This window comes from Ruditapes philippinarum, unplaced genomic scaffold, assembly GCF_026571515.1.
Source record: "Ruditapes philippinarum isolate M1 unplaced genomic scaffold, ASM2657151v2 ctg640_1_1_1_1, whole genome shotgun sequence".
NCBI classification, from domain to species: domain Eukaryota; kingdom Metazoa; phylum Mollusca; class Bivalvia; order Venerida; family Veneridae; genus Ruditapes; species Ruditapes philippinarum.
The window spans coordinates 9,621-118,270 of NW_026864289.1; the positions used below are offsets into that span (position 1 = coordinate 9,621).

The 108,650-nt window shown below is 32.7% G+C and overlaps 3 protein-coding genes across 12 annotated transcripts; 2 read left to right on the forward strand and 1 right to left on the reverse strand.

The window, feature by feature from the left end:
- Positions 1 to 8,275: 8,275 nt before the first annotated feature.
- On the forward strand, positions 8,276 to 56,808 carry LOC132725076 (protein MTSS 2-like). Of its 5 annotated transcripts, XM_060710068.1 has the most exons (15): positions 8,276 to 8,401; positions 10,516 to 10,607; positions 11,889 to 11,963; positions 18,304 to 18,351; positions 21,233 to 21,390; positions 24,046 to 24,201; positions 24,889 to 24,927; positions 28,103 to 28,231; positions 31,442 to 31,570; positions 32,849 to 33,281; positions 35,579 to 35,724; positions 36,810 to 36,905; positions 44,501 to 44,681; positions 46,761 to 46,883; positions 49,273 to 56,808. In XM_060710068.1, exons 1-15 carry the CDS (start codon positions 8,358 to 8,360, stop codon positions 50,133 to 50,135), a joined length of 2,712 nt encoding a protein of 903 aa, XP_060566051.1. In that variant the 5' UTR covers positions 8,276 to 8,357; the 3' UTR covers positions 50,136 to 56,808. The 5 variants fall into 5 exon arrangements, with proteins under 5 accessions (XP_060566051.1, XP_060566054.1, XP_060566053.1 ...); XM_060710071.1 differs by lacking the exon at positions 46,761 to 46,883; XM_060710070.1 differs by lacking the exon at positions 36,810 to 36,905.
- Positions 56,809 to 61,621: 4,813 nt separating this feature from the next.
- Positions 61,622 to 86,003, reverse strand: LOC132725077 (E3 ubiquitin-protein ligase TRAF7-like). Of its 6 annotated transcripts, none has more exons than XM_060710073.1 (16): positions 85,644 to 86,003; positions 84,541 to 84,653; positions 83,963 to 84,106; positions 82,813 to 82,919; positions 82,414 to 82,535; positions 81,598 to 81,731; positions 80,502 to 80,522; positions 76,949 to 77,045; positions 73,091 to 73,232; positions 72,426 to 72,530; positions 70,498 to 70,575; positions 68,163 to 68,249; positions 65,352 to 65,487; positions 63,616 to 63,764; positions 62,445 to 62,564; positions 61,622 to 61,769 (listed from the first exon to the last, which is right to left on the reverse strand). In XM_060710073.1, exons 1-16 carry the CDS (start codon positions 85,847 to 85,849, stop codon positions 61,722 to 61,724), a joined length of 1,809 nt encoding a protein of 602 aa, XP_060566056.1. In that variant the 5' UTR covers positions 85,850 to 86,003; the 3' UTR covers positions 61,622 to 61,721. The 6 variants fall into 6 exon arrangements, 4 of the variants coding, with proteins under 4 accessions (XP_060566056.1, XP_060566057.1, XP_060566058.1 ...); XM_060710074.1 differs by lacking the exon at positions 63,616 to 63,764 and adding an exon at positions 64,541 to 64,689; XM_060710075.1 differs by lacking the exon at positions 80,502 to 80,522 and adding an exon at positions 80,918 to 80,938.
- A 48-nt stretch (positions 86,004 to 86,051) lies between these two features.
- On the forward strand, positions 86,052 to 93,089 carry LOC132725068 (small nuclear ribonucleoprotein Sm D1-like). Its single transcript, XM_060710061.1, has 4 exons — positions 86,052 to 86,201; positions 90,387 to 90,463; positions 91,427 to 91,633; positions 92,998 to 93,089. The coding sequence occupies exons 1-4, from the start codon at positions 86,188 to 86,190 to the stop codon at positions 93,087 to 93,089; spliced, it is 390 nt and encodes a 129-aa protein (XP_060566044.1). The 5' UTR covers positions 86,052 to 86,187.
- Positions 93,090 to 108,650: the final 15,561 nt, after the last annotated feature.

Genomic DNA, 108,650 nt, shown 5'->3' on the forward strand with positions numbered 1-108,650 from the left:
ATGAGGAGGTCTTGGGTGATCCTTAAACCAGTGTAGCAGTCAGTGTTGGCATCAGTCTTGTATGAACGATTTCACAGACTGCAAGTTTTCTTATGATTCTCCTTGTTGTTAAATCACCGACACTGCAGCATTGTAATATATATTTTTTGAATGCTTTCTGCAGGCTGGGAAAAATCTTATAAATCATAATTGTGCAGTATAAAAGCTTTATTTCTTATCTTTATGAATTATTTATTGCATGTATTTTGAAATGCAATGGAACTTAACCATGGGAAGTGCTGAAGTTTTCTGTATGTTTTTATTTTCTGTATACTGAGATTGGAAAACATGGTGAAAATATAAAGAAAAGAAAGGCTGTGATAGCTTGGTAAAAATTAAGTTTATTTTATAGTAGGATTGATAAAATGTCACTTTCATCCTTTAAAACAATTATGCAGGCAAAATTTGTTTTCTTTTAGTGTCTCTACACTGATTGATTTCATAATAAATTGACAATAACATGATGTTATCTCAAGAATGACAATGACGGGGATGATGTGACAATTTATCTCAGATATTACATTGACAATGACGGTGATGATGTGACAATTTATCTCAGATATTACATTGACAATGACGGTGATGATGTGACAATTTATCTCAGATATTACATTGACAATGCCGGTGATGATGTGACAATTTATCTCAGATATTACATTGACAATGCCGGTGATGATGTGACAATTTATCTCAGATATTACATTGACAATGCCGGTGATGATGTGACAATGTAATATCTGAGATAAATTGTCTCAGATATTACATTGACAATGCCGGTGATGATGTGACAATTTATCTCAGATATTACATTGACAATGCCGGTGATGATGTGACCATTTATCTCATATATTACATTGACAATGCCAGTGACGATGTGACATTTTCCTAGGCATGGCAATGCAGGTCTCGACATCTTATCTTAGGAAATCCATTGATGATGCTAATAATGAGGTGACATTACCCATGAAATAACATTGGAAATGCCAGTGATGATGTGATATTAACCAAGAAATTTAATTGACGATACCTGTGATAATGTGACATAATGCCAGAAATGACAATGCCAGGAAATAGTGGTTATGGCATTCTGCTTTGTTACAAGTGCTGGTCATGTCAGTTATATGTAAAACTATGAAGCTGGCAATGACAACTTTTGAAGTATTACAAGACAGCTGGCCATGATGCATTAGCTTACTAAATATAGTTATATATAAGCTTGTTAGATTTGCATAGGTCATGAAACAAATCTGACCTTATATTATAGTTATGATTGAAGTCTTTTTTCATAGTGACATTTCACATATAATATAAATATTATTAGGTTTGTTCCTGGACGTATTTATCATTTCTATATGACGGACCCATAATAGGGTAGTTTTCTCCATTCTGTATGCATAAATACAGCCATAAAAGGTTTTATTGCTGGCTGATGTAGCTGTCTTAATTGTGTATATGATTTAGCACAGAAGATATGTAGCAAACCTTTATATTTTTATCATTTGACTCATTTGATTTGTTAATTTGTTCTCTGATCCTGCTAAATTAAGTAAGGAAATGAAAACTTACTATCACAGGCACAGTCAATTACAAGAACCTCTTTAGTCTTAAAATAAACTAAGGTGGCGACATGGCCGAGTGGTTAACGCAACAGACTAGTTTTCTGATGATCACTTTCCACATGGGTACAAACCGCGTCAGGGGCAAGTGGTTGCTTCCTCAAGCAAAAAACTAAGTATTTACACTCATTGCTCATAACTGGTTGGTTCCAAGAACTGATTCAAAAGTTTGTCTATAAACTTATAGCCTTCCTTATACACAATTGAACTTATATAAATTCTGTGTAAACCAGAATAAACTTAAGAAATGAATTTGTATATTGAAAAAGGGACTTAAAAGTAATATTAAAACAAACTGTAGATTATTTGTATACCTCTGCATGTTGAAATACTGTATTCTAACTGTCAAACTTTCTTTGGTATATATAAACATCTAAACTGAATCGGACCATTGAATCAAATTTAATGAAAGTTCTGTTGAAGACATTTTATTTAAAGTAGATTGATATTTTCTGTATATGTAATGCACTTAGATTGTCTATATTTGAATGAGGATGCATGTTTAATACATATAATAACATAATATTGATTATAGATTAAGCTGGTAGATTGGATGGTGGACAGGGAAATCAGATTATAATGTGCATGTCTTTTCTATAGTCTAGGTGGATCAAGAGATCTCACTGATATCCATACTATAACTGAATTATTGACCTCACTGGTAGGGTCATATGCTGATTTATACCGCTATAGAGGTTCAGCCAGTGCAAATCAGTTTAGTGTGTTGATCAGGCAGTGTTGAAGTATGGACATGGCATTAATGGTCTGAATTACAAAGTCTGGTATTGACAAGAATGTTTGATATTTGTTTCATGTTTCTGAGAAAGATATTGCATCCTACAGGTTGTTGTATAAGATGATTTTGTAATACATGTTTAATCACTTAAAAAAGTTGTGAGTGGCTGAAAATTGGTAAGGAGCATAATTGAGCTGTGTCACGACAAAACCAACATAATGCGTTTGCGACCAGCATCAGCACAGTCTGATCAGGATCCATGCTGTTCGCTCTCAAACCCTATTACAAGTCAAGAGACTCAGGTAGCGAACAGCATGGATCCTGATCAGACTTGCGCGGATGCGCAGGCTGGTCTGGATCCATGCTGGTTGCAAACGCATTATGTTGGTTTTGTTGTGACGCGGCTCATATGCTTTCATCTTTGTTGGCAGTTCAAATCTATCACTGGTCTAATGTCTGCTTCCATATCTGAAAACCACAGAAATTTGGAAAAATCAAAAGGATAACTGATATATCTAGATACATGCATATACCTAAAATAATGAATCAAATTTATTTAGGGTAACTCTTCTGCCTCGAGTAGTAGTACATTGACCATGCACATGTGCGTGCCAATGTGACTTAATCAGAAATCCATGAAATATATGTTATAGTAAAATGTTTCAGTGAATTTATATGTTATATTATAATATTGCAAATAAATTTCTGGAATTTTGATTGGTTAACACCTCACGCTATATTTATCTCAATGCCGTAACTTGTATAACTAATAACATAAAGGAGTGAGTTGTCCTTTACACTTTATAGCTGGACGATATAAGGAAAAAAGTGCAGGTCTTTGCCGACACTCCTATCCTGTTGTAATACATCATTTCTAGGTAACATTTCTACATAACTTGACATTCAGGATGTTTATTTTCAATATTTCTCCTCATAATATACACACATCAATCATTATTATGCATTTAGCCGATTATTTGTCACAAAGTTGGCAGTTTCCTGTTGAGGTACTAAATTCAGTGCCTGAAATATCATTAAGACTGATTGAAGTCTTATCTGTTATGGAATTGAGTATTTTTTTTGGAGGACGGAGTCTGTCAGCTGTGCTGCATTTCATTGGTTGTTTTGGAGCATGATATTCAAATTTGACCAATGAGGCGAACACATTATTTTACCCCACTCAGACAGAACGCATTAGTGACAATTTGTTTATATTAAAGACCAGTTGTCAACATAGTAATTGTTTAAAAGTTGTCCTAATCAACTGTTTCAGCTGCATCATTTAGTGTGCTTTCAGGGCATTTGACAAAAGAAAGTAAAATTGCTCACCTATGATGAAAACATCTATAGATGATTTATTGCTATTTGTAATCTTAAGATCCATCAATTTTGCCACAAACTGAGTAGGTACGTACCTTATTATAAATGATAAACAATATATGATATTTTTTTTTTGAAAAGCTATGTAAAAACTATATACTTAACTACTAGTATGCCATATTAAAGATGTCTAATGTTTAAACCAGATGTGATTGCACGTGCCTTCTCTTGGTTAAAGTCAGTGTGCTCTGAAAGAAAAACAAAATTACAAAAACATGAAAAGCGAGCAACGAAAGCAGGTCCGAAAAAGAAAGGAGGGTTACCTATGCAGGTCCAGAAATGAAGGAGGTAAGTCCTTAGCAGGTCCAGAAATGAAGGAGGTAACCTTTTCATGTCCAGAAATGAAGGAGGTAACCTTTTCATGTCCAGAAATTAAGGAGGTAACCTTAGCAGGTCCAGAAATGAAGGAGGTAACCTTGGCAGGTCAAGATATGAAGGAGGTAACCTTAGCAGGTCCAAAAATGAAGGGAGTAGACATAGCTGGTCCAGAAATGAAAAAGAGAGTAACCTAAGCAGGTTCCCAGGACCCCAGTAGCCAAACTTATTCTACATGCGTTTCTAAGCTAAAGCATGAGACCAATTGTCAATTTGAAGGGTTTATAACTTACAAGTTGTGTCTGTCTCATTATTATGCCCAGTGTGACCATTTTGATATTGTATTTAGGACACATGAAGCAAGACAGTTTGACAATAGATGTTGACATTTTGTGTCTAGTTATACCTGTAATCCGATACTGACATACATATAGATCTATTTGATAACAAAATAAACAGAAGCTTACATGATTTAAACCTTTACCATGCTAAATATATATAATGGACTTGACTGTCTATGATTTTGGAATGGTTTATTGGTAGTTAAGGATTTTCTTTGGTCAGTTCTTGAATCAAAAAACCAACAGCTTCATAGAGAGGCACGTTAGTCATTTTCATTGCTTGTGAAAGAAATATCTGGCAGACTGTCCTAGATGGTCATTTTCATTGCTTGTTTCTTCTTAGTGCGTGCACCACATGACAAAGTTGTTCACAGTGCAGTCTGCAAGATTTATTATACGGTATATATGTAGTACGTATATATATCATATGACTACTTATGTTATATATATACCATTGAACAAGTACTTGAGAAAAAAAAATCAGATCAAAGCATGCAAAGTTTTAAGAATGCCCTACTTCACATGCAGTATCTGCATGAGAAGTAAATGAGGGGGAAAATATTGTAGGAATTGATTATTATGATCCTCAGATAAGTGAGAAAAGAAATTTCTTAATGTAGTTTTCAGGATTCAAGTAGCATTCCCACATACCCCTGTATTGTGATACTTTATCACCAAATTTGCCTTCATTCAGGATTAAAGTTATAATATAATTCATTATTTGACCAAGATGGTGAAAAATTTTAAGAAAAACTACCCCCTAGTTAAAATTTTTTATTTGGACCCTTTTCAGTTCTCCCAGATTTGAAGTCATAATCTATTGTCTGGGACTGTTAAAAATTCAAGTAAAAATGTTTCTTTACTGCCTGGGTTGTATAATTATACTAGTGGTCTCATTGGCGGGAAGCTAAGTGCGGCAGCTCTCAGAAAACAGAAACATTTTAGGTCACTGTTACTTTATTTAACCTAACACATGATCATGGGCTGCATTTTCCTCTAACATGAAAATCCACTTGAATCAAGTACACCAGGGGGAACTTATACATGAACTGTAAAGAATGTGTAATTATTCTACTAATTTTCACAAAAGGTCATACAGTGAGAATCAAATCAAATTACATAATTATTTTCATGTTCAATATATATATATATATATACACTATAGTAATTGCAAAATGATTTCCTTTTTAGCTCGACTTTTCTATGAAAAGGGGAGCTATCCTACTCGCCCCGGCGTCGGCGTCGGCGTTGGCGTCACACCTTGGTTAAGTTTTTCGTACCACCCCACTTTATTTCAGAAGTATTACAAGTATGGCTTTGAAACTTACCATACTTGTTCACCATCATAACCTCCATCTACAGACAAGAGTACATAACTCTGTCAAGGTTTTTGACAGAATTATGGCCCTTTTTTGACTTAGAAAGTGTATTGAGCTTGGTTAAGTTTTTTGTACCACCTCACTTTATTTCAAAACCATTGGAGGTATTGCTTTGAAACTGACCATACTTGTTTACCATCACGACCTTCATCAACAGACAAGAGGACATAACTCTGTCAAGGTTTTTGACAGAATTATGCCCCTTTTTGACTTAGAAAATACATTGAATATGGGTAAAATCCACTTATTGCCTTAACCCTTTGAGATATTGCTTTGAAACTTTTAATGCTATTTCACATCATTACCCCCATCTGTACGCAAGAGAAGGTAACTCTGTCAAGGATTTGTTTTAAAAATTAAGGCCTTTTATCGACTTAGAATCTTGGTTAAGTTTTTAGTACCAGTCCACTTTTTGACTGAACTGTTTGAGATATTAATTTGAAAGTTGGAATACTTGTTTACAATCATGATTCCCAAACATGTCCAGGAGAAGGTAATTCTGTCAAAGATTTTATTTGAATTATGGCCCTTAACTGTCAATGTTTTGTATTATAGGCAAGCACTAAAAAACTTAAAAAATCTAAAAAAATTCATTCCTATCCACTTGTTCACTTTACCATAAATTATGTCATATAAACATTGCTGTAATATTCAAGGGTATCAAACAACTAGTTCACTTTAAAAATACAGAGATTCTTGTATTGCCTTTTACTGCAAAAACTTTTTTTATTGGCAAGCAATAAAAAAGTCGAGCGCGCTGTCTTACGGACAGCTCTTGTTTTATCTGATGTAGGTATACATTGTATATCAATTTTGTAGTAATTATTTCTTGTACAAAACTTTTTACAATTATTTTGTCAATTTTAAGTGCCACGAACTTAATGAAGGCCACTGGAATACATTGAACTGTATGCTTGTTTCGAACAGAGATCAAAATCTTACATTGATCTCATGAAAAAAAGTATTATCTTGAAGATTTTATCAATGAAATAGGGTGGTTTATTTTGGGTTTAAATGTCTGTACTTAAGACTTTGTTCTTGGTATGTTAAGTTTATAATACAATATGTTAAAGACCAATCTCGATGTACTTTATTGTGTGAATTTTCAATGGAAATTGTTAAAAGTAAAACAGACCACAAGTTAATTTTACCCCCTCCCCCAGTAAAGGAAGAGTTTGTTAATCTAAGTCCTCAGGTTGCTTTGATACAGTTTCTTGTTTCTACAAGACAGTTTGGCTGAAGATAATTGATAAATTTTCTCATAATTTACTGATTTGAATGATTCATTAAACATGTATATGGAGAAGTTTGAAGGTAGTCTTGAAAGTTAGTAGCACTGTCTTAGTCATGATTTAACCATTAAAACTGAAGGAACTGAAAGTGATTAGTTTTTGCCATAAGTATAGAGCCACACCAGCCTGCACATCCATGCAGTCTCAGAGCAGCCTATATATTGATGGTTGCTCAATTGTTTTGCAAAATTCATATTGAAATTCCTTAGACTTTGAACTGCATGACTTCAGGGCAAGTCTAGTATATAAATTAAGGGTCATTAGGAGTCTGCCATTCAATTTACTGGTTGCAAGTTCAAGCCCTATACTAGGAGTGCATGCTTATTGAGTCTAATTAAAATATGTATGATAATTTTAATAAGTATGATCAGTCGAAACCTGCAAAAAATCAGTAAAAGCTGTACACTTGTTTTAGTATATGTGTCTTACACTTGTTTTAGTACATGTTTTTATCTTACACTTGTTTAAGTACATGTATCTTAAACTTGTTTTAGTACATGTATCTGGTATATTTCATACAACTGAAATACTAAAGCCCACACTGAAGAAGATATGTTTTATAGACAGTTGTAGGTCTTTAAACGTTGACATGTTTGTGAATTGTTATCAGTAGAAGTGCAAGGGTGTTTGGCACCTTGTCTGTGTATTTTTATATCAATTTATCATATATTTTAAGGCTATTAAAAGATTGTATTTGAATTTGTCACTGTATGTTTAACAGCCTAAGGAAATCAAGTAGACATTGTGAAAATAGGATTTAGATTTATCTTGGCACCTTTTACCCAATATTTCACATTTCAGTTGATATAAGTTAAAAATTCCTTCTCTAATATGTTTATGGGTATTGCTGATTATGATTTAATCAATGTTAATAGTTTTACTGTAAAGGCTTAGAACGAGTCTTGTATCTATATATAGTAGCTTGCAAAACCCTTAATCATTTAGCTAAAACCCATAACTATTAACATTCAAAGAGTGATTTGAGTCAACATGTACTTCATCATTGTATATTGTTAATGAATACTTCATTCACAGCACATTCATGCACATTAACCTGACTTCCAGTCCTTACTTAATAAAGACTACAATACTATATATTTGTACATGAAATGTTCCTATTTTATAATAATCATTAATGTTACTTTCATCGAACTGACAAACTTCAGTTATATAACATTATACTTTGAGTCTATATTTTGTTATCCTATATATTTTCAGGGGCAACAAAAGAACTGGGAACCGCCCTGACCAGACTCTGTATGAGACACAAATCTATTGAATCCAAGCTGAAAAAATTCACAGGGTAAGTGATTTACAAGGAAACTGTTGCTGTAACTGTGATGTCTGTTTTGCAGGACTTTGCATTATGACTGGTCAAGTTGAACTGAAGTTTTACTGATGGAAAAACCCTTAAAAAATTCTCCAATCTATGTTCAGCATACAGGGAGTAGATCGTTACCCACCCTTCATGATAGTAAATCAACCATTTGTTCACATTGGGTCACTATATAAAGGTCAAGGTCACATGGGCCTTAAATGTCTCATTATCTTGAAATCTGTTTATCACATAGTCTTCATTATTTTTTATTTTTTTCCATAATTGAACACTTCCATTTACCCATTTATGGCAAGTTTCTATTAATGTGAGTCAAGGGCATATGTGTTGTTCGACATTTCTTGTTCTAAAGGTGTTTAGTTCGTGAAGTGACAACAAGAAGCTCCTCATTGGTGCTCAATCACAATATTATAATTTCCGACAAAATTTATTTGCCGATTTTCTATATGAACATGTTCATGACTTGAATTGTTTATGTTTGTGAAGTTCTACAGTGTTTCCTTCTTAAATATAAGGTCATTTTCAATTCCCCTATGCAAAAAGGAATGATTTTTCACAATTAAATAACTTTAAAATATAATGCTTACATAAGCTTTTTTTCTCCCTATCGGTGACATTTTGTGGCTAATTAGCATTTAATGAAATTGAGCTCCATGTAAGAAGATGCTGAATGGTTATATTTGAATAAAGTCAGAAATTTAATGATTGTTAAACTTACATATTAACTTCTCATTACGAACTTTAATGCATTAATTTCTTGTATGAAACGGGCAGGTATTGGGCAGGTATTGGCTTAAGTTACATGATTAGTAAGTTTAAATGGTATAATGAATGTTGAAGGGGATTTAGATTAAAGATGTATAACAAAGAAATAGGTCATTTTTGAAAAAGAATAGGCCATTTTAACATGGTTTGAGGACATTATTTTTTTGTAATTTTTAGCATATAGTAATGAGCATTATGATTATTTCATAGATGTATAATTATTAGAAAGCAATATATGCCGTAATGCCTACGATACATTTTCTCTAAACCTGCTAAATTTGTGTAATGGATTGTCCTCCTTTGAATTGGGAACAGTCCATTACAAGTGAAAGGGATTTCAAAATCTTAATAAAAAACTTGAGCTTAATACAAAACTTGAGCTACCAACTGTATAGAGCCTGGAAAAGTATAGGAAAAGCATTACAAGGACAGGGTAAAATCAAGAAGTAAATGACTCCCAAACTTTCAATAATGGAAGCCCTGGTGATCCCAGATGCAGACATAATTTAAATTAAGCTGTTCACTCAGTACCTATGAACATACAGGAGTTGACATGATACATGTTTTATTATGTCTCACTACTAAAGGCGTTGATAGGTGCATATTATAGATTTGCCTTTGTCTGTCGTGCTGTCCGTCCACACAACCGAATAGTGATAGGGGGCCAGCTTGCTGTAAACAGAATAACAGAGTTCATTCTGTTACAATTGAGGAATTAGCCAATGGCCCTCTATTAAACAAAACTGCTGATTCAGTTGATTTCTGAATGAGCAAATGTCAAAGAAAAAGGTGCAGGAAACAGGTCTGTGCACATTAAGGATTATTTTTAACGTTACTGCCGGTACATGACTGAAATACTGTTGAAAAAAAATCCAAATAAAGTTTACTTATTCTTGATATGAAATCTTGATTATTATTATTAGATTATTATAATAGAACATCATTTATATGTTTATTATGTATCATCATTTGCTAGTTAACGTTCAAACACCAGTTAGCATATTGACCTCGGTTATTATATAAACTTTTCTATGTAACAACACACCTGGAATTATCACAATCATGTTCCGAATTATAATGTAACACACATGTACTAATGTAACACACATGTACAACAGCAGCTGGAATTTGAATGAAGCGAAATTTTAATTTTAAAAAAATTGATCGCAAAAGTGAAGAGGAAAGAATGACTCGTCACTTTTGATTGCAGCACAAAAAGGGTCAAGACAAACAAAAATATTAAATATATCTTTTGAATTGTGATATTCTATGAGAAATGGTTAAATGGTTACACTTTTGTCTTGTTTTTATTTCAGATCAATTTTAGATAATCTAGTCAACCCATTACAAGAATGTATGGAAGATTGGAAGAAAACCGTGGTACAGTTAGACAAGGAACATGCAAAAGGTATATCACATTAGCCTCATGATGGCAAAATTTTTACCCTCGCGACAAGTACAAACCATGATGGTCACTGCACTGTTTGCTATTCAGTCAGTACTGACTATTAAATTTCCCCCCAAAAAATAATGTGTGTTTTGTTCAGGTTGAAAAATGGACTTCACAAGTTCATTTAAGATATTTAGTTAGGTTAGGGTTAATATAAATAATATAAATATGTGACACACATTTTGTATATTTAATTTGTTGGTAAAATTATGTTTTAATTTACACCAACCATTATAATTTTTACAAGAATCACTTGTTTTTGGGTTTTTTTACAATGTTTGGCTATACATTGCATGTTAAATAGATGACAATATCCATTTCAACCACCCCCTATCTGTCTTGTAACTTTTCACATGTCTATATTTGGAAACTGTATTCTGTACGAAGTTGAATTATTTGGAAATCTCAAGCGAATGAATGATTTGATGTGCGGTAGACTGGTTTCAATTGCCAATTTCCACGCGTTCACATTGCCTGGCTGACTACATTCAGTCATTAATTGATATCCCATGTTCAAAAGAGTAATCCTGTTTATTTCCTATATATCCCATGTGTAAACAATTGATGGAAAACCTGCTATTTTCAACATACCAACAAAACCAGTGTGTTTTGCATTTTCTCTTTGTGGTAGATCTGTTTAATTACCTCTTGTTATTTACAATCTCTTTTTTTTTTCTGAACTGCCTGACCTACAAATACACTGCTATAGTTAGTTTTTAAGAAATTTTACATGTAATTTTACAATAAATCTATTGAAAAAACAAATTAAATGATTATTAATTATAATGATGATAATATTGATGATGGTGATGATGACAACAATGTTAGTGTTGGTATAGATGCTGATTTTGCTGCTGCTGATGATGATGATGATGATGATGTTGATTATTATGATGATGATGTTGATAATGATGATGATGATGATAGATGATCAGTGATTTTCCCCCTATTAAAAGCCTCATTCCAATTGAAATTTTCTTTAAAATCCCAAAAATTTGAAATTTCTCTAGCTTTTTTACTTCCCAAATTAGCAATTGTAGCGATAATTTTCCCCAAAACCAAGATGCTAAGGCCTTTTCCCAATTTAGTGAGTAAAAAAAATCACCGGATGATGATGATGGTGATGATGATGATGATGATGATGATTTCTTCTTTTAACTCAGAATATTCATATTGAAGGCTAATAAAATACTGTATTACTATAAAGGCAATATTCTTGACCATGTTAATTGTTTTTAGATTACAAACGAGCCAAACAGGATATCAAGAAGTGTGCTGCAGATACTGTCCGTCTTCAAAAGAAGGTCAAGAAAGGTAAGCATTGTCCATAAAATATATTACATTTATTTTATGGTTTATAATACCCAGACTAGGAGTTTATGAATCATCCACTCCAGGAAAAGATGCAATTTAGTGCTTTAAAAATGAAAGATGCTTTAACCTAGAAAAAAAGAATGTTTTTCCCATGTTGGCAACCTGTTAGATATTATAGAATTTAGAATATTTGATTAGAATATAGAAAAGTTAGACCCTTTTATGTATTTAGTCAGTGAGAAGCTATTCTTTAAGTTGATTAAATTTGATTTCAAAGATAAACTCTGTTTTATTCAGTTGTATCTTTAGTACAATTCATTGAGATTTATTTTGCCATTTGATTTGATTTATTATTATATTAGTTTTAAAATGATAGAAAAATGGCCAGAAATAATGTTACATTAGAATTTGAGTTTTTATTTGCTGCTATCATTTTGATAAGTTTGCTTTATATGTTTTTCAATGTGGAAGCTTTTTTGTTATCAGTGAAAGGCTCAGAGGCATCCTTCCAGATATTGTCTGATTTTTCCCCTATCATGTATATTATGTTTTCATGTCATTGTATTTTATCTTTTGTTTTCTTTCAGTCTTTCAATTTAAGCCCATTTTTATCTCTTTTCTGTCAGTTTGGGTCCATCTTTTAACTTAACTATTCACAATAAAAGGAGTGCTGTTATAGTTATACTCGCCAAGGGGTCAGCATTACTGTCACACTTTTGTTAAGTTTTTGCTTACAATTTTGGGATCTACAATGGGAAAACTTTAGCACCTTAATTTCCCTGATTTTAAACAAGGGCAAGGGACCTAACTCTAAAATTATTTTTTAAGGGGGTTAGCCCCTTTCTTACTGCAAACCCCGAGAATAGTTTATGCATTGCCTATTGAACAGCTCTTGTAATTTTTCCAAACCAGCCACTTAGATAATTTTTGTTTGAAGTTAAATTGAAAATCCTTCTTCTTTTCAGTTTCTACCTTAATGATATAAATGGTACAAAAATGTGTAAATTTAACACAACATTGAAGTAATATTTTCTATGTACATTGAATGTTAAATTATTAACTATTTAGAAAAATGTTAACCAGTCAAGTATTACGTAGTAATTTAATGTCTGGCTAAACATGAGAAATGAATTTTACGAAATAACACATCATTATGAGACTATGTATGTATGAACTAATATTATGTGGTGAAATCAATAAATAAAATCAGTTCATGATGAGCCCACACGATTTTGACACAAAGTACATTTTGGAGTGTTCAGTATTAATATACATAATCATTATTTACTTTATAAGTTTAGAATGTTGGGTGGGAAGTACTTTCACCGCAAAATATCTTCAGCAATTTTTTTCTTAACAAGAAAAAGGAAGAAAGAAAACAAACAAACAGGCAAACAAAAAACACTTTTATACCAACAAGTATTTGATACTGGGGTTAAAAAATAAATCTTTTGCTTTAACTACTTTACTTCTCTGTAACAAAATTTAAATCTAAGTGGTATTAAAGACATGTTTATGGCTGGAAATGGAGGGATACTTAAGATTTTCATGGTTGTGGATGGCGGCAATATACTGTAGAAGAATACATTTTAAAAAGTTTCTAAAGGAAACCCATGTTATTTTAGATCCTTGGATTTTCAGTCATACCATCACTTGAATATCTCCATCGTAACTTTTTTGAGGAAGAATGCAGTTGCCCCTCTGTATTTCAGACATGTCTAAGCACCAAAATATACCACCTTTCTGTTAGTTGCAAGAGAATAGAAAATATATCAATGAATTATAGACGCGAGTAAGGCAGTTAGGAATCATATTCCTCCATTATTTTAAGAAACTGAGAAGAAACATTGTACAGGTGTTTATATTGTAAATATTATGTAACCAGCTCAATATTTTCAATTTTTAATACCCCAGCTTTCTCTGTGCATTAAAAACCTTTCATCACATGTGAAAAGAATCAGTTTTTGTTGGTATGGTATTTAGTTGGGGGTATTTATTGAATGTTACACAACATAAAGTATAAATATTGATGTAATACAGGAGATAGAAATTACCAGTGAGACACGATTACTGGGCATGTTCTCATATCTTGTATTCTTGTGGGGAAAATGAATATTAAATTGAATATCATTAATTTCTTGAAATGAAGTGGGTTTGAGTAGTTCATGTTACAGATACATTGCATGAAAAAAAATGTGCATTTTTAGCACTGACTGAACCCCATGAAGATTGTTTTTCATCCACAGTTTTTTTTCTTTTTTAGAAATAAGTGATGTAGAAATTATTTCTGACTTTATGGGATGCCTGTGTGCATAAAATGATACACGCAAGGACGTCTTTTAGTCTTAAGTGAGACGGTTGAGGGGTTGCCTTTAAGGGTTACGGCATCAAAATTGCCACCCCTATTTATCCCTGCGTGATCATAAGAGTTGTAGGAGGCAACTAAATAGGTTTGAATTACAGGAGTCTATCCAGCAGGTGAGGTGGTTTTGACCCCTGGTGTTGCTTTGAAGTTAGTAACACCGGAGGTTAAGCAAAGTCATCTTTCCTGTTTTGGTGCACACAACCTATATTGTGTTGGTAAAATCAAACGAATGACCTTTTTATAAATAGTGTGGACTGGATATGACAATAAATAAGAAATTGAAATGCACACTCATGATTAGGTTAATACTAGGAAATAATATCAGAATTTTTTTTTTAACAAGGCTGTCCTGGATTATGAAGTTGAAACAAGATTGATGAACACACTATCTGATATACTGGAATATTAAATGATAGACTGTATCTATGTAGGTCATTATATTCTGGCAAATTGTGGGCTAGTTATGTACTCTGAAGTGTAACATAACAGATCAAAACATGTTACATTAAAAAAATGAAATTTGTTATCCTTAAAAAAGTGCCGATGCTAGGCAATAAAATGTTGATTAATAACATTCCTGTCTGCAATAACGTCATGAACGCACTTTGTTTTTTATTTAATTACTTAATTTAAGTAGTAATATAGTCTAGAAAATGCCTGGATGCAGTATGTTTATATGTACCAGAAGCTCATTTAACTGCAGTAAACTGTACCTTGACACAAAACCTTGCTCCTGTTAAAATATAAACAAGACAGACAATATGTAACTGTAAGCAGAACATTCTATTCTAGTTACCATAACCACCATAGGGATGTCTGTTCTGGAATGTATGTAAATTAATTTTACGATGCTACCCCATAGGTCCGGTCCCGTTCTTGATCTCCAGAAAAGTGATTTTTCTGGTTCCTTTAATGTTTGTCTATACTGGGAGATAGATGGTCTGTCAAACAAGAATTCTGAACTCCTGCCAGGAATCAATCTTACAGCTTATAGGTGGAATAAATCAGCTTTTTATGGATGGAAATGATGAGATATTACAGAATATTGATGATCGTTGAAAAAAAAAAAAGAAAATCAGAAAACATCTGCTTAAAAATGTTTTACCCATCTTATAATTATGAGGTTTGTCCGGTTGTAGGTTTTATAGATTCTTTTGAATCAACACAATTCCAATGTAATGTGGGGAAAAAAAAGAAGGAAAATCAGTTTCATTAGTTCTGTATCCAAGTGATTTCACTTTTCCAGAATGTATTCATTGCAATATTATGATTTATTCAAAATTCAACTTTTTTTTAATCTATGGTATTAACTTGTACAGACAGTCATCTTCAGCTGAGGGGAAGATTTATAATTCTAATAGTTGCACAGAATATTGCCTTACATTTTTCTCTTGCCCTGTCTGTCCTTTTAATATTTTAGGTGGGAAAATCATATTTAAGAAAGTTTGTTTAGCTTTTATTTACAAACCTTTTAGTGCAAAAAAAAACCAACAATACAAAACAGCACAACATAGTTTATCTTTGATAAATTTTTTCACGAAGAATCAATCATATGATATTGATTGGTAATTCCTAACATGGTCTGTAATGAAATCAGGTCTTGGAGCAAATAAATTGCTGATGATAAGTGGAACATTAATGATAGCCGGCTGAAGTTGTATATTACTTCCTGAGAAAATTTATATCCTTTTAAACATGGTGTTTAACACATCCAGACTTCTTGCTGAATTCTGCTGATACTTCCTCCTAAAACATTGATGATTCTGGGAGAAGTTAAAGTGATAATTCCTCATACTTGATAGTACACAAATGATGCTTCATAAAATGTGAGAGGAACTTCTTGATTTACGAATGATATTTATTGATCCACAAATGATACTTATTAATATACAAATGATACTTATTGATCCACAAATGATACTTCTTGGTCCGCAAATGATACTTATTAATATACAAATGATACTTATTAATATACAAATGATACTTCTTGGTCTGCAAATGATACTTATTGATACACAAAAACTTATTAATATACAAATGATACTTCTTGGTCCACAAATGATACTTATTGATACACAAAGACTTATTAATATACAAATGATACTTCTTGGTCCGCAAATGATACTTATTGATACACAAAAACTTATTAATATACAAATGATACTTCTTGGTACGCAAATGATACTTATTGATACACAAAATGATACTTCTTGATAAACAAATAATATTGATGATACTTTTTGATAAACAAATGATACTTCTTTAAGTACGGGATAAATTTTTGATTTTTAAACAACACATTTTGCTTTATCAATGATTCTTGCAATTATTGATTAACAAACTAATGTAATTCTTTATCTATAAACACAAATGATACATGTTCAAGCAATGTTTTAACTTGACGATAAACAAATGATACATCTTTGAATTAATGTATGATTTATATGCTGTGTCGATGCACAAATGATACTCTTTCAACACAAATGATATGTCTTTGAATAAATGTATGATTAATATTCTGTGATGCAGAAATTTCAACACATATGATAACATCTTTGAATAATGTACTATTTAAATGCTGCGATGCTCAAATGATACTTAAATGTAAATCACAAATGGTGCATCTTCAATTTAAGATTAAAATTTCATGATTAAAATTTCATGATACACATGGGATCATTCTCTGTTTCTTAAGTGCATGAAAGTTTTTCTTTTAACTGCTTATACAAGTACCAGCAATACTTACTAGAAGAATATTGATGCTACATAAACAAGAATCGCATTTCATGAAATAAAAATGTTAATTCTCTATGGAAACGAAAATTCTGTGTACACAAATGATATTTCTTGGAAGGAAAAAATGTCTCGAGATTACAGGGAGTGGGTGTAATTATATGATGCTGGCCGTCACATTTCAGGCTTCATTAGTCTTATCAATAAATAGTCTATGTTTTATAGATAATTAACAGTTGTAAAAGCTCATTTGCCTGCAAATGAAATACGTGCAGTCTAATAAAACTTGATAAAGCTTGTTAGTGAAACTGCAACTTATTTTTAACATTAACTTAGATTGATGCTTACCAGATCATGAAAGTACTAATCATTTTCTACTGGTTGACATTTAAATACCTAGTGAAGTATATTCTCAGATTAGGCAAGGGAAAGAGGCCTTGATCAATTTCACTGATGTTGTTCCCCCTTAATTTCCTGTCACTTTTGCCATTTCAGTCTAATTTTATAGGAATTATCATTTTAGCTTAAATAATAATTCTAAGAATAGGGACAGCTTTTTTACTCACCCCAGTTTTGGAATCTGCATCACATTTTGGTTAAGTTTATTTGTGCAAGTTGGTATCTCCAAAATTACTGAAGAGTTCACACACTAATAGTCACTTGTTCTCTGTGATTATCTAACATGATGGGCACAGGTCACATAACTCTGAGTAACATTTTTACAGAGTTATGCTTTTCTTACTATCAAGCACTGATTAAAGTCTTTTTAATGACAGCATTAAAAAAAATAAATATGTATAGATCAGAGTACAGCCCGAAATATAATGTACTTTTGCAGAGTGATGGCCCTTGTACTTGAAACATATACAATCAATCAACATCTGTTCAAATAGTGTAAAGTGTATAGAAATACATCTTTTCATTATGTTTCAATGTGTTAAACCTTTAAAATTGATATAGTTAACTCTTTCTTTATTACAGATTTTTGATTTAGCAACACCATTCTTATAGATAGATAATGTTTTTATTTTGTTGTCATGTTTTCCAGCACTCCTGACACTGGCACTGTCGCAGCTTATCAATATTCTATTCCCGTCTTTTTCTGATCATCAGGTTTATTGTCTGCAGTACTGGCAGAATCTTGCAAAAACTGCAAAATGAAATGATAGAAATTTCCTTTCTTTATTTTAAAACACTTTGAGTACGAATAATTTTGAGTATGAACTGTATTTTTTTCTACAGCTGCAGCGAATGGATCAGTTCCCACTTCACCACTCTGGTTTGACGAAGGCATGTTGTTACTTTGTACAATGTTTCAACATTAATATGATTAAATTGTACACCAGTTTTCTTGTAATGTTGTTTAATGTCCACTGCTTGAAGGCAACAATGAAAATGTTACTTGAGGGGATAATCGATACATTTAGATATTTTAAAGTATAGGCCGGGACAGTTTATGAATGTTTGATATAGGATATTCAGATTTATACATGTATATGCCAAGATACATCAAACGGGTCATTTTAATATGGCGCAAAATTTGCTAGACTTGAAATAAAACAAGTGTTTTAGGTCAAAACAACAAAAGCCAAAAAGGATTCTTACAGAATGGAGATAAACAGACCTATAATGGGTTAGTTAAGATATATGGGCTGTTAATTTTTTCTGAAGATTTGGACAAAGTTCTTTACTAATCATCTGATTAAAAGTGATCAAAAGATCAAAACAAATCCAAATTTGTTATCAAAGTGGTAACATTATTATTTAACGGTGAATTACATGCGTATTATTGTTAAAATAGAGATTAAGAAATGACCTTAAATAAGGACATATATCTTTGCCTTCAAGTGTGGACAAAACGTTGGTTTTTTTATTTGAAACAAGAAAAAAGACAAATAAATTTCTTCATGCTAACCAAGAGAAAACACTGCATGATTTTAACAAAGACTGCACCTTTATTTTAATATGTGTTGAAAGAGAAATTTGAGGTCAATAAAATAATGGTGAGACAAAGTAGATACTAAATCATTTAAGCAAGGAACATTTATTTGCGGGACAAATAGTATAACGTTTGTTTTATATATAAGTTATAGGTAAATTATTTAATTATTAGATAGAGCGTTTATTTTGGAGATGGGCAGTTTTAGGGAAGGGTTTACTGGTTTTTTTTATAGAAAATGTTTTCCTCATTGTTTTGCATGATGGAAAGTGTTGTATCGTTGACCTTGTATATATTCCACTCTTGCTCTTTCTGTGGTATGCCTATCTGTCTCTTGCTTACAGTTTAAATGGCTGTTTATCCCTATACCTGCTGTATTTATTTAATGGATTTGCCCAACTTTATGAAGTTGAAACAGTCCATTCAAAGTTGGAGGGGTTTCAATATCATAGTACAAAGAATGTGCTACCAACAGTATAGAGCCTGGCCAGACTGACTGAATGGATGTGCAGGCTGGCCTGGCTCTATACTGGTGGCAAAGGCTTATCACTTTTGGTTCCAGCAGAATAAAGGGTCAAGAATTGTATTATATTGTGAAAGGCTGGTCAGCATATTGCTTTTTTTTTGTTCCCTGCATTACAAACCCAGGGGTTTTATCATAACACTGAAAAATAACAGTGATGTGGAAAAAACCGGTGATCAATATTTGCTTAGTTTATTTTTTATGTTTGAAATAGATGTTTGCTTCATATCTGTTTTTGCAAATCATATTTCTCATGTATTTTATTATAATACAAAAATAACTTTATGAGCAGAGACAATTTTAATTTATTTAATCTTCTTTCTGTGTAAAGTCCGGCAATATTGCCTTCAATATGGCCAAGGGGATGAAACACCTTAGAATGAGGGTGTATTGTTACGCCCTTTTCTTTTTTTGTCCAGCTACAACCCCCACCTCACCCTCCTGCCGCCAGCCCACCCAGTTGATTTTTTAGCCAAATTTCTATTTTAGTCTTGTTGTAATGTTTAAAAAAAAAATTTCTGTGTGTATTTAGGTTTTTTTTAGGATTCTTTTTTAAAGAAATTGAAATCTTGGTATTAGGTTGGTGACGGACAGTTTGGAATTAACAATCTCTTCAGAACGCAACTCATTCTACAGGGTTTTCAACCACGCCCATGGAATGATTGTCATCTAGTGTCCTGGTGCATATTGTTTGAATTTTATGATTTGTCAATTTTTGGCAGAGTTATTGCCCTTTGTATTTTTTTCATGCGTTAATGTCCGCAGAAAATCTGGATTTGGGACACTTTCCTTTGACTTGATAAATAAATAAATAAACAAACAGGGAATGCTGTTATTTAAAATGACTTGCCCATGTCACATTGATATGATAACCTTGGGGTTTTTGTTTATTTTGAATGGGGGGAATGAGTTGTAACAATTTTCCTCCCAAGTTATTCATGTATGAAAGTTGTCATCATTGAGCTGTTACATTTAAAAATATTACTTTGCATGGCAAGTTATTGTGATATTTGTAATGGAAAATGTAACCAGGAAAATATGAATGTTGAATTTAATATCACATATTCATATATATTCTTACATAAGCACCATTTAATGAATGATTTTAATATGTTTCTATATTAAATTTTCACCATGTTTGTGCATAACCCATAATGTACAATTCCGATATTTTGTTATTGCTATGCTTTGTTGTAGTTGAGAAATTGCAAAAATAGTTCAAATTCAGTTTTGTTCATTTTAGTTGAGTTTTGTAGAACTTTCTTTTATAGTTTGTTCTTTTATGTTTACTTAATATAATGTATATATTTATGTTGTAGATAATTTATACTTTCCTGTATTTAATTTTCTCTTCCTTACATATTGAAAGAACCTTTTAATAACTGTTATTGGCAGATAATTTACATTGGCAAAGTGCTTGTAATGCTTATGCATCACATATAAAGTTACACATTCTCTAGCACATGTTAAATACATCACTAATTAGTTTATTAATTAAAAAGCAAAAATGGCTGACAAATTCCCCGACATCTGGAATAATGCAAGTCCATTCTTGCTGAAGGAAAACAACAAACATTTAAATCATCTTTTCTCTAAGCACTTTTTTGTTTCCAGAGATATGTAAGAATATTTTCTGGATTTTAGTGTGTTTTTTGTTTTTGTAAATGTCAAGGTCACAAGACTGACAAGGTCATTGTTTCTATTTATAGGCAAGCAGGATATGCAGAGTAGATTGGACAATGCGATGCAGGAAGTGAATGAGAAATACATCCTCCTAGAGGATCAAGAGAAGAAGTCGGTCCGTACAGCCCTCGTGGAGGAGAGGGGAAGATTCTGCCATTTTGTTGCCTGCCTGAAGCCATTTGTAGTATGTATTTTAAAAAAAAAAATCGCAACAGCAACAAAAAAGCAGCCAAAAAACCCAGATTTTATGTGTATTTACAATCATAGAATAACTTATTATACAAATAGAATATAAAATTTTAAATAGTTTAAACATGAATTATCTAATTTTGATTATGAAAAATGCTTGTAGCTTATTTGAGCAACTTTTTAAAGCCTCAGTCTCACTTACTCCCGGCAGAGCCCAGGATCATCCCGGTAAGTTACCGGGACGATCCGGGGTGAAATTATTGTTGCGGTCACACTTACCCCGGCAGCACTACGGTAGTTCTCAACTAACCACCCAGGATGCGCTCCGGATCATCCAGGCAGAGCCCAGGTGCAGCTACTGTTCATGCCGGTGCTTCCGCGGTCGTTCCCGAATGACGCCGGAAGAGCCCCGGTTGACCAAGGCAGAGCCCCGGTCGATCCAGGCAGAGCCCCGGCAGAGCCCAGGACGATCCAGGCAGAGCCCCGGTAGAACCCCGGTGGATTGAAAACGCCCGAAAATGATAACATTGATACATAATTTTTATTTAATATAATATCTATTGTTCCAGAATAGTTATTCATGATGATTTTCTGAAAAATCCTGATGCCATACTGGATAGAAGGGAAATGAGAGGGGTTTAAATACAAGCAAGTGCAATCATCGCAAATTGTCGTTATTCTTTTGAAATGATCCGGGCTTTGCCGGGGCTCTACCGGGATCAACCGTAGCTCTACCTTTATCATCTGGGGCTCTGCCTGTAGTTGCCGGGGCTCTGCCGGCATTTTCCGGGGCTCTACCGTAGCTCTACCGGCTATATCATACCCCGGATCATCCCCGGTTTGTGCCGGCAGAGCTACGGTGCTTCCCCGGTATAACCCCGGTCGTTCCCGGCAGAGCTAAGGATGAAGCCGGCAAAGCTATACCTTCCCGGATCATCCCGGACCACCCCGGTGATATTAAATATTTTATTCCATCCGGGATCGAATGCCGGATGTTCCCGGATCATCCCGGATTATCCCGGATCATCCAGGACGTTGCCGGCAGAGTTACGGATGTACTCCGGTTGTTCCCGGTCGTACCCCGGTCGTTCCCGGATCACCCCGGACGTCTGCCGGGGCTCTGCCGGGATGCAAGTGAGACTGTAGCTTAAGTCTGCTTCCTAGCAGTGTCATATGAGGAAACATGGATGTGGCCCCTCAGTAGGGCTTCAAACCCATAATCTTGATAAGCAGATACCTTAACCACTAGGCCATTGCTCACTTTTTTTATGTGATTATTTTTATGTCCAGTTTCGACCACTGACAATATGATGTTTCTTTATAAATCATCAATCTCTCTTTAACAGTACAGTAATTTTCTTGAAAAGATTCAAGGCCTAATGCTATGTAGTAGATAGTTTTATCTAATCTTTACTATGGCTTAATGAAATAATTTAATCAGGAATATAGTTATCTATCTGCATGACCTTGGCCGGTTATAGAGGTAGCTTTTTAAAAACATTTATCCAAGTAATAGAAATATGTGAAATGAGATTAAATACTTTGAGGACGTTTTTGAAGAATTTTTTTTGAAAGCTGAATGTCTAGTAATATGTTTATATGAAATTACATGTATATGAATACTGGTCGGAGACCATCAACCGGACACTTTTGGAACATTTTTCCGTACAGATTTCATAATTTTTAACCTAGAGACCAAAAAATTTGACACAGTTCAGCTAGGTTCTTCTCCTAACTAACAAACTAGTTTGTTTATTTCTGATTGTATTGACACTTATATTTGAGGCTCGACAAGGAGGGTTTCAAAGTTACCTAAATTGTCTTCACTACAGTACCATGTGTCTGGACATATATGTACATGATGTGATTTAATTCAGATAAAAGCTTTGGTGTTTTGATTTTTGATTTGTAACATGATATACAATATGTCAACAACAAATGCTGAAGTTTTGGATATTCTATTATTCACTCTGCATATGATTATAGCTGGTATATGAGGTCAGGCATTGCTTTCTTGACCCCCCGATTTTCAACGTCAACATTCTTGAAATACACATTAAAATATTACCATTTACGGAGGTTGAAATAAATTTATTTATTTAATTTTAAAAGAAACATGGAATTATTGTTTATAAAAAAGTGACTGACAACCATCGAAGAAAGAAAATACCAAATTAAGCATTTTCGGGGCCGTCCGGGTTTGGTGGTTGTCCGGTTTTGGTGGTCCCCAACCAGTACTGTTTAAAGGCACATTATGCCTCAGAAACAAATAAATTTTTCCTTCTTTGGAAAGGGCAAACAATAGTTTAATAATGTTAAAATAATGGTTTAAGAGAATTTCAGATGCTTATAACCTGAAGATAGAAGTGTTGAATATGAAATTATTGGCCATAAAAGAAGCAAAATGTAAACAAAGTAGTATTTTGACTTCAATACAAAATTATTAGTCACTGTAGAAGTATTTATTGCCAGAAACCAATAGAAGCAGACGATGGTTCAGGTAATTGGCCAATGAGAATTTTTTGGAAAAGATAGCATGATATCAAAAATAAAAATGAGAAATGAAAATAAGCTTTTGAGGAATAATGGGCCTTTAATGTCAGAAGATCATTAAACCTTGTACATGTGTTGAATATTTTTCCTCAAACAGGATGAAGAAGTAGGTTTATTAACAGAGGTGACCCATTTACAAGAGATTATGGACATTCTATGTCTGCAGGCGGACAGTCCTCAAACATTACCAGCATCTAGTGAACAGGTGATTCTAGATCTCAAAGGGGAGGATGCTGGCTCTTTTAAATTCCAGGTATATATAGTCCTTGACCTTTAAAGTCTTTTCTAGTTATTTTAAAGGTCATAATGACTTAATTAAATTTTTTACTATTTTTTAGGTCAAAGGTCAAGGTCTTGTGATGTCAAATGTTTTGTTGACATTGACCTTGATGCATTGTTTGTGTACATAACTTGTTTGTAGTGTCAGGAGGCAATGACCAACTCAAGTTGGCAATGACCTTTGTATTTCAAGGTCAAGTTAATGGAACCCTTTATTTGTTGTTTTTCTTCCTTTTTTTCTATTTAAGAAGATATCTTTTTTTTTATAAAACATATCTGATCAGAATTCAGAAATCGTATTTTTAATTCTTTTGTTCAGTTAAATAAGTTTTCAAATGTTTTATGTTCAGGAAAATATATTACAGTCTTGGCTTTGTTTTTGTTTCATGTTTACTATACAAATGTATTCGTACCAGGAAGGTGACAGTATGATGTAATTACACCTATAGTTTCATTATGTTTTTTTTTCTTTTTTAAGATTTGAATTTATTTTTAAAACTGACCAATACTGTGCCTTAAATTGTGGACGGTGTCAACATTGGTTTTTTGAGTCGTCTAAATAAAAGCAAATTGTTAATGAAGATATCAGCCACTGACCGTTAGCTAATTGAAACTGGTTTTGGTTTTAATGCTTTAACTCATACCATTACCTGTTTTACAGAAATATTTGTCCATTCCAAAGATACGTGTTTGGTCTAAGGTATTTTCATTATGTTTATACAATATGCTTGCAAAGTGATGAGAGCTGGTTATTGCAACATGTGAATACACCATTAAATATTTATTTTGATATGCTGTCAAAAAAGGGAGATTATTTTCTTGACATTGTCTGACATTTTATGAATAAATTTTAATTTCTGAAAAGAGAATTTTATATCGATGCACACGGTGCATAAATTAAGTTTTTGTTGAAATTCATCGAGAGTTTTATTTTCATTGGATGCTGTTTGTGTATTCATGTCTGCCGCGGCGCAGCAGCGTCTTTATATGTCATTCTGCAAGCAAATTTGTCCCATGTATTTGGATATCATCCAATGCACCCAGTTAAACTTATAAAACATTTTTATTTGTTGTAGTTTGCTAAGATCTTTATTACAGTTACAGCAATAAGAAAATGTTTACATGTTATGTTTTGGTATGCAAAAGACATTAAGAAAACTTGTGAAAAGTAGAAATCTTTTCATCACACTTTTGTACATTTTTTTATCTTTAGCTTCATAAAACAACCTTGAGCATGATTTCTTTATAAATTGATTATTCTATTTGTAGCCTAGGGTGTTGTTGTGAAAATATATATAAATTACAATCTGTACTCTGTTAAAATATACCAATTTAAAAATGTGTGAAGAATCTTGACTAGATTTCACAATAGTTATGAGCTTATGACGATCATTAGTTATGTTTGAAATTCTTTTCCTTAATTTGAATATACATAAACAGAGTTTTCCTCTTGTATAACTAATATGTGAAAACTGCACCATTCCCAATAAAAAAGAGCAAATTATCCATTATATGACTTGTAAATTCCCAATATTACACTGAAAATTCCCAATTTAGGTCAAAACTATGCAATTTCTGCAATTTGTTTGGTGCTGACACCATTTGCGAAGTAGGGGAAAATGCTGATAAATAAGTTTCTGAAACACTTTTTATACAGTGTTGAATATTGGTTCTGGTGCAACAATGCTAAAGTTTAAAAACTAAAATTATGAGTTACTTTGACCTTGAACTTTAATTTAACACAGATTGTTTTGAGGATAAAAACAAAAACACTTAACACACATGCTTAGAAAGAAAATTATCTGGGGATTTTGAAGTTCCTGGGGTTTTATTTAAGGAAAGTACTTGTCTTACTTGTGAAATGTATGTCGGTAACTGCCTCTACCTGAGGGACGTCTGCCTTCATGTACACCTAGAAATTAAAACAGCAAGTTATGATAAAATAAATGAACACAAACATTGATTGCATAGGATAAAAACATGTGTCCACTTGGCCGAGTGGTTAAGGTCGTTGACTTCAAACCACATGCCCCTCACCACTGTGGGTTCGAATCCCGACAGGGACTTTGGATTCTTTCATGTGAGGAAGCTATCCAGCTAGCTTACAGAACGTCGGTGGTTCTACTCAGGTGCCCGTTCGTGCCTGAAATAATGCACGGAAGGGCACCTGAGGTCTTCCTCGACCAGTAAAGCTGGAACGTCGCCAAAATAATGACCTATACTGTGTCCATGTGACGTAAAACCCAATCAAACAAACAAAACAAAACTTCAACTTCATTTTCTTATTGTACATGTATTTGATCAGATTTTTTATGATACTGTTGTAATAATGTTAATCGAAACAATAATATTATTGTTAGGTAAAGCAACTTCGAAATTTTAAATTAAATCACAAATTGTGATCTCAGCTGTGAAATATTGCTATTTTATGACTGGTATTGAAGCATCTAGAAATTTAAAATGCACATTTCAAAATATAATTTTATTTTAATGCAGTTGAGTAAGATAATTTTTTGATATAAATTTTTATGAAGTGTCAAATTTAGAACTGCTATCAAATTGTAAAATTACCATTAAAATATGTGCATAGTTAATTTTATATCATAGTGTAGTAGATAATCTTTGGATTCTTACAAGTGTGGAGCTATCAAGTTAGCTTACAGAACGTTGGTGGTTCTACCCAGGTGCCCTGTCCATGCCTAAAATAATCCATAGAGGGGCATTTAAGGCATTTGAAAATCAATGTTACAAACATGCAGTATATACATATATTTACAACACTAAATTGAATATTTTAATAGCAAGAAGGGAGACTGCGCGGACATCGTGAAGAAAAATATAATGAAATTTCCCTTGTATAACATATATATATATATATACACACAGATCTGACATGTATTACCTCAACCAAATAAATTTGTGGTAGAAAAATCATCAATAATATGAGAATTTGGATAAATTGTTTTTTAAACGTTTCACCCTATGCCTTTATCAGGATAAATATTATGTAATTTATATATACTTGTTTTTTTTTTCTCTCAATCAGATAATTAATAAAGACTTCAGAATAACAATATCTCTCTTTTCACATTAATACAAGCTTTTAGGGCACACATATCCTGACTTACACACAGTACAATTTTTTTTTTTACTCCCGTGCTTTGCATGTATTTATGCAAGGAATGAAATTATTGTTATGAACGCAGAAACTTTGAACTGCACTTCATTTTTGTATGACACAATTAAATAAACCATGATACTAAAAATAAATTAGTATTCAAACTGTATCTTTTTCATATTTTTTGACGTGGTTTCGTTTGGTTTTTTAATTATTCATATTTCTATAACACTAACAAAATTTTAACTTAAAATTGTAGCGAACAAAATCAAACGACAAACTATTACAGATGTAAACGAGATAAAAAGCTTCAAAGGATTTTTTTAAGTCGTCGTGTGAATGTGTTTAAATGATTGGTCTTTGTTTTTACAAATTGTGCGCATTGTTTAAGGTAATCGGGAATTTAAAGAATTTGAAAACATGTTAACTCTAGATGGAACAAGAATATGTTAAGTTGATTGTGACCAGTTATAAATAGAGACAGCTTTGTGGGGAATGATTCTTTGGGGGGTAGATGAATTGATAGCTATTTGTTTATTACAACTAAATATGTTGCGAACATGCACTATGATTAAAGTTGATTGAAGATATGTTTAAAGAAGTTTGTAGCCACTGTCAAATGATTGATGGTGTAAACCTCATTAGTTTAAAATTCAAATATTTTTTTTTTTAATTTTTGAAATATTTTCTTAATTTTTGCTTTAAGCAAATGATTGTTTGGCACCTGTTTTTAGACGATTGTTGATGTATATTTCAGACACCACCTAGTTCACCAAGCTCCCTTGGTTCCAGAAAGTCGAGCATGTGCAGTATCAATAGTATTGCGAGTTCGAGCAGCGGATCAGCACAGTCCCACAGTCCATGCCATAATAAAACTATACAACAGGTTAGTAATAACTATAACATCAGCTCATGCCATAATAAAACTATACAACAGGTTAGTTATAACTGAAACATCAGTCCATGCCATAATAAAACTATACAACAGGTTAGTTATAACTATAACATCAGTCCATGCCATAATAAAACTATACAACAGGTTAGTTATAACTGAAACATCAGTCCATGCCATAATAAAACTATACAACAGGTTAGTTATAACTGAAACATCAGTTCATGCCATAATAAAACTATACAACAGGTTAGTAATAACTATATCAGCAGTTCATGCCGTAATAAAACTATACAACAGGTTAGTTATAACTGAAACATCAGTCTATGCCATAATAAAACTATACAACAGTTTAGTTATAACTATAACACCAGTCCATGCCATAATAAAACTATACAACAGGTTAGTTATAACTAAAACATCAGTCCATGCCAGAATAAAACTATACAAGAGGTTAGTAATAACTGAAGCATCACGTCATGCCATAATAAAAAAGCATCACTTCATGCCATAATAAAACTATACAACAGGTTAGTAATAATTAAAACATCAGTCCATGCCATAATAAAACTATATAACAATTAAGTTATAACTGAAAAGTCTGGCCAATCGGATATAAAATCACTCTTATCAGAAAAAAATCAAAATTGCAGATAAAATTATCATTACATTGGGCATGACTTGTTACGCTATATTCTGCTTATTGTTCTATAACATCATTACTAAAGAAATAACTCCTGAGACAGATAGTTAACAAGATGAATGTTAGGTGTTTGCACTGGGATTCAGTGCAGCAGAGTTAAGATACTAGTTTGCTGATGGCAGAAATTATGTTAAAGCTTACTGTTTACTGATTCTATACCAAAAATATTTAGTCTAGACAAATATTGATTCTCGGTCTAGGTGTCTGATATATGCATGGGTCCTGATATGTACAAATATTTACCTTTTAAACAGATTTTTGAATGAAATCAAGTAATTTTGTTTAGAAAGAAAATATTTACTATTAATTTACTTTGATGTTTACTGTTATTAGTTATCTGAAATACTGTTAAGGGGAATACATGATCAGTCATTAAATATTTATTATTTGTTTTTACCAAATTTATATAAAAAGTACAAGGAGATGGAGAAAAAAATCAATTTCTTTACAAAAGCTTTTGAAATATCAGAAGATGAATTATTCAGCTTGGGAAGCATTCAGAGAATAGGTTTTGTGAGATATAAAGAATATAATGTAGATAAAGTACTATTATTGTACAATCTGTAAAATTTTACTATCTGTAGAATTAATATTGCAGAATTTTGGCAGTTAATGATAATCGTGCTGTTGTAGATCAGATAGGGCTGCCATAACAGATCTCATATATTGCATGTTTTATATCTGTAGACATACAGTCAAACCTGTGTTAAAAGACCACTTCTGAATAAAGACCACCCTGTTAATAAAGGCCACTCTCTGGCAATTCTGCATTGATTAAAAAGAAAAGTAACCTCTAAATAAAGACCACTTGTCTATAAAGGCCATGCTTGATCTCTCCTTGGATGTCCTTTGTTCACAGGTTTAACAGTAATTACATTAGGACCAAACTATACTAAAAACTTTAAACTGTATAAATATACATATTAAACAGATGTTTCACTTTTTATAGATCATAAGGTATAATTTCCCATGCCAAACTGATGTAAAAATTGATATTTCACTTGGAAACATCTGAAATAAGTATTAATCAGAGCTAAACTGAGACAAAAATTGTTTTGAGATGCATAATTTATATTTCTTTTTTTAAGACCAGAAACAGTGATTCTTCAGTGCCTACTGCCTATCAACAACAATAAACAATCTTGTTTTTAACGTACCTAAAAAAAAACATTTTTTTTAATGTTTTGTGCACATCAATTTATCAGCTTCTTTTGATTTAACAGAGCTTCTACAGTCTATTGTTTATTAACTGATACATTTGATAATACCTCTCCTTACAATTGATATGTTTCTGCAAATAGAAGACAGCAGTGTTTCCTGCTGTTTTCTATCATACAAGTTACCTTGTAGCGATCTCTGCTGCAAAAAATTCTCCCCGACATTTCTGTATAACAGAATAGCTTTCAAACATTACCACATCATCTTGTTTGTTTTTTCCATCCGCCTACTTTTGTTGATTGTTTCTAGGTTCTATATTTGAATCTCCCTTCTTCAATGATTCCAGAAAACATCTCTTATCGCAAAATTTCAGGCTTGTGCGTAATAGTATCAATGCTAAATTTAATATCAAAACAATTTTTTTTTTCATGTTTTTTTTTTTTTCGCTGATAAAAGTTGGAGGGATGGTTTGGGGGTGGGGTTAAACGTCACTTTTTTGTGATATCAGTTATAATTGTAAATATATATTAAAATTGGAAATAATTTGTTTCTTGGCCATATTTCAAGGTAATATAAAAATTTTAGTAAATAAATCCAGATACTTCATTATTCCAAATATTCAATAAAATTTTTCATTGTTGCTGTTTTTAATAAAATCTTGATATAATTAATCTCTGTAATTTATGATTTTATTATTGTATTGTGATATATCCAAGAAGAAAGAATTTATAATTTATCCATACTTTCATTAGAATGATACATGAACTTATCCATGACATATCAGCTCAGCAGTAATAGTTTCATAGCTTATTCTTACCTTCTGAACTGATGGAGAAATAAACCATGCTTGGCTTTATTATGTTAAGCAGTTCAGTCATGAAATATTAGATATATACTACAGTCAAATCTGTGAATAAAGGCCATTCAAAGAAGAGACCAAACATGGCCATTATAGACAAGTGATTTTTATTTGGAGGTTAATATGTTCTTTTTAATAAATGAAGCTTTGTTAAAGAGTGGCCTTTGTTAACAGGGTTGTCTTTTTTGGAGATGGTCTTTAATTCAGGTTTGACTGTATTTAATTCTATACAATTCCAGCCAGCTTGTGTTATAATATATCAAACAATAAGGCATGTTTAGCTCCATCATGCAGTATATGAAACCTTAACATTATGCCATACATAAGAGTATATAGCATTTAGTTTGGCCTAACATTCTGTTATATATCGGACAGTACGTCATGTTTAGTGTTGCTATGTTACATCTACTATTTTGTGATATATATCAGACTCAGACTGTAATTTGTCATGTAAATCCTAACATTCTGTGATATATTTGTACAGCAACAAGCTCAGTTGTTGGGATCAGGCGTACGCTTGACTAGCGTATCATCACAGGACTCAGGATTTACATCACAAGATACCTTGTTCCTGCGGCCGACCACACCCTCCTCCCTCAGCTTACAAACCCAGGTAAATGTCATTTGAGAATAGTAGTACAATGCCATGCTTTTATTAAAGATAAATATTGGTAATCATAGCATTATTATGATAACTGATACTTGTTTTAACAGTACATGTATTTGTATTTCATGTACATTTTTCACAGTTGTAGCATAACATTCATTTTTGGCAATTGTTGCATAACCTTTACATTTTTGGCAATTGTTGCATAGCATAAAGTTTTTTGGCAATTGTTGCATAACATTTTACATTTTTGGCAATTGTTGCATAACCTTTACATTTTTGGCAATCATAGCATAACCTTTACATTTTTGGCAATTGTTGCATTGCATAAAGTTTTTTTGGCAACTGTTGCATAACCTTACATTTTTTGGCAATTGTTGCATAACCTTTACATTTTTGGCAATCATAGCATAACCTTTACATTTTTGGCAATCATAGCATAACCTTTACATTTTTTGGCAATTGTTGCATAACCTTTACATTTTTTGCAATCATAGCATAACCTTTACATCTTTGGCAATTGTTTATTTGTTGCATAATCTTTACATTTTTGGCAATTGTTGCATAACTTATTGCAACATATGTGATACAGTGGTTGACTTTTATAGTATACAAGCTTTACTTACTTAGATATGACATAAAGTGCATGATGGTTATGCTTCCTTTCCAACTGTTAACAAGTAGTTGAAGAGAATTTACTGAGCATGTTAGTTTCAACCGCATAGTTAAACAATGTGATACAAGAAAAATTGATGAAAAATTTATGAGTATAGGTAATATAGGTACAGAAAATTTACGAGTATACGTAATAAGGTACAGAAAGTATTGTTAGGTTTTCTAATTCATTAATTGGTATATTTCTTCCAATACAGTTTATGTTTATTTTAAAGGATTAAAAAAGAACAAATACAAACATTTCAATTTTAGTTTTTATACCACTAGTTATTCACGTAGTAGTGTTCTTTGGGATTGGATGGGAAATTAAAGATTATATTAAATGAACTTTCCTTTGGGTGGGGTGGGAAATTGAAATTTATAATGATTTCAAGGTAGTGAAATAAATAGAAGTTATTTGGAAGCATTTTATTGGCTGTTTTCTTTTACAAATAATAAAGAAATATAGGAAGGGTTGATTTTACTTCTAGATTGTTTAATTATAGACTATTTTATTTATTAATCGTGCTTCCTGGTCTGCAATAAAAATTTAGAATGAAGTACTGAGTTGTTTGTTTCTGTCATGAGTTTGGTTCTGTGGTATTTGTGTAACAATGATTTTCTGTACAGACTGCTGACAATAACAGTCAAGATGCCGACACGCCAGAAGTCGAGTCGACGCCTTCCACTCCGTCAGAAAGCTACCCAAATACACCATCAGCCACTTCAACATGGACTAACTGGCCAAATCCACCAAACATAGGTGGCAAGTCTGAGCCAGGTCGCCCACACACGATATCTTCAGCGTACGAGAAGTCCCATTCGAGACCGGCTTTGTCGGCACAGTTGTTCGAGCCTCCACAACAGGGTTCTTTAGAGAGTACAAGACCGGAAGATCAACATGACGCTACTGTGATTAAACGGGAACGACCTCATAGCACGATGTCTGTGCCATATTCTAGACAGTCTGCTTCCATCAACAAAATGCAGCCGGTGTTACCACCTCTTGGTCCCAAGCCCAAATCTCGGGCAGTTGCACCACCTAAAGTACCACCATCTATAGGTAACTAATAATTTACTTTCTCAGTAATAGGATATTTTAGTAATGATAACTTATTTATTTTCAATCCATCTTGAGAAAGAAGCATTTGCAATATTAATTGCTTGTAATGCAATTGAAATTTTTTTTTATATTTTACTGTAAATTTTCCAACCTTGATCTTTTCAATTCAACTCTTTGCCTATGAGGGCCAACTGATTGTGCTCATGCCACCAGTGCAGACCAAGGTCAGCAGGCACATCATTCTGTGTTGTCTGATTTTGGTCTGCATTTTTAGCTCGACTATTCGAAGAATATGAGAGCTATTGTAGTCGCCCCGGCGTCGGCGTCGGCGTCAGCGTCCGCGTCGGCGTCTGCGTTGGTTAAAGTTTTTTGTAAAGTCAAATATCTCAATTATTACTTGAGATATTCAATTGAAACTTACAATACTTATTTATAGTAACAAGGTACATCAGATTCACAAGTTGGATAACTCTGCCTACAATATTGACAGAATTATGCCCCTTTTTTACTTAGAAATTTTGGTTAAAGTTTTTTATAAAGTCAAATATCTCAATTATTGCTTGAGATATTTAATTGAAACTTACAATACTTATTAATAGTAACAAGATACTTCATATTGACAAGTTGGATAACTCTGCCTACAATATTGACAGAATTATGCCCCTTTTTAACTTAGAAATTTTGGTTAAAGTTTTTTGTAAAGTCAAATATCTCGATTATTGCTTGAGATATTCAATTGAAACTTACAATACTTATTTATAGTAACAAGTTTCATCAGATTGACAAGTTGGATAACTCTGCCTACAATATTGAAAGAATTATGCCCCTTTGGAACTTAGAAATTTTGGTTAAAGTTTTTTTGTAAAGTCAAATATCTCAATTATTGCTTGAGATATTCAATTGAAATTTAAAATACTTTTTTATAGTAACAATGTACATCAGTTTGCAAAATTGCATAACTCTGCCTGCAATATTTGTAGAATTATTTGCCCCTTTGAAACTTAGAAATTTTGGTTAAAGGTTACAGGTCTTCAAAAATATTTACTTCAAACTTTACACATGCACTTAGGGTCATAATTGGAGGGTCATAATTGTATGTCACTAACCAAGTTCCATAACTCTATCTTGCATTAAGGCTGGTTCATATCCCCTTTTCTACTTAGTCTCTTGGTTAATGTTCACATGCAAGTTTTACATATCTCAATAACTATTAAAGATATTTATTTATAATTTCACATATGCATTTAGGGTCATAATTGTAGGTCACTGACAAAGATCCATTATTCTATCTTGCATTTAGGCTGATTTTTCTTCCCTTTTTCAACTTAGAAATTCATGGTAAAGTTTTGCTTGTAAGCTGTTATCTCAATAACTACTGAAGGGTTTGTGCCTTTTTTGGGACAATTTTATGCATTCATAATAATAAAGCAGTGATTTACTTGATAAAAAATCTTAATAACAAGACTTTGACTTTTTCTGTCAAATTTATGTATTCATAGGTAATTAGTATTATTTTACTCAATAAAACACCCTTGTGACATTACCTTCCGAATAGTCAAGCCAATACTGTATAATTAGACTCTCTCTAAGGCCAGTATTACATGAATTTATAAAAAAAAATTAGCCCTTTTGTGAACTTAAAAAATTTAACATTATCAAGGCTCTTTTACTATCAAGCACTTAGAATAGTCGAGCGTGCTGTCCTACTGACAGCTCTTGTTTACTTATCAGTCATTAAAATTATATTTTGAAATTTTCCCTAAAAATGTTAAATGTTTTTGACCAGATTAAAATATATTAAGCATTGGTTAGGGTAAATAGACCATTCTAGATTGTGATGCCTCTAATTGTAACCTTTGGAGCACTAGTAGCAATAAAATGAGTTAAGCTAGGCAAGTCTGAAAATCTGTGCAGTCAGATTAGACTTCATATAATATACTGATTGCTGTTCAGTTTTAAAATTTTGATATTGAAATCCCTGTACAATACTAAGGGACTGATAAAAATTGAAAGCAGGACAATGCCATGACACAAAATATTAAGCAGTGTTAGGATTAATATACAAATCTAGGATTCATTGCAGTACATGTGTTACTTCCTTCTTAAATTGCATTATTGAGTTAATCTAGTGCTTCAATTAACTTTATTGGCATTTAAAAAAAAACAACAAAAAAAAACCTATTGGCATTCTGACATGACATTAGCAACTGTGCATGTTTGTTTACTTATCTGTGAATGTAAGAATGGTTATAATATTTTATTATAACATATATATTTCTATTTTGTTGTGAATGTAGGTGAGCAGCCAGTATATGCAAATTTGAACGAGTTGAATGTACAGATACAGAGTCAGGGCGGGGACAGTGATACAGATAAAACCCCGACCACCAGGGACCCGCCCTTCGAGCCAAACACGCCCAGTCCCAAGGTAGAAAGACCACAGGTAAATGAATGCTGTATATACAAATCATTTAGTGAACCGTGGTTCGTTTAGGATAAATCAGAGCCCTGAAATTAGGATAAATCAGAGATCTGAAATTAAAACAGGAGCAAAATGGGCACCAATAGATTTTATAGATAGCAATTAACTTTAGAGATAAAGTATGTATATAGTTAGATAATACAATTTAATTACATGACATCATCTATTTTTTTGCACAAACTATTTATATATTTAACTTTTAAAAGCTTTATAATACCTCACAGATCATCACTGTTATATATCTAATCTGTTAGAACTAATGACTTATTTTGTCTTTATATTTACTGACCTAGATTTCATTGATTACTATGCTTGATGGCATGAATTTATAATATAAAAAAAAAACAACCTTTTTTGTGTGCTCTGCATTTAGTCTTTATTGTGTATGTAATGCTTAGTAATCTGCTAGTCACAGCTGATATGTATTTTAGCCATTTTCTGCAACATATTGAAGGGAAAGGGGTAGGGGGTTGGGGACGTGGAGATCATTGAAAGAAAGGGCATAAAAGAGAAATTTAAAAGTCTGTCCGTAACAGTTTTACCAGAAATTATGTAGGATAAAGACTTAACAAAGCAAAAAATTATGTCCGAAGTATCCAAATGGAATTGAAGCACTACTTGACTGGGGGTGATCTCCTTTTCTAGAGTGACTAAAATGCCTGTAAGAACTATTAGTTGAAGCAAAACCTTTCTTTATATTTATCAAAAGCTTGCTTCATATATACACTGCTTTTATTTTACTTTTTTTTTATTTTTAAAAGTTTAATAAATTTTCCAGATATTTTTCCTATGAAAGAGACCTATGAATATAACTTGAAAGATCTTTGATAAAATTTATCAAAATATCAAAATTTATTAACAGATTTGCATTAATAATTTTGGCCATTAAAGTTAATCAGCTGTGAATGGTAGCTATTTTGAATTTGATCATTTTTGCATGCCAGCCTCTGTTTTATTACCAAAAACAGTCATATCTGACCTACTGTTACATCAAAACTCATGTCTGACCTTTTGTTGTTTGCTTTTTCACCCTTGAACCCATACAGTTGGATGGAATGGACTTAACGGAGGCTATACGCGACCTTGATAATTACACAGCTGCTCTGCACGGCGATTTCACTCCTGGCGATCGGAAATCTAAGGCAAGAGACATGCTTTCTAATAAAAGTATCAGCACAAAATACACTCTCTAACTTACATATTATTACAATAAAATATATATTGTAAATGATCTTGTACTGGGTAATTATGTAGGTGGAATATACGTAAGTAGATAAATGGATATTTGGAAGAAAAATACGCTATGTACGATGGTTCTCCCAATATTCTGTGACGATAATGTTTAAAGATTCATTTAGATAGGCACAAAGTCAAAATTTTGATATGTTGTTGACACATATAAATGATACATTTTTATGTCAAATTTAAATACTAGAAAAATATCAACAATTTATTGAATTAACAAAATGGTTACATAAATACTGTGACAAATACAACTTCTGTATGGCAAATTTCTTGCTTCTATCTCTTCCATTTGTAAACAAGTGCTTTTGATATGCTGCTTGACTGTTCTTTTTGAAGTATTGGTCATTTTAGTTTTAACAGGTGTCATTCTTTGGTCGGCACAAAAGTGGATAAATGTCAGTTGTGCTGAACGTTCTTTAGATGTGGCCTTTATAAATATCCTATTTGCTATCAGATGTTTCCATTTACTGTTTCTCATTTGTAATCAGGTTAAAATATGTTATTATGCCACCGCAGCATCTGCGATGCGGTGGCATATAGCGATTCACCTGTGTGTATGTGTGTGTGTGTGTGTGTTTGTTTGTTTGTTTGTGTGTGTGTGTGTTATAGAGATTATATAGTGAACTTAAAAAATCTTCTTGTGAAAAACCACTTGTCCAATTTCAACCAAACTTGGCAGGATTGATCCTTGGGTGAAGGGCTTCCAAAGTTGTTCAAAGAATTTCATTCCATGCAGAAATCTGGTTGCCATGGCAACCAAAAGGAATTAAATGAATAAATTTAAAAAATCTTCTTGTAAAGACCCAAAAGGCCTAGAGCTTAGATATTTTGCATAAGGCATTGTCTGGTAGACCTCTACCAAGATTGTTCAAATTATAGCCCTGGGATCAAAATCGGCCCTGCCCCGGGGGTTATTGATTTTCACTATATGTACATATAGTAAAAACTTAAAATACCTTCTTGTAAAGACTGAAAAGGTCTAGAGCTTAGATATTTTGCATAAGGCATTGTCTGGTAGACCTCTACCAAGATTGTTCAAATTATAGCCCTGGGGTCAAAATTGGCCCGGCCCCGGGGGTCATTGATTTTCACTATATGTACATATAGTAAAAACTTAAAATACCTTCTTGTAAAGACCCAAAAGGCCTAGAGCTTAGATATTTTGCATAAGGCATTGTCTGGTAGACCTCTACCAAGATTGTTCAAATTATAGCCCTAGGGTCAAAATTGCCCCTGCCCCGGGGGTCATTGATTTTCACTATATGTACATATAGTAAAAACTTAAAATACCTTCTTGTAAAGACCCAAAAGGCCTAGAGCTTAGATATTTTGCATAGGGCATTGTCTCGTAGACCTTTACCAAGATTGTTCAAATTATAGCCCTGGGGTCAAAATCGGCCCCACCCCGAGTGTCATTCTCACTATGTACATATAATAAAAACTTAAAATACCTTCTTGTAAAGACCCAAAAGGCCTAGAGCTTAGATATTTTGCATGAGGCATTGTCTGGTAGACCCTTACCAATATTGTTCAAATTATAGCCCTGGGGTCAAAATCGGCCCCGCCCTGGGGGTCATTGGTTTTCCTTATATGTATATAGTTAAAACTTATAGTAAAAACTTTAAAAAATTTCTTCTAGCAATTGACAAATGCTAGAGGTTAAATATTTTGCATGAAACATTGTGAAGTGAACTTCTAGCAAGATTGTTGTTGAATTATAGCCCTGGTGTCAAAATTGCCCCCGCCCCAGGGGTCATTGATTTTAAATATATATATAGTAAAAAATCTTATTGTCTGAAGGTACAAGGCTTAGAGCTTTAATATTTGTTAAATGATATCATCTATAGGAACTCTACCAAAGTTGTTCAAATTTTGCCTCTAGTGTCAAAATTAGCCCTGCCCCGGGGGCCATAGAATTTCAGTGTTGTTATATTTTTCTGGTCCTTTGGGATCATTGATGCCAGCACTATTAAGTGTTGAGAATTGAATACCGCTCAAGCCGGTGCTAGGGGGCGTGAGGGATGTTGCACGAATCCATTGTCCCTCATGTACAGACTCAATCAAACCGAGTCTGCGATTCTCTTGTAATTTTGTTGTGATTAATGCTTCCGAGGGATCACTTTGTTTCCGGATTTTTATACATCACAACAGCGGGTGTCAAGTGCTGTGTGGCAGCTGTAGAGGGTTGCCCTGTGCTTCACTTCAGTGTTGTTATATTTTTCTGGTCCTTCGGGATCATTGATGCCAGCACTATTAAGTGTTGAGAATTGAGTACCGCTCAAGCCGGTGCTAGGGGGCGTGAGGGATGTTGCACGAATCCATTGTCCCTCATGTACAGACTCAATCAAACCGAGTCTGCGATTCTCTTGTAATTTTGTTGTGATTAATGCTTCCGAGGGATCACTTTGTTTCCGGATTTTTTTTCCTTATATGTATAAAGTAAAAACTTAAAAAATCATCTTCTTTAAATTTACAAAGACTAGAGTTAAGATATTTTGCATGAAACATTATGTAGTGAACCTCTAGCAAGATTGTACAAATTATAGCCCTGGGGTCAAAATTGGCCCCACCCCCAGGGGTCATTGATTTTCACTATGTACACATAGTAAAAAAATAAAAAAATATTTTTGTCTGAAGAAACAAGGGATAGAGGTTTGATGTTTGCTATATAATATCATCTATAGGTCCTCTACTAAATTTGTTCAATTTTTTCCCCTGGTGTCAAAATTGGCCCTGCCCGGGGTCAGTGATTCTCATTATGTACACATAGTAAAAATAGAAAATAAAACAAATGTTTTCTGAATGGGAGAAAGCTACAGCTTAGATATTTGACTTGAAATGTTGTTTGGTGGACCTGTATCAAGATTGTTTTGAATTAAACCCTTGGGTCCAAAATTTTGCCTTGCCCAAGGGGACAGTGACCTACTTTCTTGTCCTTTGATGTACAGCAATGAAATTTTGACCATGTGCACAGTTTTAGTTGTAAAATTGAACTTTGATATCAGGTGACCTAGATTTTGTTGATGTGACCTACTTTCTTGTCCTTTGATGTACAGCTATAAAATTTGAACCCTGTGCACAGATTAAGATGTAAAGTGAACTTTGATTTCAGCTGACCTAGATTTTGACAAAGTGTCTTACTGTGTTGTCCTTTTGATGTAGTCATGAAATTAAGGCTGTGTGAAATATGACCTTCACCACCAAAGTCACTAGACTCGAGTGCATTGATATATTCCTACTCTGATCTTTTATTGAGTAAACATTAGATTTAACCACTTATCTGATAATAAGAATAAGATAGGCCAGGGATCCATGCTTTATGACAATCTTCAAAATTGTAAAGAAACAAAAAAAATCTGTTCCTACACTACTATTTAGTGTTGTATTAATGCGGTGGCATAGCATTTTTCTCAAATGCAATCTTGTTTTTGTAATAACATTAAGATACGTTATTTTTGTAATAACGTTAAAATATGTTAATGAACGAGATGATGTCATATCAACAGAGATAATCAACATGGTATATTGAAGGCGCAACATTTGATATTTGAAATATACATACATCATCATTAATCAATTCTATACATAACAAAGTGCAGATAATTTGACATATGTCGGAAATTCAGACTTGTGTCTTTTATTAAAAGATTTCAAAAGTAATTATAGAAAATATTATATCATATAACATTTGTCACAGAATTTTGGTACAACCCTCGTAACTGCACATTGACAGATAAAAGGTATTGTCTATACAATCCTACACAATTTCAATTTGGGCATAAGACATGAAAAGATAATGAAATATAAAGTTTTAAGCAAATTTCTGTTACACCTACAGAATTACCCTATACTGGTCGGGGACCATCAACCGGACACTTTTTGAACATTTTTCCGTACAGATTTCATAATTTTTAACCTAGAGACCTTAAAATTTGACACAGTTCAGCTAGGTTTTTCTCCTAACTAACAAACTAGTTTTATTATTTCTGATTGTATTGACACTTATATCAGAGGCTCGACAAGGAGGGTATCAAAATTACCTCAATTGTCTACACTACAGTACCATGTGTCCGGACAGATATGTACATCAAGTGATTTAATTCAGATAAAAGCTTGGGTGTTTTGATTTTAGATTTTTAACATGATATACAATATTTCAGCAACAAATGCTGAAGTTTTGGATATTCTATTGTTTACTCTGCAAATGATTATAGCTGGTATATGAGGTCAGGCAATTCTTTCTTGACCCCCCAAATGACAACGTCAACATTGTAGAAAAAGGCTTTAAAATATTACCATTTACGGAGGTTGAAAAAACTTAAATTTAAATACTTAATTTTAGAAGAAACATGCATTTATTGTTGATGAAAAAGTGACTGAAAACCACTGAACAAAGAAAATACTAAATTAAGCATTTTCGGGGCCGTCTGGGTTTGGTGGTTGTCCGGTTTTGGTGGTCCCCAACCAGTAGTGGCCATACAAAATCTGGTGTCAAGATACTCATTCTGTCTAATGCCTTTTAGTGATATATTTTAACTAGTGTCCCGTCATGTAGATAACGGTACTCGTGTAATTCTTTGTTGTTTAGTTTCCCCAGTGAAAATGTTGTAGAAGTGCCGTGAAAAATGTCATGTTAAAAAAATGATTTGTATTCTTACCTTAGTATAGTTACGTAACTACGGTGACCTGTTTATTGTGAATATTTATTTAGAGGTGTGTTTGATTTTACAAATGTTAAAATCAACTTTCCGGACAGGTTAAAGACTAAATATTATTAATTTAATATAAAAAAAATGTTTATAAATATTATTTTTATGAATTCTTTTTGAAACAAGTAATGAATAATAATTGAGTTTATATAATAAACCTGCATTTTCCGTATTTTTTTTTTTTAATTTAATATGTTAAGAGTTCTTTTGCTTCTTCAATGAATATATAAATTTATTCACAAGTGACAACATGACAACCTACATGACAACCTATATGACTACTTAATTTAATTGAAAATTGATTTATTTACTTTAATGATTGGAATTTCTTGATTATCTAATTGATTGATATGATTCCCAATTATTTATTTATTAAATATTTTATTAAAGAAAATTGAATATTTTTATTGGCAGTAAGTTAATTAAAGACATGTATATATGAAAACAGAAGTAAAATAATTAAATAAAAAGATTAATTGGCAAAGTCTTGATAAGGCTAAGTAGAGTAAGTAATTTAATTGGCAAGTACTTAATATGCATCTTAGATTGGTGACATTGATTTATAACATAAAATGAAACTCTAACAACAGGACTGGTGCAGCATCCAAATATTATAGATTATATATAAGCATGATAATACTGCAAGTATATTGATGATATTGCCCTATAGTTGACATAATGCTTTAGTTTATTCTATATCAATTATTTACATCCAATCATTGCTTTGAATTTGTATCATATGACCATCAAATATTTTCCCATATTGGACACTGTAATAACCTTTATTGGACAGTTTTGTTGCCTGTTCTTTTCCATGCAACGTAAATGATAATAGCCATTAACAACAAAAGTATCTGAATGGATTCTACTAAGAGCGTCACAAGCGTCTTGCAATGTCAAACCTTTAAGATATTAGGTTGCATCTCCTTAGAGTTTTTCTTGGATATAGGTTAAACAGGTTACCATTACAGGGATATATTTGGACTCGTACACAGCTTTAGAAATTATATTAGATTTTCCTGGCAAGTCATCCAATATGGTTTCTCCTGCTATGTACTCGTCCAAATATATTCCCGTATTGTACAGTTAAATGTTTAATAACCTATAAATATCGATAATATAACCTTATCTTTGACACAATGCGTCAGTATATTGATAATATTGCCTTATCTTTGACACAATGTGATAGTTTATTGATAATATTGCCTTATCTTTGACACAATGCGTCAGTACATTGATAATATTGCCTTATCTTTGACACAATGCGTCAGTATATTGATAATATTGCCTTATCTTTGACACAATGCGTCAGTACATTGATAATATTGCCTTATCTTTGACACAATGCGTCAGTATATTGATAATATTACCTATTAGTTGACACAATACGTTTGTTTTGTTCACAGAAGTCGTTGCGGGGATATACAGTAGTGAGCATGCGTGTTGTAATACTGTAGTCAACAATTGTCATTCATTGTAACACATACATTATATCTGCTTGTATCACATTGAAAACTCTCCATTCATTGATTTACTGTCACCATAAAGTATGCTTTAACAATAAAAAAATACAACTGTATTGCCAGAAATAAACATTTGATAAGTTTTTGGTAGATAAATCTGTTTAATTTGGATTAAGATATTTAATAAGATACAAAAATGTTATTGTAACAGCCTACTTTAATATACATGTACTTTGTATATAACTACTGTAAGGTACTTAGATTGACAGTTGTCTTTTAAATTTATTTAGAAAGTAGGTAACATTTGACAATATATCAAAATTGCTTTTGTAAGAATTAAAACTGATCTGAATAATGGTCAGAGTTACTTCCCTTAATATATTAATGTTTTGAGATGGTATGTCTCTAGAAAAATCATAGTTTGGTCTGTTCATTTAGCATAAAAAAGCGGCCTTGACCTAGAAATTTTTTTGTTATATATATAAGTTTTTTGATAAGATGTTGTTATTATTGTTGTTATAAAAACACCTGATTTTTTTCTAGGATTTATTTTTTGTTTCATATTCCCTTGTATATTACAGGGAAATTTTAATTTTTTTATTTCATTAATATGAAAGCATGTTGGCTGTTTATTTCTTTATTACACTTGTGATTAAGGCCACCAATATTTCTATCTTACATTTAGGGTAATTGTTAATATTAAGAAAATGACTTTAGTGGATAAATATTTAACTTTGATTGCTTTGTAAGCTATACAATACTTGAATGCCGTGTATATGAAATTTGTAAAACTTAATATTTTATATCATTTATAAAGTAAGTAAAATAATATCCACGTGTAATAAGATGCTAAGATTGCTGCAGCATGGAATATGATTGACTTTATCCCACAATTTTTTTCAGTCACCAATAGAGCAGGTTTTAATGTTATTTGCCATGAAATTAATACAATAGGATAGTTACTAGTTACTTAAGTTGTCTTAAAAGTGGTAACAAAATAACATCATTACAAAAAGTTGATAAACTTTGAAATTTGAAGTCATTTGTAGGAGTGTTGACTGTATGCCTTATTAAATCCATGATGTTTGGGATACATAAGGCTGAACAGTAAAACCTGTTAAAATGATCACCTCTTAATAAAAGAAAATACTTATAAAAGCTGTCACTAAATGTAGTAATGTCATTGAGTTACTAGTATTAGTTTGAGAGAAATCTGTTAACGTAGATCACTTTTTCCAGTTCACCGAGCCTGGCTTGAATCAGCAGTTGTAACTGTAAAATTGACGCGAGGCTTTATTTGTTATATTTACGTTATTTCAGATACAACAGAATTCTTTAGAGCTTGCTGCAGCTATTAAAGAATTAGAAGCGAGCACGGCTGCTCTAGAAAGTTCGTACACAGACAATACCCAAGCCAGCCAATCGTCTCTGAACAGTTCTAGTGGTTACGGAACGATGAACAGTACACCGGCAATATCAGAGGACACCATAGCTAGTGGTGGTACGTACACATTGTGATCAAAATCTAAATATAGCCCTTAATCTGCTGAATTTGTGCAATGGACTTGTCGAGCTTTAAATTTGGAATAGTCCAAACATAGTTTTAAGGTAGATTGATATAAAAGTATAACCAACGGTATAGAGCCAGGTCAGACTGCATGGATGTACAGGCTGGCCTGGCTCGATACTGGTGGCAAAGGCTAAATACTTTCAGTGCCAGCAGGTTAAGGGTTATGGTATGTAGTTATCAATGGCACTCTATGCTTTGTAGGTCTTGAAGTTTCTCAGAGAAATAAAAATTGTAGTTAATGAGAGTACTTACATTAAGAATGAATATTTAGATTTTGTTCAGATCTATGCCTTTACATTTGTTTTTTTAACTTTAAATTATAAACATTTTAGTAAAAAAGAAAAACAATTGTCGTTTTTTAGCTCAACCATTGTAAGAATAGGGAGAGCTATTGTACCATCACACTTTGGTTAAGTTTTTGGGTGCAAGTTGGTATCTCAAAAACCACTGAATACGAATGGAATTGAAACTTCACGCACTTATTTAAGAGCATAAGGTCACTATCCAAGGCTCATAACTTGAACCTAGATTTTGACAGAATTATTTGCCCTTTTAGAACTTAAAGAAATTATTCACTATTAAAGCACTGAGAATAGTCGAGCACTGTCCTACAGACAACTCTTGTTTTGAAAATATTCATCTGCAAGTTATTTATTTTCAAATAAGCAGTATGCATTGTGCAATATGTATTATTAGAGCACTTTTCAAATCAAGCTGTACCATTTTTTCTATGAAACTGTTTTTAAAGTTTTTTGAGTTTAACTTGATTGCAAATGCGTGTGTGTGTCGTGTATTTAGAAATTGCATGCACCTAGTTTTGAATGAGGTGAAGACGAGACTGACCTGTCTACTCCCCTGGAACTCTAGTAGATAGTGTAGTTAAGCTTTCACCTTCTTGTGTTTTGCTAGCATGCCTGTGCTTGATACTCCAGTTCACTGAAATGAGCCGCGCCATGACCAAACTAACGTAATGCATTTGCGCCCAGCATGGATCCAGACCAGCCTGCGCCTCCGCGTAGTCTGATCAGGATCCATGCTGTTCACTATCAGTTTCTCTACTTGTTATAGAGTTTATAAGGGAACAGCATGGATCCTGATCAGACTGCGCGGAGGCCCAGGCTGGTCTGGATCCATGCTGGTCGCAAACCCATTATGTTGGTTTTGTCATGGCGCGGCTCAAATATACTTTATCTTGTCTGTGCATTATTTTAAAGAAAAAGCCAGTCAATATGATATATTATTAGTTATAAAGATTTTTTTTGACAGGTTATTTGACCGTATATATATAAATGATTGTAATAATAGTTTATATATGGCCATATAACCTGTCAAGAATCTTTATAACAAATTTATAATACAGCAAACCTTTTTAGATTACTTCAAAAATTGACAGTGGCGTTTATATAAAAATCTGGACAAAAAGTGGTCCCTCAGAAGTATATATCACAACAAAATTACATGAAAATTGCAGACTCGGTTTGATTGAGTCTGTGCATGAGGGATAATGAAAAAGTGCACCTTCCCTCAAGCCTGTAGCACCAGCTTGAGCAGTTCTCAATTTTCAACACTTCAAAGTGCTGGAATCAATGATCCCGATGGACCAGAAAAACACTGAAAACTTTATAATACTGCACCTTTGTAACATCGCTTTTCATTGGATAATAGTGACTAATAACTAATAATATAAACACCATTATTATCCAATGAAATGTGATGTTACAAACGTGTCGTATTATAAATCGCATTATGACTGGTAGATAAGCCTAGGGAAAAAATATATTTGAAATGAAGGAAAGGTAGAAGGCAGCCTTGTCAATTATTATGAACATTGCGATTATATATACAAACAACATTGGTAACGAATATCAAAAAAAAAAAAAATTCTGAGATTATTTTTTTGGTCAATTTTGTCGAGTGTTTTATAGATGTTAGTGTACTGGTGTATGTATTATATAACCTAAATCACCGTTACTATTGTTTAGTTTATGTTGTGACTATATTTGCTTACAGATTACTTTGACACAGGTCAGTCTGACTATGGTAGACAAGAAAAAGAGAAATATTTCACAATCCCGCGAAATAGCCCTGTCATAAAGGCTGCTTTCCAGTTTAAACGTCCGGCATCCACTGCAGGCATGTGTTTGAGTTGATTTCTTTTTGTTTTTGTAGTGTAGTTACTCACATATATCTTGTGTGCATGGTAGAATTATTATATTTCCTACCTTAAGTACTTTAATCTTTACCCTGCTGGAAGCAACAAGTGACCAGTATAGAATTACTTTATACCAATTTATTTCAGTTTGAATATGTCGGAAGCTATAAGCTCATTGAAACACTCTTGAATCTGTTCTTGAAACCAATCAGTACATGTTCTAGGCAACCAAGGTAAAGTTTCTTACTCAAGGAAACAATGCTCGTGATGGGGTTTGAACCCATGCGGTCAGCAATCCTTAGATTACTAGCCTGACTCTTAACCAGTCGGCCACACCGCCACTCAGAATAGAATTAAGTTAGCCTGCACATCAGTGAAGCATGAACAGACTCTATACTGTGGGATAACTTAAAAATTCCATATTGATTTCCCTAAAATTAATATTGGGCAGCTCCAAAAATGGAAGTTGGACAAGTCCATTTAAGAAATTCAGCAGGTTAAGGGTTAAAGAATAAAGAAGATATTTTATGTGAATGATATCTTGTGATATTTTTAAAGCACTCACTGATCTCTTGTCCCACAGTAATAACTTATTTACTGTTTGAACCTAGAATAAAATATATAGAGATAATTCATTAGCATGAATTGAATATGGACTTAAGCCAACATTGATTACAGATTTTCAGCTTACTGATCAATACTTCACTTTAGTGCAGTAATGGGTTAAGTCCTTCTAAATTTTATAGGAGTTAACTACAAATTTAGTTATTGCACTAAGGTAATGAATAATGAATTGTTAAATATTTTCATTTTGCATTAAATACAATTTTTTTCCAAATAAGATGTTTTCAATATTCATGGCATTTTCTTTCTAATGGAGAATGAAAATTACATTGAGTGACATCACATGGTTATTTCATTTAAAAGTATAAAGAGAATCGAGTTTTATACCAAATATGAATGTAAATGATTAGAATTATGTATATACTAAAATAATGCAAAACTTAACAAACTTAACAAACAAACATTGTTGTTTATTGTTGTGAAGATATTGTTGTGAAGACAATAATATTTTTGACTTAAAGGCACTTGACACTTGAAAGGTTTTTTTGACATAAACAAATTTTTTTTGGAAATAACCTTTTTACTGTTTTTCTGTAATTTTAGGCTGAATTATGTAAGAATTAATTTTATAAGGTACCGGGATATGATCTAAGAAATACTGGTTACATTTATATTTTTAACATTGACTTGCTACATTGATCTGAAGCTATCCAGCTAGCTGACAGAACATTGGTAGTTTTACTTAGGTGCCCGTTTTTGCCTGAAATAATGCTTGGAAGGGCACCTGAGGTCTTCCTCCACCAGTAAAGCTGGAATGTCGCCATATGAATTAATGGGTTGGTGTGACGTAAAACTCAATTAAACAAACAAACAAACAAACATTGATTCTGAAGGAAACTCATTCTGCTCTTACGTAAAGATTAAATAATTCAAGAACGAAGATCTTTAATTCTTGTTATATCATTGCAGACCTTTATCATTTAAATTTCTAGTGTGCATTTTTTTTTTTTTTGCACTTTGCAGAAATCTTGCAAAACAGCTCATTATATTAGATCTATAAAAAAAAATCAATTAGCTTTTTTACCTGAGAAATTATGATAACATATTTTATCAGAAAGGGTGGGAAGTATAGGATTAGTAATCTAGAAAAGTTTTAATCAATGTTTTTCTTGTTTTTGTTTTGTCACCAACCAAGAATTCTTTATATAATAACCTCAGTTAGAAAGATGAATAACACCACAACAAGCCTAACATTCCATTATCTGTTTGGTTTATTTAATCTTATATTTGAAATAAACCAACTGCAGACCTTGTTTTCAACATTATTAATGAGCCGCGCCATGACAAAACCAACGTAATGCGTTTGCGACCAGCATGGATCCAGACCAGCCTGCGCATCCACGCAGTCTGATCAGGATCCATGCTGTTCGCTATCAGTTTCTCTACTTGTTATAGGGTTTGTAAGTGAACAGCATGGATCCTGATTAGACTGGGCGGATATGAAGGCTGGTCTGGATCCATGCTGGTAGCAAACGCATTACCTTTTCAAGAAAACTTTGTTATGTAACTTTGAAACTTTGTTGTGCTGTAATCTGTAGTAACCAGTCAGTCCCTAGCATGCTTGTGTGTAAATAGTGTACTCATGCTTTGATTTTGGAAATAATTTGTCTGTAATGTTAACCTGCATTAACTTTGAAGAGTAGTTGTACTTGATATATATTTCACCAACTAATTTTTTTCTTCAAATATTGGTGATTTTTTTAAAATACACTTGAAATATAATTAATGTTTTATTACTGATTACAGGTATTCCTGTATCTGCCCAAGGGGGACAACTTACACGTCGGAGTTCACTCAACGCACCTAAACCTCCGCCTCCCGTCAGACGTTCCTCGTCTATCACCAGTGCCCCTAATTCAACAGTATTACAGAAATTCCGGAACTCTCCTCCACGGCAACTGAATACACAGACTGGTACCAATGCTCAACACCCGCCACAAGTTAGTGCTAAACCGGTTAATCCGCAAAATTCGGCGAACCATCGGAGAAGCAGAAGTGCGAGTGGATCGTCTAATCCTGAGCATGCTTATGCTGAGCTTTCAGAAATACAACAGAGCATTCAGGCTCGGCATCAACAAGAATTGAATAGACAAAATCAGGGGGGACAATACAGTTACGGTCCTGGTGCAGTTTCAGCCCCTGTAACTCCACAGTATGCTCAGCCTGTGACAACACCGAACTATCCAATAGGCAATAGTAATGTCGTAAATAGTTTAAATGCCAAATTTGTTTCAATGAATAGTCAGCAATCTTCACATAGTCAGCCTGTGACTCAATATAGTACGAAAAGTCAGTCAAACTGTATGAACGTTACTCAGCAAGGAGCGGGTCAAAATAGCGCTGGTGCGGGAGATTTCCCGGATCTTCCCCCTCCACCCTCGGAGGCTGAACTCATGGAGATGGAGAAAGTTTACAGTGTGCCAAACCAAAATATACAACAGACACAAGCTTACAATGTGCAGACTTCACATAATGTACAAATGAGAAATCAGACTCAGAATGTGAATCCAATGGCGGGAATTGACATGCGGCAGTCATTAATTTCTGAAATGAAATCGGGAAATAAATTTCGTAAAATGTCATCTAGTGAGAGTGACTCCCAGTGCTGATAATGTGTAGTTTTGAAGTTTGAATAGTTAGTTAAGAAAGTGAATTTTAGGTTACCTGTAATATATAAAGTTTTAGATGTTTATTTATAGTAACAGACTTGAATTCAAATTTTTTCCGGAGCAAGTACTCAATGAAATGAAAATCAATGAAACAAAGTTCATTTTGATTATGTAAATTTCCTTGATGGTTTAGGGTATTAATTTTTTTAGATCTAAATGAAAATTAAAAAAAAAAAATTATTCCTGTAAGATGTGTGGCATAAATTTACGTTCTTTGCTATGTACCATCTATAACTCTATATATTACAATAACTGCATTTGCTTTCTTATTAGAGAAGTTAAGAGATTGCTTATGTGTTAAGATAATATTGCTGGAACATTTAATGATATTGCTCGCTTATTACATACAGTACGGTACCGTAAAAATATGTTTTCAGTATCATCTGAACGTTTAATAACACCATTACGGTAAAGGTGTTATTGGTGATAAATTTGTACATGTTTTTAATTTTGTTTATTATTTGATTGTAAATATATGCTTTTAAAACACACCAGTGGTAGAAATAACGAATGTTTAACATTTTGTTTAGTGAGCTTTTATGTTTTTAGACACCGATATTTTATGGCTCAGTAAGTAAGAATGGTTTGTTTGTTTTTAGTACCAAATATTATTTATTATTTTTATTGCTTTATTTATCATATCTAATCACTGAAATCCAGCTGTTTTAAATTCTGTTACAACACGCATGACATCTTGTGTCTTACAATTTTTTGTTTCTAAATTTTACGACTAGTGAACGACTAATGAAATTTCTATTTTGAAATATTTTATCTAGTAAAGAAATTTTCACAGAGTTGTTTCAACAGATTTTTTTTATGTCTGTTTAAATTTGTTTTGAAATGTTATATTAAGAAGCAGGAAGAAAACAAAAGTGCCATTTTACAGGCAGTTCTGTTGTTCTAAATACATTATGAGTGGTTTAAAAAAAAGATGTTGTCTTAAAATGCTTTAACTTTGGCTCCAGTCACTCTTTTGTTCCTATAAGAGATGTTATAAATATGATTAAATAGTCTATACGTGCATCTAATAATAAAAACTGTGAATTGAATTAAAACTGTAGGCAACTGGTAGTACAGCTATGAATGGTCATAATGCTAATGTATAAAGGTCATAGTCAACTGAAATGTATCCGTCGATTTTCAAATCAGAAAAAAAAAAGAACTGTAAGGCACAAGATATCAGATTATAGTTGTAATATTTGAAATTTTAGTGGATTAGATTAACATGCTGTTTTGCGATGTTGCTATAGAGACGGTTAAAGTCATGTGGTGTTACTGTAAACATAATGTTTTAATGATCCTCAGAAATTTTTAAACGGAATCTCAACTTGTATTATTCAAGCATTTCATCATGGTATACAGGATTTTCATTATTTTCATCAGATTTTTAACTTGTTGAAGGTTCTGCCTGTTTGTATTTATCTGGAAGTTCTAGAAAGTCTTTCTATGATCGGAACAATATGCTTCTTATACTTCGGTGATTTTTTTGGATTTAACTCAATACAGGATTGGAGCAGTACCTCTAGACGCTTGCAGAAATCATCACAAAATAGACAAATATCGTTTTTTTTTTCCGCCGATTTTTATATTTTTCATTCATTATCATACATAAATCGGTGTGAAAAGATGAATTAGACCTATTTAAGTTCATTCTGTTGGGTAAAAAGCCAAGATTTTAGCATTTTATGATTCAAGCGCCTTGTCTGGTAAATACGGGAATACGGTTTTTAGTGTGGTGCTCCAATCCTTTTTTAGTCTCACTCGATTTTTTTTCAATGAAATATATACCAGTTGCCAGTTTGTCATTCTGTCGCACACACATAAGTTTTTTCTCTCTGAGCACCATTGTTCATTGACTGATGTCTTAGACATTTGGTGAGTAAGTACCTGTCTTGGAGCTTTATCCTTAGGCAAGCTTTCAGTTGAATAGGTTCAGGTCAAGGACATTGAGGTTAAAAATAGATTTTCCTTCCTATCGTGATTGTACGGTTATGTATTTAGCATTTTCAAAGGAATAATAAGGAGCATAAATTGTCTTGCTTTCCTCAGAAATTGAAACACAACATTGGTGAATTTGATGGTATAGAATAAACAATAGAATGAATATTTAAAATAAGCATCCTAAACGTACATTAAAATGTCGGTGATTATTATGTATTTCAATCATTGTGCCATAACTGCTGATAGCATGTTGAAATAACAGTCTTTATTTTGATCAGCTGTAACCCCTTGCCATTGATTGTAGTCTTCAAATTCTTAAGATAAAACATGTAGAACAATATACATGTACTTCTACCTTCTATTTGTTATTTTCTGTTTCCAGAAATTTTACACTGACAAAATTCTCTTTATAGTAATATTATGTTCTTGTCTTCAATTTAGGTCAAGTTTTAGTCTGTAACAGTAGGTACATGAAATTTGAGAGCATATTTGTATCAAATTTTATCTTTGTGACATTTTTGTGTTAAACTAAACTAATTAGACTGAAGCAGTACGCCATGGTGAACTTTTTAGGGGAATATTTCCAAAACTAGTTTTTTATTGACCTATTTTCATTACAGCTTGACAAGAAGGTTTCATGAGAGCTTTGGTCATTTGAAAATATGATATTATTTTGTTTGAAAATATTAAATAAATTCATCGAATTCTGTATGTCAGAGTGGTTTGGCTTGCAATCTATAAATAAAGCCTGAAATTAACCAAAAAAAGAGGAAAATGCTGCAAGATTTCTGAGAAGCTAAAGTAGGCTATGTTTAAATGTGCTAAATTTCCATACTGCATTCTACTCCACAAACTCCTCAGTGATTACCTCCCTTGGCAGATCTAATAAGGGGAGATCACTGTGTAGGATATTGTCTTCTCCAGTCTTTTAAGTTATAACTGTTAGGTCACATCTTGATGAGCCTATTATAAACTCATTATTCATAGATTGAAGATTAATTTTACAACATTAAGTAGTACATCAGTTCTGGACCAAACAAATTTACAGTTTTATTTATTTTTCTAGGCGTTTGTTTCCCTTTTACTTTAATTTTGAATTACATGCATATCTTTCAAAACAAATGAGCCACGTCACAACAAAACCAACATAGTGCGTTTGGGACCAGCCTACCATTATAACAAGTAGAGAAACTGATAGCGAACAGCATGGATCCTGATCAGACTGCGCGGATTACAAAAGCACTATGTTGGTTTTGTCGTGACGCGGCTCAAAAAAACAATGTTCTCTCTTATATTCCAGAATGATCATTTTTGATGTCACTTTTATTTTGTACTGTGTGTTATTTTCTAGTCATTTTACTGCACTTGCTAAATCAATAATATCAAACATCATATATGTCATTGAATTATAAATTTGACCTTTTACCTATCAACTTGTGACCGATTCCTGTGCTTTTTTTACATGCTTGCATTTTTTAAACAATTTTTTAAAGGCATATTTTAATTTTGATCTTGTTTGGTAAATATAAAAGTCGTGTGTTTTGCATGTTTTCAAAATAATGAATTTGCCTTATTTTGAGTTTATATATTTTTACTTAAATTACAGAAATAATTTTTGAAAGTAAAATATTGTAAATCAGTAAAAGCTGTTTTTTTTCTTTTAACAAAATTTTAGAACATGTGTACTATTTATAGAATTCTTTTCTATTTTTAGAACACTGCTCTATTTATAGAATCATGATTATAATTTTTGTTTCATTTATTTAATTCATTTAATCTTACATCACTACAGGCATAGTGTCATTTTTCATTTCTTGTGTGTATGCAAAGTAATGCTTGTTAAAGAAGATGGTGCAACTCTAGCTTGTGCAATTCTTGTATATTGTAATCATTTCATGTATTTGTTCTGTTTAAAATATGATTTACTTACCTATATTGATTGGTTTTTTGTTCACTTTTAGGTAAAAGTTTAGAAATCTGTCAAGATTTGGATAGAACCTTCTTTTGAATGGTTGATTACTATTATTTTATGAATATTTTGTGGTAAAAACCAAAGATTTTATTTCTTGAAATTATGGTAGTATAGTTAAACTTTAGGCTAACATAATGCCTATTACTTTTTAAGAAAATTGTTTTTATATTTTATACATGTTTCCACAAACTATGATATATAACATACACAGGCATAGGCTAAACCCAAAATGGCAATTGATTTAGAGTACCTAAAATTGAATAAATGCATTGATACCTCATGTGTATTTATCATAAGTAAGCCATTTCAGTGTGATAACACATCTCATAATCTTATGTCATTTATGCTTTGATTACACATTAAATATGTCCTATGTAGTGACTGTTTTACCAATTACCTGCTGGAACTAGAAGTGATAAGTCTTTGCCAGCAGTATAAAGCCAGGCCAGCCTGTACTGCGCATTCTGACCAGGCTCTATACTGTTGGCTGACTTACTTTGAATTTTAATCCTGATTTCACTAAAATTGACAATGGATACTTCTAAAAATGGAAGACGGACAAGTCCATTAAAAAATTCAGCAGTTTAAGGGTTTAGGTCATAGCTTTATATCATACTGTGGTGGTATATGGGACATTTCTCAAAGCTTGGCTAGATTCTTTACAGCAAAGACAAGGAAAATAATACACAATAGTGATTTCAAAGAGAAATCTTATTTTCTATTCCTTGTTACATAGGTCATTATTATTCCTTTTAATACATGTACACAGTCCTTGTAAGTAAATATTCTCTATTGAGAGAAAATTTTGATAAGAAAACAAGGAGCACAGTAAGAACCTGTGAGTAAGAATATAAGGAAATGGTGTGTTAGGGCTTTGGTACATTTATATTTCGGAACTACTTTTTTTCGCTCAAGAAACCACAAAGTGTAACAAGGCCTGTTTGTAACACAGTACATGTTTGTATGTTACATATTACATGACAAATACATGTTTAAATATACAATGTGATACAATATACAAGGCTGAATGGTTTTGAAAGTACCTTTAAACATTTGAAAATTTGCATTAATGTTACATACATACTGATATTACAAATTGTAGAAATTGCACATTATTAGTATTGAATGCGTAATAAGTATGTGGAAAATTGAGCTCCACTTTATTTAAGGGTAAGTTGAAATTATAGTTGCACCATAATTTAGCCTCAGCATGAGGAATATACGTGTTATGCACAGCTATTTAAGCTTAAAAATGTTTCATTTCTATCAATATTTAGACAAAATATCTTGCCTTCAGTATCTCTGGTCTCATTTATGTATCTGCCGTAAATTATAGTCGATGCTTGAACATTTAATGTATCAAGTTATATCATAGAATAACTGTTGAATGCAAGATTACAATGATATATGTTTTGCCCTCATTTTATGATACTTTTGAATTAATAGTTTGCCTTTGTTTTGAGTTTTAAATCATTATCATCAGTAGATTGGAAAAAGAGATGAAATAGTATCAGTGTATTAGAAAATAAATAAGTGATATTATGCATAGTATTTAAAATATTATGACTAAAATGCACAAAAATGCTTTCTTGTAGTTTTTATGCAGTGGAGGCATTGTATTAAAGAAAAGATGTCCAGTCTAAATCAATCTCATGATAGAGACTGGTTTTGAAAGTTGACATTTATCCAAATTTATCCCTAAATTTAAGATGGCGACCAGTCTGGTTATTCACTATTTTGATTGGCTTATTTAAACATAAAATTTTACACATCCAATCAAATTGCAGGAGTTTTAGACTGGTTTACTGTATCAAATCTTGATGAATTTTTGTTTTATTGATAAAAAGAAAAAGAATAATGTCAGATTGTACCGGTAAGTAAAATATGTTTATTTAAGCTACAAGTATTCCCATTAAGCACATAGTGTAAGCTTTATTAGAAAATAGTAATATAGAAAGTTAAATGGACATATTATTTAGTTATAAACTGTGTACTGTAATTATCTGTTGTCAAAACTTGTTCTGGTATATTATAGTCAGAAATGAGTTTTATAACCAGTAAAATTGTGAAGGAGTTTTAACACCATCCTTGACATTCTGTACTAGAAAAAGAACAAGAATTCTTGTATGAACATCTTTTCCATGTCGCTTGTAAGGGCAAGCTTCATGAATATGATAGATAAAAAACAATTTGATCTTTTTCCAATGATTGACTAAAGTCTTTGTCATAAATATATTTTTGCCGCCTTTTTTCACTTTTTATAAAATACGATGAATCAGGTCATTGTGTTAAAACATGTTTTTTATTGTAGGACTCCACCATTGGTGATTTTCAAATATTTGAATTAAATTGACCAATCAGGTGCTAGAGCTTTTTTTGACTGATTTCCGATAAGTTATAAAACTTCGAACCGTGTACATGGAAACATAAAACTTCGAACCGTGTACATGGAAACAAATTTTGACAACAGTTCTATGAAAGTGATGATGTATCTATACATACATCCAGTACTACAGCAGCAATGTATGTTTGTCCGTCTGTCTGTATGTGATTCAATGTCTCTCTAAAAGACTATATATAGTATCTAGGACTGAAGATATTTGATATTTTTCTGTATTTATAACACTAATAATAACATCAGCATATTCCTGAACCCTACATGTAGGGAGTGATCATTGTAAATAAAATTGAAAATTCTCATTCTTTGTTTTTCTTTACTTTATACACAGAACTACTACCTGTATATCTTCACACCATTGTTATAGCCAAAGAACATGATGATATCCAATCAATATATAAATCTAAAGATCCTGTATGTTGTGATCAAAGTGGTAAACCACACTAAGTGAAATTGTATATATGTACATAATTATGCAAATAAAACAATTTTCAGACACCGAAGAATATGTAAAATATGTACTGCAAATATTTGTGCATATTATATGTAATAATTAGAATATATGCATTCATTTCTTATTGTAAAATTTGATTTAGACTTTTAGAAAATAAATTTTTTATTACCTCCCTTTATTTACATGAAATGTTAAATTCGGTAATATCTTTATAAATAATGCTTTTTGGAACATACAATATTGATAAATCTTAATTTTAGCATCATATTTATGATTCAAAACCATAAAAATTGTGTTACAGGATCTTTAAGATATCCCTCCCATGTTTATTGTAAGTAAGGCTTTGTTACCAGTACCATGAGGTTATCGCTCCAGTGACATGACTTCACTTTCTTGACTGTCGGCACTAGTTTTATACAAGACATGACGATGTCCAAAACTGGGCTCAATGGATGTCCAAAGCTTGGCTCAAAACTAGGAAGTTCAACTTGGTTCATTTACAGCAAATTGGGCTAGCAAGGAAGGTACTTGACCATTAGACCAAACTTCCATATTCAAAGTTCACCAGAGCAAAAATTACTGGAGGTGAGCTTTTGTGATTGCCTGCTGTTTTACATATGTTATCAACATTTTTTTTTTCACAACTTGAAAACCATAGATGGTTGATAAATTCCACAGAAACAATCCCATAAATCCTTCGTTGGCGTTCCACAAAATATCTAATAGATTAGTAGGTCACAAGAGCTAAGAATAAATTTTGAAATCTTTAAAGATCTGGTCAGAAACTATAAAGCCCAGAGTTTGCCTAGTGGTCCTCAAGATGAGCAAGTAAATAGTGGTTTAAATATTTACCCACTATTTTCTTAGGCGTTACAAGGAAATAATACACAACACCAGAGTCCAGGCCATCACAGCACATTATGCTCATTTCTATCTAGTGGGCTGAAACAATTTGACACTACTGTTAAGAGTTTACTGGCCTCCTTTCTAAAAGAGATCTGAAATAGCTGAGTGGCAATATGTATCTGTCTAAAAACTTAAAAACAAAAATATCAAAACAAGATAGCTGGCAAATATTTATTTTTTTTGTAAAATTATTTACATTTCCTGGACATTTAATTTTACTAAAAAAAAAAGACATCTATTTATCACATGATACTGTAAAGTAACTATAAAATACATTATAACATACTTCACACAAATTACAGCAATCATTGGTATACATGTTAATGATTGTAACTTCCATGTTTCAGGCAATGGACTCTTTCCATGACACAAAAATTTGAAACACAAACTATCCTGCATAAATTCAAACTCGCAGCATGATCTACAAAACTAATAAAAATTCATTATATTAAAAAAATATTCAATATAGTTTCACCTTTAACAAAGAACAAATGATTCAATTCACTAAGATGAAATTCACATGCTTACTTACATTTAGATAGAAACCTATGCTCTTTTCCCTCAGTAAAATATTTATACATAGTTCTAAAGATAACTATCACTGTGGTTTAGGGGAACAATAATCTTGAAAAATTGGGGAATACCAGAATGGGAAAAACAAGCCATCAAAAAACTTAGAAAAAGAATATCTGTGTAACCAATTTTAGGGGCCACTTAATACTAGTTTAGGCCTTGAAAAATATTTAAAACAATTTTTCTTTAGATTAAATATATTTATAAACTTATTTTTTCTCTGCTGAAACACATTTGGCATTTAGAATGTATATGAAGGCAGACATTTGTGAATTTACTTATATAAATTTGATAATACACAAACTTTTTATGAGTAAAATAACACAAAAACAATAAACTGTTAGATGGACAGCTCAACTGACTAAATCTTTGATGGTAATGCAGAGTTTTTGCAAAGGGGAGTAATTCAGTTTTTGCAAAGGGGAGTAATTCAGGAATTTTGCAAAGGGGAGTAATTCAGGAGATTTGCAAAGGGGAATAATTCAAATTTTTGCAAAGGGGAGTAATTCAGGAGTTTTTGCAATGGGTAGTAATTCAGGAGTTTTTGAAAGGGTAGTAATTCAGGAGTTTTGCAAAGGGGAGTAATTCAGTTTTGCAAAGGGGAGTAATTCAGGAATTTTGCAAAGGGGAGTAATTCAGGAGATTTGCAAAGGGGATTAATTCAAATTTTGCAAAGGGGAGTAATTCAGGAGTTTTGCGATGGGTAGTAATTCAGGAGTTTTTTGAAAGGGTAGTAATTCAGGAGTTTTGCAAAGGGAGTAATTCAGTGAAAATCCATGATAGAGTTATAGGCCTTAGTGAAAGATCTACAATTATGAATTGAAAAGGCATGAATGATAAATGAGATACAAGACTGAAACTAAACTTTAACCAATTGTTTTGTCGACTTTGCTGCTTGGATTAGCTAGATATTCTCCCCATAGTCTCTTCTCTAAATATTGTAGCTCAGGAAAAAAAATGTAAAACAGATGTAAGCCAAATATGTACTGGTTATGAGATGTGCAATGCAATAAACTTTCACTTTGAAGGAAGGTAAAAATTTCAGATAAAACTCAAATTTATTCAATTCAAAATCCAAGGACAGATTTTAGAAATATTATTGGTGTATGCTATCAAACTTCAAATAATTCATTTTGCAACCCAGCTATCAATGATATTCACTAATTAAACCATGTAAGGGTTCACCAAGATGTAACAATATACATGAACTTAATATCATTCTCACAAGTTTTCATCCTAAAAAAAATTAATTCCCCTTTTGAAGGCAAGAAGCAATAATCATACACTGCCTTTAAGTTTAATTTCAGTATTTTGAAATTTTTGATACAAAAATTTTGTAATACAACTATGGACTGTCCTTAAGTCAAGGCAAAGCCCGTTTTACCATAACACAAATTCTGAAAAGTAAAACCTAAAATATTTTCAGAGTGGAAAGGAAACATTCACTCACCATGTCCCTGGCAGCTTAATTTCAGTACTTTGATCATGAAATTTGGAAATACAACTAGATCTACAGACAGTTCTAAAGACATTACAATATTTAATACTTTCAGAGTTGAAAGAAAACATTCACTCTACATGTCCCTATACTCTGCATTCTACCCTGAACACTATCAACTTATAAGACATACTATAAATACATGTAGCAATTTGGTCTCAAGATTTCAATGTTACAACATTAACTACTACATTGCACAATGTATATGAGCCGCGTCACGACAAAACCATCATAGTGCATTTGCCACCAGTATGGATCCAGACCAGCTTGCGTATCCGCGCAGTCTGATCAGGGTCCATGCTGTTCCCTTACCAACTGCGAGGATGCGCAGGCTGGTCTGGATCCATGCTGGTCGCAAACGCACTATGTTGGTTTTGTTGTGACACGGCTCAATTATAGATTTCATAGAACATTAATGAGCTAGACTGTAGATTGAGGAATGTATATGATCAACAGTAATTTTTATAACAAAACAATTAATAAATGTACTTGAAGTCAATAAAATATGAACAATTACACACATAATGTGACTGTACATATGGATGAAAAAAAATCTATAAAAATACAAACATGAGTCATCGGACATTGTGCTTGACTATTCTTAATGCTTGATAGTATAACAAGGGACTGGACAATGTAAAAAATTTTAAGTTTAAAAAAGGGCCATAATTCTGTCAAAATAATGTCAGAGTTATGGATCTTGGAAAATGACCTCTTATTATGATCTCAAAATGTGTGAATGTTTACATATTTCCTACAGTACTTTTTGAGATATCAACTTGCATGCAAAAACTTAACCAAAGTGCAACACAGACTCCAGGGTGAGTACAACAGCTCTCCCTATTCTCCGAATGGTCAAGCTAAAAATTACATGCAAGTGTATATATGTGTACATACATACTATATAAGTAAAAGAATCAATTTAATACAAAAACACACAAGTGTGGACTCAGATGAAAAAAAAAATCTATAAAATGCAATCATTTACATGTACATGCAAATATAATATACAGGAAGTAAAGAATCTATCAAATACAAAATTACACACAAGTGTACATATGGATAAGTATAAAAAATCAACAAAACACAAATTATTCAATAAATATACAGACTTATAAAACATAACACACCATCAAAACATGCCCTAAAATAAATACAATGTACATCTTATTAAACGCTCGTATAATAAAGGCAACAAATAATGCTGTATCATGTAATTGAAATGTATGATAATTCCAGCAGCACAAACTTTTGTTGTCATTCAATTAGTATTTTGGTTCTTACTCACAAGCAAACCCATTGTAGTAAACATGATTTTTTTTTCAGGAAAAAAATGTATACACATTTCTTTTTTTCCCCCAAGTTTATAAGTTAAACTCAACTTAAGGTAAATTTCCAGCATCTATATGGTAATGGCAGACACTCAGAGTCTCTATTGTGAATAGTTTCAAGTAAGATCACACATCTGCATAAACCTTCAACTACCACCAGGTAAAATTTGAACACATAACAAAATAATAATACTTATAATAATGTAACAAATAATTACATATTTTGAAAATACATGTTCATAGATGGAACTGCCAATATTGGACTTTTATATTTCACATGCATACTAGGCAAATCCAAGTTGGGGTGGGTGGTAGTTGTAACCTACCTACCCCTCCCCCCCCCAAAAATGATTTTATAATGATTATGCTTCAGGATATATATAGCATATTTATCAATGCTGAATCACAACTTGGCATGGTATAAACTATTGGTCATCTTTGAAATGGTCCCTGTTAGGTATTCACTGAAAAACCCATCTGCATTTGGAAATACATAAACACCTGCAAAAAAAAACAACCCAATAAATAATTGATTTACTATGATTCAACTCTTTTTATTGAATGTCAGGATTTGTCCCTTTTTCATCATATCTAGAATATTAATAATAAATTGGATATAAAAAGTCGTGATTTATCTTGTGGTTTTTACTATTTTTTCCTCTGTTTTGGTAGTTGAAAAAAAAAGAGAAAAAATTGACACTACAAAATGTCATGTTATGTAAAATTACTGTTACTATATTAATATTTGTTTTGCCTATATAACAAGCTCTTTTCACTTGATTAATAGGGAAACTACATAAAAAGGAAAACAGACTATTTTGGCTGTGAAAATATCTCCATTTTCCAAGGGGAAAAAAGGCTTACATGGTGAGTAACTTCTAGATATTTGGTTTATACAGAATTCATTTTAGTTTGATATTGTGGGAAGTTATAAGCTTATAGACACACTTTCGAATCCGTACCTGGAACAAACCAACCAGTACTGAGCAATGAGTGTGAAGTTTCTTGCTCAAGGAAACAACGACTTGCGCCGCACAGTGCTTGAACCCATTCGAGTATCGATCATTAGATTACTAGCCCCATGGTTAACCACTAACTAGCCATGCCGCCACTTCTAGATAACCACTCAACCATGCTGCCACTTCTAGATATTTGTATTACTTCACTTGTACATACCTTGATTTCTTTATCCTCTGAACCTGAGAAGAGAAAATCACCATGAACAACAAGAGTGTTGACACTTCCTTCATGTCTCTGTAATGTCTGAATAGGTAACATATTCTCTAAATTCCAGATCTGAAATACATGTACAGCAATAGGTAACATATTCTCTAAATTCCAGATCTGGAATAAATGTACAACAATGGGTAACATATTCTCTAAATTCCAGATCTGAAATACATGTACAACAATAGGTAACATATTCTCTAAATTCCAGATCTGAAATACATGTACAACAATAGGTAACATATTCTCTAAATTCCAGATCTGAAATACATGTACAACAATAGGTAACATATTCTCTAAATTCCAGATCTGAAGTACAATACAATGTACATCAAAATTCATTTTAAAACACCATTATAATTAATTCATAGTTGCAACTGGGAGCCTACATGAGCAACTTAATCCAAAACATTGTTCATCACCTTATTTTTCATAGAAAAATTTCAAAGTGTTCAGAGATTATGTAGTCTATTAGTAACAATAGGTTTTTACAAGTATACAGATGTAAAGCACCAGTAAACAAGACTTTGGCCTAACACAGCTAGAACCATGAGTGCTAGTCAGTTACCACCAGTATAGAGCCAGGCTAGCCCACACGTCTGTGCAGTCTGGCTTTAAATTTTCATCTTGATTCCCCCAAAAAATGATAACTGACAGTTCCAAAGTGGAAGATGGACAAGTCCATTTGAGAAATATAGCAGGTTAAAAAGGTTAAGGTTTCATCAGAAAGACTATTATTAGTTATAGTAGGGTGTAACAGTGGCTAAAGCTGGTATAACAGAGGCTCAAACTATCAACTCCTGAATTTGACAATATAACTACATGCCTGTTCTTTTCTTGGAATCATATGAATAAACCTTCTACATCTATTAGTTTTTAGCACATGTACACTATATTAACAAAACATTATTTGGTTTTATCTGAAAAATTAGTTGGTCTAAAAATTCTTATTTCAAGTGTAAAAGAGTAACATGTAAACATTATATAGATAAGTTTCATACACAAAGAAAGCATGCTAACACCATGTATTAAAGAGAATTCATTTAGAGAAAGATTTATTTTTTAAAATAATGAATGAATGAATGAACGAATGAATGAATATATATGAAAAAAATATCACCTGAATTGATTTATCAATAGATGCGGAGAAAAGAAAACGTCCCGAGACTGAAGGCACTATGCTATGAACTACCCCTATATGACCCATCAACTCTAAAAGATGCTTCGTGTTTTTGACATCAAACAATTGTAGATTGTGATTGTAAGTCCCTACAAACAAAATAATAACTTTCAGTGCTTGAAAAAAATGCCTAGCTCCGAGCCAAATATTACTATGTGATATGCTTCGAGCCTCTTATAAAAATGGATGCGTCAGACACAAATTTTATCTTTTCTGCGAATACCTTCACAGTTTTGGAAGCAACAAACACTCAATTAAATCCAAGTTAATTGTGCTACATAGTGTTTATCATAAATTCAACCAAATATTTATGAAACACTAAGTGCCTGTATTTCAAATCCTCTTAAATTACAATGTAATAATAAGATTAATTGAATTTTGAAAATTTGACCTTATAAGGTGAAGGTCATATAGGGGTCAAGGTCGAATTTCAATATATCACAATGAGTCTCATCCAGATGTATATTGTGTCTTAGTATGAAGACTCTAATTTAGAGACTGAAAATGAAATGGCAAATTAAAAGTGTCAACAATCGGACAAACCAGGCAAAAAAACAAACCCTAAAAACATAAAAACAAATGCCATCAATCAATCAATTTGGGTTTAAAGAAACAAGATATCTCTAGGGTATTTCTTTTTGTAAAATTGTATCTGCATTTGCTTATATAGTCCTTGCAATAAGCCATTTAAGACCATGATTCTAAGTTTTGTTAGTTAAGGCTTGTAAAATGGCACTTGACATTTTGTGATAGAAGTACCTAACCTTAACATTCAGAAAAGCTTATCTATAATAAAGATTCCCTTTAAAATCTTAAAACTGATGTTAACATGCTTCCTTTGAGTTTATTTCCTGTATATAATAACCTTGATTGTTCTATCCGAGGAGCAGGAAAAACAAAATCCTTCACATGGTGATGTTACTATATTTAGCACAACCCCTATATGACCTTTTAGAGCATTCATGTACTCATATGTGGTTGCATTGAAAACATGTATATTCCTGTTATATGTTCCTGTAAATAATTAAAATATCAGTTTATGTAATTAAGATTGAGAATGTATTATGAATGAAAAATGATTTCAGTGACGACTACTGAGATATTGTCAAACAGTGGCTTTTCAGTTTGACTTGTTAAAGAAAACACAGTATGTACATCTCCATAAATAATTCAAGGTACTTGAGTAGAACCATCAATCCTCAAGATTTAGCAAGTTAGGTTTTTTTACATACTCACAGGTGTAAGAAGCAAGTGGTTTAGAAGTCATAATTATTTAAGATCAAACAAGACAGATATGGTTTAAAATGTATATCATATATAAATACAGTCAAATTTGTGTTAAAGACCAAATAAAGTCCACCCTGGAAATAAAGACCAATCTTTAACAAACCTTCAATGATAAAAATAAATCAGAGTAAACTCCAAATAAAGACCACTTGTCTACAAAGGAAATGTATGGTCTCTCCTTTGGGAGGCCTTTTTCCACAGGTTTCACTGTATATTCATTTCACAGCTCACATTCTCATCACTGTAACTCTGGTCATTATACTAACATGCTTGTTTAGAGTTAACAACTTTATCAATACCCGTGAATGTTAAAAATCAAACTCAAATTTTATTTATTATTTTTAGACACTGCATTTGTATCAATTTTCATCCTTAGACAATGGTGTTACCTGCTATAATGTATTTTGATGTAACTGCAAGGGAATAAATGGAGCCAAACTGGTGGTCAACCTTTCCTTTCAGTGCAAATGGTTCAGTTACACTCCAAATATCTATAGTGTTGTGAGAACCACTGTATAACTTGTCCTGAAAATTGATTTTGGTACATGTATTCTTATTTTCACACCAAGTTTACAGATACAAAATGAAAAGTATATATACAAATTAAAAATATTCATTAACCTTTTACCACATGAGCATATTGTGAAAAGTGGCCGTTTTCATTGAAAACCCTCCTGTTACAAGTTCAAACTGCTATGAAACTATGAAAAATGCTTCAATACTGATAAAACTTGGCACAAATGTTAACTGGACCATAGCCTCTGTAACAGCATGCTCAATCTTAAATTTCCAGTTACCATGGCAACAGGGGGACGTCTCAAAATTGCCAAAAATCACTATTCTCCATTGGAAAGAAAACGGTTTGAGTTTTAAACAAGTAATTTAAAAACAAGAGGGCCATGATGGCCCTGAGGTCGCTCACCTGTATATAGCCCCCCCCCCCCAATGTTGCAGGGCCAATTTAACTCAAGGGCTTTTATTTGCACAAACTTGGTAGACACCCATAAGAAGATGTTTCATGCTAAACATCTAAGCTCTAGCTCATTGGGCTTTTTAAAAGAAGATTTTTTTAAAGTTTTTACTATACACATATAGTTAAAAACAATGACACCCCTGGGGCCGGGCCAGTTTTGACCCCAGGGCTTTTATTTGAACAAACTTTGTAGACACTTACTAGAAGATGTTTCATGCTTAATATCTAAACTCTAGCTATTTGAGTTTTTTCAAAGAAGATTTTAAGTTTTTGCTATACACATATAAAGAAAATCAATGACCCCCGGGGCGGGGCCAATTTTGACCCCAGGTCTTTTATTTAAACAAACTTTGTAGACACTCACTAAAAGATGTTTCATGCTTAATATCTTAACTCTAGCTATTTGGGTTTTTTCAAAGAAGATTTTTTAAGTTTTTGCTATACACATATAAGGAAAATCAATGACCCCCTGGGGCGGTACCAATTTTGACCCCAGGGCTTTTATTTGAACAAACTTGGTAGACACCTATTAGAACATGTTTGATGCTAAATATCTTAGCCATAGCTCTTTGAGTTCTTTAAAAGAAGATTTTTTAAGTTTTTACTATATGCATATAGGGAAAATCAATGACCCCCGGGGCGGGGCCAATTTTGACCCCAGGGCTTTTATTTGAACAAACTTGGTAGACACTTATTATAACATGTTTCATGCTAAATATCTTAGCTCTAACTCTTTTGGTTCTTTAAAAGAAGATTTTTTAAGTTTTTACTATATGCATATAGGGAAAATCAATGACCCCCTGGGGCGGTGCCAATTTTGGCCTCAGGGCTTTTATTTGAACAAACTTGGTAATAACCCATTAGAACATGTTTGATGCTCAATATCTTAGCCATAGCTCTTTGAGTTCTTTAAAAGAAGATTTTTTAAGTTTTTACTATATGCATATAGGGAAAATCAATGACCCCCCGGGGCGGGGCCAATTTTGACCCCAGGGCTTTTATTTGAACAAACTTGGTAGACACCCATTAGAACATGTTTCATGCTAAATATCTTAGCTCTAGCTTTTTGGGTTCTTTAAAAGAAGATTTTTTAAGTTTTTACTATATGCATATAGGGAAAATCAATGACCCCCCGGGGCGGGGCCAATTTTGACCCCAGGGCTTTTATTTGAACAAACTTGGTAGACACTCACTAGAAGATGTTTCATGCCAAATATCTAAGCTCTAGCTCTTATGGTTTTTTAAAAGAAGATATTTAAAGTTTTTTCTTTCGGTTGCCATGGCAACCAGAGTTCTGCATGGAATTAAATTCTTTGAACAATTTTTAAAGGTGACCACCAAAGGAACATTCCTGTGAAGTTTGGATGAAATTGGCTTAGTGGTTTATGAGGAGATGTCATTTAAAGAAAAAGTTTACGGACGACGGACGGACGACGGACGGACGGACGGACGAACGGACGCCGGACGAAAAGTGATCACAAAAGCTCACCCTGTCACTTTGTGACAGGTGAGCTAATTATAGAATTTTCAGTGCAGACACAAAATGTTCAAATTTTGACCTTCAAGGGTGCCCTTGACATTGAAGCAGCATAGGTTCTGCACACTGAATAGTTGAGGTGAACGTTTGAGCCACAATTGAAGAAAATCAATCAAGGGATATAAGATATATAGAAAAGACATGAAATTGACACTTAACCACCAAGGGTGACCTTAAATCTTGAGCTGGCAAGACTGTGGTATAGGTTCTGCAAATTGCCTTGTTAAGGTAAACATCTGAGCCTCCTTCACGATATTGTCTGATATTTGACATTTGACCTTCAAGGATGACCTTGACATTGAGCCTGCACAGCAGTGGCTTAAGTTCTGCTCATCACCTTATAAAGATGAACATTTGAGCAAAAATGTTTGAAAAAATATTTCAATGGGTATAGGATTTATAGAGCGGACATAATGGAGATGGATGGACATGTATCTGGAATTGGATAAGGGAAATTTCTAGTGTTATTTTCTTATGATAAATAAGAGAGCCATTGGCCTTTACTCTATTGTTATGATTCTCTTTTGTTCCATTTCATAGTTAGATGGCCCCGATCTTTTTCCGGTAGTGCAGACAGACAGACAGACTGACCAAGCAATGCGACAAAGTGTTTCAATATAGCCCCCTCCACATTATGTGGTGCGTTATAATACATGTAGGTGCAAAACAAAATACCAATATTTTCTTTACCTTTTCTGGATTTAATGCGAGAGCTCTAACCCAGTGATGTAGGCCAGGTATTGTGTGTTTCAATATCAAAGATTTGGATTCCCATACCTGTATTGATCAAAAATATACTTTATTATACATTACATAAAAAATCATCTATAAATTACAATTTGTCATTTCAATAGAAATTATCCATGTGTGATTCTCTTTCACCTACCGTAACATAGAGTTAAATAGTAAATAAGTCAAAAATAAGTGCCATTTTTAGATTCTCCTTGACTGTGTTTTTTTTTCAATGTTATGCATGAAAATAAAATGTAATTCAGTACTTATTTAACTCCTAAAGGAACAATAAGTAATGCTTTCATTTTTTATTATTAACAAGCCAGTCCAGCCTGTATATAATTTTTAGCAGTCCCTTACTGCTGACTACTTTATTCAGCAATATGACATTAAATATCCCTTAAATTAACAAGCAATTATCATAGTATTGCAAGCAATCCATAAGTCCCCTACCGGTAAGAGCCCAAGCAACATTCTGAAGGGCCATTGGCCATTCACTTAGGTTCCTATTTTAAGTAAATTTGTTGAAAAAGTTCTTTTAAAGTGATCACAGGAAACAGTTTTTATGTACAGACAGACGGACTGAAGGACACTCTAAAGTAATTTTTTAAACATCCCTGTTATCAAAATATAACATTTTTAAAATCCTATCATGATTGAAGAAGTTGGAGTAAAAATTACCAATTTCTCAAAAAAAAGTCTAAGTTCAAAAGGGGCATAATTCTGGAAATAGTTTTGGTAGAGTATTGAACACTCACAAATGTTGAGTGACAATAAGAAACATTTATATGAAGTTTGAAGTAGATACATTCAGAAAAAGAAGTTATTAAAAAAAACAATGTTTTTTTTTCATGAAAATTTTAAGTTCAAGGGAGCTAATTCTGATAAATTTTGTGCTAGAGTTGTAAACCTTGTCACATATGATGTGGTTGATGACAAGCAACTTATATTTAAAGTTTGAAGAAAAATACCTTAAGAAATAAAGAACTTATAGTGAAAAACTTAAAAACTTGAATCAGAAATCTTGAAATTCAGTCTATTTGTTGCCATAGCAACCAGAATTTTCAACATAGGAAGATAAAAAAGGATGTGCATAATTTCCATACTGCCATCTACCCATATGTCAAGTTTCATAATCATATTTTTCAGTACTTTTTGTGTTATCACTGGATCCAGGTTATGTGTAAAATTTGCCCATATTTTCTGTCTATTTGTTGCCATAGCAACCAGAATTTTCAAACATAGGAAGAAAAGAAAAAGACGTGCATAATCTCCATACTGCCATCTATCCATATATCAAGTTTCATAAAAATATTTTCAGTACTTTTTGAGTTATCGCGGGATCCAGGTTATGTGTAAAATTTGCCATATTTTCAGTCTATTTGTTGCCATAGCAACCAGAATTTTCAACATAGGAAGAAAAGAAAAAGACGTGCATAATCTCCATACTGCCATCTATCCATATATCAAGTTTCATTAAAATATTTTCAGTACTTTTTGCGTTATCGCGGGATCCAGTTTTGTGGACGGACGGACTGACGGACGGACAGACGGACGGACTGACGGACGGACGGACAGACGGACGGAGGGTAAACCTAAAGTCCCCTCCGGTAAACCGGTAGGGGACTAACAATGTAGAGGTCCATATCAATAGAGAGCAAGTCCATTTTGACAAATTCAGTAGAATAAAACTTTGAAATACTGTTCCAAAGGTTATAAAACTTTTTTTCTGAGTTCAATCCGAAATCTCTGGATTTTCATTGGCCAGTGTACATTCTGAGCTGGTTTCTGACCAATCAAATAGTGGAGATCTGAGTTTGAGCTTAGAAAATTTCTTTATAACCTTGAACCCTGGTTGGTTAGACTCAAAAGTGATTTACCAGTATATAAATTGCAAGAACGTGTTTTGCAATCAAGCTTAAATAAATTTGTTAAAACCACCTAATAAATCTTTGAAAACAGACAGTTAGATAGTTATTTCTTGCATATAAGACAGGATTATGTACTGTTTACACCAGTGCTAGAAAAAACCAGTCTTACAACCCCCCCCCCCCCCCCCCCGACCAACCATGCAAGACAGACAAGTCGTGGATTTTAAATGACATTCCCACCACCATTTTTGAATGAATTGCTTTCTTAGGATGACATCATTTTGCCGTTATGAATGAAGTTGTTAATTCATACGCTACTATAAGAAATAAGTGCTTAATGAAAATATTAGTTTTCATAATTTATTTCCGAAATACAATTAATGTAATATGCAAGAAAAAGAATTTTGCGAGATAGTTTTTACCTTGATTAATGAGAACGATGAGGTAAACAAGAAATCTCCAATCACAGCCATAGCACATATAATATTGTCATGAGCATTCTGAAATAACAAGATACTCTGTTATGGAAGCACATGGAAAACAATGTGATAATAATTTACAGGGTTATTCTGAAATTACAAGAAAATGAGTATAAAGGACATTCTTATATAATAAAGACAACAGATTCTGAAATTTAACAAAAATCAACTATAAGGGGTATTCAGTAATATAAAAGAAACAATGGGTTAAAGGACCCTATAAAACAACAAGACTATGAGTTAAGGGGGGATGCTGAAATGAAAAAAAAATCAGCAACAAAAAAAACACTAACAAAATCCAAAAACAGGCAAACCATGAAGTTAACCCTTTACCACATATATACGCGAAACAACGCACTTTCGACCCCCCCCCCTTTTTAAGGCCTCAAATAGTGAAAAAATGTCCTATTTGGACCCCAAACATAAGTTTTCGTTTGAGAAATGTTGCTTAAAAAATTGAGCACTTTTTCGGCGCCGCCCCCCATCCAAAAGATACATCGCCAAGAAAATTTTGGACTTGTGAGAGGGTAAAAATGACCCCAGGTCGATCATAATGTAACGTTTAACCAACGCTGAAAAGCCTTTGACTCTATCTCAATCCCTTGAACAGTTGCAGCACTTTGAAATAAATTTTGATGGAAAAAATCGCGGCAAAATAGTGATTTTTGGCAATTTTGAGATGTCCCCTCGTTGCCATGGTAACATGAAATTAAAGACTGAGCATGTAGTTACAAAGGCAATGGTCCAGTCAACATTTGTGCCAAGTTTGATTAGTATTGAAGCATTTTTCATAGTTTCATAGCAGTTTGAACTTGTAACAGGAGGCTTTTCAGTGAAAACGGCCATTTTTCACAATATGCTCATGGGGGAAAGGGTTAACTAAAAAATTATAAATGTTACAAAACATCAATTTTTCACCAAAATTAGGTGAAATACGACATGTTAACATGGAAAAACTAGTTTTTAGGTGATTCCAAAGTTTTTCATCATTTTTTGTTAACTAAAAAATTATAAATGTTACAAAACATCAATTTTTCACCAAAATTAGGTGAAATACGACATGTTAACATGGAAAAACTAGTTTTTAGGTGATTCCAAAGTTTTTCATCATTTTTTGTTAAGATAATGAAATGATAGGGTTTACCATGAATGTTCTATAACAGAAAAATATTAACACAGGACATTTAAATAACAAATTAATGATTAATTATTAAATCTCTTATCACAGTTATTGCAAACAGGTTAGGTCACATCATAACTGTTCAGGCAAAATAGAGAGACTTTTTTCATCTATAATTACTGGCAGAAAACACCAGGTGTCAGCCTCCTTGCTGGAATTTAGGTCACACCACAACTGTTTAGGGAATACAGTGACTTTTTACCAATAATTAATGGTAGGAAATACTAGGTGTTGTCAGCCTCCTTGCAATATTTAGACACAGATAGGCACCTTGACTTTTAGGCATCATCCTCCAACCTTACTATCTGACGAGCTTCCTACCTTAAAAGAATTTGGCAATACCAGCAAGACTTGCACTAACATTGGTCAAATTAAAAATAATTCCAAGTCGGCAACTATTTTCAATTCTACGAAAATTGCCCTCTGGACATTTACACCCCCATGTCATGGTGGCCATTTACTCCCTTATCAATCTATTCAAGAGACCAGAAGATTGTCTTCCCAACCATATGGAAGTTAAAGAAATTGTGTACATAATGTATATATGGAGGTAAAATGGACAGGACAGTAAACAGCAAATAATGTTGTACCACATTTACAGCTATTATATTTAACTGTAAATTATGACAACATTTAATAATTATAATACTATCATAAACTTGAAAAAATGAACATGTCATATTAAACTTACCTCAATCATATTTACCAGATTATAATCATCTAGACTCCAGCAGTATACACTATTATCATGTCCTCCTGTATACAAGAAATTACCACCTATACACATACACTGTATCTGTAAATAAATTATCATACATTAATAATCTTCTGTGACAACTTATTCATTGTTTTAAAGCCCATGTCATGTTTTTTTGTTGTTTTTTTTGTTGTTTTTTTTAAATACAAAGACCATTGATTGCAATGTTCTTGCATATTTTGGCACTCCTTAAAACACATCTGTCTCAAAATAAGAAAATAATCTCCTGAAAAAACAGGAATAGAGAAGCAAAACAAAAAAACATTGTCTATGTTACCAAATCTGAGTAGCCTTATTCAATCTGAGTGTTCCAATAAATTTTGTCTGTAACAGACTAAATTTTCTAATTATTCAAGAACAGTCATAAAGGCTTTCTCTGTAAGAAAGTTATTCTTATTTCTTTTGCATGAGTATTTAAATCTGACACAAAATAGATGTGAATTTCAAAAATGCTAGAAAATAAATATTTCTTTTATACATTTGTCACATGTAAGGCTGATAGGAGGATGCTCCTCAACCCCTTTCATGCCAATGATGAGGAAAATAAATGGGCTTACACCCTACTGGGCGTCTGGAAAAAAGCCTTTTTTTTCACTTACAGACTTAGTATGTCCCTGTATAGTTTTTATACAGCCTCTTTGTAAATTTTCCAAGTCCCACACCTTAATACAACAATCTGACCCCGCTGTAAACAACTTCTTGTTTTTTGATGCCATACACCAAACAACATTCTGGTGCCCCCTAAAAATAACAACACAAATATGTATACCATTGCACCATAAAAAAATATTGTTTAAATAATCTTGTGGTCAATTCATGTAGAATGTCTAAATTATCTAACCATAATAATATCTGTCATATGTTGTGGTAAAATTGGAATATCAGTCCCTCAGGAACCCCTGGGTGGGTTACTGAGGGACGAATATTCCTATCCAAAATGCAAACATATGTCGGATATTTGTTCTTGCATATTCTACCATATTCCATCATATTTCTAAATACTTTTCCTTAATAAAACAATTCAAAATTTACTCGTAACTAAATCCAATACATTTAAACTGGAAAGGCATGTTCCATCTTTAAACTACCCTCAGTGTTCCAATACATTTAATTAAACTGGAATGGCATGTTCCATTTCTAAACTTACCTCAGTGTTCCAATACATTTAAACTGGAAAGGCATGTTCCATCTCTAAACCTACCTCAGTTTTCCAATACATTTAAACTAGAATAGCATGTTCTATCTGTCAACTTACCTTAGTGTTCCAATACATTTAAACTGGAATGGCATGTTCCATCTCTAAACTTACCTAAGTGTTCCAATACATTTAATTAAACTGGAATGGCATGTTCCATTTCTAAACTTATCTCAGTGTTCCAATACATTTAAACTAAAACGGCATGTTCCACCTCTAAACTTACCTCAGTGTTTCAATACATTTTAACTAGAATGGCATGTTCTATCTCTAAACTTACCTCAGTGTTCCAATACATCTAAACTAGAATGGCATGTTCCATCTGTTAACTTACCTCAGTGTTCCAATACATTTAAACTTGAATGGCATGTTCCATCTTTCAACTTACCTCAGTGTTCCAATACATTTAAACTGGAATGGCATATTCCATCTGTTTACTTACCTCAGTGTTCTAAAACATTTAAACTGGAATGGCATGTTCAATCTGTCAACTTACCTCAGTGTTCCAATACATTAAAACTGGAAGGGCATGTTCCATCTCTAAAGTTACCTCAGTGTTCCAATACATCTAAACTAGAATGGCATGTTCCATCTGTTAACTTACCTCAGTGTTCCAATACATTTAAACTAGATAGCATGGTACATCTCTAAACTTACCTCAGTGTTCCAATACATTTAACTGGAATGGTATGTTCCATCTGCCAACTTACCTCAGTGTTCCAATACATTAAACTGGAATGGTATGTTCCATCTGTCAACTTACCTCAGTGTTCCAATACATTTAACTGGAATGGCATGTACTATCTCTAAAGTTACCTCAGTATTCCAATACATTTAAACTGGAATAGCATGTTACATCTCTAAAGTTACCTCAGTATTCCAATACATATAAACTGGAATGGCATGTTCCATATGTCAACTAACCTCAGTGTTCCAATACATTTAACTGGAATGGTATGTTCCATCTGTCAACTTACGTCAGTGTTCCAATACAATTAAACTGGAATGGCATGTCCCATCTCTAAACTTACCTCAGTGTTCCAATACATTTAAACTAGAATGGCATGTTCCATCTCTTAACTAACCTCAGTTTCCCAATGCATTTAAACTGGAATGGCATGTTCCATCTCTAAACTTACCTCAGTGTTCCAATACATTTAAACTAGAATGGCATGTTCCATCCCTTATCTTACCTCAGTGTTTCAATACAATTAAACTGGAATGGCATGTTCCATCTCTAAACTAACCTCAGTTTCCCAATACATTTAAACTGGAATGGCATGTTCAATCTGTTAACTTACCTCAGTGTTCCAATACATTTAAATTAGAATGGCATGTTCCATCTCTCAACTTACCTCAGTGTTCCAATACATTTAAACTAGAATGGCATGTTCCATCTCTAAACTAACCTCAGTGTTCCAATACATTTAAACTAGAATGGCATGTTCCATCTCTAAACTAACCTCAGTGTTCCAATACATTTAAACTAGAATGGCATGTTCCATCTCTAAACTAACCTCAGTGTTCCAATACATTTAAACTAGAATGGCATGTTCCATCTCTAAACTAACCTCAGTTTTCCAATACATTTTAACTAGAATGGCATGTTCTATCTCTAAACTTACCTCAGTGTTCCAATACATCTAAACTAGAATGGCATGTTCCATCTGTTAACTAACCTCAGTGTTCCAATACATTTAAACTGGAATGGCATGTTCCATCTGTAAACTTACCTCAGTGTTCCAATACATTTAAACTGGAATGGAATGTTCCATCTGTCAACTAATCTCAGTGTTTCAATACATTTAAACTGGAATGGCACGTTCCATTTCTAAACTTACCTCAGTGTTCCAATACATTTAACTGGAATGGCATGTTCCATCTCTAAACTAGCTGCAGTGTTCCAATACATTTAAAGTCAAATAGCAAGTTCCATCTGTCAACTTTCCTTAGTGTTTCAATACATTTAAATTGAATTGGCATGTTCCATCGGTCAACTAACCTTAGTGTTCCAATACATTTAAACTGGAATGGCATTTTCCATTTCTAAACTTACCTCAGTGTTCCAATACATTTAACTGGAATGGCATGTTCCATCTCTAAACTAGCTGCAGTGTTCCAATACATTTAAAGTCAAATAGCAAGTTCCATCTGTCAACTTTCCTTAGTGTTCCAATACATTTAAATTGAAATGGCATGTTCCATCGGTCAACTAACCTTAGTGTTCCAATACATTTAAATTGAAATGGCATGTTCCATCTCTAAACTAACCTCAGTGTTCCAATACATTTAAAGTGGAATGGCAAGTTCCATCTGTCAACTTTCCTTAGTGTTCCAATACATTTAAATTGAAATGGCATGTTCCATCGGTCAACTAACCTTTGTGTTCCAATACATTTAAACTGGCTGGCATATTCCATCTCTAAACTTACCTCAGTGTTCCAATACATTTAAACTAGAATGGCATGTTCCATCTCTAAACTAACCTCAGTGTTCCAATACATTTAAAGTGGAATGGCAAGTTCCATCTGCCAACTTTCCTTAGTGTTCCAATACATTTAAACTGGAATGGCATGTTCCATCTCTAAACTAACCTCAGTGTTCCAATACATTTAAAGTGGAATGGCAAGTTCCATCTGTCAACTTTCCTTAGTGTTCCAATACATTTAAATTGAAATGGCATGTTCCATCAGTCAACTCGGTCAACTTTCCTTAGTGTTCCAATACATTTAAATTGAAATGGCATGTTCCATCGGTCAACTAACCTTAGTGTTCCAATACATTTAAACTGAAATGGCATGTTCCATCTCTAAACTAACCTCAGTGTTCCAATACATTTAAAGTGGAATGGCAAGTTCCATCTGTCAACTTTCCTTAGTGTTCCAATACATTTAAATTGAAATGGCATGTTCCATCGGTCAACTCGGTCAAACTAACCTTAGTGTTCCAATACATTTAAATTGAATATGGCATGTTCCATCGGTCAACTAACCTTAGTGTTCCAATACATTTAAACTGAAATGGCATGTTCCATCGGTCAACTAACCTTAGTGTTCCAATACATTTAAACTGAAATGGCATGTTCCATCGGTCAACTAACCTTAGTGTTCCAATACATTTAAATTGAAATGGCATGTTCCATCTGTCAACTAACCTTAGTGTTCCAATACATTTAAATTGAAATGGCATGTTCCATCGGTCAACTAACCTTAGTGTTCCAATACATTTAAATTGAAATGGCATATTCCATCGGTCAACTAACCTTAGTGTTCCAATACATTTAAACTGAAATGGCATATTCCATCTTTCGTATTTTTCAATTAGAGGAGGACTTCCTGATAATGACTTCCTAAATGAACCTGTCAATAAATATAAGTCAGTTCAGTAACAAAGAAATCCCATATGTCAACAAGTTTAAATACTAATGGGTTAATACTAACAATATGATCAATTAAACAGTAGATTACATAACACTAACATATACAGATTGTACCCCTATGTTTACATACAAGTCTAAAGAAATATAGTACAATTTTGCATACATGTGAACACTATCATTTTTAGTGGGAGACCACTTTTTGCAACCATGTTTTCACAAATTTTTCTTAAAATAAGGGGTATTTGCACAAATTAAAGAAATCTCCCTCTTTTTGGTGTTAGAACTTTCTTCTTTGTTTATTGCAAATTCTAAAAACTCCCTCTTTTTGAAGAAAAATCTCCCACTTTATCATCAAAAAAAGTTCACATGTATGATTTTGGTTGAAATATGAGTCTGTAACTCTCAATCCAGATATTGTGAAACTCCTAGTTACACAACGAAAAAACACTTCCTCAACCAAAAAAAGCAAAAAAAACAAACAAAAAACGACAACAACAACAAAACCCAAAAACACTACAAGCATTACAAACAATAGATTTTAGATATTTCCCACATTTATTTTCCTAGTAAAATTCAACTTTATTGTTGAAGACCAATCAAATATGAACAAGATATGTTTCCATGCTAACTAATGAAAGTAAGAAGATGAAGTATTAAGGCATGCAAACAGTTTGACAGTTTTTATAACATGTACATTTGTATATCTGAGTAAACTTAAGGTTTGAACAGCTGACAAAAAACAAAATGCTTGCACACCAAAAAAGTTTTAATAATGACGAAAAAATGAATAGAATAAATTTAATGTCTAAATTACTACAAGTAATAAGTCTTTGACAAGATATTTAATTTATATATGATGATGAATATCACTTATTCTAAGTTCTGTATTTCTGTTTTGGAAAGCACATTTACATGCTTTGTTCAAATGATATTTTGTGGAATATTCTTTTCAAAAGAACCCCCCCCCCTCCCCTTATCACAAATATCCCAATATTTTATTTTTATGCCCTAAAAATAAACAAGAGGGCCATGATAGCCCTAGATCGCTCACCTGACTTATCAAATTCATCCAAACAATTACCTAGACAAGCATTCTGACCAAGTCTCATGACAGGTGAGTCAAAAATGTGACCACTACAGTGTTAACAAGGATTATCCATATTTGAGCAGTGCGACCTAGTTTTTTACCCAGGTGACACATATTCAAACTTGACCTAGAAATCATCAAAACAAACTTTCAGACCAATTTCCAGGATACTTGGATCAAAACAGTAGCAACTAGAGTGTTAACAAGATTTTTCTATTTTTTGGTCCGGTGACCTAGTTTCACAAGCGATTTCGAACTCATCCAAGCAATTACCTAGACAAGCATCCTGACCAAGTTTGATGATAATTGAGTCGAAAAATGTGACCACTAGAATGTTAACAAGGTTTTTCCATATTTGGGCGGTGTGACCTAGTTTTTCATCCAAGATGACCCATGTTCGATCTTGACTTAGAAATCATCAAAACAAACTTCAGACCAATTAAACAGAATATTTGGATCACAACAGTAGCCACTAGAGTGTTAACATGATTTTTCTATTTTTTGCTCCTGTGACCTAGTTTTTCATCCGAGATGACCCATGTTCGATTTATTCCCAGCAATGACATAGACAAGTTTCCTGACCAAGTTTGATGACAATTGAGTCAAAATTGTGACCACTAGAGTGTTAAGAAGGTTTTTCTATTTTTAGCTCCTGTGACCTAGTTTTTCATCCGAGATGACCCATGTTCGTACTCATCCGAGCTATCACCTAGACAAGCATCTTGATCAAGTTTGATGATGATTGATGCAAAAATGTGACCGCTAGAGTGTTAACAAGGTTTTTCTATTTTTAGCTCCGGTGACCTACTTTTTCATTCGAGATGACCCATGTTCAAACTCATCCGAGCTATCATCTAGACAAACATCCTGACCAAGTTTGATGATGATTGAGGCAAAATTGTGACCTCTAGAGTGTTAACATGGTTTTCTATTTTTAGCTCCGGTGACCTACTTTTTCATCTGAGATGACCCATGTTCAAACTCATCCGAGCTTTCACCTAGACAAGCATCTTGACCAAGTTTGATGATGACTGATGCAAAAAAATGTGACCTCTAGAGTGTTAACAAGGTTTTTCTATTTTTTAGCTCCGGTGACCTACTTTTTCATCCGAGATGACCCATGTTCGAACTCATCCGAGCTTTCACCTAGACAAGCATCTTGACCAAGTTTGATGATGACTGATGCAAAAATGTGACCTCTAGAGTGTTAACAAGGTTTTTCTATTTTTAGCTCCGGTGACCTACTTTTTCATCCGAGATGACCCATGTTCGAACTCATCCGAGCTATCACCTAGACAAGCATCTTGACCAAGTTTGATGATGATTGATGCAAAAATGTGTCCGCTAGAGTGTTAACAAGGTTTTTCTATTTTTAGCTCCGGTGACCTACTTTTTCATTCAAGATGACCCATGATCGAACTCATTTCAGCGATCATCTAGATAAGCATCCTGACCAAGTTTGATGATGATTGATGCAAAAAATGTAACCGCTAGAGTGTTAACAAGGTTTTTCTATTTTCAGCTCAGGTGACCTACTTTTTCATCCGAGATGACCCATGTTCGAACTCATCCGAGCTATCACCTAGACAAACATCCTGACCAAGTTTGATGATGATTGAGGCAAAAATGTGACCTCTAGAGTGTTAACAAGGTTTTTCTATTTTTAGCTCTTGTGACCTAGTTTCTCATCCGAGATGACCCATGTTCGAACTCATCCGAGCTATCAACTAGATAAGCATCCTGACCAAGTTTGATGATGATTGAGGCAAAAATGCGACAGCTAGAGTGTTAACAACTAAATGTGAACGAACGATGGACGGACGGACGGACGACGGACAATCATCGATCCTAAAAGCTCACCCTGAGCATGCTCAGGTGAGCTAAAAATCCACTGCAAAATGGCCAAGACATTATGAAAAGATTATTAGAGCAAAGCCAACATCACATTTTACAGGAAGATGTTTAGAGGTTCAGAGTAACCAATCCAAATAGCATTAGACAATTTATATGAGAAAAGGCATTATACCATATATGGTCTTATTAAATGATAATTTCAAGACCCGATACATATACAGCTACTGAATAATACTAATATATTTGTATACAATGTATGTTTAGATATTAAGAAGATTAAGCAAGATTCATCCTCTTCAAAAGATTTAATAGTTGAAATTGGCAACCAGTCCAATAATTCTCTAGCTTCTGATTGATCAACAAATTAAAACCAACCAATCATAAGAGAGTTAAGTTTTAAGACTGGTCTGCAATATCTGTTTTATGTGATACAAATGAAGTAAAGCCTGTATTGTCAGAGATATTTTGCATACTGTGTCATTTTCATAAACTTACGATGAATTTCTTGGTATAAATCTAAAAAGAAGCAGAAATAGCTTATTTTTAGTTTTAATCTTATTCTAGCAATAATTTGTTTGTATATCTAAAACTAAACAAGTACTAATTCTGTACCAGAACTAACTTATTGTACCAACTTCTCTGCTTATATCATAAGAGAATAGCAAATAGATAAAACGAGACTGCTGAAAATTACATGAGTCATTTCAAGGCTTCATACACAATGACCTAAGGTCTACTAACCGATATAATTCACTTCCTGTTACCTACAGGGAATGCTGCAATACTTGTTAAAATATGATTTTGTTAAGTGTGTATAACAAATGACATGCAATGTCTTTATGAGAAGAGATTTGGTAAGTAAAAGGCAGCTATCAGCATCCCTCACCCCACATACACACGGCAGGGCTTACCAGACAATGTTTCCATAGTAACTGTGTTATCAGAATTTAAATTCTTTGAACATTTTTTTTAATACATCCTTAAACTTTAAAATGATAAATTTTGCATTCAATCTAGTTTATTAATGAAATCGAAAGCTTTTCACTTCCCTTCAATTTTTCAGTCACATTGATATACCGTAGCATAAAATTAATGTAGGTTATAAGAAAAATTTCCAGCTGCTATAATGAAGCCCACGCTTAGGCATATCTTTTAATATAAGTTCAAACACAAACACACAAATGACCACCATTCTTCTAACAACTGGATATCTCCCAACCATTCAGACACAGAAAAGCAGGTAGGTTAGCACCAAGTCCTTTTTAGTCATAACCCTTATCCATACAGTAACAGAAAATCCTTCTCATTAAAATCTAACACTGCAAAGGTCATATGTCGACCTTCAAGCTATAGTTGTGGAGGAAGACCTCATTATTTCAGGTGCGAGTTGCACCTTAGTAGAAACACTTACGTTTCGTTAGCTAGCTAGATAGCTTCCACACATGAAAGAATCCAAATGCCCTGGGATTCAAATCCCCAGCAATGAGAGGCAAAAGGTTTACACAACACTAAACGACCTGAACCACTTAGCCACTGATGCCCCCATAAAATCTAATAAATTGCTATAAAATCTGATAAAGTTTATACATACTATGTGATGACGACCTTGACCTTGGTTCTCCTGTGTTACCGGGGGAGCCATATGATCTTCTATTCTTCACTGATGTAAGTTGTTCTATTGAAGATACAAGACCATCAAACTTCTGCTGCATCTCTTTCATGGACCTAAAATGGCACAAGTTATATACCCTTAGGTTAAAAACCAGACTTCTGATTGGTTGATTCTAATAACCTTTTTTTGTAATCAACAAATCAAGTCATATTTTAATTATATACCCCTAGGTTAAAAACCAGACTTCTGATTGGTTGATAATAATAACCTTTTTAGTAATCAACCAATCAAGTTATATTTCAATTATGATTGATTGATCATCTCTTGACTGACCAATACTGTCTATTCTACAATATTTGAAAACTTGCTGAATATAAATGAATGAATTTTATACTATGAATGTACAAAATATTTCCTAAATGGCATTGTGACATTGTACAAGCAAACTTACTTGTAAAAACTACAACTAATAGCAAAATAACTAACCTGCAACATTGGAAATTACTTAAATGCTGTTGAATGAACAAGGCAACTTAGCAGATAATAGACTTGAAGATAATTTGTATGCAACAGGGTGAAAAATGTGCAGCCTGACTGAGACTTGAATCTGGGACCCCCAGATTACTGTACCAAAGCTCTACTGACTGAGTTATCTGACTGCTTACACACTATCTCCCCTTTTTAGTGAACAGTTTTATACCGTGACATTATGAATCATCATAATACAAGAATGGTAAAAAAAATAATCTTATACCCTTACACTGCCGTATCAAAATAGTTTTGTTTTGGTCTTACCCAAGACATTCAGTGAGCTGGCCCTGTAGGGATGTATTTGACTCCTCTAACTGACCTACTCTCATATTTAGTGTAGTAATTTGTTTCTGTAGATCTTTATTGCTCTCTTCCAGCTGTATAGTCTGACAAAAGAATATACAAACTTTTTAAACATAACTATTGTGCTAAAATTGCAAAATGGAATTCCCCTGCTTATAATAACTGAAACTGTCCAGTATTAATTCAAGGAATATCATAATTAACATGGTTTGCTTAAAATATACGTTGCTTAAATAATATAGGAGAAATTTTGTTGCACCTTACGATACAATAGCAAATATCTTTAAAATGTTTGTTATTAAAGATTACAAGGCATAATTTATGTACATACACATATATTACATTTAACAAGGAAACAACCTTTTGATCTATACCAGCAGACTGTTTAGAAAGATTCTGTAAACCCCTGTAGCCACAAATTTTCCCATGCTCAGTCACTTCCTCCTGTCGCCCTTGAAACTCACATCCTGTCATAACAACAAGAGTGCCTATTATACCATAATTCTTTTAAAATTTAAAATATATGTTGGGAGTTACTAAAAAACTAAAAATTGTACATTTGTGTAATTGAATAAACATTTTTTATAGAATCTGAGAGTTTTGTGCAATTGAATTAACATTAATTTTAAGAAAATTTATTTCTATAATTACTAATATAAAATGTATTTAATATTTTTTAGGTGGCATTTAAGAGTTAAAGCTTAAGTTGGCATTGTGAGAGGTGTTGCATTTTTCTATTATCTATCATGAACAGACTCAATCAAACCAAGTCTGCAATTTTCATATAATTTTGTTATTTTCATTTCATGGCTCCCGAGTTATATATATATAATCTGCCCTTTTTCAGATATTTTTTTTTTATTGTAATAATAATTCCTAGATTTTTAGGAGTTTCTGGCATATCAAGCAAAAATTTATAATGTATATATCCCTCTTATAATAATAATTTTCACAATTTGCAAACAATCATTATCAACAAAGTATCCCTCTTCATTCTTTAGAGAAGGAAACTCAACTTCTACAAAAATTTGATAAAACAGCATCATACAAAATATATGCTGATCACAGAATGATCACAATGAAAAAGATCCTGAAAATCACACCATGCTTAATATTCTCCAAATTTAACATCTTTTATACAAAGACACATTGAAAACTACTTAGTTTAAATTAAAGTATTTTAGATAATTAGTTTAGTCTATATACAATGTATTTCATTGATAAATAAACCTGTAGATACATGACCACAAATGTTAGAAATACTTTTTAAGAATCTGTATCAGAAACATAACACGGCACAAATGAAAACATTGCCATTTATTTTTTTTTTGAATGAAAAAAAGAGAAGAGAAAAACTGAAAAACTAACATCTTGTATTATTAGGATAACAAATAATTATATAATTATGGAAACATGGAACATTTTTTACCATCATTACGGTAAACCATTTAAGAAAGTGTGTAGAAACAGTTGTGTAACTATGATATAGTAGCAACACTGTAATATCTACCTTTATCTTCATGAGCACATGTGATGTAGACACAGACTTTCTGGTGTTCGTCAAGTTCACCTTTCCTCAATGAAGCTGTACAGTTTCTATTTGAACATGTTATTGGTGCAAAATCACATTCATCTTCATGACTGGATCTAGAGCCTGGATCATAAAATAACAACACAACTCAACACCTTTAACATATTATCTTGTATTCATTGCACTTAACTTATTAACATATCATTTTAAATTTAGCATTCATTGCAGTAACAGTTTTCTCTATATTGTCCACATGTTCTTTCTAAATTTGAAGAAAGAAGAAAAAACACACAAAAACTTGGACATAAAATTGGTTGTTAATGCGTTAAGAGATGACGCTATAAATATATTAGTCTAACAGTAAAAGAAAAGATAAGAACATATTTTGGGATTAAAATATAAGTATTGACATATGACAATAAACCAATTCATATGAAAATTTATGACATTATGCACTTTCTCTGTATGTATAATCAATTACAATCAGTTCATAATTAATAAATGACCTATAATTGTATGACCTATTATCTCAGTTATAACACAATATTAGTGGTTACCTAGGTGAATTTTCTGCTGGCAACCCGTTGGATCAGGAACATATGTATCTTCTTGTTTAACCAATCCATACTTACAATAGATTAATAAATCATCTATCTGACCGACAACAAGTCTGTAAAATTAATAAATAAACACTTAAATGTAGCTTTGAGATACATGTATATAATAAAAATATGTTCAGTAATGAATTTATCATGGTTTGAAAAGTTGTTGGGTCATAGTGGGTTGGGGTACTGTCTATTTAATAACAGTTATTAACAATTATACCAATTAAAATAACTAAATAACTGGGACACAATAATAAATATGATGGGACAATCAATTACCAACTAGTTAAGCACTCTTGTATTGGCATCCATTAGACAGCCAATTTATTGTTTAAATTATATATTTATCTGCTCTTATAAAAAATTATAATGATAAACTTTCATCTTAAGAATTTGAAAATACAAAAAGACTGTTAAATCATTTTGCCACTTAGCTGATATTCCCGCTTATTTACACTGTTTACCACAGACAAAAAAAGACTATTACAAAATTTTGCGTGTGCACCTGATTGGACAAAAAGATAATGCATCACTTATCACCAGTTGCTTGTCCCATTTTATATATGTCACAGGGTGGAACAAAAATGTGAAGCCTGACAGAGGACTTGATCCCAGGACCCTCCGAATACCGCACTGCTGCTCTATCAACTGAGTTATCTAGCTGCTTACACTTCTTCTCCCACAGTTGTGAACTGTAACATACTCCCCTGCTATATTGAAATTCATCCTCGAATTGCACAGAGTTCAAAAGCAATGTTCATTAAACTCTGAGCTATATTCAGTAACGGCCCCATGTTTGGTGCCAAATTTCAAAGGGAGGGAAAAATGTGCAGCCTGACCAGGACTCGGACCTGGGACCCTTGGAATACCCTACTGCGGCTCTACTGACTGAGCTATATGTGGTCGCTCACACATCTACTATCCTAAATAGTGAACATTTTTGAACTGCGACATGTATGGGAAATTAACCCCTCTCTAAAAGATAGATTCTGAAATAACAAAAATATTACAGAATCTAAAATTGGATGCAAAATATTTTATTTTGATTGGCATACCTATTAACCACCATCTGATTTGCATCACATGCATTTCCATCCACAGGACAGGTGGATATTTGCTGTGAGCAGTTTTTACAAAATGTATGACCACATCCGATATTTATGACTGGATCGATATATAACTTCTGACACGATGGACATTTGAAATGTTGACTAGGTTCCTGGTCGAACACAACAGGTGAATCATCCTGGTTTTGTGACATTGTGAAATATCACCTGCATGTTGTGAACTAAATTAATTCAAGTAAACAGCCACATTTTAAATGAAAAACAAAAACCTTCACGATTGTAACATTGTTATGACATTTAACTTTAAACACTTTTAATCAAATCAAAATTAAAACTAAGCACTTCCTTGTTGAATTGTTTACTTCAGTCTGACGATCAAACAAGAGTGATGTCCCTTGATCCGTAATACGGTTAAGGTACGGAATATCAAGAAAATATCGCCGAAATTAAACTTCCGGTTAAGCGTCCATTGTACCGGATTTATGCCGCCAGAGAATCGTTAAGAAAACGAAGTCAAATATCCGTTGCAATCATGAAATTAGTGAGGTAAATTGCATAATTTAAACACCAGCCACTTACCATATCCAATTCTGCATTGCTTTATAATAAAATATTTTGCTTTTGCCCTTTGTAATTTTGATTTTCTCCTTTGTTTACAAACAACACAAATTATTATTTATTTTTCAAAAGTTGTTGTTTTTCAACGTATTTTTCGCAAACTGCATTAATCCTAATAAGCCATTTATCTACAAGCGAGTACTTCAAACCAACCGGTTCGTTTAAAGTGATAAACGTATCTTTATCTTTAACCACATACTAGATGTTTGACATATTTATGTTGGAAATTATAGACCGGGGTATAGGAGGTTCAATTTATTATGTAGAGGACAGGTTTTACTCCTGTAATATATTGAGGGATCTTATTCAGAAAACTGCATAATCTCAGTGAGCGTTTTACAGCTTAATTCCAAATTTTTGAAGGGAAAATAAATTCAAACACGATGACGGCAGATAGGCAATTATTTCAATAAAAAAATATTCCGTTGGGATATTCTGACTCAGTTAAACGCTTGCATTTGAATTAGCCAGTCAGATTTCGTGCACTGTACTGGTTGGAGAGATAACTCCGACACTAAATCACATACTTTTTGTAATATTTTAATTATCTTCCTATATATTTTAAATATTGAACCACCTAAATAAAGTTCAGTTCAAAGACTTTACGTTACACTACAAAAATTATGTATGAAAATGAGAATTGGTACTTCTTTAAGGTCCTGAACGGGGTATACAAAAACAGGGTCTTTTTACCCCTCAACAGTAGATAAAGGTCGCACTTAAATTTTAAAGTAAAAAATGACAGGAAAATTCAGCATCAATTAATTTATTTTTACATCTTATATGTTTATATCTATTTTTTGTTGATGTAAAAAACAAGTTTTCAAAAAAATATTTCCCAAGTCAGTGACCTGTGGGTCAATACATTTCTAAACTACCTCATTGTAATTTAGTAACAAGAACGTTTTGAAAAGCAGTTTTTTTTTTGCCAAACTAAATTTTCGGTTAATTGAAAAAATATTAAAAGTTTACCAACTTACAAAAAATCATGCACATTCTAATCCTGCTCCTAATACTACTAGGTGACCATATGCTTTTTTGTTGAAAAAACGAAAGTTTGAAAATTATATTTATCAAGTGTCGGGTTTATCTATGCAGTCGGAGTTAATCTCTCCGACCAGTATGGTAGCCATTTGTTAATCGGCTGTGTAAGGAATTAATTGCATGAGCGGATTTTATCATGATTTTTCGGATGTGACACAGTTTAATTACTTTGTCAAAATTAATGTAACACACGCTGCCTTAATTGTTTTTTTGTTCAGTCTGAATTTCTGGTGGAACTTGCTATCATGCAGGGTTGTCATTAAGAGGCGGCAGGAGGCCAAAATGCCTGTCTCAAATGCATTATGGGCCACCTCAAAATTAAGAAAACACTCTTTGTTATGCATGATAAAGACAGAAATGACCGCCTCAAGTTCAAAACAAACCTGCAAAAAATGTTAATGACAACCCTGGAGCCTATGGGACAATTTTGATATGACGTTGCTTTGCCCAGAAGCAAAAATACCTCAAAGTGACATCATATTTATAGGTAGTCCTAATTATAAGACCTATACGTAACCTATCTCATATTTATCATTCATTAATCTGATATTTTACATTTTTCATTTTCCATGTTACGTTAGGTCTTAACAGATCTTTGGGAGAATTCGTGTAGCAAAAAAATTGACATTAGACATTGATTTAGAATCTAATGAATTTAAACAATTAAAACAACGTGTATTTACATTAATTTTTGACCTATTTATGAACAAAACTAACACAAATAATACCTTTTACTAAAAATAATTGAACTGTCACGTCCGAAAAGTCATAAATTAAATCCTCATCATTTAAATTAAATTCCTTGTACAGCCGATATACAAATGGCCGTCATAACAGTGCGCGAAATCTTGATTGGCTAATTCCAAATGCAAGCGTTTATAATGAGTCCAAAAGTTTCTAACGGAATAGTTTTTTTCAACGAAATATATTGCCATCGCAACCGTCGGTGTCGTTCAAAATATATTTTTCCGTTCAAAAATTGCGAATAAATCTGTAAAAAACGCTTTACTTAACCAGTATGGCGAGCGAAATAAGACTGATTATTTTATATTTTTTTTTTAATTTGATAAGTGCATTGTTTTGAAAGGTTTTTGTTAATGATAGACCATGCAATTGAAAGAAACAGAAGATAAGCTTTTGAATAAAAGCTTGAAAGGCAAGTCAACAGACATTTTTTAATTTTTCAAAAATGCTACGCGTTTATGAGCAATAACTATTTAGACGTCAGGCTTGACCAAACATAAAAAAACAAAATATAAAAAGTAAAAATGTAACAAAAAAATAAAAAAATAATAAAAACTAATCTATAACAAGTTGGACTAAATTTAATTTAATAGGACTAGTCAATCTAGTCATTAATGTGATGTTGCTTTGAGATCAGGGCTGCAGATAAACATGCATATTTGCGTATTACCCCAATTAAAATGTCTAAAAAACTCCAATAGAAATAATAATAAGGGGTAAAAAAGTAAAAAAATTTTATTTATGCAAACTACATTGAACGGTGCATAATGACGTGAAATTTTAACTTAACGTGTACATCCGGCAGGATCATACTGTTTCAGCTGTTTTAACCTTAAATTAATTCGGCAGCTTGGAAATCTCCTAGCAAATAAAACATAAAGAAAAGTAGTAATTAGCTATTAAATAACGCAATACAAAACCTACAAAACAAGTCTACATGAAGGTCAGAAAATTTGGGTAAAAATCATGAACTCGTGCTTTAATAACCAAATTGGTTGAGGGGGTAGGGTAAAAAATACAGAAATAACTCAAAGAAAATAGAAAAAACCCAATAGATCACAAAACAAGGGGTAATTACCCAATATACACAAAATGTTATCTGTAGCCCTGTTTGAGATAATACTTGGCAAAGCAACATCATATCGAAAATGCTCTCAAACTCGTAGCATGTTTGCAAGAAAATTTTGTGGAATAACATATCACTCATTTAAGAGTATAATAAATGCATTAACATTTGAGCTGTTCATAAGCAAAAGTTAGAAAGAATAACCTTTAAAAAAAAGTTGTCACATCCGAAAAATAATGTTAAAATCCTTTTACTACATTAAATTCCTAAAACAGCAGATCTGTAAACAAATGCCCATAATGTTACGCTAAATCTGATTGGGTTCTTGATTGCTAGTGTTAAAGAGTTGGACTGACATTTTAATGTTTTAGGGGAAATATTCGCCCATGCACCCGCAGCGTGTACAAATATATTTTTCCGTCCAAAATATCTTTATTAAAATGTATAAAATTATACCGATTTCCCCCCATACATACACATCTGTAGTATATTGACAAAAATTCATGGTAACTTATACCTCTTCATATATATATAATTATTTTTTTTTTTCAATAACAGGCAGCAAAAATATAGCTTTATACTCAAATTTAGTAATAATTTTAATATTCTGATGTAATGAGGTACTATTATATGTACTATTATATGTATAAATGTAAAAGAATTTGAAATAAATGGGGTTACCCAGTTGGGGCCTGAAAAAAACAACAAAAAAAAACCTTTAAAAAAAGTTGTCACATCCGAAAAATAATGTTAAAATCCTTTTACTACATTAAATTCCTAAAACAGCAGATCTGTAAACAAATGCCCATAATGTTACGCTAAATCTGATTGGGTTCTTGATTGCTAGTGTTAAAGAGTTGGACTGACATTTTAATGTTTTAGGGGAAATATTCGCCCATGCACCCGCAGCGTGTACAAATATATTTTTCCGTCCAAAATATTAGGGTCAATCTATGAAGCGCTTGAATTAGCCAGATAGGTATTGATAGATTGCTGGTTGTAATTTCTTTTAAATTGATAATTACACTGTTTGAGATTTTTTTACTAATAATTAAGGATGAAATTGAAAAAAAATATTTCATAAACTTTTTGTTAAAGTTATTAATATTACTTAGGCTTCAAATGTGTCCTTTTTGCTTCTGCAGATGTTAGTAGGAAAAAACGGTGCATTTACTTATTTTACAGTTTTTAGTCTTATTTAATAAAAGGTGCCTTTCGATCTTTAGCGAGAATCATTATTTCCATGTTTCTATTTTCAGATTTTTGATGAAACTGAGTCATGAAACAGTTACAATAGAATTAAAAAATGGAACACAAGTACATGGAACAATAACAGGTAAATACCATAACAGTCACCGAATTTAGCACTGGCCCGGCGGTCCATGGCCAGTGTAAATTTGAAGAAAATTGAGTTAAATATATAGTAAAATAAATTCAAAACTGGAATTCGGGCCAGTAAATTCAAAATCTTAAATTCAATGACTGCCATAATATATTCTAATCATATAAACATGTATGTATGTAAACTTGTATGCTACTGTACAAATTAAAGATACATACAAATTAATGAACTAAATCACAACTCATAGATTCAGCAGATGACATTGTCATACATTGGTTAAGCTTAGTTTAGCTTTAAATTGCTGAATAGCTGAGGCATCATAGAATGACCTTTTCATTTATTCAGTTGAAAGCATATCGCCCCTATATTGATAATTGATGACAAACATTGACAATGCACCGATATATCCGTAATCCATAATAACTTATAATTGTGTGTCTATCATTCACTTTTATGTGTTCAAATAATTTCAGTGAAATGTATGTTCTCTTCATAGATAGATGTCATTGTGTCTTGTATATAAATGCCAATTGCATGATTTTTTTCTGACATTTGGTGTCTTCATTGATAAGAAATATATCCATTACATTGTATAACACCATAGTTTAAGACATAGACACCTGCTTCTGTAAATGTTTTTGGCTTGTTTTAATTACTTTTAGACATTTCATTAACAAGTCAAAATTGTGCGCTTTTGTCAAATTTGTATTATTGGTTGACAGGAAAATATCAAAGATGCATCAATATCATTGAAAATATAATTAAAAACAATGAATTATACAAGTATTTTGTAATTCTATTCCTGGAATTAAAGTGATTTACTGCCATTTAGACTAGTAATTAGAAAAAAATTACAGACTGCAGAATGATAAATACCACAAGAGTGTTAGTATCGCAGATGTTAGATAATTTCAGAAAAGATTGTATATATGATTACATGTATATTTGTTGTTTCAGGAGTTGATGTCAGTATGAACACACATCTGAAAGCTGTCAAAATGACAGTAAAAAACAAAGATGCAGTGCAATTAGACTCATTAAGTATTCGCGGAAACAATATTCGATACTATATTCTCCCAGACAGTTTACCACTTGACACATTGTTAATTGATGATGCACCTAAAGGAAGATTTAACAACAGAGGCAGAAGGGATGACAGAGGAGGTAAAACTAAATGTTTGATTTTTTTTTAAAGATATTTGAAAAACCTTTTAAAATCAATTTTTTATGAAAAAACAAAAAAAAGCAAAATATATTTTTGGAAATTTTAATTCCCTGTTAATGGGAAAGAAAATTTTTGCCTGAAATGTTTTTTGGGGAAAGGTTTGTAAAAAAGGGGCCAAAATTTGATTTTTTTTTTGAACCTTTTTAAAATTTTATAGCAATTTGTTGTAAACGGGAACTTTTTGAAAACTTTTTACAAAAATTATGAATAATGGGGTTATATAAAATATAAAGGGGGCAACGAATCAAAAGTGACAGTGGGTTAAAGTTGGGGGAGGATATAGTTTACCACAAAGTGAAGTTATTCCCGTAAAAAAAAAAAAACCGAACACACCCCCAAATTATTGGGAAATTTTAAATTTGTGCCAGTTTTTTAAATTATCCAAAAAAAACAAAAATTCTCGACAATTTAGTATAAAAGGGGAAAAAATATGTAATTTTTTTTGTTTTTTTATTTCAGGCCCCTGGAGGCCCAGGGGGTGGGGTGGGGGTTGGCCCCTGGTGGGGGCAAGGTAGGGGTGGACGTGGTGGAGAGGGGGGGAAGGGGAAAGCCGTTAAATTGTCATTCCTGACTTTAAAAAATCAAACATTATTCTGTACATTGTTTTTGACCCTTTTGTCAAGAGAAAAAAAAAACTCAAGAGTGAAAAATTTCTGTTTTAAAAAAGCTCTGTTAATTTTGATCAAGACATGGTCAAATGTTACCGTAACTGTATAAAAAAAGTGAAAGAAAAAAATATTTTAAAAATGGTAATTTTTTTCCCCAAGGTTAAAAAAGGGACCTTGATTGTAGAAAAAAATGTAGACCCCAAAAAACTACCTTAATGAAACAATATTGATACAGAATATGCCCTTAAAAACCCCCATTTATGTCATTATTCTTTTTTAACATTGTGTATTTTTTGTAGAAAACTTTTGTCATTTTATCATGTGTTTTAACACTTTCATTTTGAACAGCAATGTGTTCTAGATGATTTGTTAGATTTGTATGAGAGGGTATAAATCATGTTTCATTTAATAAAAAAAAGGCAGCAGAGCTATTGTTAAAAGTTGCAACTTGTTTCAGGCTTTATTTTACAGTTTCTGATGTTAAAATTTAATCTGTAGCAAAAAACTTATATTGTGTGACAAATTTGGAAATAAGAAATTAGAAATAAATAATACAACTTTTTAAAGCTGTGATTAAGAATCTGCTAAAAATTATACAAAAACTATTACATACAGGCATAGCAACTTGTTTGAAACATTGTTATGAGGGATCAAAAAATGGCTCTATGCTCTTAGCTGTTTATATATGTACGCAGGAAGAAATCCAAACAACACAGTCCAGGTATTGGAAATGTGTAGCATAGGATTTCTGTATAACAATGTAATTAAGTTGAAAAGATTGTTTTGATTTTTATATTGTGGACGTAAAATTTGTATATAGAATAATAAAAAAAAACAAAGGTAAAACTGGTTTGTTATTTCTTTTCTTAAAGCTGATGGCATTATTTTCCTATAATGGTCAAAGGTCAAGATGAATATCTGAGGCAGTTAGTAACAAACATATTTCAGCTGTAAAAGTTATCTTGAAACATGTTAATATTTCTGAGACTATGAGCAATTTCATCCTTGTTAATCAAAGCAAAATTGGTTTCATGTAGACCTCATTTACGATGAATGTATCTCTCTTAAGAAATCTTGATTTAGATATTAGGCATCGTTGGACAGATTTGATAATTTTTTGAAAGCTATGGTCATTAACAGTGCATGTCATTAACCAGACATCTAGAGGTATTTGAATTAATTTCATTTATGATTATTTCATCATAATTAACAATTTATTGTTCTGTTCAAATTGTGAAGGACTAAAAATTGATCTAAATCCTGAAGAAATTTCAATTACAGAAGAGATATAGATATTAGGCTAAATGTTGGCCATACACAACTTGTAGTCACTTGTTAAGTTTTCTTGAGCTAAAAATTAATAGCCAAGTGGTTAACACGTCAAGACTAGTAATCTAAGGATCACTTGTCTGCATTGGTTCAAACCCCATCAGCATTGCCGTAGTTTCCTTGAGCAAGAAACTTTCATTGCTCAGTACTGGATGGTTACAGGAAGGGATTTGAATGTGTCTTTACTCTTTAAGCATTAACCTAGCTCCCTTCACATGATTTTTTTACCGAAAAACAACTATTTCCTGCAAGTACCCAATGTTTCTATTTTAATTTTATCACAACAGTTGCATTTGTATACATTTTTAACCTGCTGAATTATGTAAGGCATTTGCCCAGCTTTTAAATTGGAAATTGTTTATTCAAAGGATTTCAATATCAAAATACAAAAATTAAGCTACCAACACTAAAATGCCTGTTAAGTGCAGTCCGGCCTGGCTATTGGTAGCATAGGCTAATCATTTAAGCAGTTAGAGAAACACTGCTGCAATGCCCAACAGTTTATACTAGTAATTGAAAATGAAATTGGCCATGAAAAAAACAAAGATGTATGCGACTTTGACCCATACATATCTGAACAAGTCTAATCAATTTTACTTTATCCCTACTTTAAACAAGAGGGCCATGATGGCCCAAAGTTGCTCACCTGTATATAGGCCCCCGGAGCGGGGCCAGTTTAAACCCCAGGGCTTTTATTTGAACAAACTTGGTTGACACCCATTAGAAGATGTTGCATGCTAAACATCTAAGGTCTAGCTTATTGGGTTTTTTAAAAGAAGATTTTTAATGTATATATACATGTATATATATATATGTATGTATGTATGTATATATATATATATATATATATATATACATATATATATATAATATGTATATATATATGTATGTATATATATAATATGTATATATCTAAAAAAAAAAGTCGAGCTAATGAATGACCCCCGAAGCGGGGCCAATTTTGACCCCAGGGCTCTTATTTGAACGAACATGGTAGACATCCATTAGAACATGTTTCATGCTAAATATCTTAGCTCTAGCTCTTTGCATTCTTTAAAAGAATTTTTTTTAAAGTTTTTACTATATGCATATAGGGAAAATCAATGACCCCCTGGGGCGAGGCCAATTTTGACCCCAGGGCTTTTATTTGAACAAACTTGGTAGACACCCATTAGAAGATGTTTCATGCTAAATATCTTAGCTCTAGCTCTTTGGGTTCTTTAAAAGAAGATTTTTTAAAGTTTTTACTATATACATATAGAGAAAATCAATGACCCCACAGGCGGGGCTTGATTTTAATTCTAGGAAACAAAATTTGAACAACTTTGGTTTTGGACCTATAGATGATACCATAGACCAAATATCAAAGCTCTAGGCCATTTACTTTCAGACCAGAAGATTTTTCAAGTTTTCACTATATGTATATAATGAAAATCAATGACCCCCCGAGGGCGGGCCAATTTTGACCCGAGGGCCATTATTTGAACAATCTTGGTAGAGGTCTACCACACAATGTTTCATGCCAAATATCTTACCTGTAGCCTTTGCCAATTCAGAGAAGAAGATTTTTTTATGTTTTACTATATACATATTAGAAAAACCTATGACCCCCCGGGGCGGGCCAATTTTGACACTAGGGACAAAATTTGCACAACTTTGGTATTGGACTTTCAGATGATACCATAGACCAAATATCAAAGCTCTAGACCATTTAATTTCAGACCAGAAGATTTTTCAAGTTTTCACTATATGTATGTAATGAAAATCAATGACTCCCCGGGGCGGGGCCAATTTTGACCCTAGGGCCATTATTTGAACAATCTTGATAGAGGTCTACTACACAATGTTTCATGCCAAATATCTTATCTGTAGCCTTTGCCAAATCAGAGAAGAAGATTTTTTTAGATTTTACTATATACATATTAGGAAAAACCTATGACCCCCCGGGGCGGGGCCAATTTTGACACTAGGGACAAAATTTGAACAACTTTGGTAGAGAACCCATAGATGAATAGCCATATATTCTAAAAATCAAAGCTCTAGGTCATTTATCTTTCAGACGCAGAGAAGATTATTTTTCAAGTTTTCACTATAATGTCACTGTAAATGAAAATCAATGACCCCTGGGGCGGGGCCAATTTTGAACGTAGGGCCATTATTTGAACAATCTTGAGAGAGGTCTATCTACACATGTTTCATGCCAAATATCTTAATCTGTGAGCACTTTTTCAATCAGAGAGAAGAAGATTATTTTTAAATTTACCTATATAGACATATAAGGAAAAACCTATGACCCCCGGGGCGGGCAATTTGACACTAGGGACAAAACTTTGAACAACTTTGGTGTAGAGGACCCATAGATGATTACCGATATATACCCAAAAATCAAAGCTCTGGCCCATTGTACTTTCAGACAAGAAGTTTTTTTAATTTTGTGTTTTTTGAAATCCTTTTCTGGCCCTGTGACCTACATATGCAACAGACCGGAACCATTTGAACAACTTTGAAAGGGGACCACCCAAGGATCATTTCTGTAAAGTTTGGTTGATGTGCAGTCATTGGTTTCAGAGGAGATGTTGTTTATGTTTAAAGTTGACGACGCACGACGACGGACACCGGGCGATCACAATAGCTCACCCTGAGCATTGCTCAGGTGAGCTAAAAAAAAGAGTTTCTGAACATTGGCAACTGCAGTTTCCTCTAAATGTATATTTAGGGCTGATGTTTGTTTTAAGTAACCCAAAACAAGGATAAAGTCTAGATCTATCAGTTTTAGATGCTGTTATTTTATAAATGCAATAAATCCAAGTTACAGATCGAACTTTTAACTACACATAGTTATCATGGATTTTGAATTTTCTGTGTCATTTTTCTGCTGCAAATTTTGGGTTTATAAAAAGCCAGACAATGCAGTACAATAAATTGTATTCTGGCAAAATTATTTTAGTATCTATCCATCTGAGACTTAAGGCAGACTTCAGCTTTTATTTTTTGTTAGAAAAACAAATCTGTGCTGGTTTAAACTAAATATTTCAGTTATTTTATCTTGGAAAAGTGCATCTTATCACTGTTAAGTCTTTTTCAACACAGCGTCCGAGAGCTATTTATAACATGGCAGAGACGTTGGTTTCTAAATAATCGGGGGAAACAAATCATCCGCTTTACTAATTTACATATAGAGTGGACTGGTAAATTAGAGATATCGAAGGTTTCCTAATTGTTTATGAATTCTTACATCAAATATCATTTTCCAACAAGTTAAAATATTTTTATTATATCAAAAACTATGTGGCTTTATTATAATTTTTTAAAGATTTTTCGAGCAATGATTTGGTATCCCATAAGAGATGCTTCTCTTTTTACAAATCAACCTATAATAAACACAAAGTCACAAGAATTGATGATTTAATTTTATTAATTAATATTAGCAGATAACTCATATTACGTTAACCATTAATTGAATAATTTACCCAAGAATTAAATAATCAAGAAACAACATACATATTTTCAACATAAATATTTTAGTACATGCAGTCAGAAAATTAATACTTATAACATAACTAGGAAATATTAACCCCTGAGAAAAGGTATTTATCAAATAAAGTTTAACTATCTTCATGAGTTCACTACAAAGTAGATAACAATTATCTAGCTAATGTTGCGTAAAATAGAAAAAATAAATTAAAATTCTAGGCTATTTTGAGTATAAATTGGATTAAAATCAATTCCAAAATACTAGTAATGCTTCATAAGATAATCTTAAAGGGACTCCACTGTGGTTTTTTGACATGATGGGACTGGAAATAACCTTTTAGATAAATGCTCCAATTGAAGAAGGTCTAGACCAGTCAATTTATGAGCAAAGTTTCAGATATTTCCCACTCTGTTTTTCTAGTATCATTATTCAAACTGAAAAATAACTGAAATTGAAGATTCATAATCAAATCAGGCTTAGAAAAGCACAAAAATAAGTTTTTCAATTTATTTCTGAGTATATTTCTTAATTTTCTTTTGCATATCTTTCTGTTTGAAGTGCCTGAGTTGATCTATCAAAAAAAAAGTCAAATTTTGTGTTTTTAAGCTTTTGACCTCAGTGGAGTTCCTTTAACTTAAGTCAAATTATTTAAATATTTCTGATTTTAATATATAAAATCTATGAATATAATTGTGGTTAAAATAATTTTAAGGAAATAAACAAAGTATTATCTTTGAAAAATGAAGCTTATAATGACTGACAAGTTTGGTGTACACTGGTTAGTAGTTTATGTATAATCAAAGAATATGAGAATATGCCAACTACAGATCAACACTTTGACTTCGCTTAAAGCAGCATGCCTCCAGATTCTCTACTGATTCTTACTTCATTTATAATTAGACAAACATAATTGTTACACAATTGTAAACATTAAAACAAAAACAAACAAAAAAACAAAATAAACAAGAGGGCCATGATGGCCCTGAGGTCGCTCACCTGTATATAGGCCGCCCCAACCCCCCGGGCTTTTATTTGCACAAACTTGGTAGACACCCATAAGAAAATGTTTCATGCTAAACATCTAAGCTCTAGCTCATTGGGCTATTTAAAAGAAGATTTTTTTAAAGTTTTTACTATACACATATAGTTAAAAACAATGACATGCCTGGGGCCGGGCCAGTTATGACCCCAGGGTTTTTATTTGAACAAACTTTGTAGACACTTACTAGAATATGTTTCATGCTTAATATCTAAACTCTAGCTTATTTGGGTTTTTTCAAAGAAGATTTTAAGTTTTTGCTATACACATATAAGGAAAATCAATGACCCCCCGGGGCAGGGCCAATTTTGACCCCAGGTCTTTTATTTGAACAAACTTTGTAGACACTCACTAAAAGATGTTTCATGCTTAATATCTTAACTCTAGCTATTTGGGTTTTTTCAAAAAAGATTTTTTAAGTTTTTGCTATACACATATAAGGAAAATCAATGACCCCCGGGGCGGGGCCAATTTTGACCCAGGGCTTTTATTTGAACAAACTTGGTAGACACCTATTAGAACATGTTTGATGCTAAATATCTTAACCATAGCTCTTTGAGTTCTTTAAAAGAAGATTTTTAAGTTTTTTACTATATGCATATATAGGGAAAATCAATGACCCCCCCGGGCGGGGTCAATTTTGACCCCAGGGCTTTTTATTTGAACAAACTTGGTAGACACTTATTAGAACATGTTTCATGCTAAAATATCTTAGCTCTAACTCTTTTGGTTCTTTAAAAGAAGATTTTTTAAGTTTTTTACTATATGCATATAGGGAAAATCAATGACCCCCTGGGGCGGGGCCAATTTTGACCCCAGGGCTTTTCTTTGAACAAACTTGATAGACACCTATTAGAACATGTTTGATGCTCAATATCTTAGCCATAACTCTTTTGGTTCTTTAAAAGAAGATTTTTTAAGTTTTTACTATATGCATATAGGGAAAATCAATGACCCCCTGGGGCGGGGCCAATTTTGACCCCAGGGCTTTTATTTGAACAAACTTGGTAGACACTCACTAGAAAATGTTTCATGCCAAATATCTAAGCTCTAGCTCTTATGGTTTTTTAAAAGAAGATATTTAAAGTTTTTTCTTTCGGTTGCCATGGCAACCAGAGTTCTGCATGGAATTAAATTCTTTGAACAATTTTTAAAGGTGACCACCAAAGGAACATTCCTGTGAAGTTTGAATGAAATTGGCCTTGTGGTTTATGAGGAGATGTCATTTAAAGTAAAAGTTTACGGACGACGGACGGACGACGGACGGACGACGGACGAAAAGCGATCACAAAAGCTCACCCTGTCACTTTGTGACAGGTGAGCTAAAAATTGTACTACCCATTTCATTAAAACCCATGTTTATCAAGAAAAAAATAATTTAAATATTACCGCAGACACATTCAATACCATACCATGTGCAAGTTACATAAATAATTATAAGCTCAGATGAGCAAAATACTCCTGCAGTTATAGTCTGATTTTATTGACCTGTCAATTATGAATACATTATAGCACTCATTTACATATTCGATCCCACTTCGGGTTTTTCCGTTTATTTTACGAGAATTAATATGGAGTGTATCACTTACGTTTGGAAAACTCTCACTTGATTAATGTAGGTTCTTGTAACATCCGCAATAGCGCAGTCGGTTAAGTGATTACCTAATGCATGAGGGGTCCGAGGTTCGATCCCCTTTTTTGACATTCTTTTTAGACTTATTCTTTCTTTATTTTTAAGTATATTTTAATGAGAATGGTCAAGCGCTTGCAATTTGTCTACACGGATATGAACCAACTAAGATACAGTGAATTGTCACATTTTATATTGTATAATTACATTTATTGATTTTAATCGGAATGAATTTTCAGTATTAATTCTTTGTTATATACAAATGTATAGTATTTACAAAAAGGTGCAAAACATATTAAAAACGGAACAACCATAGCTTAAAAAACATGTTGAAAATAGTTAAATAAAAAAAAATACTGGACATACTCTGTCTCGATCCTACAACACGTTGAACATTCAGATAAAATATACCAGTGGTTTACCCTATGGCACTATAACGGTCAGTGTAACTAATTCAAAATAACAAGATGAATTTAATCACATCTTACTGCGCACATCTCACGGAATTTACCGAACATTTATCGAATATTAATATATTCTGTGCATTGACCGTATAATCAGTATGGAATTGACAGGTTAATAAAATCAAACAATAACAATACTTATAACAGTTATGAGCATAAAAGCGGGACAAAAACAAAACAGAGGCATCTATTATAAAGGATACAGACTTGAACCCATAACCTGTCCATTTGTAATTAATTAAACAATATACAGAAAACAATGTTGTGATTTATGTCATGATTACATTTTTGAGTAGCGAACAGTGTCGACCATGAGCAGATGGCATGAATGTGTCCACTGACCTTTGTGTGTTACAATTATAATGTACTGTTCATATTGGTAGGTTCAGTTGACACCAGAACGGTAATCAGTTCCATGTGTGCATGACTTCGATGAATAGCAACAAATATCAAGCTGAAGATTGTCATGAAAATATATAGGTATAGATCAATTAGGCCATGTACATCTAGGACTAAATTTTGATTGCATAAAAAGGCACTTATTTTATGCCAAAAAATCATCAGAAATGAAAGTGAGATTTAAAGCCAAATTGTTGCAATGATATGGGTGAGAAAACAGAATTAGATTTCAAAAATGATGGGGAATATTCACAAGTTTATGCAGGAGAGTTAATGTAATATCTCCTAACGATAAGTGAAAATTACATGAAATAAAAAAGTGCATTTGACACAAAATACACATGTCACAAATGCTCAGTCTAATGATGGTGACCGTTTGCATTATGCAGAATTCCTAAAATTATGATGACTAAATTGTATATAGTCCATAAATACATTTTTACTTGTTTTATCTGACCTTTGACCTCTAACATATGACAATGACCATGGCAACAGATGGACATGAATTTTTTTGAATAACCCTCCACCTTACAATAGTCAACATTTGTGACAAGTTTATCTGACCTTTGACCTCTACATATGAAATTGACTTTGGCCATTGTAGGACACAAATTTATTCCACCTTATAAGGGTGAACATTTGTGACAGGATATGTTATAGTACTTCAATGCATGTGTCTCCCTCAGACCTCTTCCTATGACCATGACCTTTCACCAGAAGACCTAAGACATGCATTCAAAACTATGTCCAATGATGGTGAACATATGTATTAAGTAAAACTTAAATTCCAAGTATGTAGAAGATAATTGAGCCGTGCCATGACAAAACCAAATTATTGGTTTGTGACCAGCATGAATCCAGATCAGCCTGTGCATCCGCGCAGTCTGATCAGGATCAATGCTGTTCGCTTACCAACCTTATTACAAGTAGAGAAACTGATAGCAAACAGTCTGGATCCTGATCAGACTGCGTGGATGCGCAGGCTGGTCTGGATCCATGCTGGTCACAAACACACTGTTGGTTTTGTCATGTCACGGCTCAAATCATTCTAGAAACATGTAACATAAAATACAATTATCAGAGCTTATACAAACAATACAATAACTTTCATTGACTAATAATAATTCAAATACTGCCCAATTTATATTACCATGGTTACCAAACAAAATACTATCACAGTAACTCTAGAAATAATTACAATAATGAAACAAAATACATGTACAGTACACCTAAATATAAAATATTTATAAAAAATAAGTATTAAAGCTACTTACTACCTGAACACATTTCATAGCTTAGATCCTTGTAATATGCAAGAGTTACAGTTCTTGTCATTCATACTTCTTAAATACGAAATTAATATATCAATCTATGGCATTTAATGTTTGTATCACAAAAACAATATACATTTTAACAGCCTTCAAGACCAAAAGTTAATTTGGGTATCTATGTAAACTGTTAGGTCCCTAAATGTATACCTCGGGTCTAAATGAACTATAAATACGTATAATGATAGGGTAACAACAAAATAACTTAAATAAGAGCTGTCCCAGGATCAATGCGCTCCACTTTTCTCAGTATTGATAATATGATGAAAGCAAAGTAGAAAAGTGGGCTTAATTCTGATGAACTGTTTAGCAGGATCTTTTGCCTTGATATTCAACAAGTATTTCAAGTTTGGAGTGAATATCAGTGGTAGTTTTTGAGATTATAAATATATAATAAAGGGAGATAATTTAGCAAAACTGACTTTCAAGGTTATCTGTCTTTGAGAAATGCATTAAATTTTTTATAGTATTCCTAATTTAAAGTGAATTTCTTTGATAGTTTTGGAGAAATTAACAATATCAAAAAAAAAAATAATCAGGGAAAAAAATCCAAGTAAAAAAGGGGCATAACTTTGCAAAATATAACAAAAGATTATCTGCCCTTTAGATATTGCATCACATGATGATAGTGAACACATACTCCAAGTTTAAAATAAATAGCTTCAATAGTGTCAGAGAAAATTGACTATAGCCTATTACCTATTAAAGTTCACAGTGACCTTGGCCTTTGACCGTTTGTTCTTAAAATCGAGTGACAAGTGTATCAACATATGAATTTCAATGTTATAGCTTTATTAGTACTGAAGTTACTGTTTGTGACCATAGAAGAAAACATAACCACAAAGGTTAAATAAACACCAACACCAACTAGAACTATCACTAAATGTGATTAATACCCCCACAAGACTGCTTCGGAAATGAGGATGTTACTTAAGTAACAGAATACCTTGTAAAAGAATTGAAATATAGAGTTATGGTTGTGGGCAATTAAAGATAGTTGTGGTTCTTGTATATTGCATTTCCTTTCAATGTGGTTGACCATTGAAGAAGTTTTATTGAATTACTCTGTAATAAGTCCAGAAATACAAAGAAAAGGAACAAAGGGCAATAACTCTATAAATACTGAAGATGGAGTTATAGTTCTTGTGCACTGCACTTCCTCCCTCTTTTTGTGCTCGACCATTGTATGAAGTTGTTTTGAATTTCAACCAGTACGTTTTAAGTTATGCTCCAGACAAGGAAAAGTATCAAAGGGCAGTAACTCTGTATTTTGTCAAAATGGAGTTATGGCTCTTATGCACTGCACTTCCTTTTAATGTCCTTGACAACTGTATGAAGTTGTATTGAATTCCAAACAGTAGTTTTCAAGTTATGCTCTGGACAAGGAAAAGTAACAAAGGGCAATAACTCTGTAATTTGTCAAGATGGAGTTATGGTTCTTGTGCACTGCACTTCCTCTCAATGTGCTTGACCATTGTATGAAGTTACATTGAATTCAAACCATTAGTCTTCAAGTTATGCTCCGGACAAAAAAAGCAATGGAAAAGTAACAAAGGGCAGTAACTCTGTAATTAGTCAAGATGGAGTTATGGTTCTTGTGCACTGCACTTCCTCTCAATGTGCTTGACCATTGTATGAAGTTATAATGAATTCCAACAATTAGTCTTCAAGTTATACTCCGGACAAAAGAAAGCAATGGAAAAGTAACAAAGGACAATAACTCTGTAATTACTTTAGATAGAGTTATGGTTCTTATGCACTGCACTTCCCCTTACTGTGTTTGACAATTGTATGAAGTTGTTTTGAATTCCAACCAGTTATTTTCAAGTTATGCCCCGGACAAGGAAAAGTAACAAAGGGCAATAACTCTGTAATTAGTCAAGACAGAGTTATGGTTCTTGTGCACTGCACTTCCTCTCAATGTGCTTGACCATTGTATGTAGTTATATTGAATTCCAACCATTAGTCTTCAAGTTATGGTCCGGACAAAAGAAAGCAATGGAAAAGTAACAAAGGGCAATAACTCTGTAATTACTTTAGATAGAGTTATGGTTCTTGTATACTGCACTTCCCCTTATTGTGTTTGACAATTGTATGAAGTTGTTTTGAATTCCAACCAGTAGTTTTCAAGTTATGCCCCGAACACGGAAAAGTAACAAAGGGCAATAACTCTGTAATTAGTCACGATAGAGTTATGGTTCTTGTGCACTGCACTTCCTCTCAATGTGCTTGACCATTGTATGTAGTTATATTGAATTCCAACCATTAGTCTCCAAGTTATGGTCCGGACAAGGAAAATGCAACGGACGTCTGGACCGACCGACCGCCCGACCGACCACCGGGTGACTCCTATATACCCCCTCAAACTTCGTTTTTGGGGGTATAATGAGTTGGTCATTTTAATACCTTTACTTTTTTCTTCAAAAAGTGAACATCTTTATTGTGCTAAATATATGCAAAAATAAAATGCACCACTGACAATCCAGATCAAAAACAATTTCTTGCCAGTACATGCCCCTAACTAAACTTCCCTAGTTCCCGTAGTTGCTCTAACGTTCCGACACCACAATACCTCAAACATTCACCGATACCATCAAAATATAAAGCATAACTAATCTTAGTATAAATTTATCAAGAAAAATGTTAAATTCATCATGTTAAAGGTATGGTTACCCTGCTTTATATCTTAAATGAACTTGTCCATCTTCAATTTGGACAAAACCATTCATCAATTTTAGGGAAATTTTCAAAATAAAGAGTGATTGAACAGCTGGTTTTGCTCTGAACTGGTCACATGAGTAAATTCACTTGCGACAAGCTATGGGTTTAAAGTATGGTTACCCTTATAATAACAAGCATTTGATAGTATTGCGGGCAATACAGTAGTCCCCTACCGGTCCCTCAAAAAGTTCTTTAATTGTCATACACTCCTGTGTATTGCCATTTATAATGAATTTGAGGATGAAGTCTGTATTTGAAAATATCGACCACAAAACATAATAAAATAAGTTTGTCTATATCACAGTAATGTGTTAAGTTTCCATGCTTATTAAGGAAATTATGTTTATACATGTACAACCTTGTCATATTATTACGATGTGGGATTTTAAAGTAAATCCTATAAGGAATGAAGAAGTTGGAGTGAAAATACCAGTTTCTCGAAAAAAATCTAAGTTCAAGGGGGACATAATTCTGGAAATAGTCTTGCTAGAGTATTTAACCTTCTCAAAAATGTCGAGTGATAATAAGAAACATATATATGAAGTTTGAAGTAGATACATTAGGAAATAAAGAAGTTATTTAAAAAAGACAACATTTTTTCCCCTAAAAAAACTAAGTTCAAGGGAGGTAATACTGATATTTTTGTGCTAGAGTTATAAACCTTGTCACATATGATGTGGTTGATGACCAGAAACTTATATTTAAAGTTTGAAGTAAACACCTTAAGAAATAAAGAACATATAGTGAAAAAGCTGAAAAATTTAAATCAGAAATCTTGAAATTCAGGCTATTTGTTGCCATAGCAACCAGAATTTTCAACATAGGAAGAAAAGAAAAAGATGTGCATAATCTCCAGACTGCCATCTACCCATATTTCAAGTTTCATAAAAATATTTTCAGTACTTTTTGAGTTATCACTGGATCCAGTTTATGTGTTAAATTTGCCATATTTTCAGACTATTTGTTGCCATAGCAACCAGAATTTTCAACATAGGAAGAAAAAAAAAAGACGTGCATAATCTCCATACTGCCATCTATCTATATATCAAGTTTCATAAAAATATTTTCAGTACTTTTTGCGTTATCGCGGGATCCAGTTTTATGGACGGACGGACGGACTGACAGACAGACAGACAGACAGACGGACAGACGGACGGAGGGTAAACCTAAAGTCCCCTCCGGTTAAACCGGTAGGGGACTAATAATGAGCTATGTCAAAACAAAACCAACGCAATGCGTTTGCGACCAGCATGGATACAGCCTGCGCATCCGCATAGTCTGATCAGGATACATCCTGTTCACTTACAGACCCTATCACAATTAGAGAAACTGATCACGAACAGCATGGATCCTGATCAGACTGCGTGGATGCGCAGGCTAGTCTGGATCCATGCTGGTTGCAAACGCATTACGTTGGTTTTGTCATAGAGTGGCTCACATATAATATCAAACAATAAATCAAAAAATGTGTAAAACATACAGTAAATATTTTACAAAACATTTGTTATTCATACATTTACCCTGAAATATAATATCTATCATTCTTTTTAAACTTGAAATCATTTTGTAAATGTAACTTGTCCTGTTGTATTTCCTGGGTCAAGACAAATTTATGGACAATGAAAAATTATTCATTTCCAACCACATCCAAAAAAGAATCCGTATTTCACTTAACCATCAACCTTAGAATAATCTGAAGTATTTTCATATTGTTACCCACGCATATGTGTTATTTCAAATGTTTCCATTTAAAGGTGGTCATATTTTAGTGAGGTTTTAAAAATGGTTGTTTCAGGCAGTTTTGACAATAATAAAATGAACACAAATATAAATATTGATATTTTTTTTCATTTGTATCCTAAATTTCATCATCAATTTATCTACCACAAATATACATTTAAAAATAAGAACATACTTTAAACCTTATACATGTATTATGATAACAAATAGAAACAGGAGCACAGCATGCAGTGTTAACACTGTTAAGGGTAACAAATATCAAAAATTATTTTTGAAAAAAAAAAAAAATCTTTAAAAGTGGCATTACTCCAAAAATAACTTTTAGAAAAAAGTCCTTTGTTTAACACCTTTGCCTTATCATTATAAGAAAGGGTTTCAAGTTACAACCTATCACAGTTTATAATCGTTCTACATAATAGGCAATGATGTCAACAAACAAAAGGGCCAAGATGGCCATAGATCGCTCACCTGACCAATCAAACTCATCAGAGCAATTACCTAGACAAACATCCTGACCAAGTTTAATGACAATGAGTCAAAAATGTGACCACTACAGTGTTAACAAGGTTTTTCCATATTTGGGTGGTGTGACCTAGTTTTTTGACCCCAGGTGACCCATATTCTAACTTGACCTAGAAGTCATCAAAACAAACTTTCAAACCAATTTCCAGCATATTTGGATCAAACGAGTAGCCACTAGAGTGTTAACAAGATTTTTCTATTTTTAGCTCCTGTGATCTAGTTTTTCATCCGAGATGACCCATAATCGAACTCATACGAGCAATTACCTAGACAAGCATCCTGCAAAAGTTTGATGATGATTGAGGCAAAAATGTGACCACTAGAGTGTTAACGAACCAATGTGGACGGATGACGGACATTCAACGATCCTAAAAGCTCACCCTGAGCAAGCTCAGGTGAGCTAAAAAGGGACAAATCTCAAATAAATATAACTTTCAGGACAATTCTTCTTAATTTAAAACTGTGTTTTGTCATGATAATCAAATGTTCAAAGTTTCATGTTGATAAATTTCACAGTTTTTAAATCAAGATTCTACTTAATAAGTAATTTTAACAAAAAAACTAAATTAATAAATTAAAAAGAGACATACTGGTTGAAGGGACAACTATGACGCATAGATAACCCCGACACTTGATCAAAATAATTATTATTACTTTGTTTTTCAACAAACATGCACATGGTTACCTAGAATTATAGGAGCAGGACAGGATGTGATGACTTTTATAATTTGGTAAACTTTTTAATGTTTTTCAAATACCGTAAACTTTTCGCAGTCAAAACATGCTTCCAAACATTCTTTTTACTAAATTACAATAAGGTAGTTAGAACTGTATTGACCACAGGCCACTGACTTGGGAAAGATTTATGAAAAATTGTTTAAATATAAACAAAAAAATAGATAAAACATACAAGATGTAAAAAATTATTGATGCTGATTTTCCAGTCATTTTTTTCTTAAAAGTTTATGTGTCAACTTTATCTACTGTTGTGGGGTAAAAATACCATGTTTTGTATACCTCATTCAGGACCTTAAAGAAGTACCAGATTCCATTTTCATACATAATTTTAGTAGTGTATAATGTAAAGTCCTTGAACTGAACTTTGTTTAGGTGATTCAATATTTCAAATATACAGGAAGATAATTAAGATATTGCAAAAAATATGTGATTTAGTGAGGGAATTATCTCTCCAACCAGCAACTCTAAAAACAGCTTTCACAATAACGCCATTTATTCAATCTGCCATGAAAGAACTTTATCGTCTTAATAACTTATAATTAATCATTTAATTAAATATCTCAAATGCAATGCCATAAGCACTTGAATAGTAGTTACCAGTAAAGCACAAGACATAAAAGTATGTTTTATGTTTTGGGGAGACCTGGAGGTCACTATAATGCTATAAGTTCTGAAGTCTTGTGTTAAATAATTAAAATATTGTCGCATAGTGAGAAATGTACCATTTAGAATATTTTTGTTACCATAGCAATCAGAAATTTGTTAACACCAGTAAGGAACTAATAATACATGTAGTGACATATTAAAACAGTCATTTGTACATATAAGCATAAAAAATATAGTGATCAGGTTAAATGCAAGTTTCCATAACAACGAAAATTATACATGTATTTATCATACTATAAATATGGCATCAAATAGTTACAAGAACGTAATATCTATTTCTTCTGTCATGTATGAAAT

Bases quoted from the DNA above. Each gene is read 5' to 3' on its own strand.
- LOC132725076 (XM_060710068.1), top strand. From the start codon at position 8,358: ATGAGACACAAATCTATTGAATCCAAGCTGAAAAAATTCACAGG. The intron at 18,352-21,232 runs GCATGTTGTTAC...TTCTATTTATAG, and splicing joins ACCACTCTGGTTTGACGAAG to GCAAGCAGGATATGCAGAGT. The intron at 36,906-44,500 runs GCAAGAGACATG...ACGTTATTTCAG, and splicing joins CTGGCGATCGGAAATCTAAG to ATACAACAGAATTCTTTAGA.
- LOC132725068 (XM_060710061.1), top strand. The intron at 90,464-91,426 runs GTAAATACCATA...TTGTTGTTTCAG, and splicing joins AGTACATGGAACAATAACAG to GAGTTGATGTCAGTATGAAC. The intron at 91,634-92,997 runs GTAAAACTAAAT...ATATGTACGCAG, and splicing joins CAGAAGGGATGACAGAGGAG to GAAGAAATCCAAACAACACA.
- LOC132725077 (XM_060710073.1), bottom strand. From the start codon at position 85,849: ATGTCACAAAACCAGGATGATTCACCTGTTGTGTTCGACCAGGAACCT. The intron at 84,654-85,643 runs GTATGCCAATCA...TTAATTTTACAG, and splicing joins AATCAGATGGTGGTTAATAG to ACTTGTTGTCGGTCAGATAG. The intron at 72,531-73,090 runs GTAAGTGAAAAA...ATTTATTTACAG, and splicing joins TACAGGGACATACTAAGTCT to ATACAGTGTATGTGTATAGG.